General features: G+C 42.1%; 2 protein-coding genes across 5 annotated transcripts; one reads left to right on the top strand and one right to left on the bottom strand.

The window, feature by feature from the left end:
• Positions 1-11,380: 11,380 nt before the first annotated feature.
• On the top strand, positions 11,381-96,694 carry daam2 (dishevelled associated activator of morphogenesis 2). 2 transcript variants are annotated; one of them, XM_028984473.1, is made up of 26 exons: positions 11,381-11,650; positions 44,020-44,268; positions 53,997-54,086; positions 58,671-58,745; positions 64,111-64,205; positions 72,203-72,536; positions 73,827-73,937; positions 74,077-74,180; positions 74,798-74,864; positions 75,001-75,118; positions 75,972-76,110; positions 78,237-78,295; positions 78,719-78,903; positions 78,989-79,294; positions 79,446-79,553; positions 80,526-80,555; positions 82,764-82,870; positions 83,522-83,606; positions 84,028-84,134; positions 84,387-84,475; positions 86,679-86,847; positions 87,003-87,110; positions 87,484-87,544; positions 87,728-87,859; positions 90,572-90,742; positions 92,969-96,694. In XM_028984473.1, exons 2-26 carry the CDS (start codon positions 44,101-44,103, stop codon positions 93,185-93,187), a joined length of 3,237 nt encoding a protein of 1,078 aa, XP_028840306.1. In that variant the 5' UTR covers positions 11,381-11,650; positions 44,020-44,100; the 3' UTR covers positions 93,188-96,694. The 2 variants fall into 2 exon arrangements, with proteins under 2 accessions (XP_028840306.1, XP_028840383.1); XM_028984550.1 differs by lacking the exon at positions 80,526-80,555.
• Positions 96,695-97,376: 682 nt separating this feature from the next.
• Positions 97,377-109,484, bottom strand: mocs1 (molybdenum cofactor synthesis 1). Of its 3 annotated transcripts, none has more exons than XM_028984675.1 (11): positions 109,181-109,484; positions 108,348-108,486; positions 107,750-107,917; positions 106,475-106,639; positions 103,943-104,004; positions 103,537-103,648; positions 102,719-102,831; positions 102,042-102,152; positions 100,914-101,034; positions 99,925-99,972; positions 97,377-99,522 (listed from the first exon to the last, which is right to left on the bottom strand). In XM_028984675.1, exons 3-11 carry the CDS (start codon positions 107,904-107,906, stop codon positions 98,486-98,488), a joined length of 1,926 nt encoding a protein of 641 aa, XP_028840508.1. In that variant the 5' UTR covers positions 107,907-107,917; positions 108,348-108,486; positions 109,181-109,484; the 3' UTR covers positions 97,377-98,485. The 3 variants fall into 3 exon arrangements, with proteins under 3 accessions (XP_028840508.1, XP_028840599.1, XP_028840683.1); XM_028984766.1 differs by having other exon boundaries at positions 108,348-108,483; XM_028984850.1 differs by having other exon boundaries at positions 99,385-99,522; positions 99,905-99,972.
• Positions 109,485-119,212: the final 9,728 nt, after the last annotated feature.

Raw genomic sequence — 119,212 nt, 5'->3', positions numbered from 1 at the left:
CGAGCGTGATGGCTTAAAAGCAGAGGACACATTTCGTGTGCTGCACTGTGTTTCACAATGACAGTCACTTCACTTTCATTTCGTTTTGTATTTATTTAAAAAAAAACAGTCCTTTCTAAGAATATTAGGTGATTACTTTTAACAGTGATGAGCTTTGGCACAACAGTCAATGCACCAAAAAGCATTAATTGCAGCTTAGCTCAGGTGAGTAAATCGCATATCCACAGTGTCTTATCTTCTTGAACGCTTATTGGATTTAGTAAATCCTCAGGACCTTCTTTCTCTATCTATCTCTCTCTTTCTCTCAAACACACACACACACACAGTGAAAAAGGCAGCAAAATAATTTCATTGTGTTGTCTGATTCTGTATCAGATGAGTAGAAAAATTGCTGGTTGTGCTTTGGCTAAAGGGGTTGAAGTTCAGTCTAGTTGAACTTTGAGCAGCGTGTCTGCGCACCATGCATGTCATGTGAGTAATGGTGATGAGAGATGACCTCTTCATTTGAGGCATTGGCTGGCCTCAAACCATCTAAAGACAGCAAAGATTTAAAATACATTTTAAAAATCCACGAAATCTATTACTTTCCTTTGTCTTCTGAAAAGCTAAGACTTTATGAGTCAATTATAAAGATACTTTTTCTGCACAGAATAGCAGTGTACCTTCCTTTCCAAATTGAGTTACAGTCCTGCAATGTCTTCATTGGCGTCATAAATTTCCTTCACGGCAGCACAAAATACTGTGCCCTGCACCGCCGTTGTGGCATGCCAGTTTATGCGGTGCACTCTGTTAAGCATGTGCCGTTATCCCTGTACGGATTTGAACATGACCACTGGCCTGACAACAACCTTACGGAAACCTTTTTAATAATTTTTTTCTTTTCTCTGGGTGTTCAAATGGCAACAAAACCTGTTATGCAGTTTTAAAGATGTTTAATTCAGCCTTTATAGTGCACTGCATGGAAGACTTCACTTGATCTTCATGCCGTTGCACCTCAAAGCACAAAAATGCAAATGTTTCTGCATGCAGATGGAGGAGAAACTGACTGAACTTGCAACTACATATGATTTGCCCTCCACAACAGGTCAAGCCAAGGAAAGAGAGCCTGCCGTCACCGAAGCCCTGTTGTTATTTTAGAGACTTTCTCTTTTTTTAATATCCTGTTTTAAACTCCGTGCTTTCTTAAGCTGGGCCTGGGCATAGTTGCGGCTTGGCCCAAAGGAGCTAGACAGTCGCCAGTGAGGCAAACAGCGGATATAAAAATAAAAAGAGGCATTACGCTGAAATCAGCCCGATAATAGGTAACAACAGTCATCCTATTCCCGTCAACGCCAGCAACCACTCACAAACCTGTCCTGCCATGCAGACTGCATTCTTCCGCTTTCTGCCAGTCATGCCGTGCGGCGCTTTGCTGGCCTGTATTGTTCATTAACCATTATTCTCGTTGAAGCTGCATGACCGCACATCACCCCCCTTTTCTCTGTCACTAATCGCACAGGACAGGTCACATGCTCACAGGTGTCTGTGTGCGCTTTGATGGATGCATTTTTACCCACAGCGTCTCAACCATGAGTCACAGCACTAAAATGCACGCCGACGCTTGATGGTGAGAGAGATTAGCTCTACTGTAATTTGACTGTCTTTTGACTGATCGGTTAACTAAATAAATCGGCAAAGCAAAAGTCCCGCATCACAACGTGTGGATGTTGTGCCAGTGTTAGTTAAGCCATGAAATAAATAAATAAATAAAACAAGTAAAATATTAAAATAGTGGAAAACTGGAAATACTGGATTTCAAATGACTTGTGGCCCTGAGAAAAAGATTTGACTGATTTGAAAATGTCGAGAGTGGGGGACAGCTTTCCAATCTCTAGGAGGAGCCAGGGAAAAGGCCATGTCACACCTTGGCCTTTATCTAGATTAAAACTTTTTGACTGGAGGACCTCAGGGTCCCACACGAGGAGTACCTTTTAAAAGCACTAATGTAAGTTACTATGGATAAGAGCGTGCAAATGTCAATGTGCATGCTAAGAAGCTCTGCGACAATTAATAGATACCCTCAATTAAGGTGACCATTGGATGGATGGGACCACAGGAGCTGTTCTTTGACCACTGGGTAATTCAGAAAACAAGCAATATATTGCTTCATGTTAAAGTAAATTACTCTGAAAGTCACTGAAAAAAGGAAGGACTTAATACTTTCATATGTCATATTTCATCATGGTCCAGACGTCTCATACAAATCTGTATATCAGTGGCACTGACTTGTTTTTGACAGGTACACCTGTTCATGTACCTTGTGGCAATGCACAATTGGCAGCAATCTGCCATAATTTTATGCAAGAGTATCTGGATACCATCCCAGTCCAGAGTGTGATCAGGCTTCTTCATGTATCCTTTGTGGCATAGAAGGCATGGAATGTACGATATTCCCGTGTGTGTTGAGACTTATTACATCACTCCCCTGAAGTACTCTTTCTGCTGTGCAGTAAACAAAGGGTGTGTTGACTTGCAGAGCATCCGATTTTGTCTATTTTTCCACCGTTATTTCTGAAAAAGAAATATTTGCTGATAGCGACAGACATTTGCCAGTTGCAACGCTGCCTGTCTACTGACAAGGATTTATGCCAAAAAATGATCCCCACATTAGAACATTAATAACACTGTAATTAATTCCCAATTTCAATGCACTCTGGTGTTTATGCAGTTGTGTGTTTTTCATTTTCAGAAACTGGCTGAAGATCTATGATATTGAGGACAGAGAGAATAGCAGCACTTTACTCGTTGACTTTTTGGCCGTTGAAACAAGCGATGGCAGCGTGACAAATTCAATAATATTCCAGAGTGGAAGATGCTAGACATGGTGTCCCTGCGCTCTGTAATTAAGCAATGCTCTCCTTGTGGCTTTGAACATAGCCCTGCTGGCTTTGTCAGTTTGAGGAGCGTGTGTGTGTCTTCAAAGAGGAAACATTTCTGAGGTTCTGAGCTAATCAGTCCCGTATGAAACTGCTTGGTTTTGCCTCTCATGAGGAGATGTTCTCATGTATCCCCATACTTGATATGGTTTTTATTACAGAGTTGAAGATACAGAGCTCTAAGATACAGATACTGCAGTGGGCTTGTGTCTGGGCCAGTGTTGGCCTGCCATTTAATGTCTTGATTCAGGTTTATTTCTTGGAGGCCACTGCAGGCATGAAACTCCTTTAAATGTGTAAATGAGAATCATCCATGGCTGTTGATGTATATACCATTAACACTTTGAGCTCCACAGAGATGGCATGTAAGATTCCTTCTATCAAATGGAATAAATTACATGAGACATCCCATGTAAGTCATTGGCCATGTGGTAGGTTTTGAATGATACAGTCATTCTCTGATGGCCAGGAGTTTCCTTACTGTCGTTTCAGCCAGTTGCAGTAGAATACACATGACTCATATACTTGTTGACTGGTTCGAAATTCAGTATGACCCACCACAGTGGTGTGAAGGATGTAACTGCACTGGTTTACAAAAAGCTTGTGAAAAATGGACAGGCTTTGCAGCAGATTAGTGCCAGGTTATGTGGTCAGCACATTCCCCACTGAAACTATGATCTCTCTCGGTCTCTCTCTCTCACACTCTCTCTCTCATTCATGCTTTTATGCTATCTGTGAGTCCAAGACAAATATATTTGTATTATCTTTTTTTTTTTTTCCTCTTATTTAGATGTACATCTTTATCGAGGGTTTCAATTTGGCCTCTACAAGTATAAATATATGATGCTATTGTATTTTTTCCTCCAATTTTGCAAAATCAGCTAATTTGTTTATGTTTGTATGAAAATCCAAAAATTTGTGAGCAGGTGTGAAATGTAGTTGCAGATGTTACATTACAGGCTGTTCTTTTTTTTTCACACATTGTGAAAATTTTCTGTCTCGTCTTTCAATATTTGCCCTTTTCTGTAATAAAAGGATTTTGAAATGTCAGCACGTTCTCTGTCATGTTTATTTCTTGCATGTGTGCATGTGACTAGGAAGCATCATTCTTTTGGGCTTAAGCTATATACATGACTCCTAAGAGCCAGCAGGAGAATGATTCAGCCAATTGCTTTAAGCAAATTTTCTGCATTCCATAAACAGAATGTTGATTTCTCAGATTCAAAAATAAATCAGGACCGTGAAAATGTTTTTATGCACAACATCTTCAAATAATAAAGCATTACTAATTTGATTGAAGTGACTCAGAAATGCCTGCTTTCTATTACTCTATTCTATTCTTCTGCATTTGTTTACCCATCAGACAGGAGGAAACATAATCTCAGCAAATTGAGTAAAAGGTAATCTCGTAGTTGTTCCAGTGTCATAATACTGTTCTGATCTTTCGATAATTTGACAGCGCCATGTGAAAATGAAGCCAAACTTGTCCATGACATGACAACCGCGCTTGTTGGCAAGAGATTTAAATGCATTCCATTTCCTTTTATAGCCGTTCTTCTAGTAGATGATTTCACCAGTTTACTTTCAACAATAATAGCTTTTGTATCTGAAGTCTTTCCCATGATTCATTTGTAAACTGCAGTGGAAAGCACCTGTATAAATATTTCCCCAAGCATAAACGAGAAACTTTTTATTACAATCTCCTACTGTGCTTGCGGGTGGTCCGAGGAAATAGTGTACGCCCACCGGCCACAACAATAAAACCCCTGACATTGATTATCTGTTTACAGTGGCAGCTGTCAGTCACGGAAGAGGATCTGAAGTGGTCTTCAGGGCAGCCCTGGGGTCAGGATTTAAGTGGAGGCACACAGCACCTGCAGGCCCTGTTCACCCCATCATAGTAGCAATTCCCCTTGGTGGCAGTGACTGTCAGGATCCAGTCCGGAAGGGGACACTCTGGGTCCGGGGTTCGAAGGAGGGTTTTGTGTTTGTCCTGTGTTTCCTAGACTCCTTCTTGTTCTCACCAGTGTATGCATGTTTAAAGTGAAAGTGTAGTGATGACAATAAAATGTGTCCTCTGCATTTAACCATCACATTTGGTGAGCAGTGGGCAGCCATGACAGGTGCCCGGGGAGCAGTGTGTGGGGACGGTGCTTTGCTCAGTGGCACCTCAGCGGCACCTTGGCGGAGCGAGATTTGAACGGGGCCGCTTCCCTAACAGCAAGGCCACCACTGTCCCCAATAGCTGCCCTATCTGTGTCCTTTCTTTGTTGGTGATGTTTACCCTCTGAGTCCTGTATATATGTGTCCTATTTCCCCACCACGTCCGTTCACCGTGACAGATACACATTTTTGCGAACATTTTATTTTATCTTATCTTGGGACCGCACTCATAATGACTCTTTGATGTAAAGTCATCAGTGTACAGTTTGTATAACAGTATCCCATTAAAATAACTAAACTTGCAGGCAATGTCTAGACCACTGGCAACAAGTGTGCACTTTTAAGTGAAAATGTCCAGCTTGTGCCCAATTGGCCATTTTCCCTCCTTGGTGTCATGTGACTCGTTACTGTTACAAGGTCTCAGGTGTGTATGGGGAGCAGGGCTGTTAAACTTGGTGTTGTAGCTCACACTAGCTCATACTGGTCACCGTAGTTCAATATGGCACCTCATGAAAAGAGCTTTCAAAGAGCTTTCTGGAGATGTGAAAAGAAAATTTGTTGCTTCACATAAAGATGGCCATAAGCACACAAGGACATGGATATTGAAACCATGTCTTTTTTCATTCAGATGGTGTTAAGCAAGTGTGGTGGTAACCAGGTGAGGGGAACAAAGCCAAGTGTGTCTCGCCTTCTGTCAAGCATGGTAATGGGAGTGTCATGATTTGGGGATGCATGAGTGCTGCCGGCACTGGGGACCTACAGTTCATTGAGGGAACCATGAATGAATGCAGAACATGATCCCCTCGCTTTGGAAATTGGGCCGCAGGGCAGTATTCCAACATGATAATGAGCCCAAACACACCTTCAAGATGACCACTGCCTTCCAAAAGAAAATGAGGGTAAAGATCCAAAAAAAAAAAAAAAAAAAAGTGAAGTGATTGTCACATGTGATACACAGCAGCACAGCACACAGTGCACACAGTGAAATTTGTCCTCTGCATTTAACCCATCACCCTGAGTGAGCAGTGGGCAGCCATGAACGGCGCCCGGGGAGCAGTGTGTGGGGACGGTGCTTTGCTCAGTGGCACCTCAGTGGTACCTTGGCGGATCGGGATTCGAACCGGCAACCTTCTGATTACGGGGCCGCTTCCTTAACCGCTAGGCCACCACTGCCCCACCGGACAATTTGAAATGTTTTTACTGCCAGCGCTTGAGACATTTCTGGATGTGTGTTAAATTATATTGAGGGGACAGCAAATTTACACTGTTAAACAAGCTGTTTACTGACTACTTTGCATCAAAGTTTCATTTCTTCAGGGTTGTCCCAAGGAAAGATATAATAAAAAAATTACCAAAATGTGAAAATGTACTCACTTTTGTAAGATACTGGTGTAATGCTGTGGGATGAACTTTTATAGATCTCAGTGTAATCATGCGTCTTTGGGATGTTTTAGATATAGCTTCAGAGGCTTCAACAGAGGGACCACTCTCCGCTGAACATCGACGGTCAGCTGAGAAGATAATCCGAGTTTCTAACAGACATTTACCAAACATGCTGCACCAGGAAAGCCACCAGCATTGTGAAGGACTCTACACACCCCTCACATGCACTCTTCACCCTCCTAACATCCGGAAAACGCTACCGAGGCATTCGGGCCCTCACTGCCAGACTCTGCAACAACTTCATCCCGCAAACCTGAACACTCAGGGACTCACCCCTCTGGACTGACACACACACACACACACTCGTACTACCTCTGTTATATTGTAATATTATCTATTAATGCACCATTCCATTTTGCACAGCAATATTTGCACTTTGCTTTGCACATTTATTATTAATTTAGCTAATTTAGAGCTGTCTGTCTGACTGTTGTCTACATGTTTTTTGTTAAATGCTACTCTTGCACTGCCTGTGTCCCCTGTTTACACTTTATGTAGCCCAGATTGTCTGTGTCACACACGTGTATTTTATGTCAGTATGTATCTAATTGTTCAAATGTTACATGTAGCACCAGGTTCCGTAGAAAAGCTATTTTGTTTCACTATGTACCGTCTAACACTTATATAGTTGAAATGACAAAAAAGCTCAACTTCAACTTCAGAGGCTTTGTGGAGTCTATGGGATCAGTTTTGGGATCAGTTAGGCACATGACATTAATATGCATGTGTGCTGCACACATCTCTTCGTGGCCGTGTGTGTTCACACAGTGTTGGCCGATTTCACCCAGCGACACAGATGCTCTTCTGATCCCCGCGGGTACAGATTTAGATGGTGGGCAGGGACAGGCCACTGACTGCTCCCTGGCACTGGGCAGTGGGGTGGCTTTGGAGTGCAGGCCAGCACTCTGAGCCCAGAGTCCTGGAGCAAAGAGCTGAGTGCTAACCACCCTAACTGCAGGGTATAAATAGAGCGCCTCAGTTAGCTGGCCCACAGACATGGCCAACCTTCTCCCCAGAAGGGAGGGAGTCAAGGAACTTCAGGAAATCTGACAATGGCAAAGAAAACCAGTCAGCAAGAAAGAAATCATCCTTTTAATACAACTGTTAATAGAAAGAATTTGTTTGTTGGCATTACCACTATTAAAATCATTTTGCTCTAGGGAACAGGCAGCAGGGTGTGTTCATTTTTTGAACAGTTTTTGTCAGCACATGCCCAGGTTACACTCTTTGTTCGATTTAATTGTGTGTGATAAAGTACAGTTGGTGTAGCTGTCACTAAAAGAAAGCTTACAATCTGAGCTCACATTTATGAAATAGATTGTGCATACATATGTACAATGTCCTAAAAAAATTGCATTAATAGTAATTTCTATAACTATTATTTATTTTTTCTATGGCAGAACAGTTCTTCAAAATTCGAAAAAAAAATATGCTAAAAGGATATTGTACACAGTTTACAAGTACGTGCAATAGCTCATTTTATCTCTGTCAGATGCTTCTGTCAAGATTCTTGTTGAATTTTTGACCACCTTTCAATGCCATTTTGTTATTTCCCTGGCATCTACTTGGCATCCACATTAAACATTGGGAAGGTCATTTCAAACCCTCACTGATGCAGACAAATGATCGACTTGTTGGAAGACACCTTTGGTTCCAAGTGTAAGTCTTCTAGCTGAGGATTTAAGGTTATGCAGGAGAGTTCCTTCGCCTTCATTTTTTAATTAGCCTAATTTTTCCAGCCACACAAGGAAAAAGCGTAAGTGTATGTAGACAATTCTACACAACTTATCTGCAGATATTATAAATATATTCCACATAGACAAGCTTTATCATTTCATATGACTTTCTCACAGTTCTACTTTTCCATCAACATTCTATGAAGTTTTGCGGCGTTAAACAATTGAGCCCGTTGTGTGCAAATCAATTCCCCAAGTTATGTCATCAGCACCTCCGGCTAACCTCCAACATGTAACCCCCACAAAAGCAGTCCATGGTTAAGCTTGGTAGGCACTGGTCAATTTAAATAATGTCCCCAGGCGGCAATGCCGCAGACACCGTATTCCGAATGCATAACCATGACAACCAGGCAACCCAGAGACCCCGTCTGGCTATCGACGAATAGTTTTTGTGACAGAGTTGATCAGGATATGCTACATTGAACAGAGCATTGTGCTTTTGGCCTCCGAGTGCCAATAAATGCTTCGACCCTGTAACTAACCCATTTGTCCTTTCGTTTGTCCAGCAGACAACACAGACAGGGACTGGACCGAAATTAATATTGAATAACAAAGAGTGTTTAAAAAACAATTATGAACATAAAGTAATAAAATGGGGAATAGAAAGAAATAAAGCTAATTAGGACTAACTTAAAAAAACATGCTTCTCACATGAGGAGAAAGAATGCAGTAGATTCAGTAAAATTCAGCAGCCGTGGATGAATGGACTCAACTTGGTTTGAACTTTAGAAGATGATCTCCCATGAGGACAGCCAGGTGGCAACCATCAGTGTAAAACAGCGGCTTAACCCTGACATGTACAATCATTTAATATTCTGCTGTTGGCCATACTTTGACATATTTGGAGAGCTGCAATTGACCAGTTGAGATGACGCTATTCACAAGCATTATGCATACATTCTCAATCTAAGTGGATGTCATGCATAACTTACCAGCACTTTAGTGGTGCATGAAGTCATTTCCCAGCCCATGAAAGGACATTATTTTATTATCATTCATTATCCTAAACAGACAGTTGCACTTACTAGGGCAATTTACACCACTTACAGTCTGAGTGTTCCATCCAATCGCACATCTGGTCTGTGTGCATTCTGTCCAATCACACATCTGGACCTTTACTAAACTTAATTTCAGATAAATGCTTTGCTCAAGGGCACTCCAACCAAATACTCATTTAGGATGAGAAGGAGCCACGTCTCATGAATTTATCCCACCTACCAAACCTTCTTCTTAAAAATGCACAGCACCATGTCCTTCACAGTGAAGTGGCTGTGAAATATGGCCAGGGGTCAACATTGTACAGCCAAAAGTGCCATGAATTGCACAACAAAAAAAATGAATTTTAACGCAGTTTACGCTTGGCTTGGTTTAAGCAAATGTCCTTGTGGCTAGATTGTATAAGGAAATTGGCTGACTAACTCTTGGGTAGTTGAGCAAAATAATGTAGTGGTGAGGTTTGACTACTAATGATCTGGAACAGTCTTCCACAGCTAGACATTCCTAAAGACCCCCACAATAAGGAATTCTCCAACAGATGACCTCATTTATGATGATATTGGGCACCTGATACCTTAATTAAACTGGCAGTGTCAGTTTACTGCAGCACAGAAGCACAAGAATTTTTGTGTCAAAGGAACAGATCTACTGACAGATCTGAGCCTAATGTTATGATAGGTGTGCTATAGATCTAGCCTGTCTTTTCCATCTTCCTGAATTGCACACTAAGTAAATTCCAGCATTGTTTTCTGTCATCCAGTATCCATTTCATATTATATCCATAGTAATGCTACACTACAATGTTAATGGTCATGATTCGGGTAACAGAATAGGCATGTTCCCTGGCCAGTCCGAATGATGGAAAAGCGCTTAATTTTCCTAGTGTGTGCACTTCAATCTGGTGGACTTGATTCTAAAATATCGTGTAGCATGTCATGGTTGCTTAATTATATGTCATGTATACTCAACTCAAAACAAATGTGATTGCTTAAACAAGTTGAGGAATAGCGGCATATACTTGGGAGAGGATACGATGAAGTGAGTGGGCGGAGGAGAGGTGAAGGCTTGAGGTTAAAGTTGCCATCAGAGTGACACTCACTGACATGAGCCTAATTCCTACATGATATAGGATCTGCTCTGGATTATGAATTGTGATCCTACTACAGGGCTCAAGTTGGTCCCCAATGGGAAACAGTGGCTCAGTGCTGGAGAATGTCAGACGGGGGCTTGATAGGAATTGGACAGATGAGTGATCTCTCCTTCCCTCACGTACTGTGCCCTGTGTAAGTGATGCTTCTTGCAGATTACACGGCCAGCATGGAATCACAATAAAGCACATAAATCAAACATGTGCGTACTTGCCTTTATTTCACTTTCCGCTTCTAATGTTTCAAGAAACACAATTCTGATTTATCTTGTTGAGACACATGACCACACTTCAGATGCAGCAGTGGCTCATGTTGTGCATTTTAGAAGTTTCGGTCACTATATATTTAATAAAAACCCAATTAAACAAAGGAGTGCATGGTGTGGATGGCTAGACATATCAAAGTCTCAGTGGGCCAAGACGCTGTTCACACAGCTTAAACTGTATGGGGGATTTATTATGCAACCAGGAACCAGCCAGTTTTTTCTTAATACACACTTTACCGGAGGATGGCAACCGATGAGAACCTCATACAAAAGTGCCAACTCGCATTAAACAGGTTTTCTGAAAACAACAACAAAATCACATACAGTATGTCTCAATGGGCTTTGACAAGCCCTAGAGTTGATACACCCCCCCCAACAAAAAAAAAACAAAACTCGAGGAGAGAGACAAAAAGAAAGGAAGGAACCTTGGGAGGTTGGAGATGGTTTGTCCATTAAGAGGAAAAGTCGTACAGTTGTACAGAGGTGGAGAAGTCCAAAGTGTGGTATAGAGCATCTGTCCATGTTTGGAGGTCCTGGACAGTGCAGACTAGGTTTTAGTCCAGTGTCATGGTGTACATTACGTGTCCTTTATGACGCTACTGAAGCTGTAGTTGTTATGGTGGTGGTGGTGGTGGTGGTGGCTGTGGTGACACCTCTGGGTCGTTGTTTAGCACTTGCCAGGAACCAGGGGAGAATTAGTGGAATCGAAACACGCTTACAACGGAAACACTGTCCGTTCGTGACAGCCGTGTCCGCCGGCGGCGCCTTTAAGACGCTCCGGCGGCGGGTGGGCGTGTCTCCTGGGCTCCCTCACAGACGGCGACCGCGGCGCGCCGTCCGCGCAGCGTCAGTCGTTCGCGGTGCAGCGACCGAGCGACCGGCGGCGGAGCGCGTTTTCGCCCACGGCACCAGCAGCGACGACGACCGCGGCGAAGAACGGATTACCGTCTGAGCCCATGAGTGTCTCGAAAATGAAGCTCGACGGTAGGTCTCGTCACGCTCTTTCGTGTGGGTGTCGCACCTTTTTTTTTTTTTTTTTTTTTGCCGTGATTTGACACGCACGGCGGGAAAGGGGTTATTTCCATTCATTCTGCCGTGCGCCTTCAGAACATCGACTACAACCTCCATGTTTACCACAGAAGCCGTTGCACGCCCGTTTTCCCCTCCCTGCCGTGTGGGTTTAATTTGCCGACATTCACGCGTTCTGTAAAGCCTTTTTAAACACGTTCTCGCCTGTCGCTCAGTAATTTGCCAGAAAACGTCTACCTGCGTCTACGTCTACGTCCGTTTGCGTGACCGACGTGTGGGCAACGACACGCACACGACCAACATTCAGTTCTTATTCCTACTACGGCGCGTGTACAGAACTGTATAAATGCCGCGAACCCCCTTTCGCGTAGCCGTGCGTGAGTTTAAGGTACCCCCGCCTCCCCCGTACCCCCACGCCTTGATTGCCCTGGTTTGATTGGACGTGGGCGGGGCGTGGGAGCCACCTGCCCGCGGAGTTACCTGCGCGGCTCGTCTGGCTCCCCTGACAGGGGTGCGTTATCGCGGCCGCCGACAGGGGGCGCGATTTCCCCCATTCGCGCTCAGCCACGTCCAGCGCTGCAAAATGCTCATTTTTTTTCTGGTCAACCCCACCTCCCCATAGCAGAGCTTTACACTGACAGTGGCCTTCCATAATATTTCATCTGGGCGGTTGAAACCATAACTCTGAGAGCTGTATGAAATGAAAGCAGAAATTTTCATTCTGTTGGTTAATTTGCAGTGTAGCCAGAATATGCCAGATGGTCTTTGTGGAAACTTGAGCAGAGGTTTTCTGCAAATTTCTACATAATTTGTTATGAATTGCTTTCATGCAAAACTGCTGTTATCAAGAGTTGTGACATTGCGGTTAACAAAAGATTTGGGGGGGGTTCTGGGGTTCTGATTGTGGTCGGAGGGATTAGAGTGGATTATGCCTAAGGATTCAGATCTTCTTCAGACGGAGCATTTTTGAATTAGTTAGTTTATTTTTCTTCCTCTAATGTAAGGTCATTTAAGGAATCTGTGCTAATCAGCATTACAGGGTCTTTGGATATTAGACAAGCTCAAAATATATTACCACATGGTCAACAATTGAAGCATTAAGACAGGAGGTTTCTTACTGGTGTTCAGGCCCACAAGTGTGCAGGTATTTAAGCAGGAATGTTTATTCTCACAAACATGCTTGAGATGGGAATTCTGGGACCGTGTGTGGGTGTTTATGTTGTAAGATTGCTGTTTTGGAGCGCACAAAGTGGCTCTGTTAACCACCATGCCCAGGAAGAGCATGAAGTGCTGATGATGCGGAATTTTAGCATATTTTTTTGTAGGTGTAAGGGGAAGGAGGCAGGCGGGAAAACCACGCTTGGTTTCAGGCAGCAGGTAATGCACACTCACACATGGTCGCCCCAAACCCTGCCTCAGGGCGGGCAGACCGGGGAGAAAGAGAGAACCATTGTTCGCTGCCAAAGCTTTCTGGTTTTCCTCATCTGGCCAGATGTTGACGTTGGCTGCAACCTCTGCCAACCACGCGCGTAAGGTGAGGGTCAGAAGTGCTGTGTGGCAGCTCCAGCCACTCCGCTACAACGGGCGCCGATCGCCCCAGATCACAGTGCAGCAAAGGACGGCATGCCGTGCGTGTAAACGTTGCCCCGACGTTGGACCTACGGGTGTGAGTTATCTTTCACCAGCTCCCCAAGGCAGCTGCAGTTTCACAGATTTTCCCTGCAATCATCCTTAAAAAACCCCTCAAAAATCAGCAGTTCTGCACTTTTTTTTTTTTATTTAAAACACTGCCTTTTGCTTGTGTGAATAGTTTTCCCATTTGCTTGCTTTTTGTTTTTCAAAAAAAAAAAAAAAAAAAGTTTTTTGTGTGTGTGTGCAAAGTTGTAGGCCTGGGGCATAATTCATGGAGTTTACAGAGTGTGTAACATGTCAGCTCCCCATTCTATGCAGTTATTTAGAGTTGAGACTTGTGGGCTTGATGTAGGATGCTGCCGTTGCTGTGTGGTGCAGTCAGACAAATGCTTCATTAGTCCAGATCGGTCTTAAGCCAGATTTTCTCCTTTCCTGAGTCCTGACACGAATGCATGGAACACATTGTTATGATGAGAATGAGGCTGTGGCGCGGTTTGTTCTAATGCTCAATCATTTCCTCAAAATTTTCCATGAAGCTTTGAAGAGCAAGAAACTGATATCTTGCCAGCCAGTTGTCCATGAGCTTTGGCTGCTCCCAGTTGATGCGTGTTAAGAACTCCCCTCCGAGTTTAAAGAGTAATTGGCACACGGCCTTACTACTAACAGTTGTCAGTGGATGTGGGTTGGAGGTCTTGATGTCTACCCAGGGATTAGACAATTCAAAAAGACTGCATCTGCAGTCAGACTTCATGCCCTATTCAAGATTCAAGATTGGTTTACTGTCAGTACAACAGTATACAGTGTATTGAAAGAATTTCACACAGACCCCCCCCCCCCATAGTGCAATCATAAAAGAAAGAAAAAACATGTATATACACACTAAACTATACTAACTGAAATTTAATACTGTACAGTATCTCTTTAAGAGAAAAGTACAACTTTTCTCTACAATGGACAAGACAAACGGGACATAACGGGACAACCTCATGTAGGATGCTTGTAAGTGGATCTGTTTGATAATTCAAACAGGACACACAAGACAAGACACACATGTGCAGAATGGTCAGTATGTTATTAGGTGCTTTCCCCAAACATCCATTGAACTATTGAATGGAATTCTGCTGCCATATGAGCAAATTTGGAAGCTCTGCATTGTTGGCAAAGAATGAGTCTGTTGATTCCAGCGATGACATTTCATCAGGAACCTGAAGTTTGTGGAACAGGACCCTGAATGGATGAACATGGAGGACCTGCAAGTCTCTGGCCCTTTGTCTGTACATACTGCTGTGTTAAAATATCTCCACCGTAAGCAGAACCACTGCTTTCCCTGTTTAGACCCTTGTGGTCTTCCTCGGACTGGGCACTAAATAGTTGAGGGCGCCAGAACCTTTTTCTGTTCTACTGCCTTCAGAAAGTCTCTGCATTGTGGAAGCTAGTCATGAACAGTGGACCGTATAGCTCATCAGTGATTCTCCAGAACTGGTGCAGAGTAGCAAGCATGATCTGCAAGCAATTCAGTCAATCTTTGACCTTAACCACACTGAAAAATTCTAGACTTCCGTAATGTCCACTCCTTCAGTAGAGATGCTAGTTCCTCTGTTTCTAAAGATGTTGGTGTAATTGTAGAAACTCACCATATGCAGACTTCAAAGCCAAAGTACCTCTTTGTGGACCACTTAATCAGCTTTCATTAAATACTTGAGTATTTCCTTTTCCTACCCCCCTTCATCCCCCATCCTCCTCCATCCTTCAGAGGCTCAATTCCTCCTGCAGTCTGTCAGGCGCACAGGATGTTCCTTATACAAGTAAAACCATGGTTCATTACATGTTTTTTTTCCCCTTAAAGTTCCTGTTCCTGTAAGGAAGATGAATATTTTCCCCAAGGTTTCCTAAATAAAACTGGTTGCCTTGAACACAGTTGTCCACGCAGCTTGCAAATTTAAGGTATTTTCCTTATCTTACTATCCAAGGTAAGGAAAATTGCTTATGCTCCCATGTCTCTTGTAATATTGCAGCATCGTCCAAGTTAAGGTGATCCGAAGAAGAACTCCATCAATGCAAATGCCAGTTTTTACTCTGGAGATCAGGATCTTTTTGGCAATTAGAGTTCATAGGTTGCATCAACAAAGTTGATTTTCAGGTCCATTTGGTCAGAGCCTCATCACTCCATATTGAGTTTATCATAAAACAGCACAGTTTGCGTATGACCCTACATATTAAACACATTCAGATCCAGGTTGTCCCTTGCAGGACTTCTTGGAGCATACATTTTTTCCAAACTCCAGAAAAGCATCCTTGTAAGTTGGTGTATAGATACACTGGCATAAACAGTGCAGTGTGAAGGCACTTTTGAACAATGCTTTACAGGCAGTTCTGATTGAACAGGGAGAATATTTCCAGTCTCTGGTCTGTGTAGGAAAAAATACAGCTTTGCTACCTTGACTACCTGCTGTCTGTAGCCTTTAAATAATGACCCTCAGTGCCTTGAAATAGAACATCCTGTGCAATTTGTCTAAGTCACATGAAATTCTGAATTTTCTCCTAATGAAACAGGAACTGCTGCATCTCCGTTATGTAATCTTTTAGCTTTTCAGTAGTAAGGGTGTTGGCCATTTAGTGAAGCCCCCCCCAACCCTCTGATGCCCCTTTTCTCTTCTCCCTTCCTTCTCCAGGATCACTGGAGATTTAGACGTTCCTGTTCCCCACTCTGTCCCAGACAATTAGCTCCCGTCAAAACAGGCACCAGGCACAGACTTGGGGCTTCATTCCCAAGCCACCCCCCCCCCCCCCCCCCCCCCCCCCTACTTTTTCTGACCCCGATGTTTGGCTAATGTTTCACCGGGCTACCGAGTGATGAGGTTGGGGGGGGGGTTTGCAGGTCCTCAGTGCATGCTACCCTACTGAGCACAAAGCCCTTCTTTCACAGGGGAACTGGAGCACATATGGAAACATTTTTTAAACTCCTTTTTATTATACAAACTCCCTCCCCACCTCCGTCTGAGTCCTGCATGGTTCTTCAAAAGATCCTGTCTGTGGAATTATGTTCTACCTGGCAATTGGTAATTTACCTACCATGCCACCCCCAATTAGTCTGCCTGGTCGCTTCTCTGAGTTTGTCCCTTAACCACAGGTGGAACATCAGGATTCTAAATCATGACTGCGTCCAGTTGTTTTTATAATTTACCAGTTGCACATGCAGGTTAATTTCTTGTTTTTTCCATCAGTAGTGTCTTAATTTCAATAAATATGGGTGGCATGCAATAATTTCAGCACAGTAGCTATTAATACAATATACAGTACGGGCCAAAAGTTTGGACACACCTTCTCATTCAATGTGTTTTCTTTATTTTCATGACCATTTACTTTGGTAGATTCTCACTGAAGGCATCAAAACTATGAATGAACACATGTGGAGTTATGTACTTAACAACAAAAGGTGAAATAACTGAAAACATGTTTTATATTCTAGTTTCTTCAAAATAGCCGCCCTTTGCTCTGATTACTGCTTTGCACACTCTTGGCATTCTCTCGATGAGCTTCAAGAGGTCGTCACCTGAAATGCTTTTCCAACAGTCTTGAAGTAGTTCCCAGAGGTGTTTAGCACTTGTTGGCCCCTTTGCCTTCACTCTGCGGTCCAGCTCACCCCAAACCATCTCGATTGGGTTCAGGTCCGGTGACTGTGGAGGCCAGGTCTCCACTTTTTGTTAAGTACATAACTCCACATATTGAATGAGAAGGTGTGTCCAAACTTTTGGCCTGTACTGTGCATTGCTAGCACCTCTACACCTCACTCAGGAGGACTCACACAGCTGGGAGTGTATAACACAGCAGAGATGCGGTTTCTTTTACTCCAACTCAGGGGGCTATTTCTATAAAAGGAAATGTGAACATTTTTCTGTCACACTATTAAAAAAAAAAAAAAAAAAAAAAGAACAACCGAGATGGAACTGTAAAGGAGGCACATCCATCTTCTGGCAGAATGCTAGGGAGTTTGGCGGCGGCAGGACATGGGAGCTGGAAGGCCAATGATGGAGAACACTAACGTGGACCTAAAAGCTCTCGCTGCGCTCTGTGGCCCCGCACTCCTGCTTTAGTTCATGGTCCGGGTTTGGGCCACATTCTTTTATGACAGGGCGCCCGTGCCCCAGATTGCACTGCCTGGATTGTGTCTCATGAAAGTGATAAATAATGACTGGATATGAATTCTTGTAATCGCAGCGAGAAGGAAATCGGAGAAGGGAGTGGGAGATTCATAGAGAGAGATTTTTTTTGATACCGCTCCAAAACAGGATGCCGCCAGACCATTGCAAACCCATAGTCTGTCAGAGCTGAGATCAGAATGAGGGTGATACGTCCCACAGATGCGTCAGTATTTGTCCGGGGGTCAAATTTATGTGCAGCAAGGGAGCGTGACCACTGAATAGATTGTTTTCCTGTCAGCAAGAGATGTAACCCAGCAGCTCCGGTTTGTTGGAATATTAGGATGCTCTCTGCAGTTGGGCTAGAGTCATTTAAGCCAGCGGCTGCCGATAAAGGTCGCCTCCTTTGCATGCCAGGAGAGATTTTTTTTTTATTTTCCCCGTTTCTTTGAAGTTCAGGAAAAATAAATGTACCATCATCCACCATAGTCTACGCGGTCTCTTTTAATCCAGATGTGGGATGAACCCATCTGATTGCATTTGGTTACTTCCTTGAATCCCTTCTGTACCAGTCTCTGGTCTAGGTACAGATACATCACCATACATCAATCACTAAAATGGTGCATACAACCATTACTGTTGTGGTCTTTGTGATCAGCTTTGTGATAAGTTTCTCACATGGCAGCCATTATTCAGTTGAAGACGTTTACGTTGCCTGGATTTGAAATCTGTGATTTGCTGACTAAACATATTAATGGTTCACTGTCATCCAATGTCTTTACTGCAAGCACACATCAAGGATATCACCAACTAAATTAAGACAGATTAAAGTAGACCTAACAGTACTTCTTTACAAGGCCCTTCTCGAGATAAGATGTGCAGTGCTACCTTGGTCCGAAGCAGAAGGGGATATAATGTTTGGACTCTGGATTGTGTCTCTATGGCTTGAACAGCCCTCCCTCCCAATTCGCTGCTGGCCATGCACATATCCTCTGTTTGTTTGTTTAATTGTGGGAAAAATTCCTTCAATGTCCATGAGAGGACCATGTTTCCCATAGGCTCCGCTCTTCAGAGGGCTCGAACCCCTTCATAGCCTTGGGTTCTGACTCTCCCAAAGGGACGCTTGGGTGTTGTTGTGGTGGGGTGTTTTTTTTTTTTTGTGCAGTGCTGAAATGTATCATTATCAGTCACATCTCTTAACCTCACTAATGCCCCTCACTGCTGCCGTCCCAGTCATTTAATCACACCACAAAATAAATGGAATAATCACACTGGGGCCACTGTGAGTGCCTGCCGTATCAGTGGCACAATAAAACAGTCTGGCAGGAAACACGTCCCAAAGAATAAATCACTTCAGATCTAGATGTTTAGCAACGTCTGAGTAATGTAGGTTTACTTTGGCTTCTTTCTGGACCTTGGACAGGATATTAAACGAAAGAAATGAAGAAGTAGAGTGTGTAATGTCTTACGAATGACTTGCTGTTCTGACTGAAAGACTTCGGCATGAGCAACCGTTTTGTTTTTACTCACACTTTGCCTTCTATTATTTTGCTGTTTTCTCACAAGCCGCTGTACCTGGAATGTCTTCAGTTGCCACCTTTGTCACATTTCAGTTTCACATTTGCTGCAGCTTGGGCTTTTAGGGACATTCCAGCCCTCTGAACACATGCCAATCAACATAAATATACATATTTACTGTTGTCAACCATTGTACCTCATGGTATATGTCCAAATGTAAAGAGCTGCAGCACTGCTGTCTTGTGCACCAGCTGAAGAGTGGAAGGTTTATAACGTCCATTTGTGTTGGTTCATATCCGATCAATGCTTTTATTTGAAGCAGGAAGTGTGTGGCCAGATCTCTTTGCTTGCTGTCTTCAGGTTAATGCTACCAAGAGCCCATTATATTCCTTATGCTGATATTGATGCACAATGCAGATTAATACAAATGAAAGGTGGTGTAAATCCTGGAAGTTGGCAGGAAGGCGAAATGGTGTTGCAATTCTTCACAATTCACCCAGTTATAAACAGTTCTAATTTATAATTGTAATGCTCAAGTATGACCTGCAAAACAGCAAGTATGTTTGGTATTTGAACATGTGATGGTGATGAGTCGAATGTAGAGAACGGCAGTTCACCAGTAACGAAGACTGTTCATTCAGGTTGCTGGTTCAAATCCCGAACCCCCACGGGTACCACTGAGCAAAGAACCGTCCCCACACACTGCTCACTGGCACGTTTCATGGCTGCCTCATTTCATAGTGTCACATCGTGCTGTGATGCATTGTTTCACAATGACAATCGCTTCATTTTCACTAAACCATTGTCAGTGGTAACTTTTGTGTGTTACTTCTGTGAATATTTTTTCTGTATTACTGACTATCACGTGCATACTGTTTACCTTTTGTTGAAGTAGCAAGGTAATTTAATGTCCATGAAGACTGAAGTAAGACTGTAATATGGTAACTGTCATACAAATGAACACAGGTATCTTTGGTTAGAACAACAGTATACTATTAATTGAAATTCAATGAGCTGGTCACCTTTATTGTTCAGAGTATCGGCAAGGGCATCCACTTCTGGCTTGGACAATGCTGCTCCAGCTGTTCAATGCTTTCTTCTGAATAAACTGTCAGATCAGCGGTCAGGAATATTGTAGGTAAACTGGAGGCCAGTAGCAAGGCACCAAATGAGGAACTCAAACTGCTCATAGTTGTGTGCATTTGTGTCTGGTAGCACTGCAGTATACATATGCAGTACATAATGGCATAGGCATCGTATACATAGTAAAAGGCATTTGAATAAAAAGAATTGTCTTAAAACATTTTATGAGACAGTTCTGTAATGCAGACATTAGTCCCCTTCTGTGCCCCAGTGGTAGCATAGTGTTCTGTGGCTGACACAGTTAGAGAGTGACAGTGATTGGTCAGTGGTCAGAAGCCTCTCAGACAGGAGCCATAAGCTGACCTTTGCAGGCTGGGCCAAGCCACCAGTTTACCTCAAAGCACCGAAGCACTGGGATCAATGGCACGTGTGCAGCCTGGATGAAACCGGTCTGGTCCAGGTCAAGAGGAAACGTGCCTCCTTTTGGGTTCAACTAAAAGCAAAACCAAGGGCTATTTGTAACCATGCATATAAAGATACATGATTACAGTGTTTTCCATAGCAGTAGGGGGTTTCTGTAAAAAGGATGAGGGATTAGCTTTCTGATGTTTGAGGTGTGTGTGTCTCTCCAGTGGGTCCACATAGGATTAAGGCATTAATGGGCCTGAGACATCAGCGTCTGGAATATTGACCGTTCAGCCATGCAACAAATAAATCTCTTAAATGTACAATTCTCTTCCTGTAAGCTGGTCTGTCATTTTTGCCTGTGATGTTTGCAGATAGAACTCTGGGTAACTAAAACACAATGAGCGATTTGAGCAAAGCTTCTGAAATATGCCACAGTCGGAGGACAACGCGCCTGCCCGCGGCTTTTTTGCTGAGGTTTGTTTAGACATAATTGTAGACATTTCTGCCTGCACTGTCTACTGGAATTAGTTATTTGGCTCTGAAGTTCAATGAGGTGGTGGTGCAGTTTTAAAAGTGCATCTTCTCCTCTCTTCCCTCTACTGTACATTTTTTTTTAACTGAGTATGCTATATAGTTAATATTTTATTATTGATTTGTATAAAGAATTCAACATATTATTCTGTGCATGAAACTGTCTAGCATATAACAGTAGAATATACAATATCATTAGAAAATAAAATGCATAAAGTCAAAATATATAGCTATTTTTCTGAAGTTATTGAATAATGTTCTCATATTCCTGGCTAGAATTATAAATACGACTTGATATATTTGCCACTCCACAAGAGTGCTGCAGTTTTGGATGTCTCTTCTCATTCTCCAAAATGAATGAGCAAGAAGGTATTGCAACTTTAAAAAAAGAGGACGAGAGTGATGAGACCCAAACTCGCAGAGTAGTTGAAGTGTTTTGTTTGCTCCACCCAACACCCTGCAGCTGCCAGTTCAACCAGAGCAAATTCGGCATGGCATTTGCTCTTTCCACTTCACCTGTGGCCAACCAAGGGTTTTAAAAAGACTCCGCAGTACTATCCTCGTTTGAAGGATAGATAAAAGATCCCTTTATCTATCTCGACTGGAGGAATGAGCAAAATATGTCCCATAGAGGATAAATAAACCCACAAAAGAGTGTTTTGGAGATGCGAATAGATTTGTGTAGAAACGACCTTTGGCGAGATTCTTATGAAAATGAAAAATGGAAGACATAGAGTGGGAGTGAGGAGCTGGGGAGCATTTTTTGGCAGGCGAGACCAAGTACTGAGTCCATTTGGTGGATAACAATTCCAAACACTCCCTGCCAGAGGACATTCACTTATTTTTGTCAGAATGGAGACAAGGAGATGTATATGTAAAGAAAAGCCCCTCACTCTTTACAATTCTTGATTCTACCTTGGCCTTGTTCTCCAGCTAGACATCCAGCAGACTCGGACTCTGCTTAGCCCCCAGGTATTCGCGTATTCATGAACTAATACTGGGTGTACAGTGGGTACGGAAAATATCTAGACCCTCTTACAATTTTCACTCTGTTATATTGCAGCAATTTTCTTAAAATCAATAGTCATTTTTTCCCTCATTAATGTACACACACCATATTGACAGAAAATACAGAATTGTTAACATTTATTAACAAAGAAAAACTGAAATTTCACTTATAACCACGCTTCTGCATGCCCCATTGAAGACACCTTTAATCCCTTTGGAACCACAAAATAACAGCAGTAAGAGCCGCTGTGTGCGTTTGTGAGAGGAACAGGCTAAATGGCCTGTTTTGTGTAAACGGCTGCATATTTAGTTTCCATTTAGTCTGCTCTACCCAGGGCAAACGTGTGCATGCACACCAGTGTGCATGGTCAGCAGGACGGTCTGCGGGCAATGCGGTGGAGACTTCTAGTGGGCCTTCAGGGGATTCCAGAACAGTGGGAAGACAGTTTATTGTATTTTTCACACCACACGCAAACACAAAATTCTCTTTTAATGCAGAGTGAACATAGTCCCTGAGCACAATACCGCCCCCACACCTGAGCACAGAGCCTGGGTCAAGTGCTTGGGAGACTGTGAAGGGGCAGATCATATCCGTTTTGGACTGGAACCTACAGCATGAAGAGAGTGGCGCTTTCTGGCATCCACAGCAAGTATTGGAGAGGCCACGATGTCTCCCGCCCTGTCTTCCTTCTCGCCCTGACTTCCCTATGGAGGCTGGGTGGGGTTTTGCGCTGCAGACCAAGTGATTGGAGTCCTGCTTGGGAGGTCCCTGTTTCAGCGACACTATTCCTGCAGGGAGATATGGAGCAGCCTGTTTCAGGGGGGCACAGGTCCCGGGACCAGTCTACGGGTTTTAGATGGCTGACCTGGCTTGTCATCACTTCTGGGAAGGACATAGAAAAGAGCGTCTGTCTGTTTCTTTTCCTCAGTGGGTTTATTCGGCCAGTCACTCGACACCATTTTAAACAAGTTCAAGTTGGAGAAGAACCTGGAAAAGAGGTTTGGACTAGGACCAGGTGAGCTCCGTGATTAAGTCTGAAAATAATGGCAAACAGTGTCTAGTGGACATCGGAGCAGGGGGCAGAAAAAAAACACGAACTTCGCCGACTTTCGTGCTTTTGCTGGGACGGCCACTTCAATTCCAGGACACAATGAAGGATGTCTCCTCCTCACCCAGATTAACCCCTGCTGCACCCGAGTTTGGCTCGAGCTCTTCCACTGCAGCTCACCCCTAGCCTCAGCCTATAAGCTTGATTTAAAGGAGTCTTCAGCTGGACACACAGAGGCGTGGTTATCCCATAATTCTTGTGTTGTACCGAAAGGAACTATATTCCATCTGTCATGCAAGTGCCATGCAAGTAACATTCAGTGTCGATGATTCAGCTTTTTAATTTTAATTTTATTCTTACCATTTTAGCAATTTCAACATCTCATCTTTTAGTGATGTAAACAGTTACACATTGGCAAGAAATAGACGAACAATTCTATGACCAAAACACATTTTATTTCTTTATTTACCTAAACTGTTGCAATATTTAACCTAGTCTCTTTCACAATTACTTAACTCTAATAAATATCCATAATTACCACCCTAGATACAATAATTGACTATTCATGTTGAGTATATAATACTGGCTGGCATTCCACTCTTGTAAATTTGTGCCAAAATACTTAAATACTAGGCCATTGTGACCTATGCACAGGAAATTTGTGGCTGATGTGAAAGGTGGAGTGGAAATTCTCACTGTCAGGCCCCCATTCTTATAGAATTGCGCAGAGGAAATACTCTCAGTGGGTAGCTTCTCCGGTACCTGTAAATACAATAAATCATTCATAATTGCGCTCTGCAGTAGTTCAAACATTGAAGAATATGTGGATATTTCCCAAACAAACATAAAATTTGTGTGCATGTGAACATAGAGGCACAGTCGCCTCAATGTTAAAATAGATCATTCTGTACTTTTCCGCTGTTCACACAAGCATGTATGGTATGGTATGTAAATTGCCATTCCCACATGATTCCCAGATATAACATATTACAGGTGTATGCACACAGTAGACTAAATTTGTCTGAGAAAATTTAGTCTCACTAAATTTTTTTAACTAAATATTGTTTGGAGATTGAAAACTGATTTCAATTCAGTGTTTTATGGCAATTTGGTGAAAGTTTTGAATAATTGCTGTACAGTTTATAATTACAAAATGATGGCAAGTAAGATATATTGCAGAGTAAAGTGGTGACAAATGGTGGATTACAAAAAAAAAAAAATTCTGTAATTGTGTGAAGTCTATGTATCAGTTTTGGATGTAAAAGACCCATGTGAAATGCAAAGACCACATTTGCGCAAAATGTCCTACAAGTCAATTCCTGTTTGCATCTACATGTATTTACTTTGCAGACCGTTCACACATTAAAGCAGTTAAATGCTAACTCTTCAGGGCTTTTATAGCTTGTCAGAGATCCTTGTCTCTTGTAACTTAGCAACAGATCCTTCATCAGTACTGTGCTGAGTCATCCATTTTAACTTCCCCCCTCGACAAATGCTAAATGCAACCAGGGGCTTAAACCTGAAATGATCTTGGCCAGGATGTTATGACTTTAGAGAACAGGTGTGTGTGTGTGTGTGTGTGTGTGTGTGTGTGTTGCTTCCATAATGACCCTGCTAAAGGAAAGCAAGGGAGCAAAGGCACAGTTAAGGGCAACAAGTTCAAACGTTGTTGTAAATTTCCAGCTTTAAACTGCAGGAGCCAAACAGGAGCAGGAGGGACAGACGCTAACGTTCTGCACCATTGTTCTATAAAGGAAATTTGAGAACAACTGCTGACCCACATTCGGTTGCCATTGCAAAGAAGGATAACAGTCCAGTGTAATGCAACTTTTCCGTTTTCTTAACCAGCCACTAATCAGAGCTGTGTGTTGCACTGCTGAGTGCACTGCTCCATCCAAGTGTGACTGACCCAGATTTAGATTCGACCGTTTTAAATCAATGTGGTGCATGGAACATTTCAAATGGCTAAAAAAACCTTGGGAGAGCAGAATTTGCATAATTTTAACAAGGGGGTGAAAACTGACATGAATGTTTCCAGGATATCCTGCTCTTGCGTCGGAGGGGGCAGCCCAGCCTGCTCTATGGATTTCCCACTGCACAATATGAAATCCGTTTGCAGGAAGAGACCGGTTTTATGATACTCTGCCAGCATGTGATTACAATGTGATCAGTCTTTGGGAAGTGTGCATTAAAGATTATGGATTGTGAGCAATCCTTTGGAGACTAGGGGTCATGCTGTGTCAGTTGGGGCAGTGGTGGAAGGAGTGGTGACCTAGCGGTTAAGGAAGGTTGCAGGTGCGAATCCCGAGCCAATCACTTCACTTTCACTTTCATCCTGTAATGCAGTGGTTCTCAGTCCTTTTGTTAAAGACCCCCTTGAATGCTTGAATTTTTGAGTCTGATATTAATAATCCTCTGAGGCAAACAACTGCTGTAGGCATGTAAAGTCATATGGGGGCTGTATGCTTAGACAATAGACTGCAGTGGTTTTGATGGAGGTAGGGGTGTGGGTGGGAGGGCTGTGCCGAGGCGGAGGTGCTGCTGAGTCGCGTGGCACTCGTCTGGGAGTCTGACAGGCGCAGCTGGTTCCAATCCATGCAAACCCCCCCCCCCCCCCCAATACATAATCCGAGCACAAAGAGTTTCCTCATCCCAGTCGACACAAGCAGAAACACTCCACCCGCGCCGTCTCGTCAAATACCGGCCGCTTCCTCATGCACTCCCCCACCCGTGTTGAACCTGGCTTCATTCATTAATTCTCCTCTTTTTGGCTTGTTCCTTCCAGCTTTTTTTTTTTTTTGCTTTCTGGGCCCTTTTACCAGAGTCCCTACTGCACAATAAAAGACTGGAGCGTGGTGCCAATGGAGAGGCGAGTTCTTCATTTTCACCCCTCACACTCTCACTTACAGGCAAACACACAAACTCACTGTAATGTCAGGGCTACTCAACAGTCCCAGGCATAGCAACATCAGAGTTCAGGATGTTTGCGAAGAATCTTTAGCTATTGGCGGGCAGCCACAGCGTGCTGTTCCTCGTCACTGCTGAGCGTGGCTGTCCATGTGAGATTTAAGAACTTTAGGGGGGGTCAAAGGCCACTGCTGAAATGCCCAAGAGGAATTAATCTGTTGCCAAACTTTTCAGTGAAACCCAATGGAACAGGCTGTCCAGTGTCGTAGGATGAAGTAAGTCCATTGGAGTGTTCTTCTCTCCAGGATTTTTGGATGAACTTTTTGAACTTTACTTTTTCCTCTCCTCCTCTGTTCTCTAACATGGAACATGAAAAGCCTTGGGCATTTCAATAATGTGAAGCCAGTGGGGCCAGAGAGGTTCTCAACAAAAGATTTTGGTTTTGCAAATGCTGACACACTGGCTGTAAGGACAAAGATCCCAAAGCTTCTGTTCCAGTATGAATGTGCTTGCGGTGCAATATGTTCATGTTTGTGGCATGAGTGATATGTGTGGACGTGTAAACCCGTTACCCATCAGTTTCCAATTCTCGAACGCTGTTCTGTTTTGTCTTCCTGTATTTTGTAGCTTATATTTTCCCTCCCATATTAATTAGGTAAATATACTGCTGTTGACCTTTTCCTTACCCTCAAATGGATCTTTTCCATGTCCCCATAACTGTATAAACAAATCACTTCCTGCTGCTTGTGTTGCCCGGTCATATGATGAACCGTAGTGGGACCGGGTGTCCTGTCCTTGGGTTAAAAGTACACCACGAGCATTATTGGAGGCTCAAGGTCAGGCTTAGGGTCCAGGTGGCTGCCGTCCCCATCGTGCACCTGTTGAGCAGGGATCTACTCGTAACACAGACGATGACTTACAGATGCTCCAATGAGGACGTTAGCGCGGCTGTGAACTCGTTTCAACTTTCCATCGCTGGACTTTCTGAAAATGTGTGACACCAGTGATTTACTCTTTCACACTGGGCTTTATAAAAAGGCCAATTTTGTTGCAAACGGGGAGCGATTATTTAAAGGTCTTTTCGTTTACTACTTCGAGAATATCACCCCGAAAAATGTATGGAGCCATAAAACTGGTTCTTTTAGTGGCCGTAAAAGAAACAGTGATAAATTGTAATGTCTGTTGTACAGCCGAAGCCGCTCCACAGGATGTGGCCTCACAGTGCCAATATAATACCAACTGTAGTGTAAGGCAGGCTTTAGTGCTTATGGAAAAAATGGATCTGCAGAATCCTTTCTCTGTACCTTCTCACCCGGGGTCCTAGCAAAATGTGCAAAAATCACAGGCCTACATCTGCCCGGCGCATTAAGGTAGGATTGAGATGGCTGACCAGGAGACCATACAAAGAACACATTAAACCCTAAAAAACGTTTGTGCTAGGACAAAAACCAAACATTAATGTTATGGGAAAATATCAACAGATGAGTTGATAACAGTAAATATGTAATATGATTATACATCTTATGCAAGTCTGACAGGATTAGGCATACAGTTATTAAAAGTTGCAGTTGACTTTATATAGATCAAGTTGATTTAAAGGGTCATAGATTTAGTGTATCATTGGGCTGCAGCAGTACCTTGAAGGTCAGTACCCACAATTTCACATAAGTTGCAAATTGGTTTTAGAATAGTAGCTGAAACGGCAAAGGCCTAAGCTTTCCAAAACTCCTATCAGCTCTTAGGGCAGGGCACGGGGCGTTAGCAAAGATTTTATACATACACAAAGCTCCCACACCCTTTCACACGCATTGCAGTGTTTGCTGCTGTTTGTGTGCAGTGCCATGTCACCGCTCTCTGTTTGAGAAAGGGAGGTTAAGATTGATGAGTTTGCTTTTGGGGATTGCCATTTTTTTGCATTGGTCTTTGTTGTCAAGTGCATTTGAACAAAACACTCCAGAGCTGTTCTGACCGACAGTGGCCATATGTTGGAGAATGGTAGAGCAAAAACGTGAAAAGCAGTTATGAAGGATATGAAGGAAGACTTGCAAAATATCTATGTGTCTGTAGCCTGTGCCTAAAGACTAATCTTGGGGAAAAAAAAAAAAAAAAAAGGCTTCAGAATTTCCACTCTCAGAAAAGCAAACAGAAATAATCCACGAGGCCAAGACAAACCCTCAGTAATGCACAAAGAAACACCACGTCATAATATGCAATGTCACTGTGTTTCAGATTAGCGGAGTTTAGGAATTCTTGGTCACAGATCCAACTCTGGGGTTTCGGGTTTTTTTTATTCTTTCTATGAACTGTATGGTTCTTCTCCTCCAATTGAAATTGACCACACAGTCATTGTGTAGAATGTAGAGCGATTTAGAGAAAGAATGAAAAAAGGGAGGATGGAGGTACTTTACATGCATTACGTGGACCACCCTGAACGGCTACCTCATTTTCTCCAGTGTTCCATTCAACTGTCCAACACCCAGCACTGTGCCAGTGCTTTATTTAAATACCGGCAACTCCTGGGCAAGCTATCAGAAGGCCTATTTCTGAGGACCCTTTTTCAGTCCAGTTTCACCAAAAGGGTCCTGCCAAAGCTTTCAAACAGGGTTTTTCTTGGATTCTTCAGTATCGATTAGATTATTTGCAACATTTAGTTACATCAGTTTCCATATGAGTTTCCAGCTCATTCATTCATACTGCACAGACAGCCTGGTCTCATGTGTGCAGCATAACACTGCAGAGTTCACAGTGCTTTTTGTTGTTTATCTGGAAAATCAGATGACTAAAACAGGACTTAAAATGCATATAATCATGTTAGTGACTACACAGTGCATATTTAATGAGTATTTGCCATTAAAGGGCCTCTGAGAAAAATTCTTAGTGGTCTCCTAATACTGTATCTGAAGTCTCTTTTCGAAGTCTCTTAGTGCAGAATTACAGCCATTTTTAGCCAGTCCCACAATGACATTTCACCAGGACGCGCCTATAGAAGTGAGGGGACATTCGCATAAATGACATCAGCGCCATTCACCAACAACAATGTGTGGCGCAGACATGAAGTAATGGCAGCGTTTTCCCAGGAAAAAAAATAAATCCCCTTGTGACATCTGAGTGACGTCTGAGCTGCTGCTCTGAACGACAAAGCAGAATGGCCAAAGCTCTCTTTTTACATGTCACCATTTCATAGACAGGTTAGGGGAACTCTCGTATTAATGTTAAATAATCTCACAAAGTGAATCTTTCATGTGAGGGACCTTTTAACACACATTGACAGTGCATTTAATTGCTTTCATCTTAGAACTACCATCATTTACATTTACATTTACAGCATTTATCAGACGCCATTATCCAGAGCGACTTACAATCAGTATTTACAGGGACAGTCTCCCTGGAGCAACTTAGGGTTAAGTGTCTTGCTCAGGGACGCAATGGTAGTAAGTGGGATTTGAACCCGGGTCTTCTGGTTCATAGGCGAGTGTGTTACCCACTAGGCTACTACCACCCTGGCTGATCAGGCCTGACACCTTACTCTTCAGGAAGTGTGTAGTTCCAGACAGTGTTTGTCGATGCCTCTTTTCTCTCTGTGGGCTCCTTAAATGTCAAGTTCAGAATGAGGACTCAAGTCCATTTTGACAGCCCAAGTGCATAATTAGGGGGCAACCCAAGTTGAAAGTAATTGCTGTGTTTGACTGTGTATCCCCAGCTGAGAGACTGATGGCATGGTGTGAGAGCCCAGGGTGTCTACCCCTCATATACTTTTACTGTAAAGCGCATGCTGTAATAAAGACAAGTCAAAACAAACACACCCTGGGAGGAACGTAAACAGATGGAATTCGGGATAATCCTGTTGTTCGTTGCTTATCGCGCCAAGCATCGCCGCAAATACCTTCACACGTCCTCCACGGTCCGTTTTTCTATCATGCTTCCATTTTCAGCAGATTTCAGAAACACACAGGCCTCCCTGTAAACTAGGGCTAAAGATCCCAACCCGAGGAGGAGGAGAGGGGCGTCCATGTGCATTACGGATCTGTCCCTAGAGCACCTTCAGGAACGGGTCCCAAAACGAATGTTGCCCCGCCATTATCATTCGTCTTCTTCAGCCAGAAGGACAAGAAGCAACCTAAACATGGTCGCCCCTCTGTTGACAGAGCGTTCACTGAACTGAGCGCTGACTGTTGAGGTTAAAAATGAGTCCCCGCAGTGCCCTGCTGTCATAAAATATACTCTTGGCAAATGCTAATGTGTTCATCAGTGTAGCCTTTTTTTGTTAATACAAAAGGGCAGTGTGTCATTTGCAGTGCACAAGGGGCCAAAGACCCCAAGACTCAAAAGGGTCATTGGGTGGTTAAGCATTATCCAGCACGAACCACAGTAAAGCATTGCTGCTAATGATGATGATGAATACATATGAATTCTAGCCTTGCAAGGCACCATGAGGGGGAATAGCTATTGTGAGATCTGGGTTTGAGTCTCTGCGCAAATGCACACAGTCACACATGCACGGTCCAGGGCTATTGTAGACTCAGGGATCCTTATCTGACCAAAACTGTATAAATATTGAGCCAATTAACAACCCTAATGATAAGGAAACCAGGCCTGTTGCAAAATCAAAGATTAATCAAAGATGTCTCCATGTTGAAAGGAAGCATGTAAAAATAACATAACTGCAGTGGTAAAATATAGTAAAATTAATCATTCATTATTAATTAAACCTTTCACGTCTGTTGCCTGTTATAAGCCTCTTTGATCTGATGCACAGATGAATAATAGGCAAAGATTTTTTATTTTTTATTTTTTTTATATCTAAGTGAATTGGTGGATAAAGGAAGGCTGCCCATGCCTAGAATATCCGTGGTGGGAGGAAACAGGAGCAGGAGTGCCTGGAGAACCAAACACAGGTCCCATGCTTGGGAGGCATCTAGTTAGCATCCAAGAATGTAAGTCATTCTGGATAAGAATCGTGATGCTTTATATTTAGCCTAACTATTTAGAACCTCGTGACTACTACGTCATGCCAGAGAAATAAGTGGGGTGGCACCAATCTGAAGTTCAGCAACATAGAAGCAAAAAGGAGCATGAAGGGCAAATCCAGCTGGTTTTCTCCTTTTAGCCGACCTCTGCGAAAGGTCACACAGAGTGAAGAAAAAGAATGTAAGCTGTGAGGCTTGCCGTCAGAACTGGCTGCAGCCTTTTTGCGCTTGTCCTCAGGCCATCGTTTCACCACGATTACATAACTGCTTGGGTTTTGTTGCAGACCTTATCAGATCCCCTTTTAATGCAATACGTGGGAGATAATTGCAAATGTTTTTTGGATCAGGGACAAGAATTAGGCTCATGATGTTGTTTCCCTTTCTTCTCCAGAAATTGGCTTGATTTGAACTTGTGTAGAAGAGACAGAAGAGGGAAAGCACTCCTCTGGGCCTTCTGTGATTTCAGCCGGCCAGCCCTTTTTCCGGTAGCGGTCCAGGGTCGGGAATGCTGCTCGGTGGGGACAGGGAAGAGGAGGAGGATGCTCAGTGGTTAACCCAGGCAGCAGAGGGTCACTTCCTTTCATCCTGCTTTTTTCCCCTCTCCAGGGGAAACGGGCTCTGGCGTACAGACCCACATGCGCTGTCATATTTGGGGCTAGGAATTCAGGGGCGGGTCGGCGAGTGAGCAAACTGGAGAGAAAGAGGGCGGGAGACTGAAAGGGAGGACGTAATGTCAACAGCTCCAGTCCCAGCACAGTCAGCAGTAGCAGCGGCTCCATCTGAAGCGGGAGCTTCTGTAGCTCTTAGGCTTGGAATACCGAAGCAGGCCCTTTTTAAATAAAGCGAATGTGATAGACTTTTGCCAAGAGCTTTTTTTTCCACGTCTGTCGGGGGAGGTTTGTCTGCAAGACAGTGCCTCGGATGATCAGGATGTACTGGCAACTGTCTGAAACGGGTAACTATCACCGTCTGAGCTGATGTGCGGTGTTGTCAGCTCCTCCACAGCTGTGAGAGGGTGTCGGGATGTTAGGGCTGCGAGGGGAACAGGACCCAGATGTTTAGCAGCATGCAGACCTGTAAATGTGCTCCATCCCACTGTTAAAATGGGAGGGAAGCCGTGGACCTCGGCTCCCTATAAAACAAACATTTTGGGAAGCGTTCCAGCTGAGAGCTAAATGCGGAAGGGCTTGCAGGGGGAGAGGGTCAGAGATTATGGCAACAAACCTCACTTCTTCACTCAGGTTTAGTTGCCCTGTTGTGACTAGCAAAATGGCAGAGGCTGTGTTTATGTGGCACTGCTGATTTCCATTTTTAGGATTTATAGTTCATAAACTATCATTATCATAAAGTGAACCTAAAGGTTTATAATTACCATGGGTCTGGTATGAAAAGCTTTCTGTGAGTCTCAATGTCAGGTACAGGGATGCATGTTCCCTGCAGGAACATGGTCAAACGGATCATACCAAGGAAATAGTTCTTAACGAAAAGTCCAATACTGGCCCAAACTCGTCTGGGAGTTCTGGTATACATATTTGGGTCATGAAGGCGTATAAAGAATGCCTGGAATTAAGCGTGTGATGGGCATGGCTCTGAAATGGGGGATTATTTTAGATGAAGTTCTGGTTTAAACTTTACAAAGTTAAAGACCTGGGGGTTTTGGGAGACTCATTCCTGTCCTCTCCCAAATTTAACCAAGTCCGCTTAGCTATTCTTTCTGGGCTCTTAATACTTTCCACAGCTAACTCACAGATGATAACACAGCTTTTCTTTCAGGCTGAATCTAACAGTTCACAGTATTTAAACTGAAAGCTTCAAAAGCACCGCAGTGTTCTTTTTGCTGCATAAACCCTCAAATATCTTGTGACCAAATGACCAGTTTTACTGGTCCTGCCATGGTATAAGGGGTGACACATACCTCATTTTAAGATGATAAACAACAGCGACGTGAAAGTTCATGACCACTTGCCCCATATTTACGCACTGAATGAATTTCTTTATACTGGACTGGCCTTTTACTGGTAGACCAAGCACGGTTATATCAGGCCTTATGCAAACCACATGCAAAGGCTCATACGCACGTGGAGGTCTGCTACAGTTTGCTCCTTTTCTTTTTTTTTTTTTTTTTTTTTAAGCAAAAGTCACATATATGTTGAATTAGTTTGGCAGGATAAAAAAAGATCTGCCTTTAAATTTTTTAATATCGGGTTTAGACATTGCTTGCATGTGTAAAATCAATTGAAATCAATCCCAACTGATTATATGTATATTTTACTATGCTTCAGTGCTTCAGATAGCTGCCAGAAAACTTGTGAATGAGGCGGTGAACATGCAGTGGGGCACTGCATGAACAAGCAATGCAAAAACACATAATGCTTTGAATGGTAGCAATGGAAATAAATGTAAATTGAACCACATTCTACTTTCAACGTGCAAAATGAGAAACTGGAAAGTCAGCAATCGGCACAACGTTGGCTAGAGTTACCATGGAAATGCCATCCCTAATACTTGCACAGAACACCCCATAAGCAGAGAGAATGATGTAAACCCCACAATTCCAGCATTAAGGCCTGGCAGTGTAAATTTGTCCTGGCAGCAAATTAGTCACATTGTCATTTAAAAAAAAAAATTCTGCCCAGTAGAACTTTTTTATGCTAATCTACAATCAAGGTGAGTGTGTTCATCCTGCCACCATATCGAGGCTACAATTTGCCGAACCGGCCTGTCACTCTGTGCCTTTTCTCCATAAAGTGTGACACATAGCCAGCCAGGAAATTCCTTGTCTTTATGTGTGAAAGATATGCCATTGAATTTTGCGCTGGTGACACACTTTGCAGCTCATGATGCACAAGCATATCATTGTGCTGTACAGTCTGGCCAATTCAGGGAAAATCTATTTTAAAACTGGTTGGCCTGCAGGCTGGCCCGTCCTGAGCACTATAACGGTATGGGACGAACATTCCAGGCATTACACACAAGTCCTAGGACCCGTGATCTTTAACCTTGTGAGAACATGGTCCATTTCAACAGCACACAGTTGGGAATGCCCAGACAGATTGCCATCTTTGACTTAGTTATTCTCTCTGGAAGGGCTCGATAAACCCTTTTAGACCTTTTCAAAAATTGTTCCAAACCACATTTTCCAAATTTTCATATTGTGACCATATCTACGCTAAAGGAAACAACTAGAGAGAAAGAGGTCATGGTTTCTTTAGACATTTTTCTCCTTAATCAAAAAATGCAGATTTAAATGCCAAACAAACTTGATCCCCGTCTGGATATTAAACTGCCAACAGAACTTTACTTATTTGATTTATTTTTGGTTCTTGATATTGTGCAACTGGCAACTCCTTGACAAAATAAGAAAACAATTTGATACCCACACACAAGGGGTGCTTTGGGATTTCATGCCAGTGGATGCTGAGGATCTGGTTACACGCAGAGCCCTGTTAATATGTGAGAATGCTCGGTCAGGCCTGCATCCCTGCCTTCAGTGGGTGTACTATAATTAACATTGATTCATGCCAACTTTGGTTGTCTGGGGGCACTGAGTGTGGCATGTATCCCACTGACAAGAAGTGGGTCAGTTGAACTGTATATTGAGGTCACAAATGGCATGTTTGTCAGAAAAATGTTTTGGTTGGTGTCAAAAAACTTGCAAGCAGATGTGTGAGTTATCCTGACTTTAGCAATCTGGACATTTGTTACTACAATGACACAATTTCAATAAAAATTCATCAAAAGTGGTTGCTGTAATTTTCATTAAAGATTTTGAAAGTGGACTTCACTTCATGGTCACTTTAAGAATTCTGAAGACTGATTCGTAATGGCACCTATCTACGCGAGGCCCATGTGGGTCACAAAAGGTCTCAAGCTCGAATCCACCAACCAACAAGGTGCTACTAGTTTACATCTGAGTTGACCTGCCCATCCCTACACAGTCTCTTTTTGCACCATTCATGGCAGGGCTCTTTCACTTATTCACCCGTAATTGCTGGTTTTGTCACCAATCTGGGAATTTGGTCTGACTAAAACTACAGGCAGTTTAATTGTTCCTAGGTTTTTCTGTCTCACCCTATTTGGACATGTAGTCGCAAAGCACAACTAGATAAAAGAAAGAACCATGATAAATGTCACCATAAATACAATTAATTATCATATTCCTTTTATGTGCTATCGTCCCTGTAAAAGGCAAAGAACAGGAACAGGCACTGGAGTGGTGACAAAACTATGGAATGAGTGTAGAGCAGTCCGAGTTTGGAAAGGTCCCTTAGCAGATGTGAAATTGCTCTTAGTTTTTACGGGAGACTGAATTAAATCGCTATTACTGACATTGCCCTGAGGAGCCTCTTTTTCCACGGGCTCATCAGAAATATTTCCCCTATGAGGAGCAAGTAAATTCATATGGCTCATAGCCCTTATAAACAAAAGCTGCTTATTTGTTTGTTATGAAGGCTGTTTGTGGCTATGTGCATTAGCTGACAAGAGTATGAGGATAACAGCAGAACACAGGTTTTAGTGAAATAATGTGAATTGAGAATAAAAAAAGGTTTGCCATGCATCCCAAATTCCATAGTAACATGCTATTTGCTCTGGCCAGTGGGTAAGGAAGTTAACTCGTTATCATAAGGTTGCCTGTTCGAATCCCGAGCCGCCAAGGTACCACTGAGGTGCCACTGAGCAAATGGGTTAAATACAGAGGACACATTTTGTTGTGTGCACTGTGTGCTGTGCTTGCTATTTTTCACAACGACAGTCACTCCACTTTCACACTTTAATCTCAGAATATCCTTAAACAATGCACATACTGTTGAAGCTTGAAAGTATTGGACACTACACTAACTTTGACACTCTCCCACTATCCAATGCAGTGACTACAGACCAAGGCATCTTCATTGTAATAATAATAAACAGTGAGAAATTCATGTAATTGTAACAGCTAAAATACTTCAGAACTCATAAAAAAAATCACAGTTGTGCTACTGTTTATTAGTATCTCGAACTATTGTGGCAAATTATGTTACTAGCTGATTTTATTTCAATCCATTGTGGACCGGTATGTTTACACCCTACATTGTTGAAGGTAGTTTTATTTTTATGGTGCCGCAATCACATTACTGGGGGAAGGGCAAACATATCAAGTGATTATCTGCTTAACAAATGGAGAGCGCCTACATCACAGTGATGCCATTACGAAGTCCTTTTTTGTCCGTGGCGCTTCATTCTAAAAGCAACAGTGATAGCGTAGCAATAATGTAGCATTAGAGTGGCTGACTGTTGCCTAGCTGTTAAGAAAACACATTTAAACATGTTCGATATGTTCTGTGTGTACAGCGTGTTGCTTCGGTCAACATGCAGTCTACTGTGCTGCTGTAAAACCGCCGGAAAGCAAGCAGAGTGAAATGGGGGCTTATTAGCATGTAGCAGATGGCAGGCTGGCGCTAAGTGCTTGGGAAAAAAGCATATCTGAGCAATGACCATATGATTAATCAGTTCTAATTTAGCGTTCACTTAGAGGTTAAGCCTTTGGGTAGAGAGAGGATAAGATCTGTTTTAGTTCAACATGCAGTTCTAAGTTTATTAGCAACTATTAAACTTAGTGGTGGGGCAGTGGTGGCCTAGCGGGCAAGGAAGCGGCCTCGTAATCAGAAGGTTGCTGGTTTGGATCCTGATCTGACAAGGTGCCACTGAGCAAGGTACCGTCCCCACACACTGCTCCCCGGGTGCCTGTCATGGCTGCCCACTGCTCACTAAAAGCAGAGGACTCATTTCATTTTGTGCACCGTGTGCTGTGCTTTACATGACAATCACTTCACTTTCACTTCATATATGGAAATTGCCTATTTATAAAAGGTATGTGATTCACTTTAGTACATATTAAAAATGACCTGAAGCTAGACCTGCGTAATGAAGCTTTTAAATGTTTTGTTTTTTTTTACTAGAAAATGTATTCACACGGTGCTATCTGAAATGATTTTCTTGTGCGTTACGTACAGTTTTGCCTCCGGACTGTGATGAAGTCCTCAATGCTTTTATCTGATCCAAAGAGTGAAAACACTGAGGGAGAAAGTTGAGGGTAATGAGGGAGGTTGGGACTGAGGAAGGGAAGCAGGGATGGGCTTCCGTTTCTTATAAGACCCTTGCTCATCCTTACTTATGCACGTAGGCCCATTTGAGCCAAGACGCCCTTATCAGGGGGGAGCCCCAGGGGTCCCAGAAGGAGAGGTGGTGTTCCACATGGGCAACTTTAAGGAATTTAGTACAGAACTCAGCTGTTCTGTGCCACTGTCCATGAAGACGATGATAAAATCCCATGTGTTTTGGGGAAAGTTCTGCATTTGTTTACATCAATGCAGGGCTAATTATAACTGCCGCTTTATAATTTATTTATTTATTTATTTAAACACATTCCTACATGAAACAGAAGTATCCATGTTTTCAAATGAATATGTGATGCATCCCCATCAAATGAAATTACACATGAATGTCCATTACAAGTAAGCAATGGTCATTTGTCTGCTCAGACTGAGCCCAGTTCACCCACCCTGTCAAATTAGAAGATGAGCTCACAACAGAGGAATGTGTGTGTGTGTGTGTGTGTGTGTGTGCGCGCACATGTTTTGTTGAGCATGTCTCTTCTGATTGTGTGTATGTGTGTGTGAAAATAAATTATTTGTATGTGTTTGATCATGTGTGTGCAAGTGTGTGGGTTTTGGACTGTTTGTTAAAGAATCTGGGAGCTGTGTTCGATCTGCTACTTCAACCTCTTATTTATGCAATGTAATGTAATCTCTGGTTCTATATTAAGGGCCAGGGATGCCTTCACTCTGTCATGGTTCACACAGCCTTAGCGTGACACTCCAGTCACTGGCCTGTGCACTCCACTGGTGTGCTAAATTGGTTAGAAATGGTCCCATTTACTATAATTGGTTGGTAAACATGTTGAGCGTCTTACAGAATTTCATTCATCAGGATGAGCTTGTCCTCTTTACCTCCTGTTCCCTGACACTGGTGGCTTCTAATTCTCAAACTAACACTCAGAAGGTCATCTTGAAGGTCAACAGTGGACTTATAGGTGATTAATGTCCCGGATCTGGATGCTGCTTGTATTTGTGGGTGGCCTTCAGAATGGGAGCTGATTGAGGGGGAAAGGGCCTGTTGGGGATTTTTCTGTGGAAGGGAATTAATGTAGGAGCTCAGTTGGTGTGTTGGCTGGGAAGGGGGCATTAGTTATTCTGCTGATGCCCATGTGGCCATGGGTATTTGTAGGGGGGGGGGGGGGGGCACATGGGTGGAGGTGCAGTATTTTCACAGACAAACATGAGCATTCTGAACACGAAAGTAGAAACATAATCCATACATTGCACTTATGTGACATTTCTTTAATTCTAGCTTCAATTGCTGACACCAAGCAATGCGAAATATCTGATTATACCAGTTGTACCTTTCATTTAATTTGATTTATTTGTGTATTTTAATGATCTCACATTAATGAACAGGTGGGCTGGTTAACATGGGTGGCCAATCATGGCCTTGAGATTCAAATACAGTATGCTGCATTTCAGTGTCAATTGACTGGCATTAGGATTGCCTATGTGGCTACTAGTTTGGTTTAAATATTAGACATTAACAATCACACCTGGCTGGAATGGAGCATTTCTGGAAGAATGTGTAGCTACCTGGCCTCACTCTGACTAAAGCCACCTTGTGATGAATGTGACTTTTAATGAAGACGCAGCTCCACAGACTGCCAATCCCCTCCGTTTCTGCATGCAAGCTGTGGCCATGTTGTTTACAATGTCCCATCGGACAACGTGGGCAGCCTCTCAATCCACATCTCTGTCTTTCCACTTGCACTGTTCATTCACTGAATGCTGATGTGGGTGGACGGCACATAGCAGGGGCTGGTCAGAAAGGGGAAATCCATCTGCAGCGTTACACGATGAGCTGAAAAGGAGCCCAATTCTGTATGTGGAGAGAACGGCAAAGCTGGTTGTGGGGCAAACCATTTGTCTGTCTTTTTTTTTTCTTCTCTAAAGAGCAACTGAATAATGAATTAAAGAGGAGGCGAGCAGGGCCTTTCACATTTCAAAGGCAGTAGCAGAAATCAGTGGAAGCGAGGAGATTAGATGAGAGGAGACGGGATTACATGGAAATGGAAGCAGTGGGAAAGAGGGAGAAACTGATGCATGAAGGGAAAGGGAGAGAGAGTTTGTGCGTGTGCGAGAGAGAGACGGTGAGACAAGCGATGTAGAGAAATATAGAAAGGCATTTGGAGAGACGAAGGTAGAAAACGCGGGCAGAGTCATGGTCTCCCACCACCCCTCTCCACTCTTCTACTGACCTACTTCCACACCGAGTGGATGAGGTGATGAGGTATTGTGTTGAATAAGAAGCAGCAAGCTTGTGTGTGTGTGTGTGATTCATAAAACGCTGCTTCGTTGTATTTGCATGCGTGTGCACTAGCAGACACACCATTAGCATTTCCCAGGCTGCACATTATTTGGTCTCCAGAGACACCTTCACTAAATGGGGTACAATTAATCATCGTTAATTAAGGATCAGCGTCTGTGACCCCTACAAGGGTAACATGTCGGTACTGGAGGCGTTTCCCCTGCGCGCTGTACTGCTCTGAATGCATGGCACGTGGTTCTGGTCCGTCATGGATAAAGATGTCATCAGCTTGCCTTCCTTCTATTCTTATCGCTCACAAACATGTATAATACATCATTTTTAAGAAGCCATTTGAAGGATGCCAGGCTCGGGGTGCGGTGATGGAGACGGCTGGAGTGAAAGTGTGAGGGGAGGCACTGCATGCCCGCCCGCCCGCCTGCCCTGTCTCGCTCCCTTTCTCTCTCCTGAGCCCCGGAGGCACGACAGCTCACTGACACGAAAGAGAGTGAGGAGAGGAGTTAAGGGAGAGCGGTGCACTCTCTGGAATGAGAGAGCTTGAGAGGAGGAGGAAGGTGCAGACACTAGAAAAACCTGAGAATTTTAAGGTGCAAGTGACAGTGTGGGAAGAGAATACAAAACGAAGGAGACAAAAAAAACGCAGAACAAGCAAGAAGAACCAGAGGAGAGCCATTAAAGACCAAGGGAAGGGGAGATGAAAGAAAAGACTTAAAGGAGGGGATTGGAGGAGACAGATGGGCAGAGCGAGACGCAGCTGTAACCAGATGATGAATGGTGAGAGATAGGAAGACTCAATCAGATATGAGAAGGAGGAGCACTAGCCACCGTGTTCAGGGAAAGGGGGAGCGAATGCCAGTATCGCGGTGAATCTCCATCTCTGGCAGCTCATTTTTCACCTGACTGTCGAGCCGCTTCATTAATGCCACGTTTGGCATGCTGATAATTCAGCTCCAAATCTGTGTGGCAACAGTGTACAAACTGGGATTGAAAAATGCATTTTAAGGTCACACTTACATTTCATGATTAACATGCTCCCTACTTTGAGCCTTCACTTATTTGCTTGCTACACTCTTTGGTGTTTTTTTGTATGTCTGTTGGAATTAACATGTAGACGTGTGCAAGTGTATCAAATCCTACTCACTTAAAATGCCATTCACGTCACCAGTCAGTGTTTTTACAGATTTGTGGCTGACTGTTGTACATCAGACCATGTTTCGGGTTTTGTTTTTTTTCTTTTCAGTTTATTCACTTTTTGAACTGTCGTCGTCCCTTTTTCCCCCCCCCCATAGAAATAATGACTAAACTCTCATGACTAACCTCTCATCTCTAAAACATCTCCTGTCATGCAAATGCACTCTGCATGTTGCAGAAGTAAATTATTCAGCTAGACTTCAGGCTAGGATTGTAGGACAACGAAGCAAGCGCATTATTCATAGCTGTTTTCAATTTTCACGTGGGTGTAAGTTTGGCCCCTTGTATGAACCAAAAGTTTTGCCGTTGGTGACGTCTCATATAAATGAATGCACAATGATTTAAGCCCTTAAAAAAACATTGACAATCGCACTGAAACCTGACATGACTCCTGCACATCTGGCTTGGGATGTGGAATGACTGTAGGAGAATGTGGCATGGACGTCATGGATGTCCATGGATGTGGCATGAATGAGCATGTTTGCCCGTAAAGCTGCATGTCCGCAGTGATCTCAAGGAACCACTGATTTCATTTGGAATTATTGGGTTTGCTGATTTATATCATAATGACTAATTGCGTAGCCCTAGACATGGTTGCTTCAATGTTATGCTCAGCCAAGGTGCTTTAGACCCCATGCCATTCCCTGTGCCCCACCCCAAGTTCTTTAAGATGCATGATACATTTAGCCAATATATATCGATATTTTTAGTTTCATAAATTTGTATTCTTTACTGTTCCGTCTACTGAGCCCAGCCAGTGTTTACCACATTAGCATTGAAGTGGTGTTCCTCACTGTTTTGCATGTGGTTCATCTTTACTTCGACCTCTAGTGGTTCCTGCTGCAGTCAGTGTTACTCTGGAACTGCTTTCATCTTTGTCATCGCAGTTTTGCAGCAGCTCCGTGGCTCTGAAGAGGATGTATTTGTGTGTTGGTATGTGTGCTATAGGGAGTATAGGGCACAGCTGATCATTTGGCCCACTTTCTGAATAGATCTGGGTGGGCGCCAGGGTGAAGGCCATTGGCGCGTCCCAGTGTGGGGAAGATGTGTTTCGGTGCGTAGCATGAGTGGCGAGCGCGTGTTATCTCATTTGTCCTCCTGTGCCAACAGCCACGTCTCTTCGCAGCTTCCTTTATCGGCGGAGTGTTGAGAGGGACGACGGGAGGTCGGAAACTGGGCAAGAGTTGCTACATTAAACAAGGCCGAACGTAGCTCACCCTTATGGCATGAGCACATCATGTTTTCCCCTTCGTGACTAACACGCTCTGACACCAGCGGAATATAAGAGGATGTTTTTGTGTCCTCTCCTCTGAAATAACAAAAACAACCTGCGGTGGGCTGAGGAGACCACGAGGGGTGGCATCTCCGCTTCAACCGCGGCCCGTACTTTCTGAAGATTAGAGGTTAGCGCTTGAGCTCGCTTGTCCTCGGGAGTATGTGTTCAGTACTCTGCAGCGCGAGTGTGGACTAAGCTTCCCTATCCACATCCAGGCGGCCTGGCTAATGGGCTCGTGAACAAAGCATGGCGGTGGGATGAAGACACTTGCTCTGTGGCCAGAACCAGCGATGACACATCGCTGGAATTAGTCCGAAAAAAAAAAAAAAAGCACTGGTGTTCATAAAAATGACGGTTCAGTCACTGCTAACGTTCACATGCATGTTCTACAACAACAGACCAAGAAACCCATAAAACATTTAGTAGCCTCTTTTTAGCACCATGCACAGTAAATTTATTTTAATAACCTAGCCGAACCTAAGACCCTAGCTGAGAGGTGTTGCAGATTAGCATGATTTATTTAAACGTTGCAAGTAGCGAATGGACAGGGGCGGAATGCTGACCTTTACGCAGTAATGCATCATTAATGGGCCTTGAAGAACAGCGTAATGCACCGTTAATGGAGCCTTAATGCCTCAAGACGCTTAGCTTGGGGCAGCAAACCTGTACTTTTGAATTTAAGACTTTCAAAATGCCTTTGAATCTTTACTTACCAGTTCGTTAAGAGCTTACGTTTAAGTCAGCATGTCAGTCAGTGTCAGCATGTTTAATATTGCTTCCATTACGTCCACTTTTTTTTTTATTTGGGTTTTGAGTGTGTTGATTTGTATGGTACCCATGCTCCATGATATGCATTTTAGATCAATTTTACTTTTGATTTCAGTCATTTCATTCTTGAAAAAGTCTAACAAGTGTTCAGTTTAAAATCTTAAATCTTAATCAAATTTCCCTTTCCCACCAAAACTGACCATCATTAAGTGCATTGTGTCTAATTCCCACCCCTTCATTCCACATGTATGTGTTCAGTAGTTGTATAACACTTCAGAAATCCCTTTTCCCAGCAGCTCTTTCAGGCTTCCTTGTGACCATGCCAGTGCTTGTGGTCGAGGATGTGTTTGTGCGGGCTGATGGTAAACACTGGTTCCTTTTTCCCCTCACGCCTGCTGTTGCCATCTGAGTGGAAGAGCGATCACGGTACGGCTGGCTCTCGGGCATTACTCAACTACTGCGGCTCATTGTAGCGCTGCAACACAGCGGCCTTTGTGAGGGCCAGGAGGGTCGGTGGGGGGGGGTTGTGCCACGTTGGGTAAGGTGCCAGTCTTTTCTAGCCCGTTGCACTTCGCTCAGCCCACACATTGACTGGTGATGGGAGTACGTTTCTTGCCCCACAGCTCTTCCTGTGGTGCTTTTAAACCACTGAAGGCTTGATCTTCCAGTAATTCCATGGCTAAGATGGATTTTTTTGGCTTGTGGCCATTGTGTTCAAAAGATGATGAAAAGTGAATCTGAAGTGATTGTCATCGTGAAACACTGCAGCACAGTACATGGTAACACAACAAAATGTGTCCTCAGCTTTTAACCATCACCCTTGGTGAGCAGTGGGCAGCCATGACAGGCACCCAGTGAGCAGTGTGTGGGGACGGTGCTTTGCTCAGTGGCACCTTGGTGGATTGGGATTTGACAACATTCCGATTCAGTTTCCTTACCCGCTAATCCACCACTGCCCCTTGGCATGATTGGGAATTTTGAGCTTACTGGGCAAGATAGGATGGGAACTGGAGAATTAGGTTCTCAAATGCCGCTTTTCCTAAGGGATACCCATAAGTAAACCGCAGTGTGCACTGGAGTGGTTAGGATAAAATACCATTAGTCCAGATGGTCCATCATCCTTTGCCAGTTGGTGAGCTAGATTAGTGACACGATTACAGTACACTTTTGTTGACAGTACCTTATTTGCTCTAGAATGAATAGATTTACAATTCCGTTTACTGCTGCTGTTGACATGTTCCAGTCCTTGGCATGAGCTTTACCAACCGACCCGATTTGTTATTTCCACTTTGGTTTACCGTAATCTCACTGTGAATGTTTCTGTGAGAGCTTTTGCATGTTTACATGCCAAGCTATGCCAGTTGAGTTAACAGGTGTTGTTCAGTACTGTCCATGTGCCAAGTATTAACCACATCTCTCTCTCTCTCTCTCATTTCAGATCATGCACCCTAGATAGCAGGCTAGCCTTCCTCGTCCCCGTGGCCGGCCCCTGGCATTTGACCCCTCCACCACAGAGAGGATGCCCCCCCGGAAGCGGACGAGGCCCGCCCTGGGCTTCCTATGTTGCTTCGGCAGCACAGAACCCCCAGAGATCAACCTGAAGGACAGTGTCCCTCTGCAGCTGCTGGAGTTTAGTGCCCCCATGCCACCAGAGGAGGAACTGAATGCTCGCTTCTCTGAGCTAGTGGTAAGTCAGAGTGTGCTCCTGCTGGTGGACATTTAATAGTTATTGCCATGACCACATGACTTGGCAGTTCCTTTAGCTCCTATCTTATGTACTTTCAACCAGCCATGTAAAGTGCATTGTTAATGATTACTTAGATTGAATTAAGACTGGATTAGAGGCTGAAGGATTTTGAGAATCACAGTTGAAAATCACTGACTCTGTCCATGATACAAAACGTCATGTGTTGACCCCCACTTGCTGCTTGGTGATCCTATTGTGGCTCATAGCAGCTGAAAAAGAAAAGAATGAAGAGATTTGTTTTGGCCTCTGTGATGGAACAGGTATTTGCAATATCTGGATTTTCTGGGCAATAGTTAGAAGAATGTTGCATGCGCTTGATCTGATGTAAATTAATGAATGCTCCATCTGATTGAACAGGCCCATTATCCCTGCTCTGGGGACTTTTTGGGTTTGCCGGCTGGCATCGATCTCAGGCAAACACAGGCCAGTGCCGGACTGGCACCGGTCCTGTGAGCAAGAACTCCGGGATGTGGAGAGTGGTGGTTTTCTTGTTAGCACGCATCTGGGTGGAGCGAAAAACGTGGCATAGAGCAGCGCTGATGTTCGTTTTTAGGAGGTCTCCAGAGAGGATGAAAGGCCACAGAAATGTACCATCGCACCCAAGGAGATGGACACTCCCAGGCTGCTTATAAATACATGCCTGCTTGAATGGGCAGTTCTTTGCCTGTCTTTTTTTTTTTCCCACTAGTTGTGACCAAGTTTGAGGCTTGGGTTTAACTGCAGTTCTGTAATTTGAAGTTGACATCATTGATCGTCTTTGGTTAAACCCAACAACCCTTCTTGAGCTCATTCATCCTGCCAGCTTTCATCTTTTTAAATGGCTTTTATTCTCTTTAAAGAGTCAAACAAATGAATCTGTGTGTTGGTAAAAGACTATTGAATTCTGAATAGCTCGCCCGCCTTGACCAGTTCAAATGTGTGGACTTGTCCATTAGGCATGCACGTTTTTGTCACCCTCAGTTTTTCTCACCTGATACTGATGCCTTGCACAGTTTTAAACCAAACCTTGGTTTAAAACTGTGCTTTCTGATCCAAAATGAGTGTGTATAAGGCCTGTATATGTCTGCACACATTTGTATGATCAATCTAAAGGGTTCTGATTTGATCTGTTCATTTCAACACCAAAAAAATGGACCGCGCATGCAGGCACCTTGATGAAATCAAACAAAACATGCCTCTCATATGGGAGCGCTTAGGAAAATCACAGCAGCCTCATACTTGAGAGAACAAAATCACTCGCAGCTTATTTATGCTAAAAAATCTGCGTTTAACCAAGGTCTGACGGGAGAAGCGGTTGGAGTAGAAACAGCCACTGGTCCAACATAAGAATAAAAAATAATCCTCCGGCACTGCATTTGCTTTCCTTTTGCCAGGCAGCAGGATTATCTCTTACTAAATTTTACATTTCTCCCAATGCACTGTGGATTCATCTGTCTGCCACCTAGACACCCCATTTGCCTCACACGTGGAGGAGGGCTCCACGGCCCTGTAACGTAAGGGAATATGTTTCAACATTGTTGTCTGAAAAGGATTATTATGCCATGTGGTTCCTATTTCAGCAATGATAAATATACCTTCTACTGGAGCCTAGAGAAGGAGTGACAGAACTGGGACACGGGGTTTAGGAATAAGCAACATCTGTGTGTTTCTATGCACACTTGGGCTGTGTACACACCTGGTACACTACACACATCACTCACTCTATAAATTGAGTACCAACACTGCAATGATCTCTGTGAGTAGACCAGGGTGAGCTAGAGATCACATTATATCAGGTGAATGCTTCCTACGCATGTAGTCTAAGAATACACTGAGGAAGCTTCACTTGATCTAATCCATTACTTTCCAATAAATCAGTTTCACATGTACTTCTTGGGGGATGTGGTCCATGTGAATGGCTGATTGGATAGTCATCAGCAAAAGATCGGAGACCCCTCTTCACGAGGTCTCCGATCCTAATCAACTCTATTCTCCTTTGTTGTCCCTGGCTGGTGGAACAACCTACCCTCCTCCATTCGACTAGCCGAGACTACTACCACCTTTAAGAAGCAGTTGAAAACCCACTTATTCAAAACGTTTTTCAGACGAATCTAACACTTACACATGCACATGCATACACAATCTGCACTAAATAAAAAAAATTCTTCATCTAGCACTTAATTTCCGAGCATGATTTTATTTTTTTTCCCCCTGACAAGTTAGGCCTTATCAGGGCTCTTAGTTTTGTAAACTCAAAATCTATAGAAATCGAACGAGAATTGCTGGTGTCTTCCTCCGCTTTGGATAAAAACGTCTGCTAAGTATAGTAAAAGTGAGAGACACAAATACTGTTTTTGCTTCGATGTTTTTAGATATTTTTGTCAGTTTCTGTGGTGTATCGAAGTATAATTACAAGCATTTTCCAAGGCTGTATAATTACAAGCCATTTCAAAGGGTTTTATTGACAATTACATCAAGTTTATGCAAAGATTCAATATTTGCAGTGTTGGCCCTTTTATTTTTAAGACCTCTGCGATTCAACCTGGCATGCTGTCAATCATCTTGTGGGCCAAATCCTGACTGATGGCAACCCATTCTTTCATAATTTGTGCTTGGGCTGTCCACCCACCTCTTGATGATTCTCAATTGGATTAAGGTCCAGGGAGTTTCTTGGCCATGGACCCAAAATTTCAATGTTTTGTTTCCTGAGCCACTTAGTTATCACTTTGGCCATATGGCACGTTGCTCCATCATACTGGGAAAGGCATTGTTCTTCATCAAACAGTTCCAAACTTGGCCGGTTGGGAGAATTTGCTGTCGGAGGATGTTGTGGTACCATTCTTTTTCATGGTGTTCTTAGGCAAAATTGCGAGTGATCCTACTCCCTTGGATCAGAAGCAGCCCCACACATGAATGGTCTCAGGATGCTTTACTGTTGGCACAAGACAGGACTGATGGTAGCTCTCACCTTTTCTTCTCCGGACAATCATTTTTCCAGATGCTACAAAGAATCAGAAAGGGGCTTCAACAGAGAAAATTACTCTCCCAGGCCTCAGCTGTCCAATCTGCTTTTAGCAGAATATCAGTCTGTCCATGATGTTTTTCTTGGAGAAAAGTGGCTTCTTTGCTGCCCTTTTGACACGAGGCCATCCTCCCAAAGTCTTTGTCTAACTGTGAGTTCAGATTACACTCACACCTGCCTGCCTGCTGCCATTCCTGAGCAAGCTCTGCACTGGTGGCACCCCGATCCCGCATCTGAGTCTTCTTTAGGAGATGGTACTGACACTCGCTTGACTTTCTCAAGCACCCTGAAGCCTTCTTCACAACACTTGAACCTCTCTCCTTCACATTTTTGATGATCCGATGAATGATTGATTTAGGTGCAATTTTAGTAGCAGCAATGCCCTTGCCTGTGAAGCCCTTTTTATGCAACGCAATGATGAACGCACATGTTTCCTTGCATGGTTAACAGTAAAAGAAAAATGATTTCAAGCATCGCCCTTCTTTTAAAGCATCCAGTCTGCTATTCTAACAAAATCAGCATGACTATGATCTCCAGCCTTCTGCTCATCAACGCTCTCACTTTTGTTAACGTGAGGATCACTGAAATGATCTCAGCAGGTCCTTTTGTGGCAGGGACTGAAATGCAATAGAAATGTTTTTTTTTTTAAGTTAATTTTCATTGCAAAGAGGGACTTTTCAATTTATCTGATCACTCTTATTAACTTGCTGGAGTTCATGCAAATCGGCAAAATAAGAATGGAAGCGACAAACTTTGTGAAAACCAGTATTTTGTGTCATTCTCAAACTTTTTGGCCATGACTGTACATATCACCATGGGCCATTTTTTAAAACAACATTTAACATCCACCAATAAAGTTCTATAACTGATGTACTGTATTGTCTGTGTGAATCCTCATGATTCACACTGGCTCATTGCTTTCTAAATTAGATTACCAGTAATGCTTCTGTCTATTTTTTACCACAAAGGCAGGCTAATGTTTTGCTAATGCTCGAGCTGCATCCACCATCAATCAGTTCCAGGTCAAATCCACGGCAAAGCCCACTCAGCCGGTGAACTTCCTCCCTCAACCCATTGTAAAGCCCTCATCTGTAATGCCTACAAAACCCTTCCGTGCAGTTGGCTGCCTGTAAACCCAATTCAAATGAGCATGGGAGCCATTAAGTTCCTTGGATTGATTATTACATGTAAACCAGAGACCACATCAGAGTCTCTGAGGGCTGCAGTCAATCACAGCTCTGTGCTTCAGAGCCGGCTACAGTCGCTGCATCTTCCTTGCACTGGATCTGCTGAATTAGCTGCATTTCCCTCGCTCCAAAAAATACCAACCTTGGTGTAACAGGTATTGATTGGAAAGTAGTAAGCCACAGGAATTGTGAAAATAGAAACATGCATCTTATTCACAGTTGCCGGGGGGGTGTCTGTGTCAGTGTCACCAGACCAAATTGTTTACACATTCCCTTTATTGGAAATGGGTTTTCACTTCAGTCTGAAGTTTTTCTACACACTCTGAATATCTGTTCACGCTTGTGTGAGCTCACATATGCATGCACTGTGTGTGTGAATGCACATAAAGACGTGTTTGGAGTTTTGAGTAGGATATAAGTACAGCTGAGGCGCGGGGTTGTTTAAGGACTGGGGGGGACGGTGACCGTTAAATCCGTGTGACTGGAACGTGTGGAGTTGAATGTCTCATTGAGGTTTGTGTCATGTAGAGGGACAGCCATGCATGTGGTTGCCATGTGCTAACAGAACCATGCATGCATGCAAGGACAGCCTGGCTCAGCCAACTACCACTGCAGACAGCACGACGACTAGGCAAATTAATTTGTGTTTGATTTCTATTTGATAGATTTTTTTTTTTTTAATTTTAAGTCCATGTGTGTTCGCCTTGGCATGAGAGGTGGTGAGCCGCACACAAGGCTGCTACAGCAGAGCGTGGAGATAAGCTGCAAATTGGTTTTATGTGGAAAAACACAACACGGGACACTGGAGATGACATCTGGCACAGAGAGGGCAGATGACAAGATTATAGCCCCCTCCCCCACCCTTTCCATCCTGTGGGGTTAAAATGGATTTAGGACTACTTTGCTGGCAAACCTGGCAAATAAATAGTCAATTAATTCTTATAAGTATACCGTTTACCTTAATGTTAGGTCATATCATTGATTTTAAAAAGCTGCTGAATCATGCCATGGGCCATAAACTGTTTGTACAGTTAGCAGCTTTATTGTTTTAGAAAGAAAAAACATTATTAATGTGGAACTGAAGCCAGAAAATTAATTTGCAATGAGCCAGAGTCTGCACAGGAGAGACTTGATCTCAGGACTGTCTAGCCCCACCTCCTCCTGTCTCAATACCAATGTCCAGAACGTGCTTTCTCACTTGTTTTTTACATTTTAACGTCAGTCAATGGCTGTTGAAATGAAAACTCGTCGTTCCATCACTTTCATGCTTGGGTGGGTTGTATATCATTCACCAGTGTCAGTTTATTTTATTATTCATGAAGCAATACTGAAAGTCAAGTGATTGTCATTGTGATGCACAGCAGAGCACATGGCGCACACAACAACAAAAAAACCTTGGTACTGGTGGGCAGTGGTTAGTGTAGTGACTAAGGAAAAATCACAGGTTACCATTGAGGAACAAGGTACAGGCCCCACATACTGCTCGCTGTGTGCCATGGTTGCCCACTGCTCTGGTTGATTGAAATGGTTCTACAAAATATAAATTACACAGAAAATATACATGAAAATCAATCAAACAAATCATCAATAAACATGATCCCTGTGTGTGTGTATATATCACACACACACACACACACATATAAAATTATATTTTGAACGGCACAGAGTCTTCTAGTGGCCAGCTCTCTGTACCGGCGTGGGGTTTATGTTCGCTCGCCAGAGGATGTGTTCCTTCCTCTTCCATTTAGGCAGGGCTCCGGGGCAGAGCTAAATGCCCTGCCCTTTTCCTGCCTTCCACTGCCACCCCAGCGTCCTCAGCCAACCCCGGCCCAGGCCGTCTGCACCACTCTGACCGCATGACTCAGCCAAGCATGATGGGAGAGCTGGAGAGAGAGAGGCCGGGGCCTGTGCCAAATGCAAACCCCTCTGACCTAATCAGCCTTCCTACATTTCCACTCAGTGGCGCTGATTTACGCAGGGATCCCAACAGTGTTGCATCTGTGAAAGTCTTTGAGTAAGTTCAGGTACTGACAGGTTATGGGGTCAACATGAAAAGCAGTCCACAATTCCCACATCTGCATAACAACTGTTAGTAGTGAAGATGTACAGTTAAATGTACCAAACGTGGAAATACATGTCAGTTTTTGTCCTGTCTGGACCTCTGTTTGTTGGCCACAACAGCTTCCTCAGGGTCCCTCCCGGGTCTCATATGACTTCCTTTCAGCCTTTCTGTCACAGGCTTGTCTTTCCTGCCTCCTCTCTGAAGGAAAAGCATCGTTTCCTCTCCCTGTGACCGAGTGAGAGGGAGGGAAGAATTGTTTCCTCTTCGTCTCTCACTCTCTCTGTTGAAAGCTCACATCCCGCGTTTAAGATCCAGTTTTCTTCACTGACTCATAATCACCTAACGCTTCCACCCACTTGGGCACACCCATTTTCACACGTGCTCACAATCACGTGTTTTTATGCACATTCACACCCCAACCCTCCCATCACATACACATACACCCTTTATCATTTCATTTTTATTTTTCCTTCTCCCTCCCTTATTCTTTCTGTCTGTTCCGCTTTGACTCTATTGTTCTTTTTTTAATGATTTAATTTATTACAGACATTGCTGCTATAGAAGGGGTTTAAGGCAGGGCTGCACAAGTCACCCCTGGCATTAGAGGGATGACTTATCAGCAGAGATTAGCAGATCTGAAATTGTTTAGCCTCAAGCAAAAGTGACATGAACCAGATAAACACATTCATCCAAACGCAAGTTAAAATTCAAGAGGCCATATCCCGCCATTTTAGTTTGATTTGAGAAGAACATTTAATACCCTTTTAGTTAGGATACTGAATAGTTTGCCCAGAGGTGTAGTGGGAAATACCATATTGGCCGATGGTAAGACAACAACCCACTTTCAAATTCTACTAAACTACTTGTTACAGAATATCTTTTTTGGCATCACCTACTGGCAATGTTTTTTTTTTTTTTTTTTTTTTTTTTTTTTCTGTCTAGACTGCCAATGTAAGGCAATAATAATAAAAAAAGAAATTCAGGACAATAAAATAAAACCCTAGACCTTGACCCTAGCTTTTTAGTCTTTTGTGTAAGCTTGTTTGTAACTCTTAGACTTCTTGTTCTTAACGTTGTTAAATGAATAATTATTCCCTGCGGTATTAGTAAAATATTAATAGTTGTAATCTAAATTTAAAGTCCTCTGTTAAAATGTACCAGTTTTGTGTTTTTGGTAAAAGAAAGGTCTACAAATTCAGGAATGAAGACAGGCTTTTGTGTTGGATGTGAGTAAACAGTTACCAAGTCGTCTGGCCAGAATACTCACAACTACTGACAAGTATTAAAAATAAGGGAAAGAAGTTTCCACACAATGTGCTTTTGGCACGCCAAAAAACATGGCAGTGCGCCTGCACCCCTGTTTTTTGGAGTTAAGTAGCTTTGCAGCTTTCAGAGCCAGAGAGATATGGGGAAACCCACATCTGATTAAATCAGTTTCCAAAACCTCGTCTGACTGTGCTAGGTTCATGCTGGCGATGATGCGCCAGAAACAAGCACTCCATTGAAAGTACGGTGACCTGGAAGAGCAGTGAAACCTGCTGATAAAAACTACTCTTGCAGAGATCAGTCAAATGGAAAATGCCACAAATGTAAATAAGAACAATCATTGCATTTCTACAATTTCCTCAGGAAAATGTGATCTTGAGGAATTGAAGGTTCTGTTGAAATGTTTTCACATTGTATTTGTAGTGACATTGACCCTTTCCCATTCTCTTAAAAGCCCCTTTTGCATAGATATTCTGTGGGGTAAAGCTGATTGGGTCCTTCTACGTCATCTGTTCCTGTCTGGTTTGTGTGTCCTTATATTAACCCTTCAAATCTGCATTCAGATTTCTTTTGTTGCATACCAACATACAATCTAAATTCCAATGAAGATGGGACTTTTGTAAAACAGAATAAATGATTTGCAAATCCTTTTCAACCTATCATCAACTGAAACACCACAATGTTGAATGCAACACATTCCACAGTCAGGGGTCTTTGTTTCATAATGCGCCACAAATGCATGTACCTTTCAGCATTAATGGTGCCTTCAAAGATGTGCAAGTTACCCATCCCTTGGGCACTAACACACCCCCATACCATCACAGATGCTGGCTTTTGAACTTTGTGCTGATAACAATCCAGATTGTCCTGTTCTCTTTGGACCGGAGGACACAACGTCCATGATTTCCAAAAACTATTTGAAATGTCGACTCGTCAGACCACAGCACACTCTTCCACTTCGTGTCAGTCCATCCCAGACAATGCTTTTCTCAAGTATTCCTGAGCCCATGTGGTAATATCCTTTTAGGAATTATGTCAGTTTTTAATGCAGTGCCACCTGAGGGATCGCAATCTCGTCTCCCTGTGTACTTGTGTGTAGTGAGATGACAATAAAGTGGACTTTATAAAAATAAATGTAAGAAATAGCCTTAATATGAAAAAGTTAAGAAGCAGGAAGAAGCTTCCAGTCTCATTTGTTTTACACATCTCATGGAGGCTGGTGTTCTACAGCATGCAGGTAATTATGGGTACTTGTGAAGGTGGTGTGAATAGAAATGAATCCGTGTTAATGCGAACCAAATATATCAGTGCATGTTGCATTTTGGATGCTCTGGACATCCTTATGCTAGTGGTTTTTATATATATACTTATATAAATATAAGGTAAAAATGCAGATGCTTCTTATAGAACAGGTGGTTGAACATTTTGCTTGCATTGTATGAATTCCACAAGACGCAGGACAGGTGTTTATTAGAGCGAGGCTGTGGTAGTGTGTGTTTGATTTGTTAAGGGCATATGGCAGCCTCATGGTCTGACTTTGTTACATAAGAGCTCATTTTCCGTTTCTATTGTTATTACTCCGCCTAGTCCTTAATTGCATTCTGCTTCGAATTAAGCCAGTTTAATCAGCCTATTTTTTTTGTCTTTATAGGACATTATATTGTGTTTGTCGTATTTGCTTTACGGATTTGTTACTTTTGTCACGCACAGGAACGTTCATGCGCTGATTTTCATTTTTTGTTTCCCCCCAAACTGGAGGCACAGGACAGGTATGAACTGGAAGGCTCCCATCTGGTTTCCACTAAATCCCAGCAAACAAGTTCATATAAAAACCTTTTCAGGCTTTCTGCTGTAGCACTGACCCTTGCAGGCAATCATGGTTTGTTCCTGAGCACGTTATTAACCCTGGTGCTCTTTTATCAAGCTCACCAGCACCTTAAAATTACTTCTGCAGAGGTGAAACTTGCACAAACTGCAAACTGCCCTTTATTTTAGAGGCAACAAATCAAAAAAAGCATAGGATTTATTTTAAAAATAAGAATGTTCTTTGCCTTGTGGACCTGGTGGCACCAATGTATAATTACTTCACATGACTTCTTGGTGTTTCCTCTGTTGTGTAACCTGCGCTTTTTTTTGTTGCTTGTAATTGCAGGATGAGCTGGACCTGACCGACAAGAACAGGGAGGCCATGTTTGCCCTGCCTGCCGAAAAGAAATGGCAGATTTACTGCAGCAAGAAGAAGGTGAGTCCTGTGGATGATCCAGAGTCAGCAGTAAACAACCTTGCTAAAGCATGGGATGATGACATTCACAAGCCTCTGAATTTCTTAAGGACATGGCTAAATCCACAGATCCCACCGAAATGCTGAATCGTTTTTCACACTTGCTAAATAGTTTTCTGTTGCAGAGATGTGAGTTTATGTTCAATGGCAAATAAATCTTATCAGTGTTTTTGTAGGAACACACAACACACCATAGCTCAGTCCTTAAAGTCGAAGATAAACAGTGTCCATGACATTTGACACCATCAGTGATTGTAATCCATAAGACCATGGTTCCAGATCCAGGCTTTGTTTTCGGTTCTCCCAGTTACCACTTTATGTGTGTAAACACTTGTCCATTTCCAAAACTGAATTTCCTTTTGCCACCCTTCCCCTCCATCCAACCCCATAAGTTGATTGTGTGGTTAGCATACACGTTTTTATGAGGGTTTGGCTGCCTCTTAAGTCCTAAAAAAGTAATTGAAATGAAATGTGTGCTCATGGACTTTTTTTTTTTTTTTTTTCTTCACGTCACCCCTTTTTCACTCTGACAGATCCATTCTATGTATTCTATGAGCTGAGCTGAAGGTTGGTGGAGTCAGTGGAAGGGTTGAGACGTTGAGGGACCGTGTGGTTAGATGAAGGTAACTGAGGGGGCAGAGAGAAAATCTCTCTTGGCCGTGCCAATTGAAAAATGATTTCCAGTTACCACAATTTTTTTGTGTGTGTAACATACTAAACTCCAGACCAAGTCCAGTCACTCAAACAAGTGACTCAAATGGGGAGAGGGAACGGAGACGAGATCAGAAACTAAACAAAAAGCTCTTTCAGCACTGGCTGTAATGGAGAATGGGCGAAACAGACCAGCTTGCTGGCTGCTTAGAATGCAAAACGATATACATTCAGACAGAGCGGCGGTGAGCAGCTTGTTCGAGGAGGCCAAAACCTGCTGCCTTTCACAGCGGAAAGAAAGCAACTTGTGGCACGGCCTTCTTTGCTGATGCTTTTTCCATTCTACCTCTCGAATCAGTCACTTCAGGAACTGTACACTGTTTATGTACCTGTGAGGGTCATCAAAGCTTATTTTTAGATGACATGGTAAGATGTCTGCACAAGCCATTTCTACCTAAACAAGGAGATTCTATGCTGATCTGATAAGCCCAATTTAGCAGATTGGCAGATATATGTGAATGTGCACCCTGTGCAGGTCTTGTTCCTGCCTGACGATGGTTGGGTGTAGATAAATAAAACCGATGTGTTTTCTGCTAGACCGTGAAAAGTAGACTGTGGAGACGACTTCTCTAACATGTACATCCGTTTTCTATGTAATCCTAACATAGGTTCTGTCTGTGAAAATTTAAACTTCAGTGCCTCATTGTTTGATTCCTAATGGTAGTCTAGTGGGTACCACAAAGTCACAGGTTCAAACTCTACTTACTACAATGTGTCCTTGAGCAAGACATTTAATCCTGAGTGTCTCCAGGGGGACTGTCCCTTTATCTACTGACTGGAAGTCGCTCTGGGTAAGGGTGTCTGATAAATGCCTCAAATGTAAATGTAAAGATATGTAATGATAGGTCTTTAGTCTATGATTCTTAAATCTTATATCTTCTATGTTTAAATTGCACAAATAACAGAGAAATGCAGTTTTACCACTTTTAACTCAGAGGGGTTCCTGCCTTAATAAAGTCATTAATGGTTTTGGAGTGACTTGTGTGGCTTGTCTTAGTCAGATAGGGTTCGCTGATGGACATTAACAGTCACAACCTGGCAGGCTTTAAGCAGTGAAATGTGTTTCTGGCCTTTCGGTGTCCACTCAGCTTCATCAATCTCTTCCCGGGCGGCGCTTCATCTGACTCTGCACTGTGCTGGGTTCACTATTTCAATAGGTCTACCATAATTGGATACTGTTTACCTTCTAAAATTACATCAAATATCTTCCACAAAAACAGTTGTTTCTTTGTCAGCTTGTATTGTTTTATTGTGGGAAGTTGTGAAACTAAGTGAAGTTTTTGGTATCGGAGTAAGTTGCACCACATTTCAAATGAAGGCCACATTATGTTGCCAACAGACAGCAGAGTGAACCACAAAAACTAAACATGGTCAAGATATTTGATTTACCGACACTGTTTATATTGATATCAAGGGGTGAGAACCATATGACTATGAGCGAAATCAGAAACAGACTACTTTCATGGATGACCATATACATATGTTTTGTGACCAGAGCATCAACATTGATGAGGTGTTTTTTTTAATGGCATAAAATGAATGTGGCTGTTTGTAAGCAGTGTGTTTCTGAAAGAAAACCTTTCAGTTTGTGCAAATGTCCCAAAAAAAAGCAGTAGAAAGATTCGCCCAATCATTGTTTAACTCCAGGAACTTAGATATAGTTTTCATTGACGAATGATTCCCCCTTCCTCTCATAGCTGCACTCCATATTACTCTCAGTTATAGATATGAGAAAAGGAAATACCTCTAACAAAATGAGCCAAAGAAAATGCATGCATTTTTTGCAGGTTCTCCCAGAGCTTGCACTGCCCAGTCCTTCTCCCTGAATAATGAAGAACAGATTTAAAAAATAGTCTTGCTCATACACTTCTGCATTCTTTATTGGGGGTGTAACAAAAAAAAGGTTAAAGAGCTCATGCAGTTGAATCTTTTGCTACCAGAAAGAGGAAAAAAAAAAAAAACGCAATATCCTGCGTATTTGGCCCTGTGGCAGGGATTTCGTCTCACAAACAAGTAGTCAGTGGCCCTATGCTGTGTTCATCTGTCACAGATTGGAAGACAAGTGCTTGGTCATTAACTGACATTCATCTCAGAAAATGGCCTCATTATTTCATTTGATGAGAGAGTGGGGAGGGGAAATAAAAGCTTTTAATATTTTCTGTGCCAGTGGCAGACAGGTTAAATGTTGAGAGGTCTGCTAGCGGTGAAGAATTACTTTAATGTGTGGTGTGTGTGTGTGTTTTTTTTTTCTTCTTGCTGCTGGTCTCTGGAGCGACTTGATTAGTCAATGTGGTTGTCGATTGTTGAATTTTCATATTAGCTGGTATGTGGAGCATATTAAGGAAAGATTTGGTGACTATTGGTTTCATAAGCACAGGGGGTGTATTTTACCGATCAGGCTGATTGAGCTGAGCGCCTGAGCAGGAGTTTCAGCCACTTGCCGGCTGCCTTTCGCGGATAATGTGTTTTCTGTACTGGTGGCTGAATTCAAGGCATTTGGACAGCTGGTTCCTCCAGAGTCTCGAGAGTTCAGCCAGCAAACTTCCAAATCTACACAAACACTCAGAAACACATTTTGAAGGCATGAGAGCAGTTTCAAATAAAAACCACAGAAACCAGAGTCAGAGAAACGCTTTAGCGAGATGCAGGGATCCAGGGGTCGCCGGGACTGAGCCAGAGATAAAAACCTCATAGATGGCAGCAAGGGAGACCTGGTCAAATCCAGCCCTGGATGTCAGGACATATGAAAGAAAGAGAAACATACTCCCTGGACTTCATGCTGACCAAGAAATGTGTGTGTATTTGGCATAAACTAAATAATAACGTTATTAACGAATCCATATACTGTAAGTCATTTTAGGTTTTAGAGCATCTGCTCACTTATTGCCTCACTAAAATTGACACTCTGGCAGTATACACTACCAGAAGTTTAGGCTCTGGAGTCCACAACAGTCCATCCACTTTTGTTAAATATGGTACACAATCTGCATGTTACTTACGGTCACCTACTGTTAATACTGTAAATGCCTGGCAAATAAGGATATTCATTTGGCTTTGGCTTTGAGGACATTGAGAATAATCACTACTCTGTCTGTTAAGCACACAGCTGATTGCATTGACTGCATTAAATTCCATTTCACTTTGCCTTGGTTGAGCTATTGGTTCTTGGTTAATTTAGTCATAAAAAATGCTCAGACAGCATCTGTGTACAAATATGGATATATTTATGGATGTGAAAAACAAAACACACAGGATTTTAGTGGTCTGTTCATTTGCCATGATCAGGTGTTAACTAAACATTCCAAAGCTAAAACAAAATCTAAGAATCTATTGGCTAGAATTTTAAGGAAACAACCACAAATTCATAGCAGCAGGCACAGTCAGTTTTAGATTGTGATGCTTGCGCTATTCGGACTGGTTTATAGAGTCCTAATTAATTGATTTTGGAGGATTCTGCCTCAGGCAGCTGACCTCCTGCATTTCCTGTTTGCTGACCTTTACCACTGGGCACCAGTGTGGATCTGCTCCATTTGTTGATTTTCTTCCCGCCTTGCCACCTAATGTCCACCTAAATCAGAATACCAAACACCTGATTTAAAAAAAATTAAAGTCTTGTGTGATTTTTACTGTCCCTCTTAGGGACAGACAGAACTTGGCCTGGTTGCTTACATGTTAATAACAACCACGTTGACTCCAAAATTGAAAAAGGAGTAATGATAAGGTTTAAATGACAAGGCTATTTAAGAATAATGGCTGTTGTGTTGTGCAGTTTGCATGTTTTTTTCTTTTTTTCTTTTTATTGAGTATTTTTGTCGTCTGTCTTTGTGTTTTCAGGAGCAGGAAGACCCAAACAAGTTAGCCACTAGCTGGCCGGACTACTACATTGACCGCATCAACTCAATGGCTGCTGTGAGTTTTTTTTTTTTTTTCCTCCCTACCCCCCTTTTATTATTCTATTGCCTTTTGGACCCAGTCCCACACAAAATGATTTTCATGATACTGAGACTTCAAGTTCAGTTATTGAACACTGAGACAATCTTCCTGTCACAGTATCCTTTCCAATAATCAAGCGTAAAAGCGTTTATTTCTTTGTTCGTTTCCCATTTTCACTGCCATACAGGCCTAACCAAAGGACTGATGCCATATAGTTTTCTTGGTGTAGGCCAGGGTCAATGCAGTCTTTACTTAAAATTCCATATTCAAAGATCAGTCTAGATGACTTGCGATCAGGTTCTTAAAGTTCAGGAATTTAAAAGATTTAGAGCCAAGAAAGTGTTTTGTTTACAAACTTATTAATTAAGAATAAAAAATGCAATAAATAAACAATATGAGAAACACATTTTAGCTTTTGTAGCTTTTGATCACTCATTACAGGCTAATTTCCAATGGGGAAACTAGACCTGCGGGCGAAAATATCATAGTATGGTTTCGATTGATAGACTTTTGCCCACTGGGCCACTACCACACTATACTAGTCTCATACACATTCATGAAAATCTGAGGTCTCTGATGGCAAAACATTCTTGGTTTGTGTCTGCACCACTGCAGCCTTCACTCCCAGACCAAATGCATGCAGCTCAGCCAAGAGAGCATTCAGAGAATTGATGAATCATCCAGTCACCTGAGATTTCTCTACATTCAAGACCAGGCCCTTCAATGCATCTCTGTTTCTGCAGGATCACTTGAGTTGGACCAGTAGCCTCAACTTAAAACCGGTTTTCACCACTCGTTTGTGACTTCTGAGAAGCCGGATGTAGTAAAGGATTGATGGCAGTGTACTGTGACCTTGTCTTTCATGGAGTCTTTAACATTTGACCATGTAGATTTTCTTTCACGCCTCGATTTAACAATGACACACTGATGGAATATCACTGACCATCTGTAGATGAATGGTTTGCAAGCCCTCAGTGGTGACCTTTTGTTTTTCCCAGACATTGACATTTACATTTAAGGCATTAAGCAGATGCTGTTGTTCAGAGCAATGTTCATTGTAATCCACAGAACTTTGCACTAAACAGAAAGGGGGATTTTAGGGGGATATCTGTGTGTGCAGGTGACTATTACTGTGCATAATTATTAGGCAACTTAACAAAAAACAAATATATACCCATTTCAATTATTTATTTTTACCAGTGAAACCAATATAACATTTCCACATTCACAAATATACATTTCTGACATTCAAAAACAAATCAGCGACCAATATAGCCACCTTTCTTTGCAAGTACACTCAAAAGCCTGCCATCCATGGATTGTCAGTGTTTTGATCTGTTCACCATCAACATTGTGTGCAGCAGCAACCACAGCCTCCCAGACACTGAGGTGTACTGTTTTCCCTCCTTGTAAATCTCACATTTGATGATGGACCACAGGTTCTCAATGGGGTTCAGATCAGGTGAACAAGGAGGCCATGTGATTAGTTTTTCTTCTTTTATACCCTTTTTGCCAGCCACGCTGTGGAGTACTTGGACGCGTGTGATGGAGCATTGTCCTGCATGAAAATCATGTTTTTCTTGAAGGATGCAGACTTCTTCCTGTACCACTGCTTGAAGAAGGTGTCTTCCAGAAACTGGCAGTAAAAAAGTTAAAGTGAAGTGATTGTCACACGTGATACACAGCACACGGTGCACACAGTGAAATTTGTCCTCTGCATTTAACCCATCACCCTGAGTGAGCAGTGGGCAGCCATGACAAGCGCCCGGGGAGCAGTGTGTGGGGACGGTGCTTTGCTCAGTGGCACCTCAGTGGCACCTTTGCGGCTCGGGATTCGAACCGGCAACCTTCTGATTACGGGGCCGCTTCCTTAACCGCTAGGCCAACACTGCCCCACCTAGGGGCAGTAGGACTGGGAGTTGAGCTTGACTCCATCCTCAACCCGAAAAGGCCCCACAAGCTCCTCTTTGATGATACCAGCCCAAACCAGTACTCCACCTCCACCTTGCTGGCGTCTGAGTCGGACTGGAGCTCTCTGCCCTTTACCAATCCAGCCATGGACCCATCCATCTGCCCCATCAAGACTCACTCTCATTTAATCAGTCCAAAAACCTTAGAAAAATCAGTCTTGAGATATTTCTTGGCCCAGTCTTGATGTTTCAGCTTGTGTGTCTTGTTCAGTGGCGGTCTCTGAGTATTGCACACCTTGTGCTTTTGGGCACTCCAGTGATATTGCAGCTCTAAAATATGGCCAAACTGGTGGCAAGTGGCATCTTGGCAGCTGCACGCTTGACCTTTCTCAGTTCATGGGCAGTTATTTTGCACCTTGGTTTTTCCACATGCTTCTTGCGACCCTGTTGACTATTTTGAATGAAACACTTGATTGTTCGATGATCACGCTTCAGAAGCTTTGCAATTTTAATAGTGCTGCATCCCTCTGCAAGATATCTCACTATTTTTGACTTTTCTGAGCCTGTCATGTCCTTCTTTTGACCCATTTTGCCAAAGGAAAGGAAGTTGCCTGATAATTATGCACACCTGATATAGGGTGTTGATGTCATTAGACCACACCCCTTCTCATTACAGAGATGCACATCACCTAATATGCTTAATTGGTAGTAGGCTTTCGAGCCTATACAGCTTGGAGTAAGACAACATGCATGAAGAGGATGATGTCGACAAAATACTCATTTGCCTAATAATTCTGCACTCCCTGTAGACTGTACTGGGACAAATGGAATTGAAGGCATTTTTTAAGCATTTGAGGAAAAGAGAAATCAAACCAGAGGTGCATACATAGTGTTTTCCCTACATCTCCAATTCTTAGCAATGAGAGAAAAGGAAGTGAGAAGAATTTAAAAAACAGTGTTTTCCTTACAAAAACTGCTCTTGGAGGCCTGAACAGAGGTGTTCTGAGTCCGTGGGTAGGAGCTACACACTGTACTTTTCCCTGTCTCCCTTGAAGCTGTCAGTGGTTTGGCAGGGATCGTTGCAGGCTAGGCAGGTTGCTGGAGCCCAGAAGACCAGCGGGGAGAAGGCCGAGCATCTGCTGCACTACTGGAACGGCTGCTGGACTACGTCTGTCAGGGTGGGGTGGTGGCAGCCAGCTAAACAGGAAACCAATGAGGGTCACAAAACCCTTCCAGCTACAGCGGCACTTTTTTTACGCCTAGTAACCCAAATTCATTCACAAACAAGCTGTAGCAGACAAATCTGCGTCCAGTCCAGCGGTCTGGTTCACACATCTGTATTATCATAGTCCCTCAGAGTAGTGTCCAGATTTGTCTTAACCCAACTCATCAGCACATTGCACAACACACTCCCACCATTTCCCATCGATGATAGAAAGAGCACCTTCGTCATTGCATGATTTATTGTTGAGGGCTGCAGACGGGATGAGAATTCCTGTCTTTTTGTTAACGCCTCACATGGCCTCTTGACAGACTGTGTTAAACGCTGCGCCATGACATCATGGGTTTGAATTGGACGTATATAACGTGCTCTAGGGATAGCACTAGTAGCTGAATTGTTAGATGAGAGAATTTTTTTGCTCGCCCTGCTGGGCTGACCTGCGGGATTACGCTGGCTCCTGACAGCCATCTATAAATCACTGTTAAGACTGATGTGGTCACATTGTGAGGGGGAATGTGGAGTTCACTTCAGTGGTCTCCTGTTTTATTTGTGCGGCTGAGCATTTGTTAATTTATGTGGTATGATGAGAAAAGGGCCTGTCCAAACCAGGAAATGACAATTGACCATTCCAACTGTAAAAGATAATTAGTCATAAGTTCGACGACAAAATATTAACCCATAATTTTACTTTATTTAAAAAAAACTCTATGCAGTGATTCAGTACACGTGGGGTTTTATCTTATGTAGAAAATGTGAGAGGAACTGCTGCAGGAAGCCTTTGGAAAACACATGGTCACTTATGGCAGAACAGAGGGATAACTTATGAGTGTTGGACTGTGTAATTAAATAAAGTTTGATGGCTGTTGGAAGAGCATCTCAGAAGTATGGCTCGACAAATGATAGCCATCATATTCCATTTCTGCTCCAGTTGAAGAAAAACAGGGAAAAAATATGTGTCAGAAAGAAGCTAATACTATTGATATGTGACTGTTCCTTGGTGAACACATTCTGGGGAAAGATTTTTTTTTTTTTTTTTTTTATATAAAGGTCATTGACATTTATTGTGTAATGTCTAATATGAAATAGTGAAATAAGTGTATTTCATGTATGTGTTGGGTGATTGTCATGATGGTTGTTTTGTGGTCATGAAAGTATTAATAGATCCACACAATAGTGCAATTGCAGGCATATGTATTGATCATATTTTGATGCAGTTGCCACTGAGAAACTTCTGGGTACTTGTCAATGGGAGTGTTATTTTGGGATAGTATGCCTGGCACATAATCCCTCCCTTCACCATTCCTCATCCCACTGCCTATGACTGCAAACACAGTATCCATTAAGCCAACAGGAGCCAGAGGCCCAGCACCTTGCCAAGAGTTGGGAACCATCCGAATGCAAACGCTGCCAGTTCAGTTGGATGTTAGGACTAACATCTGCAGTGCCTCAAACGGAGAGACCTCCAAAAACATAAAACCACCACTCCGAGACTTATCATTTACAATTAGTTTTCACTGTGAAGCAGTACCAACCTAGCAGGCATGACTTTTAATACAATTCACAACAGCTTGCCTGCATTAAAATAGCTCATGCCCCCTCCACCCCCTCCACCCCTTCTCTCTGGGCACGCTAGCAGCCATTCATTTTCTTCTTTCAGGCAAGTTAATGGGCAGCTCTCATGAATAGCTTTTACCATATCGCTAAAATACACAGTCATGAACAGTTTATGCTTGGCATGAGAACTGCTATTAAAAACGGCTGTCGATGCTAAACAGAAGCCTAGCATTGAACCTAATGTTGTGGGCAGCACTTTGATCTTATACGGGTCCTTCCCCGAGATATGTGGAAATGGAGCAGCTGCTGATTCGGTGCCTTTTATTGAGCCGCTCCATTTAGTCTCAGTCTGATTGTGACTAATTGTCTACATGTTTCTTCACTGACTTAACAATTCCAGAAACGTCTCAAAGATCACTCAATTTAATGTACATGATTATCTTCATGATTGGTAATGGCCTATTAGTCATTCACAATCATTTGACAGGTGAACAATATATGATCTGTTGAGATTGAAAGACATATAAACAATAAAAAATATGGTTAATTTATGATTAATAAATATTGTTAGGGGTTTGTTTACTTGTTGCCTAACTTTTGGTAATTTTTGTCTTTTTACTTTTTTTTTTTTTTTTTTTTTTTTTTTTTTTTTTAGATGCAGACACTCTTTGCTTTTGATGAGGAAGAGATGGACATGAGAAACAAAGTAGTGGAAGATCTGAAAACAGCACTGCGGACTCAACCAATGAGGTGATCTTGACATGGAAATCTTCATAATTTCCAAATTTCCATAACAACCCATTCAAGCCACACATGCAAAGAAATTAAACCTTAGATGTCAATATATTATGTGTAATAAAATTGAATGCTGCAGGGAAAATTTATGGAGCACACTAACTGGAGCTAATTTAATATTTTGTACAAAAGCCTTGCTTTAAGACTCCTTCTGTATGGAGAAATGTGTAGGTGTGGTTTAAGCCCATTATTCCACACAAACAGTCTTCAAAGGTTCAGTGGGACCCTGGAGTATAAGTTTCTTTACCAACTTTCTGCATATTGGCCATACAGGGTGATTGGTAAATAGGAAGTAAACCATTCTTTTGTTGAGATGCACACTTGATCCCCCCCACTTCCTGTTTGGTCTGGAAATATTACTATCTGAACTTGAGTACTGATGTTTGGTTTAAACTTTTTGCCAGACTGACTTTTTATGGAAGCCTGTAAGGCTTTTATTGACTAATATTCAAACTATTCCATAAAAGTTTGGATTTAATTATTTAATTATTAGGACCCAGAGCTAAATTCATTGTCGAGGCTAACAGCTTTTCAGTGTGGGTAGACAGCACCGTCTGGGTCACGTCTGGGTTTCACAATCCATTGGTTTTGAAGGAGAGGGTGCAGGGTCAGTTGCTAATGTATATGTAAGGAAAGCCCTCTAACTACCAGGTTATTAGCACAGTAGCAATGCTAAACCCTTTAGTACAGTAGGAATGCCAGAGGTTCTTTGTGAGCAAAATAAATTTTACTGTCAGCAGGTCAGTAAGCAAAAGTGATGGACTTGAATTCAGCAGCCTGTTATTGCTTTCAAATGTCTGTGTTGATGAATTAAACCCTTTTTAGTCTGAACTCTCATCATATCTGCGGTCTTACTTAATATCACAAGATCTCAGTGTACTGCTTCAGAGTATAAACTGTGCATAGCACTTTCAGCATTAAAAAAAAAGACACGCAGGACACAAAGTTAAGGGAAAATGAAAACAAAATGCTAAAAATATTTCTGTAATATTTTCACTTGTATTCATCTGTTTTAAAACTGCTTGAATGGCTTTTGTCATAACTTTATATTGAACTACCAAGTAGTAAGGCACAACAAGTACTACATACATATCACGCTTGTTCATAGTTCTGACCACTAGTTATGGGGGTAAAGTAACTTGGTTTATCAAAATGTCCCATGCATCACATAGAGAATCGTCCTTTGGAGTATATTTAGCTGATTATGAGCCCATGTCAAGGTCAGTGCCATTGTTTGGTATTACCACAAGATTAGCATTAATCTGTTTGTGGTAGAAACGTGTTTACTCTTAAAGCATCATTGGGGGGGTCAATTCAATGTTTGCCTCAGCAAATGGTTGTATTAATTTGTGGATACACTTTTTGAATATCAACATCGGCATGTATATTATTTCTTGTTTAATTTTAATTCACATTGATATATACGTGAAGCAGAAACACGCTCCTGTAATTGGTCAAATCAGTAGTCATAAAAGTCAAGTGTGACCTGTTATAGTTAATACAAATGTAAAGTTAATCAAAATGTGGAGGAAAAAGTAGATTCTGCATTTATCCCTTCACCCTTGAGCAGTAAGCAGTCATGAACGGTGCCTGGGGAACAGCGTGTGGGAACGGTACCTTGGTCAAATGAAGGCAGCCCAGGATCTCCTGTTTATAAAAAAAAAAAAAAAAAGGGCTCGAACCAAGGAAGCCTTGGGGGGCTTTTTTTTCCCCTTTCAGAAAAGTTTGTGAAACCAAGTGTGTGAATTGAAAGTGATGAGGCGGGTATGTTTGTGTATAAACACTGCAGGACTCATCACTAATGAGCTGGCAGCATTGTAGAGCTGAGGTGATGCTGATTCTTTTACCCTTGGGGACACGTAATGTCCTCTGTTTACAGTAAGTGGATGTCCCTACCCTTGCCTGGCTTCTAAACCCCAAGATATTTGGCCAATCCTTGTGCTTATAGTAAGAGTTGCGCTGGAATAAACATGACCTGGCCGAGGGTAAAAATGAGTCATTGGAAATTGCATGAGCTAAGGTAGCAACAGAATGCCCTTCAGAATGCAGAGATGGACAAATGGTCATTCCTGAGCAAATGCCCTCAAATGTCATGCTTAAAAAAATGCAAGGCTAACATTCTTAGCCTCATAATCATTTTGTCTTGCTTTTTGGATATTTCGTACGTTTATAACATATTTATAGCATTTTTCAGATTACAGGGACAGTCCCCCTGGAGACACTCAGGGTTAAGTGTTTTGAGGTCTTCGGCTTTGAGCGTTTTACCCACTAGGCTGCTACCACCCTGTAACTATTTAAATAGTTTTTCCAGCGGTGATCAAAGCCCAGTTCCTGTAGTGGTAAGGGATATGACTCCTCCTCTGTGATATTCACAGTTGGAACATCTTATAGCAAAGTATGCTTGCTGTAACCAACATGCAACATAAATAGCCACAGAGTCCTATTAAGTGAGCAAACATCAAGGTCACCACCCCTGAAAATGGGAAAAAAAACTGCCTGTCAGCCCTCATAAGAAGCAGGCTGTACAGAAATTAGATCACCGCTGGGACAGGCCTTCTGGTCAGCTGAGGTGAGGCGAGGCTGATTCGGGTTGTTTAATTTTACAAATGAGCACGGAAATGTGTTATTAGGTTAAGTAACCACAAGTCAGTAATATCATGAATGCCGCATTTCCCTGTGGTACTACATTGGCCTTTATACCATGAGTGGTTACTGCTTTTGGTATAATGTCCTCAGGAAGATTTTGTGGGGATATACAGTAGGTTTGTTGCCTGCTAGGAGGAGGACAGTAAGGACAGGAGTTTATATCTTTTTATCTTGGGCTTAATTGAGTCACTATTCGGTTCCCTTTGATCATTTGCTTCCTGAGATCAGGCCTCTCATCACTGTTTCACAATACTGGGCATCTGTCTGCATGGCTGTGTGTGTGTGTGTGTGTGTGGGTGTGTGGGTGTGTGTGTGTGTGTGTGTGTGTGTGTGTGTGTGTGTGTGTGTGTGTGTGTGCGCGCGCAAAAGGTCAGGGGAGTGTACTGTGAGATCTCAAGTGTCTTCATCACTAAAGCAGACCTCTGAACACTGTTACTAGAGACTTTGTCCCTCTACCCACCCACACCCTTGCCTCCCCTGGTTGTCCAGCTGCAATGTTCTGCTCCATTTGGCCGTTAGATGTTAGCCTGTGTGAATGGCAAGATCCCTTCTTGGTTGGTCTGGGTCAACTCTATTGTATAACCACAACACAACCTGTCTGTCTGCACCCCTCCACTCCCTGTAGTCCACATTTATGCTGTCTGACTGAAGTCTTTGAAGTCTCTGTGAGATGCACACCGCATCCCATAAGAACTGATGTCTCTTCTAACTTGGTCCCTTTTTTTATTATTTCTTTTTTTGTCTTTAGTAAACACATATGACTGGCTTTGGTAACTTAGTTACAGCTACTGTTCTCTAAACTGCTGGGGCCTTAAATTACTAATAACTGTACCTTTGCTGGTTTTATGTAATTGCAACAGTTAAGTCTTAGTCACTGTAATTAAAGATACATTGCTGGCTTAAATCCTGAATGTATTTATTTATTGGCCATCCCTCACACCACAAGTAGGAAATTGCCCCAAAAGCAGTTTTTTCAGTTTCGCTTCAAAATATTTACCATGTGTCCACAGTATAGTCCAATGGGTTATTTTGATATTGTATTTTGAAAAATGCATTTCCTTCTTGGAGACTCAACCTTTCACTTTCGGAATAGTTTTGGAGGACCAGAATGGTGTTCTAATTGTTCTATGTCTGTGTTTTGATCTGTATGTGAGTGTGTAGGTTTCAGTGTGTGTACTTTGCACTTGAAGAGAAACAGAGGAGGGGGCAGGCGAGGTAGCTGTGGGGATTTCAGAAGCCAGACTGTGAGAGAGGGTTAGTGTTGGCCCGAGTTTAAAGGGACTCTTGCTGTCCCAGCTGTGTACCCCCACGTACCAAGCTTCCACTGTAATTACAATTCTGGCTTCCGCTACTTTTGCATGAGGGGTAGTGGTATACTCCCAGGGTTCAGGGTCTTTTCATGAACATGCATAAGTGTGTGTGTGTGTGTGTGTGTGTGTGTGTGTGTGTGTGTGTGTGTGTGTGGTTAGATTTCCCACAAGGCTATCAATGACAGTTCATATAACAATTTTTCTTTTAACATTGAGTTATGCCTTTAATTAGTTATGCCTTCACTGAAGCAGAATGCCACATATACAACGAAATTGTAGGGGCTACTTAACAGTGCAATCAGACAGATACAGATGGTAATGCAGGCAATATACACAGTATACACAACAGAAACCCAGAATATCTGACACAAACTAGACATAAAGTTATGGACTACAATGGCGCACAGTTAACAGGTCAGTATTGAAGCGCTGAAATATATGCACTGCTCACAAAAATTATGGGAACACTTTAAACAACACTACAAACTGTCCACTTAGGAATCAACACTGACAATCAATTTTACATGCTGTTGTGCAAATGGAAGAGACAACAAATTATAGGCAATTAGCAAGACATACCCAATAAAGGCGAGGTTCTGCAGGTGGTGACCACAGACCACTTCTCAGTTCCTGTGTTTTGGTCAATTTTGAATGATTGTGGTGATCTCACTCTAGTGGTAGCACGAGACGGAGTCTACAACCCACACAAGTGGCTCAGGTAGTGCAGCTGGCACATCAATGCAAGCTGTGGCAAGAAGGTTTGCTGTGTCTGTCAGCGCCATATCCAGATCATGGAGGCGCAACCAGTAGACAGTCTAGTACATCAGGAGATGTGGAGGAGGCCATAGGAGGGCAACAACCAAGCAGCAGGACCACTACCTCCACCTTTGTGCAAGGAGGAGCCCTCCATGTGCTTGCCAGAGGTAGCCTGACTGCCATTAGGCACAGAGAAGAGACCCTTTGTGAGACCATATGCTGGTCTTCTTTAGGGTTCCTCCTAATGCAAGACAATGCTAGACCTCATGTGGCTGGAGTGTGGCAGCAGTTCCTGCAAGATAAAGGCATTGATGATATGGACTGGTCCGCTCGTTCCTCAGACCTGAATCCAATTGAGCACATCTGGGACAACATGTCTCGCTTCGTCCACCAACGCCAAATAATGCTTTTCATTTCATGGTGTGGTGGGATTTGTATTCGTGCAGAATGAATGGGTTTTAGTTGATTTTTGTGTTAATTAGACTTTTGTATCAAATGGCAAGCGCAGTAAAAGAATTGCTTGCCTATGGAAAGCCATCTTGAAAGTCGACTTGCTTTTCATTGGTTGTGCAACATGTAATAAATACTCCAGGCCTTCGACACGAACTGGAAAGATTACGCCATTTGCTTTTTAAATTACCAGTATAGCTCATCTCTGGGGCACATCTGGTGACATCTCAAAAGTCAGTTGACCAGCAGTGTCTGCATTATACCTTGAGTAAAGCATGCGGTGCCGAGCCGTGGTTGGGCTCACAACAGATGGCGTACACATGTGCTAATGCTGGAGCAACACTGAGATTTGTAGCTCTCAGTTCATCTCCCATGGTTCAGGAGTATTAGTTTGCGTCTGAGCAGGTGGAATGTATTTATAATTTTTTTTATTATTATGTGAAATGTATTGTGATATCACAGGCACTGCCGACACCTCTGTCAGCCATCTCACCACTGGTTATAAAAACTAGTGGCTTAGCCCAGGTGCATGTGAGCGAACAAGGTCATGTGAGAAAAGCGAGGCAAGTTTTAATAAAGCCCACTGGGAGTCAGACATTTGGTGGTTCAGTTCACTCTGACCTTTTTACCCCCAACCAACTGTGGTTCAATGCAGTAAATCAGGCTTTGAGATCAAAGTCTGTTCGTTTTGGGGAGTGAGGAGAAATCATGTTCACTAAAGCATGTTCACTCCAAGAGAGGCAGTGAGATACTGTCATTTTTATTTTGAATAAGGGTCGTTGTTTTACATAAAGTAAAACCAAAAAAAGTGCTTCACTAAAACATTAAATGAACACTAATATCACCACTAGATGGAGCCTGCCTGATTGTGAACCTGTTTTCAGGTGAGCACAGGAACTTGGTGGTATAAAGTTTTCACATGTTTGTATTGACATTGCCTTATTTTTATAAAAGAAATGGGTGTGCGAGTGTGAGGTTTTGGAATGTGCATCACATTGCATCAGTGACATGTCTGTCTGTGTGTGTACAAGAGATTGACATTTAAATCAAGATTTGCCAGCCTAAAAATGAAAATTTTATATATAATGCATCATTTATAGATTTACTATAAATCTCCTCAACACTCGGTGCCTAATGGCACTGCTATAGCGGTTGAAAGCTTCATAAGCCCTATCACATATGCAACCACAATTCTGTGTCACCATAACAATAGTAATACTACAGATCAGTAGTGTATCCAATGCACAACAGCATTGTTTCTGGTAAAGAGTTTTCTTAATTATGAAGACTTTGGTCAATGTTTTCCACTGAAAAGTAATTACTGTAGATCACTCCAGCTGAAGTAAAACTAGCCCTAGAATGATTACATACCACATGCCATATTGATGTCACTTTGCAGGAGTAATTCACTCCTTCCACATTAAAAGCACGTTTTTGAACTGGCGTGGAGTTCAAGACGTTTTCTAGTGTTTGGTGTTTGATTCTTGTTTTTGCGACACGTTTTTGCATGTCCTGTAAATGCTTTTGACATTACGCTAGCGAACAACGCCTATGGTAGCAACATTTGAAAATAAAATAGTGCCCTATATGTCACAATGTGCTGATTACTTTGAAGTTGAACTCTCTGTGCATCATTGACTGAGATGCTTGCTGAACCATGCTCCGGTTCAGGAGTTATGGTAGTCCTGCCATGATGTCAGACGCGCTTGGCTCCTGCAGATCATAGTGTTGCCTGTTTAAGTGTCTAGGCTGTGGAAATATGGGCTTGATGTCGGAGAAAACGTGAGCACGAATAGGCGAGTTAATAACGGCACTGATTTACTAACTCTGGAGGGGGAAATGTGTTCTTTTCCGAGGCCCGTCTTCAGCCAAGGGAGATCTGGGAGGGGATGGAACTTGGACCGTCTTGGTCCGGCTATATCAAAACAATGTATCTATTATGATTACTGATCATAAGTCACTGTAAATTCTGTCTACTGCTCCTGCAGTCTGCCAGTATTGAACCCAATCTGTGCGAGTGGATGGAGGGGAGAAAGACCGAAGAAGGAAAAAAAAAGTGGTGTTGGGGGGGGGGGGTCCTTAATGGAAGACAAAGATGTGCCAAGGTTGATGTCATGCTTCCCCTCGTGTTTTTGTATAATCTAAGTCATTTGATAGGCATGCCGTATTCCAAAAGTAGGTCAATTGTACTATTGACCTTAATTAGTCCAGCTAATAAGGGCTGTCAGTAGATTGCAGATGATTAATCAGTGGAATGATTCCTTTTCAATATCAACCATTTCCAAGGGAGATGTTGAGTTTAGATTCCGGTCTTTTTTTTTTTTTTTTTTTAAGCAGCTGAGGATGTATTAACACCATCTGGAGTGGGTGTGCCATACAGGACTTGTTAGCAGGAAAAAAAAACTATTGAGATATAAAGACTATTAAAAAGACCCGTTCAGCTGTTGCTGCTCATCCTAATACAAAAAGGGTCACCATACCTTTTGAATAGCTTTCCCCCTCCCCGACTGGTCTGTTAAGGGAATCTTTTCATAAAAAGATTTGTTGTACAGTGTTTTGCTGTAGTTTGTCGGTGACTTCTCATATGTTTTGCATGATTGATTTTTTTTTTCCATTGCCGCTGGTGTCACTGAGCATTTTTGACCACATTTACACATAGGAACTGGTGATCACCATTCAACATCCAATCAGGGATTTTTGTAAGTGATTGTGCGAGACCCCAATAGTGGCCTGAAATCCAAAACCGTGTAGTCACCTTAAATTCACAATTTGACTCTTGTCCTCCCTCAGGTTTGTTACCCGCTTCATCGAACTGGATGGCCTAACATGCCTGCTGAACTTTCTGAAGAGCATGGACTACGACACGTCGGAGAGCCGCATCCACACCTCCGTGATAGGCTGCATCAAGGCGCTGATGAACAACTCGCAGGGGCGCGCTCATGTGCTCGCCCACCCGCAGAGCATCAACACCATCTCCCAGAGCCTGCGGCAGGACAACATCAAGACCAAGGTGGCCGTGCTGGAGATCCTGGGCGCGGTTTGCCTGGTGCCTGATGGCCATAAGAAGGTGCTGCAGGCCATGGCTCACTACCAAAAGTACGCTGCAGAGAGGACTCGCTTTCAGGTACGTGCTGGGTTTATCAGACCATCCCAACTGTTTGCTATGATCAGTTTGTTTGATTAGATCCTTGCTTTTGATCTCACAACTGGCCATTTCTCACATTTTCTCACAATTTAGACATTAGACAGATTCTGTGCTTGGTTGCTGCTTGTGGACTGTGACACAATTTGAGAGATCTGCTGATGCATCATAGATACAAGTCCTGCAGTTTCAAAACATTGTGCCTGGCAATGAATGGGGGGACAAGCAACAGACGGCCAAGGAAAGCCTGATTCATGGGCTGAAGGCCTGAAGAGTGGAGCGGTGTATCCCAATATGCTTTCTTACTGTTATTTTCCCTTTCTACCCTAGAATCACATCTTGTTGCTTCTTGTGTGCTTTTTGTAAGGCACAGCGATTTTCAAGATTTTAGATTACAACAAAGGGCAGTACAGCAATTTGACTTAATGTTAAATGATATTGTGTGAAATTGTCCCTTTTATAAAATGCTAGTTCGCAATGCACATTTCATGCTAAATTGTACAGAATGTGTATATATATAACAGAAAATAAAGAAATAAATTAGAAGGAACAGATTGACAGGACATCTTTCACATAGCCTACTTCTAATTTAATCCTCCCTCCTGTTAATACATCACACACAACCAAGTTGACTGTTGTAGACATCTCTGGGGAATGGCCACTAAGTCAAATGTGCCGAGGACATGCGCCATGTGCTAGTTTTTGTATGTCGGCATGACAATATATGTTAACAGTGTCTTAATATGGTTGAAGCTCTTCTTTAAAGCACTGAGGGGTTCTCATGTAGACATAGAGAAGGTCAGGACATGAAGCTGCTCTGGGATGCCAGAGGTTCACTGGTTGATTTTCTAATGTTTTGCCCGCGAATATGTGGTCATGCAAACTGCATATCCTGCTGCGAGGAAAAATGTCCAAGTGAGCCTGGGGTCTGTGATTTATCCCCCTGATTTGTACTTGTGAAGGTTTTTATCAAAATCTAGGTATTTCGAGGACATAATTCAATAAGTGATCCCATTGATTTATGCCAAGAAAAAGAATTTCAAGTCCAACAAATATTTACTTACACATTTTTCCCAAGCAATGGCTGACTCGAAAACCTAAAATAAACAGCATTATCCATGCTGTTTTATGCTCTGTAAAATCTGAAATTGCAGACTTCAAAATAAATTCACTGACCCTGAATTGTTACTAGCTGGTTAGAGGATGTTTTGGTCTGCATGTGAAATTTATTGAAATGGACACAGTTGAGTTGAGACTCTCTCTCTCCCACAGACGCTTATGAATGAACTGGACAGGAGCACAGGCCGCTACAGGGATGAGGTCAACCTGAAGACAGCCATCATGTCCTTTATCAACGCGGTTCTCAATGCCGGTGCAGGAGAGGTCGGACGCTTCTTAAAACCCAAATACTAGAATATCTGTCTTGACGTAGCGACATTGTGTCTTCTGTGTGTTATCAAGGCAGTGAATTATGGATTGTGGGTTTTAAGGGTGTTGCATCATAAGTGTTCTCCATCCACAGGATAACCTGGAGTTCCGACTGCACCTTAGGTACGAGTTTCTGATGCTAGGAATCCAACCGGTTATCGATAAGCTCAGAGGACATGAAAATGCCATTTTGGACCGGTGAGCTAATCACACACATTTTTTTTTTTTTTTTTTTTTTGTATCTGTAAGGTTTGCTGTTGTCAATATACAATACAGGCCAAACAATTTGGAGACATCTTCTCATTCAATGTGTTTTCATTATTTTCTTGACTGTTTACATTGGTAGATTTTTACTGAAGGCAAACTATGAATGAACATGTGGAGTTATGTACTTAACAAAAAAAGGTGAAATAACTGAAAACATGTTTTATATTCTAGTTTCTTCAAAATATCCACCCTTTGCTCTGATTACTGCTTTGCACACTCTTGCCATTCTCTCGATGAGCTTCAAGAGATCGTCACCTGAAATGGTTCTCCAACAGTCCCAGAGGTGTTTAGCACTTGTTGGCCCCTTTGCCTTCACTCTGCGGTCCAGCTCACCCCAAACCATCTTGATTGGGTTCAGGTCCGATGACTGTGGAGGCCAGGTCTCCATTTTTTGTTAAATATATAACTCCTCATGTCTTCATTCATAGTTTTGATGCCTTCAGTGAGAATCTACCAAATGGTCATGAAAATAAAGAAAACACATTGAATGAGAAGGTGTGTCCAAACCTTTGGCCTGTACTGTATAAATATAATGAAATGTTCTCCAGACATTTGGACTTCTTTGAGATGGTGAGGAACGAGGATGACTTGGAGCTTGCCAAGCGATTTGACCTGGTAAGAATGTAAAAATGAACTAAACCAAATTTTTTTAATTATGAAAATTAAGAAAATTTAATTATGGACATCAGTGTATTAGAAAGAACTATAAGCATCGCTTAATTGTGGAAATTAACACTGATTTCCCTGACAGACACACGTGGACACAAAGAGTGCTGGGCAGATGTTTGAGCTGATCAAGAAAAAGCTCAGTCATACGGATGCTTACCCCCACCTCCTCTCCATCCTCCAGCACTGTCTCCAAATGCCCTGTAAGAGTCTGCATGATGTTTTAGCTTCACAGTGCTGGACCGGTAGGATTAACATTACCGTTTCACCAGGGCTCTCAGTATTCTGTGTTAATTAGTAAGCGGCAGTAAATAAGGAGCTGTAAATGAGCCCGAGGCAATGTAATTCCGTATTGGTGTGGTGTGAATTACACACTTTTTGACAGCTATTCCTAATTGATTTGTTGTGGGGAAAGAATCTACTGAGCAGTTTATCAGGTGCTTAAAAAGGGATTAGTAGGAATTAAGTGATTTGTGCTTTATTTTTAATCAATTTTGGTTTGTCCTTAAATGCTGTGTTCAAGACGGACACATTTTTTAAGTGAATTTATAAAGGAATAGAAAATGTGAAAGTGTCCTACTTACATAAAATATAGTCATATTACACTACTAATGACCATAAAATATCATATGGCAGGTTAAGGGTAATTTTTTTGCATTGTATTTGAACAAACAGAACAATGTTTTATGTTAAATTAATTCTATATATGAATGAATGGATCATATTCATCTATGATGAATGGATCATATTCAGATAAACTGTATAGGCAATGAAAATCACCAAAAGTGTGGGAAAATTGCAGAAAGGTCGTGAATATTGCTTTATAGCTATTAGAAGAGATTACTTAGCAATTTAATTGGTTTAAATTTAATATGGTATAATTACATTTACATTGTGGGTCCAGTTCCATTAATGTTATGACGAGAATTCATTTTAATTCATTAATTGAACATAAATAGTATTTTTCTGTTTGTTTTGGATTTTTATTAATAATTTTAAGTATTGAAATTTAATTCAGCCATTAATCAGTTAGTTTCTAATGTTGGCCTCTGACAGATAAACGTAGTGGTGGCAGTATACAACAGTGGCAACTTCTGGACCGGATCCTTCAGCAGATCATTTTGCAAGATGAGAAGGGTGAAGACCCAGATGTTTCACCACTGGACAACTTCAATGTCAAGAATATCATCCGCATGTGAGTGCCTCAGCAGATGCAACGATCACTCTCCATCTGTGCAGGAAGTGTGTGTGTCAGTGAAATGTGTACTTGTTTAATAGTAACACAGTAGATAGTAACACAGATAGTACAAAGATCCAAAATCATGTTCAGTTTCTTTTCTGTTGATGCTGAAATTTCCAAGTAAATAAAAAAAATAAACTACAAAGAAAAGCTGGATTTGTTTCAGCTGGAGCAGAAAATAGGTTCTGCTGATGCGAAGCATCTCTAAAATTGGGAGATGCAGGGAGGCATTCACTTATTGTTAGATCTTTCACAGATCAAAGGCCTTCCCTGGCACTGACTGGTGCTGTGAAGTTTCTGTGGCATGGTTGTAGCAGAAGAAAGTTGTGGTTTTCATCATCTAGGGTTTGGATGGAATGTTTTGGGTTGGGGAGGTGGTGTTGAACACAGGAGTAGCAGTTGGTAGCCATTACTGTGCATAAATGACTGTACTAATAGTTAGACAAGCAAAATCATTGTCACCGTGAAACACAGCGCAGCACACGGTGCAAATATGTGTCCTCTGCTTTTAACCCAGCAGTGGGCAGCCATGAAAGGCACCCGGGGAGCAGTGTGTGGGGGACGGTGCTTTGCTCAGTGGCACCTTGGCGGTTTGGGATTTGAACTGGCCACAACGCAGACTACTAACCACTATACGATCCCTTCACACCAACACATGGCTGCTTGGAAAAGAGTTTAAGCACAGACTGTATTAATAGAAAAACACCTTTGGACATAATATTTGAATAAAACAAAGATAAAGATTTTTTTTTTTTTGTTAATCCATATTCAGCATAAAAAACTTTGTTCCCCCTCTCCTTTGCATCATCATCATCCAGAACAAACTGTGAGCAATGATGAATGTGTTTAGTCTCAAAATCGCAACCCCAGTGTAAGCACCGGAAACCTTCAGCTAACATTAGCCATCTCACTGACCTCCATGGTGGTTTGTTTATCTAATTTTCTCACTTACGAGCCCAGCAGTACTTTCCAGTAGCGAATCGGGCACTGTTTGGCAGGAAAGCGAGAGTGGCAGCATCATAGGGCTGAAATGGGGTCATTAATGGCAGGGGCTGCTGTGTTTTTCTTAGCCCTCCGAGGGTAGATAATATATGGAAAAGTGCATTTCCTTTTTGTTGTCCACAATCCCATTAAATATGGGCATTGGTGTCTACTAGTGGGCAGAAAGTGCAGGATCTTAGGTCTACAGGGAAATATATAGGAAGAGCAAACCTTATTTATTTGAACAGGAGTGCAAAGTGAAAGAACACTTTGTGTGGACGGTCAATAGAATATACTGTAATTTTTGTGGTGAATGATTATTCTTTCTGTTTTTTCACTTCTTTTTTTCTACTTCTGATTTAGCTTGGGAAACCAGAAGTGCTCCAGGTCATCACCTGTAAAATGTCCTTTAAAACTGACTTTCAGTTCAGGCGTCAGAAAATGAGACAATGCACCATAGCACAGGACACTCTGCATATAACCAGACAGATATAAATAAGCAAGCCTTTACTGGTCAAATTTGCAAATCAGGAAGCACCTCTAGATGAATTGTTGGTGCATCAAGCTTATCATCTTACTAAATGAAATTTTATGAGCATTTTGGTCTCATCAGACTACATTACATGGAAAACCAACAGAATGAATTGATTTTATATATTATTTTTTATATATAATTTTTTTTAAAGTCAATTATTGCTATGGCATATTTTGACATTCCTATAATTAATATTTTGTTGCATCTCAATGTTTCAACATAGTATTTTTGGTGTGGTGTGTGGTTTGTGAAGGTGCTTGTGTCCAAGGATTCTGCCACCTCAACTGAAGTACATTTTTACTACAAAAATGGCCTTATGCTCCTTATCACTGTCCTTTCCATTACAAATGTTCTATACCTCTTTTGATCCCAGATAATTTTCCCATAACAGACCCTTGGATTAACTGTTCTGTTCATCTTACTTGGCCCTCCTACTACATGTATAACAGAAGTGTATAACAGTGCTGTATAAATGTATAAACAGATTACTCCTCTACTGACCAACCCTGACACTGTCCAATGGAAAACAGGATCCTCATTCTTCCCTTTTAACTCCACCCCACAGGCTGGTGAATGAGAATGAAGTGAAGCAGTGGCGTGACCAGGCTGAAAAATTCAGAAAAGGTTGGTGTGAAGAGTTCCGTTATGCTCACACACTGTCAAATCTTCATAAGGACCATGAGTGGTTCCAACTGCTAACCATGCAGTACATCACTTGTTCTCACATTAAAGACTGATTAAAATAATCCTTTCTTTCCAAGCTAACCATTTTAGCACCCAGTGTACAGACATGCACATGCAGAGATGCTTTTTTTGCTTTTGACTTGGCCTCTTTTTACCCAATAGTTTTTAAAATTACCATCTTTTTAACTACGACTTTTTTTTTTAACTTGAAAGACTTACATAATTGTTCATCTGTGTAAACGTATTCCAATGTCATAAATGTTAATTGAATAATGTGAATTGAGCACCTCTTATGTCTTATGAAATAATCACACAGTAAAGATACACTGAGAGTCCAGGTGTAAACAGGACTTTGTAATGCAGAACACGCTGAGTTGATGTCTCGGTTGGAGAAGAAGGAGAGGGAATGCGAGACGAAGACTCAGGAAAAGGACGAAATGATGAAGACACTGAACAAGATGAAGGACAAGCTTCAGAGGGAAGGGGTGGAGCTACGCTCTGCCAGAGAACATGTTCTGGATCTTTCCAGTCGTATCAGTGACATTGCAGTGAGTGCAGCCTTCAGATGTCAAATTAAAACGAATTCATTCTGTCACACCTGCTGATTTTCCACCTCATGATGTTCATCTCCAGGGCAGTGGTGCATCTTTCCCCCCTCCACCTCCCCCTCCAGGTGGGCCGTTGGCCCCTCCCCCTCCGCCCATGTTGGGTGACTTCCCCCCTCCACCTCCTCCCCTCCCGTTCTCCAGCCCTCCTCCACCTCCACCACCTCCACCACCTGGAGCTCCACCACCTCCTCCAGGTGCCCCTCCCATTTTTGCAGGCATCCCACCCCCACCTGGACTCCCAGCCTTCAGTACCGGCAGCAGCCTGCGCTCCAAATCCATCCCTCAGCCTTCACACCCCCTGAAGTCCTTCAACTGGGCCAAGCTGGGGGAGGTAAGTCTAGAAAGCTGCAGAACCTGCATTCTGTATGTAGTCAGTAAAGAGCTGAAAATAAGCGATTAAAATTAAACACCAACTTTTTCCTGATGAGTGTTTAGGACATATGAAGTCACAGATGTCTGTCTTTCCTCCAATCCATCTTCAGAACAAGATCAACAGTACCATCTGGCATGATATAGATGATCTAAAGGCCTTCAAAATCTTGGACCTGAAGGACATTGAGAGGATGTTCTCAGCTTATCAAAGGCAACAAGTATGGCAGCTTTTTATGTTTGGTTATAGCTCAGCTGGCTATTTGTTTTCATGCAAGCTTGCATGTCATATTTACCACAAATCTTGGTAACATTTTATTATTTGTTAGTCCTTTTGTCATGATTCTTTCTGTCATGTAATTGAAATTCAGAGCATTCTTGGCGTGCATATATGGATTTTTTGGGGGAGGAATGATGTAATGGAAATAGCTGCATTTGACATTGTGTGTATGTGTATTGTGTTCTGCATGTATGTGGGTGCAAGTGTATTTTAAACAAGAAGACGATCACGCCGAAAAAGCCTAAGGCCTGCCACTCTGAAGTCTAACCAGCAGCAGCTGTTCCTCTCTCAATGGCTTATTGTTTAGGCTGCCTTAGAGCTTCAGCATGCTGTAGAAGATTCTCGGGGCTGTCCGAGGTCCTCGGAGCTTCGCCAGATTAAAACGGCATCACGGCAGATGCACGTTATTGGTCACAATTCACGTTTCTCCCTCACTTCTCTGCACCATGATTTCAGGGCGGTGGGGGTTTATGCAAGGCCGAATAAATCATTGTGTCCAAATTGGATTACAATTTGCATAATTTGATTTTTGTGCGGCTACGGTGCAAAAACTTTCACCAAACGCCTGCTTCCAAGTGGCCAGCACATTCATGACACACAGCTGTGCTTGTTGGAAAGCAACGGCTACAATCATGCAGTTTAAACAAAGTATAATTACAGTTAATCTTACAGGCAGGCTGTCCGTAAACTACATGTAAACATGACAAGCAATGCACTGCAGGTGAAGGGCTCATCCACTTCCAGCCCTCGCAAGAAACACATGCCAACATAATACGAAAGTCTTCTGGGACCTCAGACAATGTCAGTAGTAGCCACCCTGTCTAGAGACTTGTTCCATTTTAACAACTTCTAATTTCTGCATGTCTTCCAATTTGTGTCTTTCCCGCCTGCATTCTTCGGCTGCCCTGGGCAGGAGCTGCTCACTAACCAATCCTTCAAGCAGGTGAGTCTCTGCTTCTGAAACCACTGTCGTTTTCTGCCACGCTGCCTTTTATTCAGATGACAGCACATGCCACCTTGTACAACTTTGCAGTGGTCTATCTTTTTTTTTTAATTCAGAGTGTTTCCAGGAACAGTTAAGTCAAGCTATGGCGGGACAACAGTCACACGTAGCTCAACTATCCATTGCCTTTTCTGCACGTGCTTTTGTGTGATTTCTGTGATTCGCCTGTAGTTTAGAAGTCTGGTTTTAGTAAGACAGACAATAAACTGAGATCACAGCCTTTAAAACACACTGAAAGGCCATTTTGACAACTTCACAACTTTTTGTCATTTTATATTCTTGAGTTCCTTGGACTGTTCACATATATGCCAAATATCATGATCGCCTTTGTTATTGTAGGAAAATACTTAGTAGAATAGTGTCTCAATACCTGAGGCAGCCATTTAGGCTCAAATGATTTTTACTTAAGGTGTGGTGCTTTCACACTGAGTCCACTGTATATTTAGAGTGGCTAATGTTAACCTGGCATGGTCATCTTCAGAGAGTGGTTTTGGCTCTGCCCTGCAGGAGTGGCCCTGACCTACACCAGCACAGGCTTCTGGCTTTGCAGGGCTGTGTGGGCGTGGATGAAATGAGCTCAGTTTGGAACAGTCAGCTGTTTTAAAGACATCATCCATGTAACCTCACAGAAACTTTGGATAGAACAGGAAACATTTTTTTTAACCATAAATAGCACTCTTTGAACATTTCTGCGTAGTGAAGGTTTTCTCTTAAAACATCTTAGACTGCTTGAAACTTGCAATAATATGTGACGCCGTCTTCTGGCTGCACTTTCTTTGCACCATCAATTGGAAAGTTATGATTTATAAAGTGTTTATCACTCACTGTGAATTTCCAGTCAACTTTGAGTCGTGGCCAAATGTTTTGAGAGTGACACAATTGCTCGTTTTCACAAGTATTGTGTTGAAGAATAATTACAAACATTTTCAAAGGCTTTTATTGACAATTACATCAAGTTTATGCAAAGAGTCAATATTTGCATTGTTGGCCCCCTTTTTTTTTCTTCAAGACCTCTTCAATTCTCCCTGGCATGCTGTCAATCAACTTCCTTTGTTGTAATTTGTGGGTTTTTGTTTGTCCACCACCTCTCGAGGATTGACCACAAGTTCTCTATTGGATTAAGGTCCAGGGAGTTTCCTGGCCATGGACCCAAAATTTCCCAGAGCCACTTAGTTATCACTTTTGGCATTGTGCTCCATCATGCTGGAAGAGGCATTGTTCTTTACCTAACTGTTCTTGGATGGTTGGGAGATGTTTCTATCAGAGGATGTTTTGGAACCATTCTTTATTCATGGCTGTGTTCTTAGGCAAAATTGTGAGTGAGCCCACTCCCTTGAATGAGAAGCAACCTTGATGTTTCTCTTGGAGAAAAGTGGCTTTTTTTCTGCCCTTCATGACACCAGACACTTCTCCGTGCATGCAGATGCACTCACACCTGCCTGCTGCCACTCCTGAACAAGCTCTGCACTGCTGGCACCCCGATCCCGCATCTGAATCATCTTTATGAGACGGTCCAGGTGTTTGATAGGCTTCAGGGTGCCCAAAAAAAGTCCTCTTCACATCACTTTGAACCTCTCTCTCTCCTTGACATTTTTGATGATTCGACAAATGTTTGATTTAGGTGCAATCTTAGTTAAGCCCTTTTCATGAAACAATGATTTCAAGCATCACTCTCCTTAAAGCATCCAGTCTGCTATTCTAACTAAATCAGCATGACAGAAGGATCTCCAGCCTTGTGCTTATCAACACTCTCACTTGTGTTAACAAGGGGATTACTGAAAGGATCTCAGCAGGTCCTTTTGTGGCAGGGCTGAAAGTAAGAAATGTTTTTGGGGGGATTAAGTTTATTTTCATGGCAAAGAGGTACTTTGCAATTCATCTGATCACTTTTCATAACATTCAGGAGTATATGCAAATCGCCATAATAAAAATGGAAGCAGCAAACTTTGTGAAAACCAGCATTTGTCATTCTCAAAACTTTTGGCCATGACTTTATATGTAACTTTTTAATTTAAATAGGTCACAGGGTAACAAGGGAAGGCAGTATGGCTATCGCATGCAAGGTTTTTGTGGAGATGTTCATGCATGAATGTGGTTTGGCAGTGAGATGTTCTGTATGACTTTGTGCTGTGAATCCTGTTTCTGCAGAAAGAGATGGGCTCCATGGATGACCTGTACCTCAGTACACGAAAAGTGAAGGAGCTGTCTGTCATCGATGGCAGACGCGCTCAAAACTGCAACATCCTGCTCTCCAAGTACGCATTTTATATGGATTTATGTGTTTGTTTGGTTAATTGGCCTGACATCATTATTATGGGCTACCGTTCGTCTGGTAATATGGTATGGGAGTGGCCTGGATTTCATGTTGGAAATGTGATGCTAATAGAGTTCGCTTGGTGCATCCAGTTACATGCTTTCGGGTGCGCATCTCAAACCACAACCTTAGAGCCAGATGGTAATGAGCAAAATCTGTGCGAGAAAATAGGAACTGAAAGCCACCATGAGTCACACAGTTAGTCTTTTAGAGTTTTATTTTTATGACCTGCCTGGAATCACGTGTGGCTGGACTCTGGATGAATTGTGAGCTCTCTGGCTCAATAAACAGCATCTTTGAAACACACGTTCATCCCAGGAGTTTGTATGGTCAGTCAGTGACCTAGGGTTACAGATTACCTACCTAATGAGGTCAGGAAGTGGTTGATCATTTGTGCTTTGTCCAGAGAGTTATTGATCTGGAACAACCAAAGAGACCACACATCCCAAACATTGTTCTAAGTTTGCATAGAATCAGGTTTTCCTTTTATTGGACTTCTAAATGGAACTGGGAGTCAGAATAAACATTATTTATTAAATTACATTTGACTGCATACACAATCACTCAAAGTAGTCTGTTTTCTTAAACACAGGCTAAAAATGAGCAATGAAGAAATTAAACGAGCCATCCTTGAGATGGATGAACGAGAAGAGTTGGCGAAGGACATGTTGGAGCAGGTAATTCCTACTTTGTTCAAAGTATGTAATAAATTTTATCTGAAGTCACAGAGGGGAACACTTAAGAAACTTAGAACCTGTAATGCTGCATTGCTGATTCCACCAAAGCTGAAGTTCATAGCAGAACAGCAGTTCATTACGACACTGACAGCAGCTTTGAAGCTCTTTTCTACATGTACTCTTGAAGCTCCAAACAGCTGCATCTGTGGGAAAAGGTTTTTATTGGCAGTTTTAGCCAATGTAATACTGTAATCAGAGTCTTCTGAGAACTATCGTTTTCTCAGATATTGCCATGCACAAGTGACTTGCTAGTCTTCGATCCAGGGCACTCTAATTCATCATGTTTTACTCGCCATAGCAGAAGCAGCGTGTCTACAATTATTTGAAGAGACTCGCAATGTGATTTTTGCTTTATTTGTAGCTTCTCAAGTTTGTCCCCGAAAAGAGCGACATTGACCTTCTAGAAGAGCACAAGCATGAGCTCGAGCGAATGGCGCGAGCCGATCGCTTTCTTTTTGAGATGAGCAGGTGAGTGAGTGCTGTGGACAGTCTGCCTGCCTTTTATTGTTACTATTCTTTCGTGCTCCTTTTTTTACTACTTTCAATATTTTTCCCAGTCAATGTAGGGCCTGCGCAAAGTGGCCTATTAAATATTATACGCTTTGTAAAAAATTACAGCATGCTGAACGGATCTTGCTTTGAAATTGCAATCCCTTGTGAAGCCTCGATGAATCATGCTTTTCTCTTTCTTTCCCCCACCCGTCCCTCTTTACATATTAGAATTGACCACTACCAGCAGAGGCTCCAAGCCCTTTTCTTCAAAAAGAAGTTCGCAGAGCGCCTTGCGGAAACCAAGCCCAAGGTTGAAGGTAAATCAGGGGGCATTTTAAAGGGAATGGCGTCTCACCAGGACGTCGCCTTTTTAAAGCAATTCATATCATTTGTTAGTCAAATGCAAACCACGGTTTGCACTACTGTTTATGGTGGGGTCCGTTGTAACCACAAACAGGAGCTGCGAGGGACCACAAGCGGAATTGTTCCAGAAGATCATGCATCAGATTAGTGTGTGTCTGTGTGTGGAGGAAGCACTTTGCTCTCCCTTTTAATTCAAATAAAGAATGGGGTTACCAGGGAAGCTGCTTTGGAAAGCTGGCAAATGTTGAGAGAGTGCTGTCGTTCTCATGAACACCGCTCTGTGCTTTAAAGAGCTGGAATATGCTCCAAGCAAAGTGCAACGAGTTTGTGTACAACGGGGGTGTTGGGGGCAGTGAACAAAGCCCCATCCTACACAGTGGCTCAGAGCCTCTCTCTTTTTTTTTTTTTCCTGCTCCAGCAGAACGGCAACTGATTGTGACTCAGACAGCAGCTTTGAACCTCTTTTCTACATGTACTGTTGAAGCTGCTCTCCAAACAGCTGCATCTATGGGAAAATATTTTATGTGCAGTTTCAACCCATGTTATGCTGTAATAAGAGACCCCAAGTGTTTGAACTAAGGCTTTCAATGCAGCTAGCTAATATATGCCATGTAGCTGTAGCTGATATTTTTCACATTTTGTGAACTATTGATAAGTATTAGTTTATAAATATGCTGTCACAAATGCTGTTTTCTCATTCTGGACTATTTGAACCTGCATGATTATTTGAGCCCAAAATTGCACAAAACCAAAACACAGAGCTGCTGAAAATATCTGATACAACTGCTGCAACAACATATTTAAATGACAATTTCTCAGCAAGCAATTTTGTCTCATGATATCAATGTTAAAATCTCCCAATCTGGCAACATTGAGCACAGGATTCTTTCTCACCCATCCTCTACTTATCTCGGGATTCTATCCTCGTAATTGTCAACAGCATTATGCATTTATCACTTTCCTTGCATCCCTATGGGCATTGCCACAAGGATACAGAACAAGTACCTCCCACACTCTTAACATTTTCCCCAGCTCCTGGCTCTGCTGCCTCAATCAGTGTTTGGCCCAGTCAGGATAACCAGTGGGCTGGACCTATTCTTTCATCTGGTTTCATAAGTCATAAATAACAGTTTGCTGTCCATAAAAACAAAGTTCAGCAAATGCTGGTTGGGCCATTTTCACATAGTAACCAGTTATAATAATCTGCAGGGCTTTTAATTGCTTTCACATCTGTTCATGGCTATTTCATGGAGAAACAGAGCAACCTTGGCATCCCTCTGATGGAACATCATTGAGTAGCATGGAAGAAGTAGTATGTAAAATATTTGATCAGTTTTAGACTGTTCTCTTGTGCAAGGTGGTTGCCACATTTTGCTTACTCTGTTTTCAGTACTCATTTATTGTGGGCACCCAGTTTACCAATGTTTCATAGATTTACTCTAACATCCATTTGCTCACAGCCAGTAGAACTTGCTGGATTGTTAGATTCTCCCAAGTCCGTATACAGTCATGCTAAATGGCTGGAAATTGTGGGGTTATAAGTTAAAGGCTTAAAGGAATTTTGTCAGATTTTGGTCAAAGGTTAAGGTAACCGATCCTCAATTGGTTTGCAAATGTATAATTTTAGTTTTTTTTTTTTTTTGCTTTCTTGTTTGATCTAGAAAAATCTCATTAAACAGATTTTTTTGTCTTTTTCTGAGATGAGATTTATTGCCTTCAAAGATATCATTACATAACTCACAGATGAATAATGATTCAGGGATAAATACAAAGCATTGTAGGGCTTCCATTTGCTTCTCCTCAGCATTTTTGTTAAAATGATTTGGTTCTTCTGTCTTTGAAAGTCCTCCAGTTCTCTATAGGCATATTGTTAGCACCAGATTGATGGTCAGCTTTCAAAAACCACACATGTTTAGCCAGAGGGAGACAGACATTGACTGTCACAAACTTCAGGGCCGAGGTCCACATGTTCTCATTTCTGCTTCAGAGTTCTTGGCTCTGAACTTTGTGAACATTGAACTCTACTCATAAAGACTCACTGGCCAGAAAAGCAAAGCAGACAGGATGACGGATGAATCATACAGTCATTTCATTTTGGCTCAATGGTTTTATGCTTTACAGTTTTTCTTAACTCTGTGCCTTTTCCTATGTTATCAGCCATTTTACATGCATCTCGGGAGGTGGTGAGGAGCAAACGACTGACTCAGGTTCTAGAGGTGGTTCTGGCCTTTGGGAACTTCATGAATAAAGGTCAACGAGGAAATGCATATGGCTTCAAAGTCTCCAGCCTCAACAAGATCGTTGATACAAAGTCCAGCATTGACAGGTCAGGGATGCTTCAGTATACATGCTCCTGTCCTGAAACTCTACTCACTTTAACAAATTGAGATATCAACACATTGGACAGGAATACCTCCTGGACCTTGAAATTATTCTGATCTGGTTCACTACTGAGGGGAATCTGTGATGTTTCTCCTACAGGAATATTACTATGTTGCACTACCTAATTATGATCTTTGAGAAGAACTATACCGATGTACTCAGTATCCAAGAGGACCTTCAAAATGTACCAGATGCTGCCAAAGTCAAGTGAGTCAATTTTGCTATAGTGCTAGGGCACCATATTTGCTTAGTATAAGAATAAATGTATTACCTTACAAACAGTATGAAGTAGATTTTTTAAGGGAACAATAAGATGAAATTTAAGATGTGTTTTGAAGTAAAAACATACACTGAAATGTAATTGATTAATTGAAATTAGTGCCTGTACATGCAGAGTGCCTGTACATGCACTTATAACAAAACCAATTGTTAATGCAATTATGAAAAACAATTAGTTAAATTTCATTTAAGATTTTTCTCGTTTTTTAATAAAATATATAATTTACCCCAGGTGGCCTGCAGTGTAGGTAGAGAAATTAATATGTACTTTAAATGTCTTTTATCATAATTTCATTTTTAGTTTAGCTGAACTGGAGAAGGAAGTCTACAATATAAAAAGTGGACTGAAAGCTTTGGAAGCAGTGAGTTGTTGTATTTTTACCCCTCTCTCCCCTCCCCTCTATAATCATTCTTGTACAGTTTACTGCTAAACATGCAGACATCATGCTAATATGCAAAGATGTGCATGCTTTGAATATTTATATGGCTCACTAATGCCAAACCATTACGAATTGCTCATTTTCATACCCTGATCATCTGTTTAGGAGCTTCATTACCAGCAGAGTCGGGTACGTGACCGTGGAGACAAGTTTGTGCCGGTTGTCAGTGACTTCATCACGGTGGCCAGCTTCAGCTTCTCAGAGCTGGAGGACTTATTAAATGAAGCCAAGGACAAGGTAATGTTCAGTTTTGTTTGGGATTCAATCACTTTCAATCCAGTCCTGCATTTCAGTTCTTTTGCATTCACCTGAACGCTGGAGATTGATCTTTAATTATGCTTAAAGTTTTTTTAAAAATTGGAATTAGCACATTAGAGTGAAATCTGCATGAATAGCCACAATTGTACCATCCAAATTGTACCATTGTTTATCCAAAATTAACCTCAAATTAATTATCAAACCTCCACCTCGTGTCCAAGTCCTAATCTGGGAAACGGAGCGCATTACGAGGACATTAAAAGATCAGATGAAGCACAAAAGAAGGTGCTCGCTGATAGAGATAGCTCCCAGGCAACTGAAAGCAATTACAAGTTAATGAGGTGTTTTCCAGCCATGAATCCTCTGAATGGCTGGAGACTTGGTGGAAGCGCTGTGGGTCTAAGTTGAGCAGCCCGGCAGAGATGAGCCACGCTTTTGGACGTGGGATGGAGGGGAGGGGGCGGGAGAAACCCTGAAGGATGTGCCCTTTGATTTGTTCTGAAAGTCCTGAAGTTTGTCCAAGCCCCTACCCAACATCAGGAAACCCCTTAAGGGGGAGGGTGGGAAGGAAAACGAAAAAGCGAAGGAGAGAATGAGGATGATTGGAAAGCAAGAGAAGAGAGAAACCTTTGTGAATCTCAAGGCTTGAGCGTAATGATTTAAACATCCCAGGGAAATCCGCTGACTGGGGATGACCGCTTCATCCACCGCCCACCACCAGCACACTTGCCTGATTTATTTCTTTTGAAATGTGGCTTTAGTTCCAACATGTTACGACCCATATTTCAAGGATGAGAAGCAAAGCCGTTGGTGCATAGAGGTGTGTATTTTAGTGCAACCTTTGTCTGTTTCCTGCCCCTTTTTTGCAGTTATGGAAACTGTGAAGATGAGAAATATTGCTCCTAGATGAACCACCCAATATAGAGAAGAACTCTGTTGCCATCACCTCCCTTGGTTTCCCTAATTATTTGCTTAAGGACTGCCATAAAATGAAAAGTCCATTTGGACGTCAGAGGAAAACTGTGACCCGACAGCTCTGTTTGCCTTTGGAATACAAAGGAGCCCCTGTGCTCTCTGGTCCAGTGGGGCTAGCCGTCCATGCCTGCCACTCGTTTCAGCTCCCAGGGAGAACACAAATATGGGAGCTGAGACAGAGAGAGTAAGGGGTCTCTGACGCTTTCCTTTATGACTCAGTAGGATCTGGAGATGTGCAGAGAGTTGACGTAAAGCAGTCTCAAGTGTCTTGCTGTCTCGTTGGCCATAGCTCAGAACTGCACTCGTTGAAACTTTTTTTGGAAAAATTACAAGGTGCATTAAAGTGATTGAACATGAACGTTTGCAAATACAAGCAACAAGCATTCAGGACCTTTTTTTGTGTACAGTGATTGCATTCCTGGGCAGTTTGAGCTGCTGAACATACTGAGCTTCATTTTTTTTTAACTGATTAGATTGGGTTAGCAGGACATAGAAAATGAAAGCCTAACCATCCAAAAAGTGTTCAGGAATGAGGCCAAGGAAAGGGAGAATAAATGTTAGACTGACCTGTCCAGACCAAAATCATGGGCAGTTTGTAGGCTAGCCTGATGTTTTAAGTATACAGTTGCTTGGCCATTTTGAAGCACTTACGACTACTTAGCTTTGGCAACAAATTCATACAGTTTTGGTGTTCCTGGGAACCCAAATACACAGAAGAGCCTGGGTTTGTTTTTGCTTCTCATAGCAACAGTTCACTTCTACAGACCAGCAACCTTTCCAGGGTTTTTTCCTATTTGTCCTGGCAATAGGCTGACAATGTACTCAGTATGCTATCCTACATTTGCCTGAGCTACAGACGCAGAATGAAAAATGCATAATGTGAAATACATTTTTACTGCAATCTTAGCAGTGGAAATGCATTACAATGTCTCAGTCTGGCATTTAAATGTGTCCAGTCTTTATCGGTAATGCTCAGATATTTCTCATGATTGCTGCACAGTTAGCTGTGTGAATAGTGTGAATGTATTCTGCATAAGATCAGTGTGTGTTAACCCTCTCTTCATACCTCTTGGATTGTGGTCCTGAAGAGCAGAAGGGCCTGAAGAGCCTGGTCTGGTTATAGTTCAAGTGGTGGTGGTGGCAGCGATGACCATAGCATTGTGTGTGTGCGTGTGTGTGCGTGCGCACATGTGCGTGCTTGTGCACTTGCATGCTAATTAAGTGACTCTCCAACCTGATTGGCATAAACAGGGAAGCTGGCAGAAAGTGATTGCATAACTGCCGGTCCAGACAACTCCAATAACTTCTGTGTGTGTCTGATACAAAAGCGTCTCTTTGTGACCGCCACCCTCCTCCTGTGTAACTTTTTCACAGTTTTAACTACCAATTTGTCTTACTTTATTTTGGTTGACAGGGAAATTGAAATGACATAGCAGCACATGGGCTTAAGATGTGAACAGAATTCAAATCAGAATAGGCTTATACAAACATTCTCAGCAATGTATGTTGAAACTAAGACAGATCTTAGTTTGGTTTGAACATGACTGTTATGTATAAATAAGCTGACATGTCAGCAATACACATTTTATTAGCAACTACATACACATTAGGTTGAAATGATTTGTGACATCAGACAAAATCTCATATTAGATTAAGCCTCAACACATCCAGTTAGATGTTTTCCTCACCTTTTTTCATTGTATTTACTCACTCTAGTTTGCCAGAGCTCTGAAGCACTTTGGGGAAGAACAGGGTCTGATCCAGCCGGATGAGTTCTTTGGGATTTTTGACACATTCCTGCAGTCATTCAGCGAGGCCAGGCAGGACCTAGACAACATGCAGCGTCGGAAAGAGGAGGAGGAGAGAAGGGCGCGCATGGAAGCCATGGTGAGACACACACTTGCATACATACATGTATATATTAATTTTCCCTGATGTCCAATAAAATCAGCCATTCATATGAAACGTTTCACAAATATTCTAGAGTGAAATGTTTCAGAAGTTACCTCATTAGTGCACGGTTACACTATTTATAATTTGACTTTTGATCATCAAAGTATTGTCTTGCTTGAAAAATGAATCTACAATTTGATTCATTACACGAGACTGCTAATGGACAAAGTATAAATGATGACAATATGGCAGTTCAAATGAAAACTTTTGCCCTTACACCACATGACTGACTGGGTCTTCTGACCTCAATCTGCTTGCCAGGGTTTTAATTCAATGATGAGAGGCTGTGTTGGTTAAAGAGAGAAAGACAACACTTTTTCCTTTTTCTCTGCCTCATACACACATACACTCGCAGATGTTTGGGAGGGAAGCCAAATGTAAGAAAAAAAAAGTTGTTTGTCTCTCTACCGCTGGTTAATTGTCTGGTGGGCCCCAGCAGCAGTTGGGAGCTACTCGTCCCCTAGCAAATGCCAGGTCCTCCAGTCACTGGCCTCCCCAGGGGAGTCATGGGAATGAGCCTCGCAGAGAGCCAGACAAGTCTGGGAAAGGGGACAGCCTCCCAGACAGCCCCCCCTGTTCGGCACCCCTTAACACTTATTTCCCTCTATATTTGACACATGATACATGGCACACAAACACATGCTGCACACACATTCACAGAGTTTGACCAAACAGATACACGCAAATAAGTCAACCACACATTTGTAATTGTGGCAGTTTGGCAAATTTTAAATGGCAAAAACAGGAATGACAGGACCATGGAAATTCTGAACTGGGGGGTCCAGAGGTGAACCAGACCTTGTTTTTCTATTGAGGACATTGATAAGCACTTGAGTAATTGTATGCTTCAGTCTTGTAATTGTCTTAACATTCCTACTCAGGGGACCAGCGTCATTAGTAATCACCTAAAACTTTCACTGCTGTCTGAGATTTATTATCAGACTTGAAATGGTGTTGGCCCCAAAGCCATTCCATGCAGGATTGTGGTCTGTCATAAAGAACAAAATTCCTTTGCGGTTTGATCTGGGAACAGGAATATTGTACACTTGTATCTGGCAACCAGTTGATATATACACTAATATATAGTGATTTTTTTACAATTACAATTAGCATGCACTACCGTTCCTCTCTACACTCTTTATAAAGAAGAAAGCATCTACAACTTAAATTCCTAAAAACCATAGTAATGTTTAAGTCAGTATTACAGTTACTGTGGCAACTAGGTTTATTTAAGTATGTCAGTTTTTGGTATGAAGATCAACTATGGACTACGAAGCACTGATGTACATTGTTCTCGAAAGGAGTGTCTGCTAAATGGCGTAAATGTAAATAGGTTTCAACCAACATCTGGAAAGATTACATGAAAATTAGATGAAAATGAATGAAGACTGCATTTCAGTCTGACCCAGGTCACATTCACACAGCTTAAATAATGCAGCACGTGGTCCAGACCAGCTCTGAATGTGGCATTAGAGCTGCACAATTGTGATCCGCTCACCAAAGTCTGATGTTCACATCAGATCAAAAGGAGGGTCTGTCTAATTCTTGTAAAATATGTTTGCAACATATATAAAAAGTAAAGGACAATTTGAATAAACAAATATTGAACAGTGTGTTCCCAGTTGGAGCCATGGAAACCATGCAAACATCAGTGGACAAGTCACTTTCACTGATGCTACTTATGCAGAGCCCCCACTGATGATTGTTTTCTTTGGTTTTGTAATGGTACTCCAGAATCAGATGATTTGGTAAATGACAGGAAGGCCTGAACAATCCTGAACAGAACTGGTCCAAGTGCCCGTTCTCTTTTGGTGGAGAGCGGTTTGGCCCAGAAATGAACTAGAATTGAAAAGCATGCTTTGTTGATCTCTAGTGCTGATCTACATAAAACACGGTATTATCATAGTTTGGTTACAGACGCCCTTATCCAGAGCAACTTACAATCAGTAGAGACAGTCCCCCTGGAGTGTCTTGTTCAGGGACACAATGGTAGAAAGTGGGGTTTGAATCTTTACATTTGTGGTCTTCTGGCTTATAGGTGTGCTGAAAAGCTTCTTGGTTGGTAGACCTCCAGGACTCTGAGCTTATCTGTTGAAAGTGCTGATGTTGGCACTGTTGTGGAGGTGCCACTGATTCTGTACTGTGTGATCTTTCTCTCAGCTGAAGGAGCAGAGAGAACGAGAGCGTCGCTCTAAGAAGAATTCCAGCGGGAATCCGGCGGATGAGGTGGGCGAGTTTGACGACCTGGTGTCAGCGTTGCGTTCTGGTGAGGTCTTCGACAAGGACCTGTCTAAACTGAAGCGCAATCGCAAGCGCTCAGTAAACAAGCTGGAGGAGGGTGGAGGTCGCGAGAGGCTCGTCACCAAGGTCAACTATTAACCCTGACACTAGACATGATTGGTCCTAGCACAAATGCACAGCTTTGTAGGTCTGAAGGACTTTTGAAAGTGGAACCGTTTCGCCCAGTGGATTTGGGCCACAACTCTCGTGACCTATTGACCTTCAGACAGTAACTCTCCAGCACTGTGTAACGACGGCTTCCTGTCACTCTTTCCCCGTCCTTTGTTCCTGTCTTCCTCATTCACTTGGCGTCTCCAGTGTCTCCGCTCTTAAACTGTGGCTTCGCGGTCCTCAAGGGTTGCCAGTCTGGACAGTAAAAAAGGACCGATCGACCAACCACCCAATTAGAAGAACCTCATTCACCTACTTGCTTTCAAAGCTGCTTCAAGTCCTGAGGTTTGTGGCCTTGGCCCGATCTGGTCTGTCTTCTGCTGCAGAGGTGACTTCGCCAGCCCTTGCGGGGACCCGTGATCCACTGTGCAAATGTCTCTTCTCTTTCTGGTGCTTCTTGCGGACAGCCTTAAATAGCGGCTAAAGTAGCAACTCTGCTTAACATCAGGAGCACCAACAGGAGCCTCTGGAGAGGTGCTAAAACCAGGGGTCGCTTCCTCCCCTTGCTCACAGAACTGGTTCCCCTTTCCCAAGTGCCTCCTGAAACTTGTGGCATTCCCAAGGACTACCTCCAAGCTGGAGATTGACAGGTCTGAGGGAAAAAGACAGATTGCAGCATTCCAGTGCAACATCCAAAATGAAGGGTCAAGTAAAGTTTCTCAGATATATAAATAAATAAAGATTGTCATGGCATTACTTGGTGCCAAAGCAAAAATGACAAAATTATAAATATATATTAATATGGGGAAAAAATAATTCAAATTGTGTTTATATATTTATATATTGAAGCAGACATTGTAATTTTTTTTTTTATTATTATTATGGTTTTTGGATGTATGAATCTTTAATTTCCCAGCCATGTTTTGATTTTTTGCCCAGCTTATCCTGTTGCACTGTATGTTTTTTCTGTAAACCATGCCCCTTTACCCCTGACTGCATTCAGTGCCATTCTGCCCTAAAGGTACTTGGCCTTCAGACAACTTCGGGTCAGTAATTCTATGATTTCGTTTTTTGTTCAATTTTCTGAAAAGAGGTCCTTTTACACAGAAAGCACTTATGACCTGTAAGAATGATGCTAAATATGACCTGAACTGTTCACAAAGGGAATTATTCCTTTTTTTCTTCTTCTTTATTCATGCTCGTCCACCTAGACCGAGAACTCCAATGGGGGAAAAAAAATCAAGGTCAATGTGATGCAACCTACTATGTTTTCATTATTTTCATTCATGAAATATTTTTTCTGAGTGTGTCTTTTAGTTATTTTGTACCTTAGACAAAGGTTGTGCGAACATGGACACTTGAATTTTACTTCTGGCTGAGTGGGCAGTGACTTCTGGACATGGCCGGCCGTCTCCAAAATGGCTCAGATTAGACCATGACCCGACTGTTGCTAAAGAGCCAGACTGTAACCCATCTAAATTAAGTTTGTCACCCAAAAAACGTCTTTAGTTGCCGTCTGTTGTCTGTAGTGCGTTTACAGGAAGCGTCCGTAATTGACTACCAAGGCTAAAAAGTGAGAAGATTGAACTTTGTACGCTTAGAATCCAGAGACCAGAGTTTTTGTATAGTATCCAACAGGGGGGTCGAATGAATCCAACACACTCCTTCAAGGATTCGGCTTTGCAGAATTGCCTTTAGCTGCACTTGTGTGGATAGCTGCTGGAGTGTGATCCAGAGAGGAAATTTGAGGGAAAAAAAAATAAAAACAAGAAAAAAAATGTCTTGCTTCCTTTTTAGCATCCACACCCTCCTCCTCTCCTTATGTACTCTTTGTTTATGTCCAAGTGCCTTTTTCTTTTGTAGCCCATTTGTTGAGGTAACGTGTAGCTCCTTCCCCCACTTTTGAGCTGTATTGAGGTGTACTGAATTTGAAGCAGGATGGATAATTTTATGGATCTGTGTCCTCTTATCAGCCTGCGAGAACATGTGAGTTTAGTCATTTAAAAAAAAAAAAAAAAGAAATTGTATGGGCTATGGAATTATATTTTGAAAGGTATCATTGACTCAGTGTTTTGTCTCCTGTTGTCCCATGTCACTGGTAAAATTCACAAGAAAAATAAAAATTAGTTCAAAATGCCCATTGGGAATCAAACACTGTCCAGGGCTCTACGAAAGGCGTAATTTCTAGATGCCTTTCAGTAATTAAAATGTGGTTTAAACCAAATATAATCACTTATGTTGCACTTCTTTTGAGACAACTTCTTCAAGGTTCTTATCAAATTTGGGGTTTCATCCTTTTAATCTTTAATCTGTAAACCGGCATTGCTGTGAAATTGCACCCTGTGGTCTCAGGTCCCTGCATACATCTTCATGGAATTGGGATAATGGGTGTTCAGATGCACATTATTTCCTACACCATGCTGGAATGTTGACTTTAAAATAAAAAAAATAAAAAATGGGTTATTCTGACATAATTACACTTGTGCGGAGCAACTATACCTTCCATTCTTCTACCTGGTGACTGCTTTCATTATTTGAAGAGGGATGTAACATGCAGCACGAATAGTGCGGTGTCTCACCTATATCCACAAGTACTGACAAGTCCAATGGCTTTAATCCCACAAGCAAGTACCAGGAGGTATTTCAAAATCAGTATTATTATTTTTTTTTTTTTTATGATTTGGGTTATTTGGCCATTGGGTGGCCAAGCAAAAATGGTAATGTAGCCAGTTGCTTGATGCACTTTTGTTGTGTGGACATTTCTTTTTGTGCACCAACAAGGTCCATGGTCCTTTCTGATCCTGGTGCACCTTTTTTTAAAAAAAAAAAAAAAAAAAATGTAGCCAGCTTTTGGGGGGTGGTCTTTGAAGAAATAAATTAATGCTGCATGATCCACTGTCTTTCTGTCTGCGTCACAAGCTTTGAGGACCATGGTGCGATTCAGTTGAAAGCTAGCCTTCCGCTTCAGATTGGCCAATTACGCACACAATAAAAACAAACGACCAGGAGATGGTGCACAAAATCACGTGTGTTTCTTATAGACCTTTTCCCCCCGTTTTGTATAAATACTTCCACCATTGAAACTAGCTACACAATATTTGTATTATTTACTAGATTAAATTGCACCAGATTCTGAAAGGTTGTATATTGTGTGAAGTCAGTATTTTCTAAAGGCTGTTTTGACGGAAGCTCAACCGAAAGATGTATAGTGATGAAATATTTTGTACACCATTCTAGTTGTTTGAGGAAAAAGTAAAAATGGAGAAAAAATGTTAAGGAATGTTAAATTTTTTTCCTGTAAATTGTACCTCTATTTATTTGCCTTATTTAGTTTGCTATGTTTTTTGTATGTATACACAGCATTACAAAAATGTTATATAAAAGTATAAATATGAATAATTACACTTGTCCTTGTATGTTCAGAATTGTATGAAAATGGGAAGGTTGCACAACATGCATCACTTTGTAGGGTTCAAATAAACATTTTCCTTGGTAGACAACTATTCTTCACCTTTTTTCACACCATTTTATATCATATGTACAGCCTTTGAAATGTAGATAAAATACAAACTCAATATCTCCACTTTATTTTCCAGTCTACATTTGGTTTTACATAGCTCAAAGTTCAATGCTGCCCTCTGCTGCCTCGACACAAGGCTTTCAACAATCACACATCTTCAATATGGAGAAATTAATACAGTGATTCAGTGGATTCCAAAAGGTCTACATTCACAGAAGTACATTTCCAATAAGTGCAGTATTAATGAATAAGCATTATTAAATTACATCAGTTATCCTGTGAAACTATGAAAATTATTTTTATAACAGTAATCTGTCTTGTAATGTTTGCCAAATTTCTGGAGAAAAGTGAGTGTCACAACGAAATGTGCATTTAATAATCACCCATAATAGGCAGTGGGATGTGGGGACAGTAGGTTGCTCAGTGGCACCTTGGCGGTTTGGGCTTCAAACCAGCAACCTTCTGGTTACAGGTCCGCTTCCTTACCCGCTAGGCCACCGCTGATTATAAAGGAATGGGTCACCGTCAGTCAGGATTTGGCCCAGAAGTTGATTGACAGCATGCAAGGGTGATTTGCAGAGGTCTTGGGGAAAAAAAAAAAAAAACACTGCAACTATTGACTCTTTGCATAAAGTTGAAGTAATTGTCAATAAAAGCCTTTGCAAATTCTAAAATGCTTATAATTATACTTCAATACACCACAGAAACAACTGACAAAAAGATCTACAAACACAAAAGCAGCAAACCTTGTGAAAACCAGTATTTGTGTATCGTAGAACTTTTTGCCATGATTGTACAGTGCAAGGCACAGAATGAGCCACTAAAAATAGGGCAAGTTCTACTGTCATGCTGATGAGGGTAGAGGAAAAATTCATCCCCATAGTACCAGTCCCAATGTTAAAACCACATGGTGGTTAGCACTGCAGCTAATGCAACATTCATTACACCAGTCAAAAGTAACATGTTTACTGTAAACTTTTTATTAACTACAATAATCTGTTTTTATTCACCCCTAAGCTGTGTGGCTGGGATGCCCAGGACCAAGTGCCTTAAAACTGACCCATGAAAGGGATGTTTAACTCAAGCTGTCAGTTTGAGGCAGGTGCGATAATAGTAGCAGGAAGTTGGAGTGGGCGATATATTTAATATCCTCCATGTATCACAGCTTGTTCCAGGGACGATGTAGTAAATGACTATATCCTGACCATTGAGTAAAAATCGTATCATACATGCAGCATGTTCTTCGCTTTCAAGGTTCACTTCTCTGCCCTGTCAAAGCCCTCCCCAGCTAGATAACTCTCTTTGCACAACCTGGTAAGATGGCACAGTTGTATTAAATAGCTACAATCAACTTATAAATCACTTCTATAATCAATGTTATAATAAAGGTACTGAGATATATATTGTGTGCTGCAATAGTATTTTTGAGCCATATTGCCCAACCCTAGTTGGATGTAGTAGTGGTACTAATTGGCGAACTGTGTTAATTGTTACTACAACAATAAGAAATTAAATTTTTTGGGCCACTAAAAAAAAATTCATTCATTCAGGTTCTCAGAAAAGGGGTGTGATTGTGCACCCTAACTGGTTCCCCTTGCAGTTTGTACACCATTACTGGAGTCGACATGGATCCTGGAATATTGATATTGTGGAAGTGCAGAGATATCCTGCTGTGTTTAATACAGAATAAAATTAAAAAAACACAAATGCTAATGATTGCAGTTATTTCTATAGGCCAAAATCCCAAACATCCCTGATTTACCATTTTAAGGATCCCTGTACTGGTAATCACCCCTCTGGCCACCGGTTTTGTGCAGCAGCCTGACATTGGTGATGGTGATGGCACGGTTAACTGCTTTGCACATGTCATAGAGCGTCAGGGCTGCCACCGACGCCGCAGTCAGAGCCTCCATCTCCACACCTGTTCTGCCGCTTGTCTGGCAGGTTGCCGTGATGACGGCAACCTGGTCATCTTCCTGCAGCTCTATGGTGACTGCCACATGGTCCAAGGACAGTGGATGGCACAACGGTATGAGAGCTGACGTCTGTTTAGCCGCCATGATGCCTGAAATTTGGGCAACAGCCAATGCGTCGCCCTTAGAAAGCTGGTTGTCCCGCACCAGCCTGAAGGCTTTGGAACCCAGCAAAACAGTGGCAGTAGCCTTGGCAGTCCGTGGGGTCACTCCTTTACCTCCCACGTCCACCATGGCAGCCCGGCCCTGAGCATCTGTGTGGGTCAGACGGTCAGAAGTAGGGCTACTCTCAGCAGAATGTCTGTTCACGTCCTGGGGCTGGTCCGCCGTGGTCTGGTTATGTTTGTGACGTATCGTTTGTAGCATTGGAAGCACGTGACTGGTAAAGACGATATGGTAAAGGGGTACACTGGAAACATAGTGCCTGAAATCAGAACCCTGTAAAGTGGGCCTGACCAGGTTTGTGCGCATTTTTGTTAGAGCGGCATGAGTTCCATTAGATGCTGTCTTTGATTCGCAATTTTTCAAAACATTCGGCCTCAAAACCCCATCATACATCCTCCTCCTCATTTTGGAGTCACTAACATTTATATTTAAAGTGTGTTTTGGCCAATCTTGCCCAGTGGCAGCAGTGTCCGTTAATGTGGCCCTGGACGGGTCCAAAAGGCATTCGGCATGTTGAAAACCATGGTAACCACCTGGTGCAGAGCAGCGGAGCTTTGTTATTGCTGCCGACGACGCCTGGACTGTTGAATCTTTGAGACTAATTTGAGAGGGCAAAGAACTGATTTTGCCCCTGGTGCATCCCAGAGGCTGGCTGAATGATGGACCTGAGAGAGGAAAAGTGAAGAGTTTCATGTGAAGATGACAGGGTCTTTGCAATTTTTCCCCCTCCAAGCACAAAACATTTTGAATTTCCACAAAACATTCATGTACACTCAATTCAAACAATTCAGACCACACTCCAAAGATAACCAGTAGGTGGCGATATTCACCAAATCACGTCAGAAAAGATTCGGATTTCTTTTTTTTGACTGCTAATAAACTGATGGGACTAGGAATTCTTAAACTATGGACTGTTTCTATCACACAGAAACTAATTCTATATTCACTATTGAAGGAGAGTGAATGTGGATGGAGTCACCTGGTCCCTCCCTCCTGACTCTACATTCTAGTTGTGCTATGTCGGAGAGGTGTGAGAAAGTTACGTACAGCCAAGTCAAGTCACCCACCGATGAGGATCATGGGTCTATTCTTCATCTGCGATATACTGAACATTCCTAAAAAAAAAAGAGAAACAGAGCAACAGGTCAGGGGCAGTGGTGGCCTAGCAGTAAAAGAAAACGGCCCCGTAATTAGAATGTTGCCGAGTTTGGGTTCGAATCCCGATCTGCCAATGTCCCCACACACTGCTCCCCGGGCCCCTGCCACTGCTCACCAAGGGTGATGGTTAAATACAGAGGGCACATTTTGTTGTGTCACTGTGTGCTGTGCTGCAATGTTTCACTTTACTTTACTTTATTTTGCAGACGCTTTTATCCAAAGCGACTTACAGGAGGAAGACACCTGCAAATCTAGTTTGATTTCTATAGTATAGTTCTATAGTTTCACAATGACAATCACTTCACTTTCAACTTTTCAATTAAATCTATATGAGTTTCTGCAGTCAGCTGCATTATATAAACACACTGGAACATAACTAGGGTCACTGGGTTGATTTAGGCAGGACTGATTATTCACAGAGACTGAGCAATCTGCAGTGGAACGGCACACACACACATTCAGCCCACGGCTCCAACGGAAAAAGACAGCATGAGGGGAAAGGGGAAATAAAAATGGCAGATGATCATAAAAAGTACTACATGAAGGTAGATTTTTTTTTTATTATTATTTAAAATAAATAAATAATAACATGTTTAAATGGAATAAAAAATGTTTAGATGGAATATCCCAGTCAGAAGTTTGCATGTGTGGACATGTACATTTCCATGTGACAGCGTTTATTGTATCGTTTTGTAGGAGTCATACTAAGTCAATGCCAATCAAGCAAAGTCAAATCTGCAGTAAGGCATCTGTGAGAGTATAGGAAGTAGTCAAGATGGGAAAGACAGTGAAAGCTGCACAAACAGGAAAAATTATCATTATCCATCAATGCCTGCATATAATTCTGATTTCTGAGATTTAAAATAATAAACAAAAACTTTGCGGCGTGTGACTGTACCTGCATGCTGCTGCTTCTTTCTGCCCACAGCAGCACAGATGACCTGAAGCAGCTCCTCATGAGACGCTCCGGAACGCAGAGAGTCCCTCAGAGAAACCTCAGAGTTCCCAAAAAGACACACCTTCGAAAAAGGCAGAAGCAGCTCAATCAGCAGACCAAACTCTGGATAAGGGCATCTGATAAATGCCGTAAATGAATATACAAAGATACAGTTAACTAGACACAACATTATTACCGGTCTCTGCTTCTTGAACTATTTGGTAGTGTTGTAGTCAAGACCACCTAAACAGAGACCAAGACATTGCCTAGACCGGAGGGTATCAAGACTAAGACCAAAAACCGACTAGTGCTAGGAAAGACATCACATTACTCAGATCAAGTGTAGAGAAAAAGTGAAAGTCAAATGATTGTCATTGTGATTGTGAAACAGCACACGGTGCACACAATGAAATGTGTCCTCTGCTTTTAACCATCACCCTTGGTGAGTAGTGGGCAGCCATAACAGGCGCCCAGGGAGCAGTGTGTGGGGACGGTGCTTTGCTCAGTGGCACTTTGGCAGCTTGGGACATCAAACCGGGAACCTTCTGATCATGTGTCTCATTTCCTTACCCGCTAGGCCACTGCTGCCCTGGACCTCATATTACTCATTAAATCTAATTAATGTTATCTTTTCCATATGTTTGTCATTTGTCATAATACTCACCATAATAAGAAGAATTAATAAGAATAAATCATATTCCCCTCTCCTATAACCATTTCATCAGACCTCGTCAAGGGAAAGAGATGAGATCTACCAGAAAGATGTTCATATTAAGTCTCTTATACCAAGGACAGAGGCCTCACTTAAGATATCAATATGGTTATGTAATGATCCCTTGCTTTTTTGAAGCATTGAAGACAATGGACAATTGGGTCTTTAAATGTTCACTGACTCCCTTAAATACATTTTCTTCCAGGGAATTCATCAAATTAACATTAGTTAGACACTGTTGGTTCACTGATTTACAGACTTAACAAAGGGTAGTGTACGGAGCCCCTAAACCCCTAACTGGTTTCCATATCAATGATGGGAGTTATGGATTACACTTCCAGTCACACTTCCAGTGCTTAGTAGCGCAGAATACTTACCTTAAGGTTCCCATCTGCAGTTATGCGCAAACGATTGCAGGAGCCACAAAAATTTTCGGACATAGAAGTGATGAAGCCCAACTGACCCTGAAAGCCTGGAACCTTGAAGGACTGAAGGAAAATAAACACTTTTAAATATCACCAGGAAAAAACCTGCAGCACTCTGTTCTGTCAAGTGTTCAATGGTCCCCCAGATCCAGCAGGTTTGGACTTTGAGTTGGTTTCAAACCATTTAACAAAAAGCCATTATAGTGAATGTCATACTAGAATTAAGAGCATCTAAAAAGTCTAATAATCTGTAATCTACTAATAAAGCTTGCTGGAGGCACTACTATTGGAGGGCTGTATTAGGTCAAAATTTGGGGTTTCATTAGAACAAAAGTAAAACCATGAAAGCTAAATAAAAAAGCAAGCTCCTACTGAATTGTCTCCCACTGTGGTCTCTACGCAAAGGTTATCTATAGGTTTAGGAACTGATATTTGCTTACCTTTCCAATACAGAATTAATAGAATTAATAGAATTAACCGGTCAGTGAAGCAAGAGTCATTGTTTACTGTTAATTCCAATGCTTTAAATTATATTATAATGTAAACATTACACCATACTGCCACACCCTAGGCGCCACAATCAAATATTTCTTTGGAACATGTTGAGCAATGTCTGGATGCTGATTCACCTTGGCTGTGTCTGCCTTCCCCCCGGGCAAGGACTCCAGGTTGGGCCACTGCTGCCTGATGCGGTCCAGCATCTCCTGGTAGCTCACCATCTTCTTGAAGTTCCATCTGTTGCCTGCTCAGGGTTAGACAGACAGACCACGAGTCATATATTACGGCCATTTTTCATGTGTTTTCTCATTCAGGTAAACACATTTCTCCACCAATTTCACATATTGCAACAACTGACACAGGACATTTCACTTTTGTAATCTTTTAAATGCCCACTTGTCCCTGGTCTCTACAGTTTTTCTTGTCCCAGTCATATTCCACCTCCTGCCCAAACAGCGAATAATAAAACAATACATAATTGGATCTGAAGGAACTGCCTGGCCTCTTGAAGACAAAGATATGTTGTGAAATATCCTCCTGAGTGCCATATTTGTTCTTTTACTGGTTGCTGGAGAGCTGTGAAGGAAAAGTGAGTCACTGTTTGCATACCACGACCCACACTGCTTCTAACATGCACGCCTATGAAAATTTGAATATGGCAGCAGCTAACAGAGCATGCTTCCTGTGGTAAAAGAAAATAATCAACAAGAAATAATACATAGACATACATAATAATACACTTGCACAGAAAAATAAGCCCTACAGTTAATGGCTCATACATCTAATGTCATGATTATGAGGCTAAGCTCCTTAGTCTAGTAATGAAAACTTTCACCCCTAAACCAACTGTTCAATAGGCAAAACTTAAATGTGCAGAGTTGTGCCGGAAGGCTAACCAAAATGCACACATGAACATTATCTATAATTTAATATATGGTGCCATACCTACCATCAAAGGGCATGTACTCAATAAAGCGCACATCCAGGGGCTTAGTCTCAGTCAAGGACACAAAGTCCAAAATCTCATCTTCATTCAGACCCCTCATCACCACACAATTAACCTGAAAGCACAGTATGGAGTTCAAGCCTTTAACCACATGAATGGAAGCAGGAAAACGGAGGCTAAACTGTTCCCACATTTCAAAGACAAGCAGACATCTGGCAACCCCAGGACTGCCTGATGGGCTGCATGAAGTCATAAAATGTGATATAACATAAAATACAAAAGTGCCACACATGAGATGTCCCACACACTTAGTCATTTTTAAGAGCTCGTTAATAAAATCACACACAACCTTTTAAACAAAAAGTGATAAACTTTTCCATGAGGAAAAGCATTCTGCCTGTTGAGTTACCTTGACTGGTCTGTAGCCCATCTCAATGGCTTTCTCAATGCCTTCCATCACTTTATGGAACCCTGTGGAAAAACAGGGAAATCTCTCAAGACTATTGAGGACAAAAGTTGGGAATGAACCAAAATATGCATTCAGTGTAAAATGTGAATCAAGCTTGTTCATGTTTTTCATTGTAGGAGTTACTCCATAATTACAAAAGAAATCATAAAATGTAAAAAATATTGGTACAAAATCACATTTTAAGATAAGACAAAAGTACATAAATAAAGCAGGATGTTCGCAATTAACCCGGGGACTGAAAAATGTAAATAACATTCCTTCTCTGACGGACCAAACCCTGCACTGTGCTTCTAGTCCTGTCTAATCCATCTGTTCCTGACTGCTGGACGGCTGCCCCCTAATGCTTGGTCCCTCTGTCAAGCCAGTGGGAATGAAATAGCCTCTGCCAAACACTAACATTTCCAACACAGCCGACTAAAAACAATAAAAAACCAGGTCCAATCAGAAATAGTGAGGCATTAGTACTAAGGTTGTGACTATGCACTTGACTTGCTTCGATTCGTTTCTATCTGCATAGTATGTTTTCCTCACAATTTTATTTAACAAAATGAGCCACAAACAAATAATGATTGGAAATCATGGGGCAAATAAATTACATGTGCTGATTAATTATTTTGCTGTAAAAGTGCATTTATAAATTTTGCTATATGAGTGAATGAATAATCAACATTATAGACTTTCAATGTCTTTTATTAAATAAAACTGTAGTCATGTTTATTGCAAATTACTTATGTTTACTCTCATTGGCAGTGATGCCCACTAAGGCACAATATATTTGTCTCCCCTTTTGGTTTCCTTTCTGTGATGTAAAGCGGCTGGATTTGGGACATTATATGGCTTTTTATAGGTCTTAGTGGTCTCATAATAGTGTATCTGAAGTCTCTTTCCGAAATTCTCACTCACTTAAAAATGTAGAATTACAGCAGTAAAAACAAAAACCAGGTAAAATCACATATGTTCTTCTCCAACTTCTATCTGCTTATCATGTGCTTGCAGAGCATTTCAGTCATTCGCTCCAGGCGCCCTCCTAGATTCAATACACACAGAACACGCAACCCATACAACCTGCGCACCTTCTCCCAGGCTTCGACGTGTTACCCTGAGTACTCATTCTGGCTGTGGAACTCGGTCGGCGGTCAACAAAGCTGACTTCATTCCAGCTTTTGCAACAGAACTCAAACTCCAAGCACTCGCACGGACTGAGACCTGGATCTGCCCCCACGACTCTGCTACACCTGCAGCCCTTTCCACAGACTTCTACTTCTCTCATACCCCCGCCCCACTGGTAGGGGAGGTGGCACAGGCTTGCTCATTTCCAAGGAATGGAGAGTCACTCCAGTTTCTGCAACTCAAACTACCAGTTTTGAATCCCATGCAGTTACTGCATGGAGTCCTTTAAAAATCCACATCCTTTATAGTCCTTCAGGTCCACTCTCTACACCATTATAGATGAGGAACTGCCCCTTGTGCTACTGGGAGACTTCAATCTCAACCTCCTCAAGCCACAAACAGCTGATTTCCAAAATTTCATCTTGGCATCCAGCCTCACATTTCTCAGCAAACCAGTAACGCACAGAGCTGGAAAGCAACTACATCTCGTACTTACACGCAACTGCTCCACGGCCAACGCATCTGTCGTTCCTCTACATGTATCACTCTTGTATTAATTTCAGACTATTCCACCTGGCATGCACCACACCCCCATCACACTTAACACAATTTTGCCGTAATATCTGCACCCTCTCCCCTACTCGACTGTCTTCTGTTGTTTCCTCTGAGCTTTCACCCCTAGGCATCCTCTCTATTAAGGACCCTAACTGTGCCACAGACATCCTCTGCTCCACACTAACCTCTTGCCTTGAGAGACTCTGCCCTCTCATCTCAAAAACGAAACATGCGGCTCCAATCACTGAGCAACTACAATGCTTTGCCATGAATGTTGGTGCAGTCACTTTTTTAGGGGCGGGGTGGGAAATGCTCTGGCGGGCAATGCATGAGAAAGGGGAGGTAACCTTTTGCCCTTATGACAACATAAGGGGAGACATTCCAGACCGTCTGATCAGCCGCTCTCTGAATGGTGAAGCAGAAAGCACTCTTTATATATATCACAATTTTTAGCCACTGCAGGACCATAGACAGCCTAGGGAAACTCGTATTAATGTTGAATCATTTCACAAAGTGAAATTTTCATAATAGGGGACCTTTAAGAGATTCGATGTGTCAAGAGGGCGGCGAAGGCAGATTATGGCTTTGCTTTTCAACGTAACACAATGTATCGCAATACATTTTTTATCTGTACCAGTTTTAGTCCTCACACATTTATATCCAGGGTTTCTGCAGGTTTATGGAATCCAAATTTAAGACTTGTTAGGGATCCGTGGACACTTTAGGCCAATTCACAGGCCACAATTGCATCCGTAGTTAGTACAGTTAGTACACAACAAGAATAACACAGCTGAGTAAAGGGCTCACCTTTTCGTCTCACGATGAATTCAAACTTGGCTGGTACTAAAGAGTCTAGGCTGATGTTGAGCAGGTCCAGCCCAGCATCCTTTAGACCAGGAAGCAGTCTTGACAAGTTCATGCCATTCGTTGTCACAGCAATGGTTTTCAGTCCCTCTAATTTCCGCATTTCCGCTACAGATAAGGAAACCATGAGCAGACAAAAAGCAGAAATTAAATCACTAAATAACCCAATTCATTCACTCGATCACATGCAACGTAACGCTGAAATGGGACACAATGGCATAGCTCCTGTCTCCATGCTTTCATTGCATCTAACAATGTTGTAATCACTAAAAACCAGCATGTGACTAAGTTAAAATCATCTGTTCATTTCACTTGACAGGGAAGTCTTCTGTCATATTTCAAAACTGAGGATAATTGATCATTATTATCAGAAAGAAACTGTATAATTAACAAGCATGTGACACACACACAGCTTATACATAGTTCAGACGTTGGTGCTCGGAAATTTTGGCCAAACAGATTTAAAGGCATCGTTTTTCATTATTGCTCACATCTATTTGCACTGTTCAAATAAACCCTATGCACCGAGAAAACCCAAAATTTCAGTATAGTACAGTCCGTAATCGTGGAATTTACAAATCCCTGATCGTTATCCAGTTGGGGCAAGGCAGCGGTTGCACCCACCATGCACGCATTCACTAATGGCAGAGTTAGAATCAACAATCCAGCTAATGTACATTTGGACTATAGGAAAGAAACTTGAGAACCCACTGAAAAGCCACACCAACAAGGGAAGCGCATGCAAACTCTACACAGCAGTGACCACCGAACCACTCTGGAAGTAAAAATATGGGTCTGATACTGATAAAGCACTTTTGGCATACTTGATGTTTTCTGTTGGTGTGGGTGAGTTTGGGGATTGAAACCAGCAGTGTTAACAGAGAACCCAGAGTTCAAAATGAAAGACCAAAAGGAGAACAAGATGTCCTTCTAGCTGTGCTGGCTAAGCAGAAGTAAGGAGCTGACATGAAGAAAAAAAGGGAAGGATGGAGTGGCCTGTCACAGCAAATTAGCTCCTCCTGGGACATTCAAACCCTTCACTGCTGCGACCTCGTTCCCAAAATGGACTCTGAACACATTTACTGGAATATGGACATTCAAGAAATGTATTGACCTGAAATTGTAATGAGCTTAAAAGTCAACGGATAATCAGCCTGTCAAGAAATGCTCATCTAAAAATTAACCTGCAATAAAACCACGCTGTGCTCGCTCACTCACCAATAATATCTAGAACATCTGGTCTGATGAGTGGCTCTCCGCCCGTGAGGCGGATCTTGTCCACGCCTTCCTGGACGAACAGCCTGGCCAGGGTCAGCACCTCTTTGGTGGTCAGGAGTTGGGAACGAGGAGTCAGTTTCACCCCTTCCTCTGGCATACAATACTGGCCTGAACCCAGATAAGGGGGGGGGGGGTTGGTTATGAAATACTTAAATCCTCTGAATTCTTGCACCTAGAGCAGCAGAAGACATGCAAGCTATGATGATGCAATGACCAACGGCATAGATTAGAAGTTCTTTGAAGACAGGGGTGGCAAATTTACAATGCCACCTACTTGCCCGGCATACGCACTGCAGCATTCTCACCAATTCATGCTCTCCTCCATGAACAGTGATATTTATTCCTGCAAATTATATAAAAATTATGAAAATAATAAGATCTGATCAATCCACATATAATTCACCCCTATCTCTCCAGGGTCGCTCTATAATGTGGCAGATGAGATCAGGCCAACGATGAGGCCTTTATTAGGACAGAGGGATGTGTCGCGTTTCACTGAGCAGTGTTATTCAGAGGAGATGGACGTAAACCGACTCACAGCGAAGGTTACATTTCTCCGTTAAAGAGATGCGCAGGTAGTTGTGCCTCCTTCCAAAATTGTCCGTTAAGAAGGCTGAAAAGGGCAAGACGTCGTCCTTAAAAGCGAGTCTCCGGTCCTCAGGAACCGCAGGACCCTGCTGGCAAATTGAGCATAAAAAGTGAAAGGAAGGAATGAATGTGGGAAAGAAAACCGACTATGCTTCACTATCACTTTTAAACAGAGGTCAGTGAGAACTCCACTGGTTTCAGGGGGCAAAACACGGAAGCTCGGCGCCAAGCCACAAGCCGAAGTCCAGTTTGCACTGTTCCACAATAAACAGTCACCGGGCGGCAAAAAAACCATCCACCGGCTTCCGAAAGCCACAAAGCTCATCAATAATTGCCATGATATGTTTCTATTTTAAAAAAATATTCTACACAAATACAGAACAATAGACTTTGCAAGTATTAGAAACTGTCACTGGATAACTTCAATACTGCAGGCCAGGACTGAGTAGCTAGGTTGAGTAAGTTTATTCATGAATTATTAACGAAAGCAAAGTTATAGCTGTTCATATTTACTGCCAATATTTGACTGTTTTTGCACATTGTTCCTTGTAAAAGTGAAAACCACTTAAAAAAAAACCGAACTGGCATGAAATGAAACAAAAAATGAGGTTAAACTTAAACGCGGCTCCGCCGAATGCGTTTGAAAATGAAAGGCGGCCTCAGTAAATGATAGTTCTGGTTAAACATTTCCAGACGGCCTGGTGTCATGATGAAACGCGGCGATAAGTGTCCGCCTGCGGAACTTTACCCGGGAGAAAATGAGGCGGACAAGTTGGCTCGTACCTCCGCGCGTTTCGCTTTGCGTCCCACGTCCGAGTAAACCGCGGCTCTCGAGTCCGCCGGCGACTCCAGTTCAACGCTGTTTTCTTCTCGTGTCGCACTTGCGAACCACCGCCTCTGCAAAGCGCCGCCACCCGCCGCCGCCGCCGCAGCCGCGGGCGGACAGTTCCAGGCGCCGCGCCGAGAGGCCCGCGGCCTCGGCGCGCCCGGCCGAGAGCAGGCGCAGGACCCTGCGGGACTGGTGAGCCATGCCACGCGGTGAGGAGCCTGCGTGAACTTCGCGCAGTAGCCTTGCGACCTGGGGACCTGTCACTGGAACCACGCGGGAGGCGGGGCTTGTTGGTCCGCTGGTGCCGCCGTGATGCATCCTGGGTACTGAAGTTTTGTTTTGTCGTCAATGGAACACGGTTTAATAAATTCCGATTACATTACAGTTAAACACAAAATGGGGAAAGGCCGAAAAGGTTCATGGCTGCGTAATTTAGGATGTCTCATAAAAATCTAAAGGTGCATTTGATTGTCAATGTATGTAAATACATCATTAGATGTATCAATTAAATAATAGTCATTTTCAGTGATCAACAGAATTTTTACGTTACCTCTTTCAAGCAATTTCTTAGATCATTTAAAATGCACCTATTATAATGTTCCAGCGATGTGAAGTTCTGATAACAGACAAACTACAGACCCCATAATGCAGTGCTTCAGTGGCATTGCAAAACACAATCCCTTAAATTTTTGCCCCTTGTGCAATTGAGTTTATAATAAACAAAATAAACAAGCATGAGTGGTTTAAGTTTGGATTTGCATGGCGGAACAAGCATAAGCAACATCAGACTTACAGAAATGAATGGGAGAAAGACCCCGGTTTACTGGGTGATTGAAGCTTAAACCAGTGTTGGTGGTGTACGAGCACTGCCACAGATTTTTGCCGGGCTGTCTCTGTCGGGGGTGACCTTAAACCAATGCGATGAGGACCCGATGCCAGAAAACCTGATGGTACAGCAGCCTCACTCAAACCACAAGGAGGTTCATGAGGGGCCTAAAGGGGCCTTTTTTATATTTAATATGAAAGATGAACATCCATTTACATGCTTACTTGGAAAAAAAAACTATAGACATGGCAGGTCCATTAACAGAGGCATTTTGTAGAAGACAGATGCTCTGATCTAAATAACATGAATAAATAATAATTTGTTGAACACAAAATTTTGTAACATACAAGATGATAAAATAAAATCTTACTTATGAAATGTTATGCATTGATTCTTCAGTCGCTCTTTATTATAAAGTGAACATGGCACAAAAGTCCGGCATTTTCGCCGTCAGAGAAGCTTGATTGAATGAGCTTTGAACCCCGTCCAAATATGACAGAGGTATTGACGCATTTTGAGAGGCTGAATGTGAATTTCAAACCTGACGCTTTGCAATATAAAGTGTTTAGGGTAAAATACACGGGACATGTGATAAGCACAGAGAAAGTGTGCCCTGATGAAGAGAAGGTCAGGGCAATTGTGGCCATACTGCCACCTGGGGCCCAAAAAGGATTGTTGCACCTGCCGGGCATGGTGACGATTCTGGCACAGCACGCTCGAAAAGAGGCAGCATTAACTGCACCATTAAGGCCGCTCAGGCAGCTGAAACAAAGGCACCTAACACATGTCACAGACAGAAAGAGCAAATATTATGTACTCGAATGATGTTAGGATGTACATGCTGAAATGTAGAGAATCCAATTCAGATTTTGATTGACATTGTGAGCTGTTTGTAAATTCTGCCTGATACAGGTCGTTAACTGTTTGTCGCCCTCTTGTGGACACTGCGACACTGATTTAAAAGTGTGTGCTTATGTTTGTTAAATTCTGTAACTTAAATATTACATTATAAAACAATATTATTTAATATTGTGTTTAATTAGCTCATTAGTTTAAAACGTTATTTGTTTGTAATTAGAGATTTTCCACATTCCGACCTAGGAATGGACTCCTGAGAGTGTAGAAAGTCACAGCTGTGTCCGGAAAAAAAGGATGAAGTAAATAATTTTTCATGATATAATTTTCTAATGCATTTTACAAGAATAATTGTTATCCAGTCCATGTTAGTATGTGTGTGGATTTAAGAGAAGTCATAACAGTCGAACTAGACACGTAAAGTCAACATTCATATTGATCAGGGGTAAACCACAGCTTGATTTTCATAGTTTGATAGCTTTTATATTACATAAAGAAAATCAAGAGTATAGGATGTATATACAGACATACAGAGAGAAAATAGCAATAGATCAAATCAACTGCATTTAACAATCTTGCATAGAATACTATCGTGAGATTTATGGGCAGGAACCCCAAGTTCTTCAGGGTTTTTAGTTACATAATAATTCAAGCTGCCAGGTGATTTCTACAGTGAAAACACCTAATATTATAATCTGCAAGACCTATTTTTTTTCAGTGGCCCAAAACTTTTAAACCTTAGTTATCCTACCTGGAAATATCCATATTCATCATAAACCTATGTGCATATGGGCAAAGCTCCCAGGTGAATTCTACAGTGAAAACAGTGTTGGGCCAAACAGGTAACACTTGATGCTATTTCTACACATCCTATTGTACCCTAAACAAGTGAGTTTTGAGTGGCCCAAAAGTTTTAAACCCTATTTATTGTACCTGGAAATGTGCATATTCATCATGCAGGTAGATAGTCCATGTCATTGATAACTGCTGACAAGAGACCGATTCTTGTTCTATTGCGGTCTCATGAGGAAGTAAAGAACGCTGCTCACTCATTGATGGAGGAGAATCGTTGAGCAGAATCACATAAGCAGGCTGGGAATCTCATGAGGTGGTTTTCTTGGACTCTTGATTGAGGGAAGGTGCTTGATTAATACAGCTTGCTTGACAAGGCAATTGAGGAACATGCTCATTCAGACTGGCACGTAATTCTTGCACAATAGGGATATTGCTACATTCCGGTAAGGAGGTTACCGAACCTGAATGGGCAATGGATGAAACGCAACAAGGGTGTGGAGAGGAGGAGGTCCACTGTTACACATGCAACCAAACAAACGATACAAACAGTGCTTTTATTTACAGTGTGCTAACAGGTTCAATAAGACAGAGGACTCAGGACAGCTAACCAACATCAAAACAGCCTAAACGAAGGGATGGGATAACAGCAGGGATAACTAAAACACGTACAAATTACCAAAAACGGCACATGACAAGCTAACAGCTAACAGGCTAACAACAAAGGGTCTATCACACAAAGCAACAAGAAACACGAATGAGATCCCCAACAGAGCTCCATGCAGATCTCCGTGGACCCTGGGGACCTCCCAAAAGCATAAGGGCCTAGCAGACCCTGGGGACCTCCCGAACACCATCTGAAGTCTCTTTATATAAGTGGAGGTGACCAATGGCAGATGGTAGGTGGAGCTGGAAGGCTTCAACTCCTCCCATGAAGTCAACCTAAAAGAGACAGGACGCAAAAACCCAGCCAGACACACAGAACATGTGGGAGCATACGTCCAGGGACGTAACAATCAGCACACCTGGATTTCATAGCATTCCATTCTGTCCTCTAAGTGAAGAGAAAGTGAAGTGATTGCCAATATGATGCACAGCAAGCACAGTGCGCGTTGCGCACAATGAAATGTGTTCTCTGCTTTTAACCCACCACCCTTGGGCTGGTAGTAGCCTAGTGGGTAACATACACGCCTATGAACCAGAAGACCCAGGTTAAAATCCCACTTACTATCATTGTGTCCCTGAGCAAGACACTTAACTGTAAGTTGTCCCTGTAACTACTGATTGTAAGTTGCTCTGGATAAGGGTGTCTGATAATGTAAATGTTGGTATCCTGCAGATAAACAGGTTAGTAATGTTGCCTGGAAGATCTTCGCGGACTGGGGCCTTTCTCTGACATTAAACCTGCCGTTTACATTTACATTTACAGCATTTATAAGAGGCCCTTATCCAGAGCAATTTACAATCAGTAGTTACAGGGACAATCTCCCTTGAGCAACTTAGGGTTAAGTGTCTTACTCAGGGACACAATGGTTGTAAGTGAGATTTGAACCTGGGTCTTCTGGTTCATAGGCGAGTGTGTTACCCACTAGGCTACTACATAAGCTACTACCTACCTACAATCAGAGATCATGGTGCCGCCTTCATTAAACAGGCCCTTATTTGAGATCCATGCAGCTAACCTTCTGCAGAAGATTTGCTTTGGTAAGGAATCACAATTGTGAATTTTGTTTCTGAATTTCTGAATTCTACTGACACAGTCAAAATGTCTACTGATGTTTTGATCACCCTGAGCTTGTATTTGTTTCATGTGATTAAACTGCTACCAGTGCTAACACTCCACCCTCTATGTTTTTGTGTGTGTCTGTGTGCAGCATCCATTTGTCAACTGGCCTGAACTTACGCGGTCTGTGTTTCATCAATGAACCTTCACATATTCAGTGTTCTGTCCACAGTACACCAAAATTCCATTCCCCTCTTAATATGTAGACTCAGGGTTATGGACTGGGTAATGGGTGGAGTTATGTGGTGAGACGGGACAAAACTAGTTCTGCTGCAGCTGTGATTGAAACACAGACCGCGTAAGTTCAGGCCAGTTGACAAATGGATGCTGCACACACTGTTGGTGTGTGATAACAAACTTTGATGTCACGATGGAAGATGTTGTTCTCATGGAGGTACTTCAGCCCCTAGTGGACACAAACAGGGCGTGCATCACATACAGATCTGCTAAAGTATAAAGAATAGGTGTGTGTGTTTGTGGAGGAGTCATGTTACCTGTAAGACCTCCCGGCAGGCATATGCTGTCTCCTCCTCAGTAAATTTGCCACCAAAATCTGTCCAGACAACAATGCAAAACATTAAATACCGCCCTAAAGATACAGGAGAGGAAAACACATACTGAACATTGCTGCAGTGTTACCTTCATAAAGTTCAATTAGCGAGCCCCCAGCACAGAGCTCCGTGGCAACAAATAAGGTCTCACGGTTCCTAGATGAAAGACAATGAGTCACATGATCACAAGGTTTTAGAAACAGAAATGCTCGAACTGTAGGTTGCTCTGTGATGCAAAACATGGAAAACAACTCTGGATGCTCTATTATTTTCATCGTATTTATATATAAAAACTCCCATCCCCACCCCACTCTCCACACTTCTTACTGCAAGTAGGCCCCATGAAATTTTATTATATTTTCTTTCTCTTTTCTTTTCACTCTTTCTCTCTCACATACACAAAGTCTCTCTCTCACCTCCATCATGGCACTGCATGATCTCTCACCTCCATCCATTCACTGCATGATTTTCACAGCTACCTCTTCGTGTGAGTGGTGATTCTGAGCCAGCAGCACAAAAAGCAAAGAAAAGCGTCAGTTGCTATTCTACACACTATAAACACAACCCTTTCCCCAACGTCCCAAAACAATAAGCACAATGTCAAATGTCTTCATTTGTTGGGGAAATGGATTTCTGTGTTTAGCGCAGGTTCATTATTTGTAGCTTTTTTTCTGTAAGAATGTTTTTGGTCTGTTACCTACAGACATCAGTCATCACATTTCTATTAACATTAATAATTAAAGATCCACTAAACCAGCGTTCTCAGTTCTGATACTGGTGATACTGGTGTTTTGAGTACCAATCCAATCCAATTCTAGTGTAACCTATAATAAAACCGAATCCTAAACGTCCAAGGTGCCACTGAGGTGCCACACACGGCCGCCCACTGCTCACTAAGGGTGATGGGTTAAATGCAGAGGACATTTCATTGTGTCACAGTGTGCTGTACTGCAAGGTTTCACACTGACAATCACTTCACTTTCACATTCTGCTGATTTACCATTCTGGATCAGAACATAATTTTGGGTAAAAGGTGCACGTGCCATTCAAAGGGCATGTTCCTAGCATGCTTACCTAGCGCACCATATATTTTCTTTAACCTAGTAGTTTGATAATAAGTAATTAATAACTAATTTTATGCATTCTGCTGTGCAAATATATAAATCTAAAAAAACATAAACATAAAAAATCCTAAACACAGTTGTTCCCAGATTATTTATTTGTTTACATTTTACATTGTTTTACATTTTACATTCTACTGTGCAAATATATAAATCTAAAAAAAACATAAAAAATCCTAAACAACACAGTTGTTCCCAGATTATTTATTTGTTTACATTTTTTATTTTATATTATACTGTTGGCACCTGCAGTAAAGTTAGTTTCAGGTTGGACATTCGAAAGATATTTTAAGTTTTTAACTTTCAATAGCTTCCCCCTTTTATTGAAGGGTTGGGGCCAGATTATTGTAGAATTGTTCTGCTGCATGAGACTAGTCGTATACACCTCAATGCTATAGGTTTAATATTATTCGGAATAATTGTGTCACACAAATACTATTGCAGTCTTTGATGAGGAATGCTGCTGTGCAGTGTGTGGAGCTGAAAAGCCTCCTGGATTTGCAGAACACATTCTAGACTGGGTGAGTGGGAATTGTTTTAATATCACTTACGTCTGAGTAGTCCTACCAACAAAATTATGGAAACACGTTTGAACTTTAAAAGTCAAATACATGAATGTATCATGAGTTTCAACTCAACAAATCCAGTGTGAAAAGTGTGAGAGGTGGTACCATGCCCACTGTGGACATCAGGCAAATACAAAAAGCCAATAAAAGTCTGTGCACATAAAAACTCTGAAACATAAACCAAAATGTTTATTTTCAATGTAAATAAAGAGCATGCTAACATTCAGTCATTTACCTCCTTTTTTATATTGAATTAAAACAAGAGGTGTGGAAACCCCACCCCGAATTTAAGTTGTGTCTGATTAGTCCCATCAAGCCCTTGCTGAAGTTGTAACGTCTCCTAGACAACATAGTTTCAGAACAATAATGGTCCTACCTTATAAACAGTCCCAAAACGTTCTGCTCCTATGACCTCCAACAACCAGAAGTCCTGAAGGAAATGACTGCCCATCGCGGTTGTTGGGTGGCTCGCTGCTGCCTGACTGAAAATGGTCACTGGTGACTTACTGACCAGAGACCGTTGTTGCTGGCTGGCCGGCTGGCCAGAACGGTCACTGCTGGCTGGTTTGCTGGCTGACTGAGAACAATCGCGATTGACAGGCTGAATGAGTTGCTATAAAGCTCTCTATCACTATATGGTTTTGGTTTTAAAGGTTCTAAACAAGAGAAAAGAATAACATTAATTTAACACCTGAGTGTCTGGGTGCTCCTGTGAAGTATAGGTCAAGTGAGACGAGCACCATTGACTTTAACAGTGTCGGATAGGGTTTCATGGTGTCATGGTGTCAATCAACATTAACATTTCTATTTAACTAAAAACCAAAAACCAAAATGGGCCTGTCCGGGCATTTGTCACAAGTAGATGATAAAGCAAGCCGTCACATGAAATTTGGTGGCGTTTGGAATTACACTGTAGCAGTAAAAAATACAGTGTATTTTTTCACATGGTGAAAAATAGCATGTTAGCATGCTAGTGCTAGTATGATAACAAATCAAAATGTTAACAGGGCGTGACTAATATGCGTCACATTAAATTAAATTTAGTGAGGTTTGGAGCATATTGAGAATTTAGTATTTGGGACTATTAATGCTAGCATGCTAACATCAAAAATGCTAACAGGGTGTGACTAATATGCGTCACATTAAATTTGGCAATGTTTGGAGTATGGTGAAAAAATAGCATGTCAGCATGCTAATGCTAGCATAATAACATCAAAAATGTTAACAATGTGTGGCCAATGTGTGTCATCAAATTTGGTGATGTTTGGAACATATTGAGAAATTTGCATTTTAGCATGCTAGTGCTAGCATGATAACATCAAAAAATGGCATGGCCAATATGGTTTACGTGCTTCGGTACGACCCGCATTAAGTGCCAAAAAAGTGACTGAAAAAAAAAAAATAGAATCCAAAATTCCAAATGCGTTTGTCACAGCAGCGGACATGCCCTCCAGAGCTGGTGTCAGCTGTAAGAGCAGGCAATAAAACTACAGTAACTGATGGAACAGTCGGTCACATGACTTAAGGTGATGTTTGCATCACATGAAATTTGGTGACATTTAGAGCATGTTGAAAAATTAGCATGTGCTAGCATGAAAACATCAAAAATGTTAGCAGGGCATAACCAATATGATTCACATTAAATTTGGCAATGTTTGGAGCATGATGAAAAAAAACATGTTAGCATGCTAGCGCAAGCATGATAACATCAAAAATGTTAACAGGGCATGGCCAATATGCGTCAGGTTAAGTTTGGTGAGGTATGGAGCATGTTAATAAATTACCATGTTAGCATGCTAATGTTAGCATGCTTACATAAAAAATGCTAACAGGGCGTGCCAGTGTGCATCACATCATATTTGGTGATGTTTGGAACATGTTGAAAAATTAACATGTTAGTATGCTACTTCTAGCATGATAACATCAAAAATGCTAACAGGATGTGGCCAATAATGTGTCATGTTAAATTTTGTGACGTTTGGACCAAGGTAAAAAAAATGTTAGCTAAAAAATGTTAGCTAAAGTTTAAGAAAGTGGCCGAAGGACCAGGCAGTCTTAATAATGTGACTGAATGAGCAGGCATCCTAATGAAGTGGCTGGTTTAAGATTACATTGAATTACAGTTTTTTCAATGCTGCTGTATCAGTACTCCTTGTAGGGCCCCCTTTGTTGGCAATTACACTGTAGCAGTACTCCTTGTAAGGGGCCATATTTTAAAAATGCTACCAATACCAATGCATTCCAATGGGGTATTGACCCAGTTTGAGTGTTCATAGCTCAGCCACGCCCACTCCAAAAGCTTATAAAAGTAATAGCACACCTCATACAATAAAGTACTAATTTTTGATATACAGCTTGCCAGTTTGCGTGCTTCGGTATGACCCGCATTAAGTGCAGAAACAGTGACTGAAATAAGAAAAAAAATAAAAAAATAGAAACCAAAATTCCATGGAAATTTTGATGGGCCTGTCCGGGCATTTGTCACAGAAGTGGGTGTGGTCTCCAGATCTGGTGTCAGCTGTATGTGCAGGCGATATAACTAAAGTAGCTGATGGAACAAGGCAATATAACTAAAGTTCTGTCAAGGTTTTGTATGAGTGAGAACTCCAGCAGCTGAGTTTTGCACATACTGTATCCTAACCTTTCATGGGAAGACCAAACAGGCCATTACAGTAGAATTGATGATGGCATGAGCTACATCATAAGAGCTACAGCTGCAGAGTCAGTGAGAGATGGACAAAACCTGAAGATGTTCCTGAGGTCGAAGAAAGCAGATGGTGACTGACTTCATATTTGACTGGAATGATGTCAGAATGATGCCCAGATTCTGCACCTCTACGGAAGAAGAGATCATCAAGTCCAGCTAAAAAACCTAAGGTTCTACTCACATGAATTATTGAGTTTGGACAAGTTAAATAAATGTCTTCAACCAAGGTAGCAGAGTTCAACTAATTTTGGTATTTGGGTCAATGCAGATATGCAACTTCACCCAATACAGCTAAAAAGGTCCAGCGAATTTTGACAACAGCCAATTACAATAAACTAAAATACACAAGTTACACAAACCTATTTACACAGCTTCAACTAATGTGGGCAAATCATTTAAACATGACTTACTTACCCAAGTATCAAGGTTCAACTAAAAGATTTTGCAGTCATATTCATTGCAAAAGGCTTATTGTCAACATTAAAATAACAAAACACTAATCTTACATAAGAATTTAAGATGCCATTTAGTCATAGTGAGTTGCTAAATGTAAATATGAATATTATTATTATAGTGTCTATCACATGAAGTTTTTTTTATATAAGATAAAACCATAATTACATTGTGCTTTACAAGCAAAAAATGTAATATTTACAGACAAGAGACATTTAAGACATTTAATAAATTGTTTCCAAATTAAACACAAACCATATATCATTCACAGCCTTTTAAAATGTTACTGTCATGATCCGGTCCGGCAGGGGTTATTCCGGGTCCGGAGTTCG

This window comes from Denticeps clupeoides, chromosome 1 (genome assembly GCF_900700375.1).
Source record: "Denticeps clupeoides chromosome 1, fDenClu1.1, whole genome shotgun sequence".
Lineage (NCBI taxonomy): Eukaryota > Metazoa > Chordata > Actinopteri > Clupeiformes > Denticipitidae > Denticeps > Denticeps clupeoides.
Note: the sequence above shows the minus strand (reverse complement) of the source record. Positions and strands in the feature narration are given on the sequence as shown.

Excerpts from the sequence above, each read along its gene's own strand:
- daam2 (XM_028984473.1), top strand. The coding sequence starts at position 44,101 with ATGCCCCCCCGGAAGCGGACGAGGCCCGCCCTGGGCTTCCTATGTTGC. Across the intron at positions 64,206-72,202 it reads CTGCGGACTCAACCAATGAG|GTTTGTTACCCGCTTCATCG; the intron begins GTGATCTTGACA and ends GTCCTCCCTCAG. Across the intron at positions 76,111-78,236 it reads GTCAAGAATATCATCCGCAT|GCTGGTGAATGAGAATGAAG; the intron begins GTGAGTGCCTCA and ends TCCACCCCACAG.
- mocs1 (XM_028984675.1), bottom strand. The coding sequence starts at position 107,906 with ATGCCAGAGGAAGGGGTGAAACTGACTCCTCGTTCCCAACTCCTGACC. Across the intron at positions 104,005-106,474 it reads ATTCATCGTGAGACGAAAAG|GGTTCCATAAAGTGATGGAA; the intron begins GTGAGCCCTTTA and ends GTTTTTCCACAG. Across the intron at positions 102,153-102,718 it reads GGAAGGCAGACACAGCCAAG|TCCTTCAAGGTTCCAGGCTT; the intron begins GTGAATCAGCAT and ends ATTTTCCTTCAG.